At 46.4% G+C, this 144,179-nt stretch overlaps 1 protein-coding gene across 1 annotated transcript; it reads right to left on the bottom strand.

Moving 5' to 3' along the window:
- Positions 1-28,397: 28,397 nt before the first annotated feature.
- Positions 28,398-134,396, bottom strand: HUNK (hormonally up-regulated Neu-associated kinase). Its single transcript, XM_057697939.1, has 11 exons — positions 134,136-134,396; positions 92,994-93,286; positions 80,159-80,214; positions 74,688-74,823; positions 62,188-62,315; positions 53,275-53,410; positions 47,419-47,581; positions 43,770-43,853; positions 39,116-39,163; positions 34,697-34,877; positions 28,398-31,699 (listed from the first exon to the last, which is right to left on the bottom strand). The coding sequence occupies exons 1-11, from the start codon at positions 134,394-134,396 to the stop codon at positions 31,041-31,043; spliced, it is 2,145 nt and encodes a 714-aa protein (XP_057553922.1). The 3' UTR covers positions 28,398-31,040.
- Between the last annotated feature and the right edge of the window lie 9,783 nt (positions 134,397-144,179).

Here is a 144,179-nt window from a genome sequence, read left to right as displayed (position 1 = left end):
CTGTCTATCCATCAGCCTGGCAAATAAACGCCTTGATTTATGTGGTGCTTTGGGTTTCGATGGCAAATTTCCCCCAAACTAAAGATATGCCTGTGCGTATGCTTCTCAAAGGAGAAGCATGCAGAGGAGTGATGATCCCGCAGAGAAAGGCCCGGTTGTGACCCCTGTGTGCAGCACGAAGTGTTAGGGTGAAGGATGAGGGCCATGATCCTGAGTGTCTGAACCCGGGGACAGGCTGGGGCACTGCAGCCTCCAGCTGGACTAGTGGGGCTGGGTTAGGAAGCAAGTTCATGTTTGTACCCATCATTCAGTGGATGGTGTGTGAAGTTCAACCCAAGTGACTGCAGCACAGGGATGGGTGAGGACAAAACCACCCCGGTCCCAGCCGTGTTCTGATTGAACCACGTGTGCGGATGTCCACGTGGTGACAGAGGTCACACCGGCGTCCTAGGCACCGTGAAAGATACTGGCGATCATCTGGCCTCATACTGGCTGCTGTCCACTGACTGCTTTCCGCCCAGGGTACCTTATCAATCAATGCCTCCCTCCCAGGGTGGAGGTCCCTGTGTCTCACCCCCCTGCCACCCGCTGCATGAAATGGGTCTGGGTCCTTCTCGGGACCGAGTTGGCATCTACCAGTCAACCTGTGAGGGGCTCAAGGGGCTCCTGGATGAGGCCAGGAAGGCGTTCATTTTAAGGTCTGGAAGGGTTGCCTTTAACAGCATCCTTTGAACAGAAGGTCCCTTCAGGCTGCCCCATGGAACAGTGTCTCCATCCTCAGGGGAATCCTTTGAAGAACAAAGCCCGCGACTAGCCATTCATGAACAAAGAGCTGTGTGCGTGTGTGTGTGTGTGTGTGTGTGTGTGTGTGTACATTCACACGTATACATACTCTCACACACCCACATACGTATGGCTCAGATACATTTACACACACATGCACACCCCACACTCACACACACACACATTCTTACTTACAGGTAAGTGCACAATCTCACGCTCCCTCACAGGTACACACTCACGCTCACAGACACTCAGCCACTTTTACACAGGTCCACACGTGTGCACTCTCAAGCTTACACATGCACACACTCACACTCTCACACACACCCCTTCCTCCGAGGCACCTAAAGAGGTACTGGCTAGCCTTGGACAAAGCTCGGACGCTAAACTTTGCCCCCTCTACCGAGCAGGATGCAGCAGACAGTTGGCAAATTCACGAAGTGCAGGTCAGATGCGGACGCCCCCTGCCCCTGCAGGAGGCCCCTGTGCGTGCATGTGTGTGTGTGAGCGCGGGGCTGCTGAGCGCCAGCGCTGGTCTGGGGCGGTGGGAGGGCTCTCTGTGTGGTTTGCTATGCACCTGAGGAAGCGGGTGTGATGCAGTGGTTTCTCGGGCAGCCCTCCTGCTGCAGCCCTGGTCCTCTGCTTGCCTCTTGGGTACTGTCACTCAGATGATTTGATCATTTCTCCCAAAACCCTGATCCTGGGGACCCCAGACCCCTGCCTGCCTTTTCTGCGCTGGTGCTCGGTCCTGCCTCTCAGCGGTGGCTTTCCAATATTTGGGAAATCCTGGAGGACAAATTATTATCATTCCCTACTCATTCATTCTTTCTTCCATTCAATAAATAAACGCTCATTGATTGAGTGCCTCCTACGCGCAAGACTCTGCTCCCAGCGCTGAGAATCCAGCGGTGAACAAAATAGAGAGGGGTTCTGTTCTCATGGGGCACGTATTCCAGCTGTGGGGCTGGGGTGGAGGAGGGCCAGATATAAATAAAAGAAATGGCAATGTAAACGCTATGAAGAAACATGAAGTGCAGAGGGAACACATGTGAGCTGCGATGGGATGTTTGTAGGGATTTAACCCTGCTGGGATGGGAACGCCAGGGAGAGCTGGAGCCTCCTGCTTTTAAAAGGATCCCTCTCTTTGCAAATGAAGTGACCAAAAAGGGATTAATCTCTAAAATATATAAACAGCTCATTAAGCTCAGTACCAAAAAAAACAAACAATGCAATCAGAAGATGGGCAGAAGATCTAAATACCATTAAGTCCCCTACAGACGAGCCTTCAAGTTTCCAGCTTTCAAAGATGCGAACGTGCATCTGGTTGCAGCAAGGAACCAGAACCTGTGCCACCGACGTCAGGCCTGAGTGAACCTGCAGCTGGCCCTCCATCTCCTATTGCTGATGATCCTTCAGCTCTACCATCTCCCACCTCCTCTCCCTCCTCCAGGCAGTAACTCTTCTTGCCTGTTCACTGGATGCCAGCCCCTGGGTGCCAGCCGTTGTACTGCACTACTGTACTTTTCAAGGTCCTGTACTGTAAGATTAAAAATGTTTTCTTTGGGCTTCCTAGGTGGCGCAGTGGTTGAGAATCCGCCTGCCAACACAGGGGACACGGGTTCAATCCCTGCTCCAGGAAGATCCCACATGCCGCAGAGCAACTAAGCCTGTGTGCCACAACTACTGAGCCTGTGCTTTAGAGCCCATGAGCCACAACTATTGAGCCCATGTGCTGCAGCTACTGAAGCCCACACGCCTAGAGCCCGTGCTCCGCAACAAGAGAAGCCACGGCAATGAGGAGCCTGCGCACCACAACGAAGAGTAGCCCCCACTCACCACAACTAAAAAGAAAGCCCGTGCACAGCAAAAAAGACCCAACACAGCCAATAAAACAAATAAATTAATTAATTTTAAAAAAATGTTTTCTTTATTTTTTCTGTTTGGTTTTTTTAATGTATTATTTGTGTGAAAAGTGTTATAAACCTATTACGGTACAGTACTATACAGCTGATTGTATTAGTTGGGGACCTCAGCTAACGTTGTTGGACTTAGGAACAAACTGGACTTACGAATGTGCTCTTGGAATGAAACTCACTCATATGTAAGGGACTTACTGCAGAAGTTCTCCAGAGAAGACATACAGATGGCCAAAAAGCACTTAAAAAGATGCTCAGTGTCGCTAAGCACTAGAGAAATGTAAATCAAAACTACAAAGAGGTATCACCTCGCATTTGTCAGAATGGCCATCATCAAGAAGTCTACAAACAATAAATGTTGGAGAGGGTGCGGAGAAAAGGGACCCCTCCCGCACTGCTGTGGGGGGGGGGGGAGTGGAAAAGGTGAAAACCATCTGGAAATGCAGAGGGATGTTTGAAGAAGGGCAGGCTCGGTGCCCCAAAGGGCACAGCAATTCTTACGTGTCACACCCTCCAAGGTGGGTCTAATGGCCCCCGGCATCTTCCTTCCATGGCTACTTTTTTTACTCTACCCCTAACAAAACAGAGGGCCCATCGTTTCTCTTCACGATCCTTCTCAGCCTCTGGAGAGATGGGTTGACACGCAGACAAGCATTGGGCACCCTGGGTGGGCATACTGGCTCTTCCGGTCCTGGCTGGGTGACCTCAGGAAGCTACTATTTCTCTCATGAGTACATCAGTGATCATGATAGCTGCCTCCCAGGAGGGCTGTGAGGGTTAAATGAAATGATGCACATAAAGGGACAGATAGCAAGTGTGCAGTAAGTGGCAGCTGTCATTGCACACGCCCGGACACACACCAAGTGTGGGCAGGACAGCCTGACACACAGCCGACCAGAAACCGGGCCATATCTGACAGTTCTTCGATGCAAGCCTCCACGCACTGCAAGCGTAGACAGTGTTTTCTTTATGTGGCCCAGTTGTGAGATATTAACAAAGTAGATGGTAGCCACTGGGTTTTAACAAACCCTTTTGGCTAGAGGATGAATCAACTCTTAGCAACCACAATGAACTGCTCACATTCTGAAGCAGAACCGACTCAACTCTTTTTCAATGTCTGTTCTTGACACGAGGCACTTAACTCTACCGTGACATATCTAAAGGCTGCCCAAACTTGGCTTTCTCATAAAAAGCAAAGCCAAAAAAATAAAAAGCAGTTTCTGTGACCGCAAAGAGCAGAGTATATTCTCTGGGTGGTAATAAAAGGATAAAAGGAGGTCAGGAGGACCCAGTCCCGAGATTATGGTGTGGTAGACACTGCTGGCTGACTCATCCTCCATTAAAAAAAAACAAACAAACAGAAAGCCTGTGAGTCACAACTGTTGAGCCCACGTGCCACAACTGCTGGGGCCCGTGAGCCTGGAGCCCGTGCTCTGCAACAGGAGGGGCCACCACAATGAGAAGCCCACGCACCCCAGCAAAGAGTGGCCCCCACTCGACACAACTAGAGAAAGCCTGTTCACAGCAACAAAGACCCAACACAGCCAATGAATACACAGATAAATTTATTAAAAAAAGAAAGTTTTCGGGGGTGAGTGGTGTTGGGGTGGGCATGTAAGACTCACCCTAGAGGGTGAGTCAGCACTGGCTCATCCTGTCTTGCAATCATCTTCCCCTTGGCCAGTGATTGGTCGAGGAGTGAACATGTGACCCAGTGCTGGCCAATGAGACATAAGGAGGGATCTGCTGGGGACTTTTGGGGAAGGTTATTTCCTCTTTGATCAAAAGTGAGGCAGGTGAGGGCCCTTCTTCTATCTTGAGGTGCTCACCTTCCCTGTTCTGTCCAGTCATTTGTGGGACATCAGTTCCCCGTGCCAAGCTTCCGGAGAACAGGGATGATGTCTTAGTCATAGCTTTACCCCTGCAGTTGCTGATTCAGGTAAGATGTTTCATGAGTTAATCACAGATGTGTGCAACACATGTCTATTGTTTGAATAAAATCATTCTACAGGCACGGTCGTCAGTTGGGGATGATTTTGCGCCCCACCCCACCCTCTGGCGCCAGGAGACGTTGGGCAATGTCTGGAGACATTTTTGGGTGTCATGACTGGCCAAGGGGAGGGGTGATGCTGGCCTCTAGTAAGGAGAGGCCAGGGATGCTGCTGAACACCTTACAATGCACAGGCTAGTCCCCATAACAAAGGATGACATGGTCAGAACTCAACAGTGCTGATGCTGAGAAACTCTGCTCTGCGGACAGCCAATTAGAGAGGCTTCCTCTTGATTCCTTTCAATAAAGGTGAAATAAATGAAGAAAAACAAATACCACATGCTAACGAATATATATGGAATCTAAAAAAATGGTACTGATGAACCCAGTGGCAGGGCAAGAATAAAGATGCAGATGCAGAGAACGGAATTGAGGACATGTGGGGGTGGGGGTGAAGGGGAAGCTGGGATGAAGTGAGAGAATAGCACTGACATATATACACTACCAAATGTAAAATAGATAGCTAGTGGGAAGCTGCTGCATAACACAGAGAGATCAACTCCAGGACTGGTGATGATTTAGAGGGGTGAGATAGGGAGGGTGGGAAGGATTCGCAGGAGGGAGGGGATATGGGAATATATGCATAAATACAGCTGATTCACTTTGTTGTACAGCAGAAACTGGCACGACAGTATAAAGCAATTATACTCCAATAAAGAGCTTAAAAAATTTTTTTAAAGAGTGGAAGCTTTTTTTTTGAAGTATAGTTGATTTACTATATTGTTAGTTTCAAGTGTGCAGCAAAGTGATTCTGATACACAGATATAGATACAAATATTCTTTTCTCCCAATTCTTTTTCACTATAGTTTACTACAAGATATTGAGGAGAGTTCCCTGTGCTAAACAGTCAATTCTTGCTGTTTATCTATTGTATAGACAGTAGTGTGTATCTGTTCATCCCACACCCTTAATTTATCCCTCCTCCCCCAGCCCTCCCCTTTGGCAACCATACGTTTGTGTCTATGTCTGTGAGTCTGTTTCTGTTTTGTAAATCAGTTCGTTTGTACTATTTTTTTAGATTCCACATACAATTGCTATCATATGATATTCATCTCTGTCTGTCTGACTTACTTCACTTAGTATAAGAATCTCTAGGTCCATCCGTGATGCTGCAAATGGCAATATTTCATCCTTTTTATGGCTGAGTCATATTCCTAAAGGGTGGAATCTTAAGGCACTAGACCCCAGATCATCTTCACTGGTTAATGAACAAACCCACATAAAAAGTTCTCTGTCAGTAGGGAGACCCTGTTCATACTTCACAAGTAGTCTACAGCTCCTCAACTGACCAGCAGCATCGCACAGCGAGGGGGCAAGATTATTCTTTTTTTTTTTTTTAATTTTTATTGGAGTATACTTGATTTACAATGTTGTGTTAGTTTCGGGTATACAGCAAAGTGAATCAGTTATACGTGTATGTGTGTGTATATACATATGTATATATATATATCCACTCTTTTTGTAGATTCTTCTCCTATATAGGCCATTACAGAGTATTGAGTAGAGTTCCCTGTGCTATACAGTAGGTCCTTATTAGTCACCTATTTTAGATATAGTAGTGTGTATATGTCAATCCCAATCTCCCAATTTATCTCTCCCCCCACTTATCCCCCTGGTAACCATAAGTTTGTTTTCTACATCTGTGACTCTATTTCTGTTTTATAAATAAGTTCATTTGTACCATTTTTTTTTTAGATTCCACATACAAGCAATATTATGTGATATTTGTCTTTGTCTGACTTACTTCACTTAGTATGACAATCTCTCTATATATGGAATATTACTTAGCCATAAGAAAGAACAAAATAATGCCATTTCCAAGGCTATTCTTTGATAAAGAGGCCAGTGTGACTGGGTTCTCCTCACCTCGAGGTCAAGCTCTGTGGCATCAAGGTGAGGTGAATACTGATAGCCAGGCTTCTGGTCCGTGGGGTAGGGTAGCCACAGGGGTGGATGGTGGTAACTCAGATCCTTTCCTTTGTTTCCCAGAAAAAAGATCTCCCAACTGACAAAGCACAGCCTGTAAGAAACTCCCCTCACATGGCCTTTGAGACAAAGAGGGTCCAGAAGAACAAATTGGGGCAACTGTCCCAAGCTCGTGGGGCCTCCTGTTGGGTAAGACAGCTACTTGGGGGCTGGTTGCAGTAGATCAGAAGGTGGTGTGGGGACTTTATTGGTGGTACAGTAGTTAAGAATCTGCGTGCCAATGCAGGGGACACGGGTTCGATTCCTGGTCCGGGAAGATCCCACATGCCATGGAGCAACGAAGCCCGTGTGCCACAACGACTGAGCCTGGGCTCTAGAGCCCCCAAACCGTAACTATTGAGCCTGAATGCCACAACTACTGAAGTCTGCATGCCTAGAGCCTGTGCTCTGCCACAGGAGAAGCCACTGCAATGAGAAGCCCTCACACCACAATGAAGCGTAGCCCCCGCTCACTGCAACTAGAGAAAGCCTGTGCACAGCAACGAAGAGCACACACAGCCAATTAAAATAAACAAACAAACAAACAAACCTCCAGGCACACGAAGACACTACCATCAACCATGACACCCCAAGGGCTTAAGAGGTCCCCTCTCAGAAGCTGAGGACAAAGGCCAGAGTTGCTTTGGGCTAGGTTGAATTCTTTACACACAGAAGATGAGACTTCTTTGTCCCCTCAAAGGAATCCTGTCATGCAGCCCATCTGCTTCTCTTCACTGGGCCTCATCAATCTGGACAGACTCCATGCCTCAGCCTGTTTGTTTTTTCGAGATCAGATGCCACCTCCAACCCCTAATCGAGATAAGTTCTGAGTCATTGGAGTCCGCCAGTGATGTGGGTGGGGGTTGGTGAGAATAGGGTTGATGTGTATCTCTGAAACCTTCCTGGTAGGTGATGTCCAGATGCCTTAAGTATGAGACATATCTGATTCATTTGTTTTTAAAAGGAACTCTTGGGATTTTGTCATCTAAAGTGCAGGTCACGAGCAGCTATAACATGAATCTGTCATATTACCTGAGAATATTCAGTTCTGTGATGGAGGATAAGAAAAGAGATGAGTTGGATGAAATTGGTAAGGTGAAGTACAAAGAATGAATAAGCAAGTAGCTTGTGAGACCAAAGCAGAATTAGTAAGAAGTGTCAAGTAGAGGTAATAAATTAGTAACCTGTAAGTGATGTTGTGTGATTTAAAAAAAAAAAAAAAAAATGGATGGATTAGCAAGAGTGTTGCTTACAGAGAGTAAGGGATGAAAAGACCAAGTCATGACGTCATGCCACCTCTAAGCTGATGGTTTTGTCATTCCTAGATCAGCCACATGTCTGTGGCACTCAGTATGTCCCATTCTGAATCCCATGTGCTCTACCCAAGGAATGCAGAAAAAACCCACAGCTGTTCAGTTAGCTAGTCAGCAAACTCCAGCTATGACTGGGCATAGCTGCCCCTGTGTCTCTCCAGCAGAACAAGTAAGTGTATGTTAACTCTAGGCACCTTCTGCCTGCGGAGTCCCTGCTCAATCATGGTACCAAATCATCACTGCAGAAGGTTGATGCAGCCACAGAGAGACAGGGTATACGTGTGCCACGTAACCCAGGATTCAGGTGAGGGGCCTTCCCATCGCACTTGCCCGCTGTGCTGACTGTGGTAACTACCCCATCCCAGCCCCTTTGCTTCTTGCTGTGTGTTTTAAGTCGACCTAACAAACCATGAGATTTAAGCATCGTAGTTTGGTCTGTGTGCTCTCTGGAATTGTTTTCAGGGTGGTGTCTTTGGCGGCTACAGCTAGATCAAGGTGATTTCCTATGCGACAGCAAGGATTGAGTGTTATAAACTATGGTAAAAGGACATACGACTCAGGGGTGGACCCAGCATATCAGCGACCTTTAAGGAAGGAAAGAGGAAGGCATGGGCAGAGCTCTCAGAGGCTCCAGAGACAGCATCTGCTCCCCTGCAGCCCTGGGGAGGAACCTGCTTTTTCATGCACATGTTAAATCAGACAGCCCTCTGCCTTAGTGATTCCTGCGTGGGAAGGAAAAGTCATGAAGCCAGGATGTGGGTATTTCTTTTGCTTGATACCAATTAAAATACAAGTATTTTACTTCTGAAATAAGGGAGGCTCGCCATGAGCATCTATGACTTGTCCTCAGAGGAGTTCTACCCGGGGGAGTCAGCATCCAGGACTATAGGTTCTCTCTCTCCAAGTAGAATGACTGAGAAAGAAAGGCCTTGGAAAAATAAATTATCTTAGAAGAGAGATCTTCCCTAAGAGACTGGACTTGGCCTTGGAGGAAAAAACGGGGATAAAGTGGAGGGAATGTAGCCCTGAGGAGTGGGAGGTGACTGGTTTCCGGGGTGGGGGATTGGGTTTGAGGAACCTTCTCCTTCTCATCCCTCCTTTCTCTCCCCCCCCCCACATCGTCCCTACTACACTTTCTCATCTTTTCCTTGATAATCCCCAATAATTCTAAACTGGTTCTAGGAGACAGTTAAGGAAAGAGACATGGGCCAAACGCTCTGGGAAAAATATAAATGACCAATAAATATAAGATGTTCAACCTGACTAGGAACTCCAGAAACAGGAATTAAAAACAACAATACAATTCCTTAGGAGGGTTTTGAACAACTGAGAGAGGTGGTCTCCACTCTTTCTAAGTGAGGACACCTCTACATGGATAACTTCCTGGGTCTGCCTCTAGATAGACATGATTCTGATTTTGGAGGGTTTTTTTTTTTATGATAGTAAAATAATACCAATATACCGACAAAAGTGGCAGGTATTTGGGGACTTAATAAAAGTGTAGTATCCAGGGTTTATTGAAATCATAACTCATGGCAGTTTTGAAAGTTGACAGTCATTTTTTCTTTGCCATTGGTCACGTGGAGATTTCATCTGGAGAAATCAGAGCCAACAACCAGCACTGAGTTTTGCAAGAGGAAATTATCCCACCTCCGTATTACCAGGGCTTTCTCTTTCTTCCTCCTTTGGACTCTCCCATCTCTGCCCTGACCCAGTCCCACTCCTGCCTGGAGTCTGAGCAGTAGAACTAATAAGCTGTCGAAACCTGGGTACTTTCTTCCTTAGCAGATCATCTTCCTTCCCGGCCCAGAGAAAACCAAGATTTGGAAGTTCAGAGAAGATCTTTCTGTCTGCCTTCCCCTCTGAAATGAAACTGAAACCACCTAGAATCACCTGTGAACAGACATATGCAAGATGGGATGCCTGCGTGTCCCTTCACCTGTTGAAGGACAGATTTTTATTTCATACACCAAAAGCCATGGCCTATCTCCTTCCTGTCTCAGTTTCCTCGTGTTCCACCAGGAAAGAGGAAAGTTCAGAACTGAACTTGAAACTTCCAGCATCGCAGAAACGCCATAAGGTGTTTCTTTCTCTTGTGAGTTGGTCTTTCCATAGCCTACCTCCAAAAGTCACAGCTCTGCAAAATATCAGGGACACAGGATGAGTGAGGGCCACCTTCTGCAGGAAATCCCTGCAGACCCATTCTGCAGTCGTTCCGAATGAGATGAAGAGATGGAAATGCTTGCATTGGGATCATAAAGCATTCTAGACCCATTTTCCAGAATTAATGCAAGAAAATTTGATAACATTTTCCTGGCCACCACCATTGTGACCATCAGGGAAGTTCACCAAAACATTTAAATCAAACAGCAGGACCATGGGAAACAGAAATGCTGACAAACCCTCCTATTTGGGGCTTCTTTTATAAACTGGTCTAACTCACTACAGTGGTGTGTTTTGCCCCCAGCCTTTGAAACTAACAAGCTGGGGTTTATGGCTGGCAGGGAGGACCACTGACACAGCCCTTGCCTTGAAATTCCTATCTGTCTCTGCCCAGGAGCTGTTTGGCACCACACGGATGGGGACAGGCTGGGAGCCAGAGCCACATGCCTACTCCAGGCAGCAGATTAGGATATCTGAGAGGCTGACTTTCATCCACAGTTTCCCTGCCCTTTGCCAACACGCACTCTTCTGGGAAGCTCCCCACCCACCGCGCTGAAAGGGGCAATGCCTAGGATGTGCCTGCCACTCACACTCCTGGCTCAGACTCGCTGAGACTGCAGTCAGCTGCCAAAAAGAGAGGTCAAGCTGGGGGAAATACACGGGGGGCCTGGAAAACCCCATCCCCTTGGCAGCAGTGCCAGGTGCGTCTGTGGCAGCCAAGGCAAGGGTCCCATATCATCCACGCAGGCACAGAGGCAACCAGTGGAGGCCAGAGGCAGGATTAGGCTGCCTTTTAGGCTTGTGTGCCTTGCTAATGTTTTGCTGACCAGCCTTTGTGGAGGATGCTGTAGACTGACTTGTGTCCCCCTCAAACCTTATGTTGAAGCCATAACTCCCTGTGACTGTATTTAGAGATAGCACCTGTAGGAGGTAATTAAGGTTCAATGAGGTCATAAGGGTGGGGCCCCAATCCTATAGGCCTGGTGCCATCATAAGAGGAAGAGACTCCAGTGATTCTCTCTCTGCACTTGCACAGAAAAAAAGGGTCATCTGAGGGGACTTCCTAGGTGGTGCAGTGGTTAAGAATCCACCTGCCAATGCAGGGGACATGGGTTCGATCCCTGGTCTGGGAAGATCCCACATGCTGCAGAGCAACTGGGCCTGCACGCCACAACTGCTGAGCCTGTGCTCTAGAGCCCGTGAGCCACAACTATTAAGCCCATGCACCGCAACTATTGAATCCCATGCACCTAGAGCCTGTGCTCTGCAACAAGAGAAGCCACTGCATTGAGGAGCCCACGCACCACAATGAAAAGAAGCCCCCACTCACAGCAACTAGAGAAAGCCCGTGTGCAGCAACAAAGACCCAATGCAGGCAATAAATAAGTAAATAAATAAATAAAATTAATTAATAAAAAAAAAAGGTCATCTGAGGACACAGCTAGAAATCAGCTGTCTACAAACCAGCAAGAGAAGTCTCACCAGAAACTAACCCTGACAGCACCTTGATCTTGGATTTTCCAGCCTCCAGAACTGCGAGAAAATAAATGTCAGTTGTTCAAGTCACACAATAGACTTTGTGTGAAAACTGGCAAAGTCCAGGGAAAACCAGGACAAGGCCCTTACCTACCCAGAGGTCCCCACGCCCTCCATTACCCTTCCTGGAAAGTCGCAGGTGTATATACTGCAAGGCCCCCTCCCACCACGGGAAGGCCATTGCTCTTTGCCTCATCTCCAAGGAGCACCAGTCAGCACTGGGCTCCCGGCCACCCCCCAGGCCATGAAATCCCTGGCACTTCCACTCCATGCCCTTGCAGGTGAAGCAGATAGAGCAGCAGGCGTCTGAAGGGCACAGGTGCAAGCAGGTGAGAGCAAAGCACATGGAAGCTGGGGGATGCACGCACAGAATGGGTAAAAGGGATCCCTGGAGACCTGGACACCAAGAGTGTCCTCTGGTGCTAATATCCTCCCATTTTACAGATAAGCAAAGTGAGGCACAGGGAGATGAAGTAATTTGCCCAAGACCAATGAGCTTTGGTTTTGGACACCATGATTTCAGACTTCTGGCCTCCAGAACTGTAGGAGAATAAATTTTTCCTGTTCTAAATCACTCTATTTGTGGTACTTTGTTATGACGGCTATAGGAAACTAAGCCAGGAGGGATCTGTAATTATGGACTCAGGGGAACAGTTGTAAGGGCCCTGGACAGTTGAGGGGTGTTTTATAGAGCGGGGACAGCCAGGGCAGCTGCTGAGGTCCTGAGGTCCAAGTGCCCTGAATTCGATGTCCAGGCCAAAGAGTCACTACTGGAGCAGCTTTGCCTCTGCAATCAGCCATTGCTAACTTGACCCTCATTCAGACCGAAGCAAACACCAAACTTCTGTTTTCCCTTCTGGTCCTCAAGAACACGTGTTAGAAATCAGGGTTCCCATTGGACCTGCTGTCATGATATTTCCAAATCTAGTGACTTATTGCACCAATTAGCTGGAAAGGAGCCACCACAAACCAGGAAGTCTCGTTCTCCCACTCGGCATCCCCACTCCAGGTCATCAGGTTCAGGGAGTCACCAGGGACACAGGAGACCCAGTGACCTGCTGGCCTCACAGCCTGGGCAGAGTGAGCACTGCTCTCCCTCCTCTTCCTGAGTCCACTCACGGCAGGGAAACCACAGCCCTGCAGTGGAGTAGGCGGTTGCCAAATAAAATGGTATTTATGGAGAGGTTTTAGTGACAGGGCCAAATGCTTTTCCTATGTATCTGTATTTTGTTAAGTAAATAAAGCTGGTGGTCACAAAGATTGCATATGCAATTAAAAAGAAAAACAAAGTTTAACAACTCATATACCTTGATAATTGTACCATGGTAACAGAAGATGTTATCGTTGGGCACAACCGTTAGGATGGCTATTATCAAAAGAGACAGAATATAGCAAGGGTTGGCAAGGATTTTGAGAAATCGGAACCCTTGTGCTTCACTGGTGGGAATGTAAAATGGTGCAGCCACTGTGGAAAATAGTGCAGCAGTTCCTCAAAGAACTAAACATAGAACGACCACGTGACCCAGCAATTCCACTTCTGGGTATATACCCTAAAGAAGTGACAGCCAGATCTTGAAGAGATACTTTGTGAACCTGTGTTTATAGCAGCATCATTCACAACAGCCAAGATGTGAAAGCAACTCAAGTATCCATCAACCAATAGATAAAGAAAATGTAGTATATTCATACAATGGACTATTATTAAGCCTCAGAAAGGAGGGAAACTCTGACACGTGCTGCAACAGGGATGAACCTTGAAGCCATTATACTAAGTGAAATAAGCCAGTCTCAAAAGGACAAATATTGTATGCTTCCACTTATATGAGGTACCTCACATAGTCAAATTCAGAGTCAGAAAGTACAATGGAGGTGGTCAAGGGTTTGGAGGAAGGATGAAGGGGCATTCTTCTTTAATGGGTACAGTGTTTTAGTTTTGCAAGATGAAAAGTGATCTAGAGATGGATGGTAGTGATGGTTGCACAACAGTGTGAATAACCTTGATGACATTGATTGGGACACTTAAAATGGCTTGAAATTTATGTTGTGTATATTTTACCACAATTTTAAAAACTAAGGGAATTCCCCGGTGGTCCAGTGCTTAGGACTCAGCACTTTGACTGCCGTGGCCAGGGTTCAATCCCTGATTGGGGCACTAAGATCCCGCAAGGTGCATGGTGCAGCCAAAAAAATATAAATAAATAAATACATACATAAATACATACATAAATAAAATATCATCACTGGGGAAAATTAGTGGGGGAGGGTACATGGGAAGCTAAAGGCAGGACATGTGGCCCTGTGGTAACCTCGCTAAACAGCTATTACACAGCCTTGCATTTCCCAAGTCAGTGGGTGCATGGGCATGGCCCCAGATCAGGGCACCAGATTCCCGCCCTGGGTGGATAGGATGGTGGCTCCAAACCCACAGCTTGTGACTTGGCTCAGAATCAAGGGAATTCACAGCCCACACACTAGAATAGGGAGGGTGGCTGGTGGGTCCACACGGGATCATGAGCTTCAACTCTGTGGTCTGGCAACATGAAAAACTGGCAACACTAATATTTCCAAACCTCCTCTGTGTGTGGAGGAAGGACCTCAGGGAGACTTCCCCATCCAGATTCTGCAGGGCTGCTCTGCCTGTGCACTCCCGACCTCCAGCTCCTTGAAAGTGGTGCGTGTTGCTTCTCCTGGCTGGGGGCGGGGGTGGGGTGGGGGCAGTGGCTAGGTACAAGGAGGGCAAACAACTTACTGTGCCCTTTACTCTCTGAACTACTAAATTCTTGGGCAATCTCAGCATACATCAAGTCCAACCAAAGGTTAGATCTTAAAACCAGGATGAGATCTCCATTCACTTCATTACTCTACAAATGTTTGCTAAGCACCCATTATGCTCCAGGCACAGCTGTCACTGGGAATACAAGATGAGAAAGATATGATTCTGAAGCTTGAAGAGCAGTTGGAGGTAGAAGGGGCAAGATGGATGCAGAAATAGACAACTATAAATTAACATAATAAGTGAAGTGATCAGGATATGCATCAATAGTTATGGGAGAATCAGAGAGGAGCATTGTGGTTGACTGAATAAGGCTCCCCCAAAAACATCCACATCCTAATCTCCAGAACCTATAAATGTTACTTTTTATGGCAAAAGGAACTTGCAGATGTGATTAACTTAAGGATATAAGGATGTTACCATGTGGGGGGAGAGGGGAGTGTCCTGGATTATCTAGGTGGCCCCTATCTTAATCATAAAGATCCTTACAAAATGGAAGGGAGGGTCAGAGTCAGAAAAAAGAGGTGTGATGAAGGAAACAGAGATGGGAGTGATGTAACTTTGAAGTAGCCACAAGCCAAGGAATCCAAGCAGCCACTAGAAGCTGAAAAGGCAGAAAAATAGCACCTCCAGAAGAAACCAGTCTTGGCAACACCTAAGACTCACTTTAGACTTCTGACCTCCAGCGGTGTAAGAGAATACATTTGTGTTGTTTAAGCCATTTATTACCACAGCAGTAGGAATCTAATACAGGCATATGGTGACCCAGTCCAGGAAGGTAGGAGTGGGGAAAATGATGTCTCCTTGATGAAAGAACATTGGACGTAGTCTTATAAAATGAGCAGGAAGTGGGAGAGAGGGCACAGCAGAGAAGATAGCAGATATGTGTGTTGAAATACAAGCAGCTGAGCATGGCTAAAGCACAAAGTTACAGACCAGGTAAGGTGAGAGTTGAGCTTGGAACATAGGCAGGGGTCAGAGTGCACAGAGCCCTGTGTTCTTGCTAAGCAGTGAGGGTTTTAGCTTGTGGCTATTAGGGAGCCAGTGAAGGGGCGCAAACAGGGGAGTGATGTGGTCAGAGTTTAATATTAAGAAGAGCAGTGGCCAAGTGGATGAAGGGTGCAATTCAGGAGACCAGTTAGATAGTTGTTACAATAGGCTTGACCCAAGATGATCAAGACTGGTGTAAAGGCTATTGAAGGGAAGTGGCTTCAATGAAGGGGTGGAAGAAGCAGGATCCTGAGGTTGGCTGAATGTGGGAGCTTAAGGAGAAGAATTAAGCATGAGAGCCAGAATTCTGGCCTGGGGGCCTCAGGGAAGAAGAAAACAGAATAGAGGAAAGAGAGCAGATTCAGAAGGGACCCCTGTAAGCCTGGCTTTGCATGTGTTGACTTTGAGATGCCTATGAGATAGCTGAGATTTCCAACCAGAAATTGGACACTCACATCCTAAGTTCAGATGTTAACAACTTTGGCTTGTAGGTAGGAGTTGAAACAATGAGAGTGAGTGAGATGGCTGTGGATGGGAGGTGGGGACACCAGCATTTAGAGAGCAGGTGTGTGGATAGGAAATCCAGAGGGAGAGTAAGAAGGAAGAGTCAAAGAGATGAGAGGAGAATCACAGAGCTGGGATAGTAGAGAGTTTCTGGGGGCGGAAATGTATGAGTCAGCTAGGGCTGCCATAACAAAATACCACAGACCACTGGAAGGGCAAAATCAAGGCATCAGCAGGGTTGGTTTCTCCTGAGGCTTGTATAGATGGCAGTCTTCTCACCGTGTCCTTACATGTTTTCCTCTGTGTTTGTGTATCCCTGGTGTGTCTTCCTCTTCTTATAAAGTTACCCCAGTTTTATCCTATTAGGGTCCACCCTCATGATCCCATTGACCCTTAATTACCACCTTAAAAGTCCTATCTCCAAATATAGTCACACTGAGGTTAGAGCATCAGTGCACAAATTTGTTGGGGGAGACACAATTCAGTCCATAACAGAGACAGTCCAGTGAAATAAGTGAAAAATACTCATTACATTTGGCAATGAGGAAGTCCCTAATGATGCCAGAGAATAATTTCAATGATGCGGTGGGAAAAGATGCCAGAAGGCAGTGGTGCCTGGTGGGTGGAACAGCATGAAGAAATGAAGGCAGCAAATGTGAGAACATCTTCAAAAAGTTTGGATATGTTGGGATGAGAAGGGGAAGAGAGAGAGCAGTTCCAAGTTGGAATTGTGTTGGGTTGAGGTAGAGCAGTACTGGAGCAGCTTGCTGTAGTATACAAGGCTCTATGGAAGACAGCTTGGTAGGGAATTTCTGGGGGTGGTTCCTAGGCAGATGACATGTGGTCCTTCTAGGGAGAGTGTATTAGTCAGGGTTCTCCAGAGAAAGAGAACTGATAGAACATGTATACCTATAGAGGTGTATACAGATACATACATACACACACACACAAACACACACACACACACACACACACACACACGGAGAGAGAAAGAGAGAGAGAGATTGAGGGAGACAGAGAGATTTATCGTGAGGAACTGGGGACTGAGAAGTCCCACGGTCCACCCTCTGCAAGCTGGAGACCCAGGAAAGCTACTGATATAATTTAGTCCAAGTCCAAAGACACGAGAACCAGGGGACCATCTGGTATAAACCCCAGTTCAAAAGCCAAAGAAGATGAGATGGGATGACCCAGCTCCAGCAATGAGGAAGGAATAAAAGGGGAGAATCTCTCCTTCCTCCACTTTTGTTCTATTCAGGCCGTCAGCAAATTGGATGACGCCCACCCACATCAGGGAGGGCTACCTGCTTTACTGAGTCCACCCATTCAAATGCAAATCTCACCTGGAAACACCCTCACAGGCACACCCAAAATAATGTTGAATCTGGGAACTCCACGACCAGACAGGTTGACAGGTAAAATTAATCATCATAGACAAGACAAACATTTTTCACTCTTTGCACCGTGAGTATCTGTCCATCCACTGAAGTGGGTTTCTGTGTATCCAAAGGGGTGGCCCGTGAGACTTGTGGAAGTCAAAGACTGATCTTGAAAGGGACTTGCTGTAACCTGCCTTTGCCTGGCAGCTGCAGGATTTCCCACACCAAGCAGGCAGGTCTGTGCCAGGGGGTTGAAGAGCATGTGCATGTTGCTTCATGCCTGAGTAAAAATGATGGCAGTTTTAAGAGCAAAGAGTCTGCAATTTTGTGTAAAATAAAACCATGGGCAAGCTAGACATTTGACTTTTTTTTTTAAGCATTTGGAGAAAAAGCCAAGCACAGATGGTAAAGAAGAGAGTTCTTGATTGTCACGGAAGGCTTAAGAAAGGAGGGAGCTGGTTCAGCGGTGGAGAACGGGGAGTTGCCTTGTCATTCAAAAGAGCAAAGGAAATGCTGAAAGATGGGCATGGTGGACAACTGATCGTGAGTGTGATGGCTGCAGTGTTACAGTCAGATGGAAGAGGACTTGAACACCAGGGAAATTTCTGTGAAAACTTGCCAAGAATTTTGATTGATGAACTTAAAGCTAAAAAGCCTTGGCATTTGCTCTGATTTTTCAAGGGGGGTTTGAAGAAATGAAAAAGCACACATGTTTTTGAAAAAATAGTAACTGATCATGGAACATGGTGTTTCTATTACGATCCAGAAGTTAAGTGTCAACGTTTGTGGTAGAAAACTTCAGCATCCCTAAGGCTTAGGAAAAACACCCATTTCAAAAGCAAAAGGGAAGAAAGTGTACACTTGTTTTTTCACATCGGTGACATTGTTCATGCTCAATTCATCCCGTGAAAGGCGAGAGTTGATCAGATATTTTTAATGCAGAAACACAAGTCATTGGGAACTGTTAAATACTCTTTCAAAAAAAGGTTGGCTGTGATTTGCTTCTCAACCATGCCATTGCTTTGGTTCAGCACTTACTTTCTGTCACACAGTTTTTGATGAAAGAGGTTATTTAACTCACCTGATTACCAATCTATGTCACCAGATGAGGTTCCAAATGACATCTGGTTATTAAAATATTTTTTAAATCCACTCACGGGACTTCCCTGATGGTCCAGTTGTTAAGAATCTGCCTTCCAGTGCAGGGGATGGTTGGATCCCTGGTCGGGGAACTAGATCCCATGTGCCACGGAGCAACTAAGCCTGCTCGCTGCAACTACTGAGCCTGTGTGCTGCAACGAAAGATGCTTCATGCTGCAATGAAGGTCCCATGTGCCACAACTAAGACCTGACACAGCCAAATAAACAAATAAATAAATATTTAAATCCCCTCGCAAAGGAATCGGACTTGGCACTGTTGGTAGCATTCAAAAGAACGTAACGAATTAGGGCTCCTTGGGAAAATGGCTGATTCTAGGACTGAGGCAGGGAAAATACAAGATAAGCCTGGAACATCTTAGAATGCCAGAAAGTAAGGGAGTGCTCAAAACACAAAAGGGAGGAAGCGTGTCAAAGGGACACAGGAACCAACCTGAAAGGTTTCCCCATGGCCCAAACTGGAACAATTTGGGCAACAAAATAAATCATGTATATTAGATTATAACCTAAAGTGTAAACTTATAAACCACTAGTCCATACTGGTATCAATCAGAGAGTGAATAAACAAACAAATGGAAGGAAAAAGACATCTTCCTTAAAGAAGAACTTTGAATAATGTATGTAATGCTCCCTCTTCCAGGAGGTGGAGCTTGGTTCTCCCTCTTCTCACTTGGTCACTGGCTTCCAAAAACTAGAGGAGAGAAAGGGAAAAACAACTTGACAACGGAGAACCCTGACAACTCTCCCTTAACCACATGATCGAGGTTCACATCATCATGTTGCCATGTGGCTCCCAGGTACGCCCCGATACAATGGAATGGGAAGGGCACTTCTCCTCTGTGGAATTCCTCCCAAAGACCCACACGCCAGTCTAATCATGAGGAAACCAACAGACAAACCCAGATGAGGAGACATACTACAGGATACCTGGCCAGTACTTCTCCAGGCCCTAAAGGTCATGAAAAGCAACAAAAGATTAAGAAACTGCCACAGACCAGAGAAGACTGGGGGGAGGGTCACGACAGTTAAATGCAATGTGGCGTCCTGGACTGCATCCAGGGACAGAAAATGTCCTGTTAATGGGAAAACTGTTGAGACCCAAATAAAGCCTGGAGATTAGTTAATAGTAATGCACCAGTGTCAGTTTCCTTAGCTGTGACGAATATATGCTGATAATGTAAGATATTAACAATGGGGAAAACTGGGTGAGGAATATCCAGGTAAGGGGAACTCTCTGTACTATCTTTGTAATTTTTCTTTAAATCTAAAATTTTTCCAGAATAAAAAGTCAATCAGGGACTTCCCTGGTGGCGCAGCAGTTGAGAATCCACCTGCCAATGCAGGGGACCCAGATTCCATCTCTGTTCTGGGAAGGTCCCACATGCCGTGGAGCAACTAAGCCCGTGTGCCACAACTACTGAGCCCATGTGCCACAACTACTGAAGCCCACGTGCCTAGAGCCTGTGCTCCAAAACAAGAGAAGCCACTGCAATGAGAAGCCTGTGCACTGCAACCAAAGAGTAGTCCCTGCTCACCACAACTAGAGAAAGCCCATGTGCAGCAATGAAGAACCAATGCGGCCAATAAATTAATTAACTGATTTTTTAAATAGTCAATTAAAAAAAAGAATATTATGAATTCCAAGAGAAATACTAAAACAGAATTCCACAAAAGCATCTTGAAAAATGGCAGCAACGTTAGAACACATGTTCAGTCTCTCAAGGAGCTGAATTCAACTGTTTTTGCTTTATTTTGATGAGGAATCTCTCCCTAGAGAGTGGGACAACTTGTCCATAGCTTTCAAGCAGATTGAGGCTGAGGACGCAGGGCCCTTCAGTCTGGTGCTCTGTACAACAGCACAGCACAACTGCCACAAGGTAGCTTACATGCCTACAGCACTTGCTTTGTACCAGACTAGTGTCTTGTATATATAAACTATTTCATCCTCATTTACCTATTACCCTGAATTCCTATTTTGCATATGGTTCTAGATTTGGTGTGTCTTCCACTGCCCCCTGCTAAATGGTGTGAGAGGAGAGTGGGTTTCATGCCTCCATGTGGAGCTCATACTAGTCCTCGGTAGCCCTTCATCTTCGGAGGGTGGAACTACCAGGATTTGGGAATAGACTAGATGTGGGAGGTGAGGGCAAAGTGTGGTCCAGGATGATGCTCAGGATGGGGTTTGGGCAAGGAGGCCTCTGTGATGCCCTTCACTACTAGAGGGAGCCCAGGAGAAACTGGTCTGAAGAATGGGATCATTTGTATTGGAGACATTGAGTGGAATGCGATGCTTCTCTGGGGCTGGAGAGAATATTCTGATTTGAAGATAGAGTTTTAAGGTGAACAGTATGTAGATCCATGGATTTTGTGGAGAATCAAGACTTCATAAATCCCTGGACACAGATTAAGCATCCCCCCGGGTTGTCTCTCTGGTGAAAGTCTATGTCAGAAGGTGAATGGAGCATCAACCTGGCCCCTTTGTGTCTGCCTTCTTTGGGGTGGACCTGTCAATCACTCCAAGTCTGGGCCTGACAGATGTGGTTTCCTTTCCTCCCCACCTCTGAGCATTCCAAAGTTTCCACCCAAAGCATCATTTCCTAACATCCTCAATTTTGGATGTCTTGAGACTTCACAGAGTTCACTCTCCCATGGTACCCAAAGTCTCGTGTCCGGCCCAGACTTGCCAGGCCTCCGACCCTGATGACAGCAGAAGAGAGTCCTTAACCAGTGTAGTATGTCATATAGTGTCTTCCCTAAAATTCAAGTCCACCTGGGGCCTCCGGAGGTGACCCGATTTGGAAATAGGAGTATTACAGATATAATTAAAGGATGTGGTCATACTGAGTTAGAGAGGGTCCTAATCCAATGACTGGTGTCTTTGTAAGAAGGCCATGTAAAGACACACTAGGAAGAACTCCAAGTGAAGATGGAGGCAGGCATTGAAGTCATGAGTCTACAGCCCAAGAGTGCCAAGAACCACTGGAAGCTGGAAGAGGCAAGGAAGGATCCTCCCCTAGAGCCTTCAGAGAGAACACAGCCCTATTGACACCTTGATTTCAAACTTCTCTTCTCCAGCACTGTGAGAGAACACATTTCTGTTGTTTAAAGCCACCAAATTTATGGTCATTTCTCACAGCAGTCCTAGGAGACTAACACATCCAGATAAATGGGATGAGAAGACCTGTGAGATACAGAATATACAAATGCAAAATGGAACTCTAATTTTCAACCTCTGCGGCAACCAGCCTACAAAGCCAAACCTCACCCTCTGCAACAATCAGCCCAGCAGGTCAGGACTTGGTCAGCAACTGCCTATTGCCCTAGTTTTGCCCCTGCTTCCGGCTCCAAACCAACCAGAAAAAAACAACCGTGCTCCCCTAACCAAACACGTAGGATGTCCTGCTTCTAGTTAGTCTGCCTCCAGCTTCTCCATGACAACAGCCTCCAACTGGGGACACCAGAAGCCTTCCCTTGATTCCACTATGAAGTTTTTCCACTCCCCTGCCTGCTGGTGAGGTGGTTCTGACTCCCTTGCTACAGTGAGCTCTGAGAAATAGCCTCTGTTCTCACTGGGTGGTCTTCATTTTCTGCACACCTGGAATATGTGGGTGTATTAGTTTGCAAGTGTTACCATAACCAAATACCACAGACTGGGCAGCTTAAGCAACAGAAATTAATTTTCTCATAGCTCCGGAGGCTGGAAGTCCAAGATCAAGGTGCTGGCAGGTTGGTTTCTCCTGAGGCCTCTCTCTCTGTAGCTTGCAGATGGCTGCCTTCTCCCTGTATCCTTACCTGGTCTTTCATGTGTGCTTGTGTATCCCTGGTGTTTCTCTGTGTGATCAAATTCCATCTTCTTATAAAGATACCAGTCACATTGGATTTGGGCTCAGCCTAACAGCAGCCTCATTTTAACTTAATTACCTCCTTAAAAGCCCTAGTTCCAAATACATTCCTATCTTGAGATCCTGGAACTTAGGGCTTCCATATATGAATTGTGGAAGGACAGAATTCAGCCCACAGCAGAGGGGAAGAGCCCAGGTCAGCCAGGGTGAGACAGAGTTGTGTGAATGCCATCTTGATGAGACATTCTATCTCCCTTGTAAAAATGCATTATCTGTTTGTAGCTTTTAGATGATCTGTGTGCAACAGAGCTGAAAGATTGGGGTGACAAGACATGAAAGTAAATAAGAAAGAGCATTTCAGAGTCAGTATTAGGATACAGAGAAGAGTCTGGGCCTCAGTAAACTGGTCTAGTAGGCAACCATATTGGGGGTGGAGGGAGGCCAGGTAACTGTCCCAGCTTCTCTCATAATTGCCTCACCTTCTTGCCAAATCTCTACATAGTCACCAAAAGAAAACAGTCAAGCAGTTGTACATGCATTTGAGAAACAGGGACAATGGCTTCACCACGCGACCAAGGCCCATGATTACTTGTTACTAGGGTGGCGAATGGACCAATATTAGGAGGAGGCAGTACTCTGGCTGTCTTTCGTGAAGGATGTTGGTACCCAAACTCAGAACCCTATTTGTTCCCCAGACCCTCCATGTGAATGTTTATGTTTGAGGGCTTATACTCTGGGTTAGAGCAGTATTTTCCTTTCTCTTAAGTGCCCTTCAGCCATCCACTAGTCAAAGTCACCTAATGCCTCTCAACATTTACTCTTAATACTATTCACCCCCCCACCACCCATCCATCCACCCATCATCCACTCACTCATCTACCCACCCATCCATCTACCACCCACCCACCCATCCACCCGTGTGTTGGATGTAGTCATGGAGGACCAGGAGTCCTCAGAGGAGGGCGAGACAAACTATGCTTGGGAAGGTGGAGAGAGCAGTTACACGTACCCTCTTCCATTAAACACTCTTCACAAATGAGTTTCCTTCTTTCCATTATCCACCCTCTCTGTGGCCCAAAATCTGCAAGAGGGAACAAGTAGACCCCAGACATGATGACACTCCTAAGCATGTCCAGGCCCTGCTTTAAGCCTGGGCTCCTCACCCAGGGTGGTGGGGAGAGAGCTGACCGTGGGGGCAGATGTTGCCAATGACACGTTTCAGGTCTTCAGGTCTCATTTCTCCATTCTGGCCTCAAATGCATCATCTGTCAATGAGGGAGGTTGAGCCTGCCTCTGCCTCTTAAAATTAAACCCCGAAACATCCAAAGCAGAGAGGACAATCAGGGGTGGATTCACCATCTTCACCCTGATTTTGCATCTGAATACGTGACACTTGTTAGTTTCAAGTGAGTTATAAAAACTCTGCTCCAAGAAGAGGCTTTGTGCTTATCCTGAGGACCCAAGCTTCTCGGTGCTCTTTGTGGACTGCCCCCAACGCCAAGGGGATGGAGCCCGGGAACGAGGTGACCCCCAGGTCCTTGTGATTCTGTGACTTGGACCCAAAGACTCTGAAAGTGAGAATGGCTCACGTCACTGAAGCGGGAAGGACTCCGAGTGGGCTCTTCAGGGCTCTCTGACTCAGACGGCACGATTCATCTTTCTGTGGCAGGGACACTGCACCAGTGGCGATACCACGTCATTCGGGTGTGAGTAATGGCTGTGATTCGTCTCAGAGGCATCACGCAGCTCCGCAGCTGCTCGAGATTTAGACGTGTTCCCTCAGACGTTGACTGAGCTCTCTCTTTTTATGAACAAGCCAGAGCCCATTCTGGAGAGGCCATTCACAAAGAGAGGGAGAAACGGCTTGAATGGAATGTGACTTGAGTACCGGGGCCACGCTCTGCTCTGCATGGAGGAAGCAGGATGAATGTAAGAGTGGAAACAAAGTGACAGGGACAGAGGGGTGACCAGGACGCTCTCCTGAAGCATCACGGTGCCTGTGAATGGCCAGCAGTACTGGAAATCTACCAAAAGCAATACCGGAAGGAGTTCTCTTTTTTTTTTTTTGCAGGTAGTGGGACATTTGAACATCTGTGGTGTGTGACTGCATTAGTGCAGGTTGTGTGAACTGGCCAAGCTACCTCTACTTACCCGTAAAACAGAGACAACTCAGCCACTTCACAGGGTTCGTGTGAGGATGTAAGCTGGAGGCCTGAGGGCCAAAGCCTCTGTGGCTGTTTCTTCTGCCCACCAGATGAAAGCGGTTTTCATGTTTTTAAAGAGTTGTGAAAAAATGAATACAAAACACTAAGAAGAATATACCACAGACTGCATGGTAATCTGCGAAGCATAAAGTATTTGCTATCTGGCTCTTTACAGAAGAAGTTTGTGGGTCTCTGGATTAAAGGAAGAAATACACTTGAAAATAACTGGCACGGGGCCCAGCACACAGGGGATGCTTGGAAAAGGTGGAATTTCACTCCCAAAAAAGGACAACTATCTGGGAGTAATTTAGTTGCAAGGAAAGGGTAAATGAGATTCAACATATGGGACAAAATCTGTAGGATTTGTAGCATATATAAATATTTCTATTTGGCCTTCCCCGTGTTAGTCTGCTGGGGCTGCCATAACAAAATACCACAGAGCATGCAGCTTATACAACAGACACTTATTTTCTCACAGTTCTGGAGCCCAGAAGTCCAAGATCCAGGGGTCAGCATGTTGTGTTTCTCCTGAGGCCTCTGTCCTTGGCTGGCAAATGGCGGCCTTCTCATTGTGTTTGCACATGGTCTTTCCTCTGTCTGTCCAAATTTCCTCTTTTTATAAAGACACCGGTCAGATTGAATTAGGACCTCCCTTATGGTGGCCTTATTTTAACTCACCTCTTTAAAGGCCCTATATCCAAACACAGCCACATTCTGAGGTACGGGGGGTTAGGCCTTCAAAATATGAATTTTGGAGGGTACACAATCAGCCTATAACACTCCTCTTAAATTAAAGGAAGTATTCATAAGTAACAATTCTTATCCATTTATTTATTTATTTATTGGCTGTGTTGGGTCTTTAGTGCTGCGTGCGGGCTTTCTCTAGTTGTGGCAAGCAGGGGCTACTCTTCGTTGCAGCGTGTGGGTTTGTTGCCGAGCACGGGCTCTAGGCACTCGGGCTTCACTAGCTGTGGCACATGGACTCAGTGGTTGTGGCTCACGGGCTTAGTTGCTCCACAGCATGTGGGATCTTCCCGGGCCAGGAATTGAACCTGTGTCCCCTGCATTGGCAGGTGGGATTTTTAACCACTGTGCCACCAGGGCAGTCCCTTATCCCTTTATTTAGAAGAAATAATCCTTACACAGGAAGAGGTACCATGACTGTGTAACAACGGGAAAGGCCAGTCCAATTTTAGGCGACCTTTAAGTGAGAGGCATCTCTACTGGACCTGCGGCAGAAACTTTGCACCCAAAATATCCATGTGCCCTCCCCCACGTCTCAGCCTCTTGCTCACAGGCAGGCCCATAGGACTAGTTCCAGCCCTCCTGGAGCTCTCAGGAGCCAGTGGGAGCTCTCCAGCTTGCCCTTCCTTGACTGTAGCAGCCAAAGAAGCTTCATTTTGAGTGGACAGAACTGCAAACTGGAAGCAGCCTGGACCCCTGAGTCACCGCATGGAGGACAGCTCCTCTGGAGTCAGCCAAAGTGCATAACCATTTGTGTAAGAAATAAAGCTTTCTTGCAAAAATCACAGAGATTTGGGGTTGATTTTATCATAGCAAAGCCTGATCTATCTAACACACTGGCTGTCAGAAAAGAGCTGAGCACTGGGGAAGTCAAGCTCACCTCAGACTTGCCGTGAATTCACTAGCTAACCTTGGACGAGAAGCCTTATTCCTGACACAGGCTGGCACTCTGCCCTTTGTTAGCTGGCTGTGGCAACAAGGCCTAGAAAGAATAAATTTTGTTATTTCTGAGGGTTTATGTATGTATAATATCAACCAAAGACTTTCCTTTCAAAATAGCTATGAGCCATCTTCTAAGCGAGGAATATGTTGTGTAACTAACTCAGGCCCTTAAATCAGAGCCATTTATTTATTTTTTTCACCTGTAAATAATGCAGCATCCTGGCACCGTCCACTCTGCAACGTGTCACTCGTTTGTCCCTGAGTTTGCTGCACATCAGTCTACTCTACACTCCCAGAGCTGGTGCCCCCAAAGACCTCCTTATCCACACACCAGCTCGACCATGGATATATGTGTAGAAGGAAATTGTGAAGGTTGAGATGCTCCCCCACTCATTCCCATCCCCAGGCCCTTGGTGCCACAGACATCAGCTATCAGAGATAACTGTGTGTCCTGAAAACAGGTCCTCAGAAAAGAAGTACAAATATAGACCCCATTTGTCTTTGGAACCAGATGTCTGAAAAGCTCCCTTGACGACAAAAAAAAAAAAAAAAAAAAAACCTGCCACAAATAATACACTCATTTACTACTCAGGAAATATGCTCCTTTCATTGAAAAGTGATGACATTAAATTGAACCAGCTCCCAGTACCGCTCTGAATTATTGTAACTGTGCCTATAGCACATAGAGGGGCTTACTAAGAAAACAAGTACAATAATCAAGAGGCTTCCAGACCCCCCTAAAAATCTCAGTCTCGTGTTCTGTCTGAATTGGCCTCACTTTATGACATGGCTATATAGAAAGTATTTTATTGACTTAATCTACTCAAACCCAGCAGCCTTTTAACAGCTAACATAGATGACAAGGCGATCCACGGTGGCTGCTTACTTGGGAGATCTGTGGAGAAAGAGTCTTTGTCCAGCTTCAAGAGTTGAGGGTAGATGGTGGAAAAAGCGTGATGCTTAGAATCTCAAGAAACTGCACAATTTTGAGACTTAAAACTGCAAAGACCTGGTCCATCTGAAACCTCAAAGATACGTGCTGTAACAACAGCTTGATCTGCTATTGACTTTCCCCTCTCTGCCCACAGTGGCCACTGTCTCTGATTTGCCTGTGTTCTTTGAGGAAGGTGCCCTGCCTCCCAGACCTGGTCAGGGACCAGCTCACTCAGGGACCCTGGAGCGTCCCTAAACCATGTGGGGCCCCAGTTTTCTCTTCTTCAAAAAAGCTGGGGTTGAGCCAGATAATCTCAGGTCCCTTTCCGTTCTAAACTGTTCTGATTCCTAAAAGAAAACATCATCATCAAAACTATAGATACACTTTCATGGACCTCCCTGGTGGTCCAGTGGTAAAGCCTCTGTGCTTCCACTGCAGGGGGCACGGGTTCCATCCCTGGTCAGGGAAATTCCACACATCGCACGGTGTGGCCAACGGGGCGGCGGAAGAAAAAGTTTCAGTGTAAAAAAAAAATACAAATAAAGACAATGGCAAGAAAAAAAAAAAAAGAAAAAAAACTGGATACACCTTCTTGTCCCCACACCCCCGCCCCATCAAACTTCAGAGAGAGCTTCGGGTAGTGGAGACTGGGAGCCTCTCCCTCTCTACCATGCTACCCCACACAGGGGAGCCGCACTGCACGGGGGACACAGGGCTTCAACAAGTCCGTATACGCACAAAACATTTTGTGAACCATTAAGAATGAAGTCAGCACTGGGCCCATCCAAACACCCCATCCAGACACACCACCCCCTCCATTCCACTCATCACCCCTTCTCCCCAACCCCTTACCAAGGCCTGAAACAACGACCACCAATCTAGAGGGAACGTTCACAGATATCATTCTTGGGCCTTTTTCAGAGTCTCCAAGGAAGACCCTGACCTCCCCCCAAAGAAAAGAAAAATGTCGATTCATTCTGAACTGCCATTTGCCGTACGTCAGGCAGACAGACAGATATCTGCAGACGCCCCTGTGGCAAGTGAAACAAAGCCGAGGATGCCCTCACATCTTGATCCCCTCTTGCATCCCACCAGTTACTGGGCCAAGAGCTTTACGTAGAAGACGATACCACTATTTTGCAACGTACGCTTAGTTTTAAGGTATATCAGCCAATAGACGAAGCAGTCATAGTGAGGGAAAAGTGTATTTCACAGTCATTATAAAAGTACATATATTTAGGAATGGTGACATACATACAGTCCTTACTTATGACCAAATCGTACAGTGAAAGCCGACTTTTCCTCCCGGATGTCGCTTCCAGCAGAAACTACAGGCTGACTGAGCTCACAGGTGCAGACTAATGGGAGACAGTCACAGGTCAAAGAGACAACACGCTTCGTACTTACCAAAGGGCTAATGACGGTGTCCATATAAATATAATAAAATAATAAAGAATTAACACTTCTTCTCTCACTCGATTCCATAGATTCGTCAGGTGCTCACACACACAAAATACAGTTCCCCCCTTCCTCACTCCTCCCTCACCTCTCACTGGGTTCGGAATAAACCTGAGTTCACAGTTCAAGTTGCCAGTGGTGATGCGGTTGGTCAGTTGTAGAACAGTCTGCAGCTGTTCTGGAAGCACGCGAGGATCGGGGAACACGTCCCAGCAAGCTAACAGCGACACAAAAACGTTCACGTTCTCAAGGCAAGTCGAACACAAGAGAGGGACATAAAGAGCTAGACCAAGTTCACAGGCACACAGCCTGCAAGCCTGCAGAGCCGACACTTGCAGCTGGAAACCATCTTCAAAAAGGCTTCTTCACCGATCAAACACCAAACGCTTCATGTCAAATGGAGAGAGGGACTTTTTCAGATGCTTCTTTTCTTCTCTCTGCTTAAAAAGCTCTATTTTCAGTGGAAAGTTCCAGAACCCAGTCTGGAGCCATCTAAGGGAGTGCCACCAACAGCGGGGAGCCTGACTTCCTCTCAGCAAGCCCTAGGGCTGGGGTGATCCCATCAAGGGGGAAGCAGCAGCCCCAGGTCTTGTCAAGGTCAGCCAAGACTGGGCACGGCAGTGGCTTCTGGGGACAGCCAGGTAGCGGCTCTCTCCTCGCTCAGTCAGAGACATGTGGGGCAGAAGGAGGTCACCAGTGCTGAATGAGAAGAAGTGAAGAACCACCCCCACCGCTCTCTGGCACAGGCTGGCTGCCGGTGGAAGCGAAGGCAGGCTTTGCAAATGCTCAAAGGTCGTGGCCTTTTTTGGGAATCGGTGGGCTGGGAGGACTAGCCCTGGGGTGGCCACAGCAATGGTTTCTGGTCACGCCTGCACCAGCCAACAGTTGAAGACTCCAGGCTGTAGTGTAATCTGTCTCCAAGCTGACCTCTATCCAACCTGTGCTGATTCTTCTTTTGCCAATTCTGCTCACGACTGAGTGGTCCCCACCAAATGCCAGGGCCCAGGCCCCAGCGGAGACAGCCCCCGGCGTACTAAAAGCTAGACACAGTCACACAACACTGGGGTCCACAAAACACATACATAGGGACGGCGTGGACACAGACCCAGAGATGCATCTTTGGTTCCATCCTTGGCAAAAGGTGTGAAAACAGAACATGGACTCAAAGCCTGTCTGAGGAATGCTGCTGTCCTCAAAGAAGATACAGTACTATATTTTGAACATGTTTCCCACCAGACGAGCCTCTCACAGCCCACAGCAAACTGGCTGAGCTTTAAACCATGCTCGTTTCCTTGGCAGCTTGAAAACTGCATTGCACAGAGCTAACAGTGCCTTCTGAGTAAATCCATATCCAACTTTAACTCTCTTCTTTCTTCCTAAAATAACCAACTATAACTCTACACCTTCCAGATGGATCAGGGCTCTGTTGATCCAATGGGAAGAACACACGGCTGGCTACGATCACGCCCTTCCTGCAGGCCACCAGCCACTCAAAACATCAAGTGGGCAAGCTTTGATGCCCTCCACACTTATCCTCTCGTGAGAACAGGAGTTTGGTGAAATCACTTCCCAGCTCTCCATCCAGGTTTTTAAAAATTATGTTGCTTTGATGATGACATCCCATAAAGAAAAATCATCTTTGGAGAAGATAATTCAACTGTTAGCAAGTTTCAACTGAAAGAGATAAAAAATCTGTCAAGACCCTGCTTGGCAAATGAGCGTTGCCATCAGTCCTTTCCTTTCACTGGGGTCCCCACTGTTCGGATCAGTCTTTGACCACATGCCCCTTTTTGCTCAGAGGGGGCGGTGCTGGTTTCCAAGGTTCCTGCCCATCCTTCTCGGGGGCTCATGGGGCCTGGTGCTCCAGGCCACCAGCTCTTGCCATCCTGCAGGGATTCACCTCTATGAAAAGAGGGGAAAGTGTGCCTGGGTGAACCACTTTGTGACGCCACTGCCATCGGACTGCTGAAGACAGAACAACCTGCTGAGAGGCACACACAGAGCACAAGTGGAGAAAGAGCTTGGAAGGGTCTGTAACTGAAGAGCCCAGAGGCCCATGCTGGGTTCTCACCCCCAGCCCAGCCGAGGGAAATGGGCGGAGGGCCAGTGAGTGGTGGGAGGAAGAAGACTGTGAACGACTAGAGCTGGCTGCATAGACAGCCAACCTTCCTAGGGGATCCCAGCATCTCCAGGGGGCCCTACTTGAGACAGGGCCGTGCAGGCTCTGAGTCTGTGGGTTTCAGCTGTGGGGCGTTGCATGTCAGGAGAAGGTGGGCCGTGGAGGATGCTCCGCGAGAGGTCTATGAGTCTTCGCACCCTGACGGACCTGTGGAGCTGCTCCACTGCGTTCCTTAGAAACGCCCAGAACTCTGCCGCTGGCCCAGGTTAACACTGGCCTTTGACCCCGTCAGCTATGTCGAAGGAGAGGCTCACGGGGGCCAGCGGCTGCAGCGGGGGCATGCTGGCCTCCAGGGGCCTGTCTGCGGAGGGCTGCAGGTTCTGGTGCCGCTTCCTCAGCATCTGTCCGATGCCCATCATGGGGAACCTGCCTCGGCTCTTCACACAGTTCGGGCTCCCCAGGGGCTGCATGGTGCCACTACCGGGCCCTGGGGCTGGGGAACACACGCCCTCCTCTTTGAGGGGGCTGTTCTTATCTTCGTGGGCAAAGGAGACCAGAGTGGGATGCAAAGGAGTTTGAAGAGATGATGGGCTTCCGGGCAGCAGGATGGGTGAGAGCGTCCGCTCACCTGAATTCCCACGAGCCAGGCCCCCGGGGGAGTTCAGAATCCTATAGTGATGGGACGGGGACAGAAGTTCCGTCTGGTCGTCACGATCCACAGACTCAAAGGAGCGCACCATATCCAGCATCAGGGGGTCTTCCTTGGCGGGGATGCCGGTGCTCCCAGGCCCCTGCGGAGGGGGCTCCGGTTTCTTGACAATCCTGGGGGTCCTGGGGGGTGGCACAGGGATGAACTCCATGGAGGAGGAAGCCACACAATTGGAGTCCGAGGTTCTGCGAAAAATATTGCGGCAGCCGAAGGAATCTGCACACCAAGAAAGCAAAGGAAACATGAAGACGGCCACACAAACAGTGTCAATGGCCCTGGACCCGCCTGCTCTGACCTCCAGCTTCACTGAGATGGTGCGTTACTCAGGGAGGTCAGAAGGAACCAAGAAGCAAATGTCCTCAGCATCCCACTCTCCCCACGGGGAACCAGACGGTCTTCCTAGAATGGAGGGGACGGAAGACGTGATGCGAGGCCTCCTGGATTCTGAATGGTCTCACGGCACCAGCTTAACATCTGCTCTCCTTTTGTTGCTTAAAATTCTGGACCCTGCCAAAGAGCCTTTGAATAAAAAGGTCCATGGCTCAACAGAACGACCACAAAACTGCTGGAAGCACACAGATCCCAGCTCACTGAGGATTTGCAAATTTGGTCCCCAGATCATCAAAATTGGAAGGCGGGTTTCCCTCATGACTTTTTTAAAAATTACGATAAAAAATACATAACATAAATTTTAAAGTGTTTATTTATTACTTAACCACTTTTAAGGGTACAGTTCAGTAGTGTTAAGTACATTCACACTGTTGTGAAATAGAACTCTTCACCTTGCAAATCTAACAGTGGTTGCCAGGGGCAACTCATCTATGAATCTAACTACTCCAGGTCCCTCATATAAGTGGAATCCACAGTGTTTGTCCTTTTATGACTGGCTTGTTTCACTGAGCACAATGTCCTCAGGTTCCTCCGTGTCAGCGTAGCATGGGTCCGAATTCCCTTCCTTTTTAAGGCTCCCTCATGACTTTCGGTCTCACCAGAGCCTCACCCCATTCTGAACAGGGGTGAAACACTCTGCATCTGTATATTGAAGGCAACCAGCCAACCCCCACGGTTTCCATCTCAAATTGGCACAGGCTAGAATCCAGGTTTGCAGACTCTGCCTGAAAAGAAAGGGAAAACCCCCACGCGTCTGGAGCTGAGGGAAGGAAAGCCAAGTTCCTGCGGAGCAGGCCCTGTCGTAGCTGTCTTTTCCTACCATCACATTTTATAGGCCCTGGCGGGCCCAGCGGCAGGAACAAGCTACTGCCCCCGGGGGGTGATTTCGGGGGCAGACAAGGGCACTGGAAATCCTTTTCGCCTTACATAAATAAATACACAGATCCGGAAAAAAACCTCCTCCTTGGGCCAGCACAGAAGACGCCTGAGGTTCACGGGCAGGGAGAAGGAAAATTTCATTGACGGTCAACGTCTCCAGTGTTCCAGCGGGCACGTGAGCCCCCCACCCCTCCCTGAGGTGGCTGCACGCTCCCAACTTGTGGCTCGTCTTCTCTCTCCACTCCGTACTGCTTCCTTCACTTCCCAAGAGGTGCAGATGCAGGGAGGACGCCCCCTAGTAATCCCCCCCCACCTCAGAGTCAGCCCCGGGCACACACCCGGACACTGCATCGTCCCCAGTAAGAAGGGCACAGTCACCAGCCCGAGCCTTGGGCACGACTGTCAGCGCCTCTCCATCCTGTCCTTCCCGGGAGGCAGTAGGCTACACGAGAGCCAGGCTGCCTGGTTGGAAACCTGGATGCCATCACTTACCAGCTCTCTGACTTTGGACAACTCTCTGGGCTATTTCCTCGTCTCTAGAAAGGGGGGTGGGAATGATCTCACTGGGTTGAGGTACGAGTTGAAACAGTGCCTGCCACACGGTGAGTGGTCCATGCTAGCAAGGAGACAGGCTCCGGGGTGCTTCTCAACAGGCTTTCAAATCCCAGGAGGAAGAAAAAAGTGCAAAGAAACTGAGGACAGTTGGCCCAGGAAAGTACCAAGAAATGCACTCCACCTCTGGGGCTGCAGAGTTAACCCCAAAGATGCAGCCCTGACCTAGGCTTTCCCTGGGGAATCCACAGGACGTCACTGTCAAGGGTCCGGATTTGCTGCTGGTTCCAAAGCCAGAAAGGAGTACCACCCGCCCGCTCCCCACCAAGGAGTAACAACACAGTCCCTGCAATGGGGGCCCTGCCTTCCTGAAACCTGCAGAATGAAACGGAACCAGATGGAACTGTCCTTCTCCGGGTGAAAACCAGTCACTCTTAGGGTCAGATAGACCCATGCTGCTTGGTGCTGTTTGCATCTCCCTGATACTTCCCTGTTTCCCCAGGGAACCACAGGTGATGTCACACAGCCAGGGCCCACTCTGAATGCCAGTCTCTTCTTATTTAAAACAAAGGGATCGAAGACCGAACTCCACAATCTCTCTCAGCCCTGGCTTCAGGACACTCCCCGGGTCCCTGTGCACTACCACCCCCGCCTCGCCCGGCTCTCAGTGTGTGTTAAGCATCTCTTCTGCATCCCTGGATGCCTGCCCCAGAGGAGGGAGACCCATCTCGACCAGTTATCTCACATGCTGGATGATGAACGAGGCGGAGTAGCCCACACGTGTATCTCATTTGACCCACCCAATAGCTCTGAGGTAGGTCTCCTTTCAAAGTAAGAGAACCAATTAAGATCCTCAGAGAGTAAGGAACTTGGGCCACAACCAACTATAGAGCTGGGTGGGCGACCACCACCCCAGAGCCCACATCGGTGCCTCTCAGGATGTACTTTTCTGGTGAAGGCTCCCACCGGAGCACACCCCCATCACTTCTCCTGCACCCTGATCTCTGCCCCTCCAATAGCGAACACCCGTTCCTGGTTCCATCATACCATGCACCCGAATCTCTGCTCCTGCAATGCCACACACCCTGATATCTGCTCTCCCACACCACCACGCACCCTAATCTCTGCTCTCACAGTACCATACGCCCTGACATCTGCTCCTGCAAAACCATCCCTCCCAATCTCTGCTCCGGCTACCCTGATCTCTGGTGGACAACACCAGGGAGTCTGGACCTTGCTTGTTCACAGGCTGCCTTGCAAGCATTAATGCTGCTTTCCCATGGGCCCGAGCATCATGTCTGTCCCAGGGGCCCACACAGCCACCAGCGTGGGCCACGCAGCGGCCAGGCAGCTGAACGCGAATGGCCTGGAGGCCCCCCTGAGTTGACCCACCTTTGTCGGGGAAGCCGGGCTTGGCGGCCTTCCGGTCCTTCAGCAGGGCCCTGGTGCTCTGAATCTGCGTGATGAGCGAGCCCGAGGGCTGCTTGTGCGATGGCAGGTTCTTGTCCAGCTTCTTGGAAAATGGCCGATGAAGAAAATCCCCTCTTTTTTCTTGTTCTTTGGGCTTCTTATCCTTGCAATCAGAAGCAAACATGGGTACTCAGGGGCACACAAGAAGACAATGGGATCCCTCTTTGAAGAGTTATCAAAGTAGAGTTAAGAAACCTTGGTTTTCCATAACACTAGGCTCTCGGCTGCATGTTGAACAAAGGAAGCGTCGAGGCCTAGCAGATGCTCCAGGGAACCCACCTCCCTCTCCCTCGGCCACAGCAGGCTTTGGTGGTACCTGGCTCCCTGCAACGTGCTGTTCTGAGGTATTCCAACAATGGCAAGGTCACCCTGGGGCAGTCCATTATTTTAGAACAAGCTGAACAAACTGAGGCAAAGCAGATGAGGACTCCTGGACACCTGCTGTCTTATTTGAAGCAGAGCCCTAAGATTCTGTCCACAGTAGCAGTTTTGCAAAAGCAATTTTGCAAAGGAAACATAACTGCTCCCATCATAACCTCAGGGCTTGTGTGTTCAGTCAAGCCGAGGAGATGGACAGCAAACCCATGGAGCCCTGAGCCAGCCAGGGTGAGCTTCCGACCCCTTTCCCGCTCTGGCCATGTGGGCTTTTACTTGTGTATGTAAACAGGCACGATTCAGCCACTTGTGCTGTCAGTCTTGTCTTTACTGAACCCAATTAGAATCCCTCTGATGGGAGCGAATTTGACTCTTTTACACATCTTCAACCCCACAGCCTCTGGCGTGAAGCCAGGCACGGAAAGAACGCTTAATAAATAGTTACTGAAATAGTAAAAAACAAAAACAAAAAAGCCAGTGGAAATGGAACTGAATTAAAATTAATTGGGTTCAAGCTTCTGGGAAGGGTGATGCCACTAAGAGGAAGCTTTTTTCTGGCCCTAAAGACTGTGTTTGATGTTTACTGTTAAACAGAGGCAACTGAATCCCTGACCTCACCACGAGAGAGGGGAGAAAAAGAGACTGATTTTCACATTTTTTGCCTTAAACCTTAAGAGCATTTGCAATTCAAGAGGGCTCATCTATTTTTCATTGATGTTGTTGAAACGCTTCTCAAGGAAACATCCCTTTGCACTTGGGTAGCCCTTTCTAATGAGGACTTTCAAAGCCTTTACGGATTTGGATTCATTATGTCCAGGTTTTGAGTGGGAAAGAATGGCAGGGAAGAGATGGGAAGTGGGGACACCCAGCCCTGCCTTGAGCATCACCATGAGGACAATAACTCCCGGGGGCCTAGGCCTTGGCCAAGGTGGCTCGTCACCCGAGGAGGTGTGAAGTGGGACAAAAGCAGAGGTGAAGCTTCTGCAAACGCCTTCCCCAGCTTCTGGACAGCCACTGCCACCGTATTTACTGAGGATGCTTAGAACACCAGACGCTGCCCTGAGAGGCACGTGACCCACAATGAGGCAAGTCCCGTTGTCACCTCTCACAGAGGAGCCTGCAGTGGTTAAAGAATGCACCCAGAATATACCTGGATGAAAGTATAATTGAAAAAGATACACGCACCCCTACGTTCACAGCAACACTATTCACAATAGCCGAGACATGGAAACAACCTAGATGTCTAACAGAGGAATGGATAAAGAAGATGCGGTACACATATACAACAGAATACTACTCAGCCATAAAAAAGAACGAAATCATGCCATTTGCAGCAACATGGATGCAACTAGAGATGATCACACTAAGTGAAGTAAGTCAGAGAGAGAAAGGCAAATACCATACGATATCACTTATATGTGAAATCTAAAATATGGCACAAATGAACCTATCTACAAAACAGAAACAGACTCATAGGCATAGAGAACAGACCGGTGGTTGCCAAGGGGGGGTGGGGGAAGGGAGAGGAATCGACTAGGATTTGGGGTTGGTAGATGCAAGCTATTACATTTAGAATGGATAAACAACAAGGTCCTACTATATAGCACAGGAAACTATATTCAGTATCCTGGGATAAACCATAATGGAAAAGAATATAAAAAAAGTATGTATATATGTGTATAGCTGAGTCACTTTGTGTATATATATACTTGTATATACTTTGTATGTATATACTTTGTGTATAGTAGAGATTGGCACAACATTGTAAATAAACTATACATCAATAAAAAATTTTTTAAAAAAGAGAGAATTCACCCAGGAGCCAAGGGCAACTCAGACTTTCACAGCCCTCCCTGAAAGTCAGTGTTCTGAACCCTTGACTCCACACTGCCCTCTGGAAGCCCGGGGCAGGGCCAGGCAGTTCTGGTGGCAGAGAGAAAAGCTGGGCCCAGCAACTGGCCAGGGGCAGGGACCACGCTGTAGTTCCAGGGCACCAGGTCAGCACCCGGGATGCTACAGAGATGGCCACGGGCAGGATGCTACAAAGGGGGAAGGGGGCATCCGTTCCAGGACAAGGCAAGCACGATTCTCCACCGCCTCCCTCTCCCCATTTCTACAAATAGCAACAGGCCTCATCCTCTATAGCAAAGGAGAGTGAGCTTTCACACTCCCCAGCCTCCCCCAGGCATCAAAGGACCTGTTCCGAAAAGTCCGGCAGCGTTCCATCGTTTTGCTGCATTCTATCTCTGTTCAGCACTTTAAACAGGAAAAAAGAAATCAGATGCCCTTTTGTGATACATTGTGAAACAGTATTTGGAAGAAAAAACAAAACTGGAATCCCCCCCACCTCCCCCCTTTAAGGATTTTTTTTTTGAACTATGAACATACTTTCCTTTGGACTCCTCTGCTTTCCCTACACTCAGAGGCTTCCTGCCTGCAGCTTCCTGGGTTCATCTCAGCTCCTTTCTAACTCTCCATGGGTTCCCAAAGATAAAGGATCAAGATGCAAACTTTCGGGGGGCCAGAATCACCACCCAGATAGAGTTCATGAACCCAGAGGTGTACAAGGTGCAAGAGTTTTCTGTAGGAAGAGACCAAGGTTGGCTCTAGACGTCTCTCCTGCAACTGACAGGGATATTTGGCAATGAGCAGAAAGCCTGCGATGCGGGCAGGAGAAAAGGGACATGGACTTAGGACGAAAGATTGCATGAAACCTTGCTCAGGCCCCCCTGTTGAACTTAATCCCAGGATCTTGAACCCTGGGGCTTCCTCCAAAACCCCCAGAGCATTATTCTCCTGCCTAAAAGAATGGGTGACTTCATAATGACTGGTTTCTTGGGGGATGTTCATTACCCAACTGCTCCCTGCGGGGGACGATCCCCTGGGTGGGGGGTTAGTCCCCGTGGCAGGGTCACCAGCCCCCAGGAAACGGGTTTGTTTACCAAGCAGCCATCCTCATGCCTTCAAGCACAGGTTACAAATGCAACCGATCATCCAATTCTACCTTTTCATTTGCATGACCTATTTTCTCCAAAAGAGATTTCCCAGGGAGTAGGATGCTAAATTGCATTATGTAACAGAAACAGATCTTCAGAAGGACTAATTATGTTCCCCCTTCGACATGCCTGCACCCACTCCCGCGCGCCCCACCCAGCAATGCTGGCTGCCTTCAGGCCTCTTTGGTTTCCCTCTGATTCTCATGAGCCGGTGGTGCGCCCCTTACCCACGTGCACCTAAGGGTGGGCAATGGAACTGAAGCTTCAGGGGTCTTCTCTGCCCCCTTACGCTCCCTCCACACCCCCAAGGCAGATCCAAGAGGAGACCACATGAAGCCCCAGATGCAAGCAAGCCCCACACAAAACAGCTTCTTGTTTTCTTTAAACCATCTTCCAACCACCACACACGTGCACAGACATTTACAGAAACTGGACACTTTGAAGATGTGGGCTCATAAAGGATTATCTACCCAAGACTCTTTGGATGATGTGGGTTGTTTAATGGAGGAGAGGATTCTGCAGTTTTGAATCCAGGACACGATAGGGGTGTGCAGGGTCCAGAGCCCTGGGCAGAGATCCACCAACCTTCGGGGTCATATGCAATGGTTACATTCATGTGTCAAGTTGGCTAGGCCAGGGTGCCTGGTGTCTGGTCAAACACCAGTCTAGATGTTGTGGTGAAGGTAGGTGTTAGGTGTGACTAATATTTAAATAGGTAGGCTTTGAGTAAAGCAGATTATCCGCCACAATCTGGGTGGGCCTCGTGCCACCAATTGAAGGCCTTAAGAGAAAAAGACTGAGGTGTCCTGAGGAAGAAGGAATTCTGCCTCCAGAAGGCCTTGGGACTCAAGCTGAAACATCAGCCCTTCCCTGGGTGTGCAAGCATCACCTACGCACACACGCATGCACTATTGGTTCTGTTTCTCTGGAGAACTCTGACTAATCCATCGTTAACTCCCCAAGTTCTTACCTGCACAGCATGAAATTCGAGGTCTCTTGTCCAGGTGTCCAAGGAGGCCTGTAAAAAGCAGCATTTTTCAACAATTCAAGAAGCTGCACTTGCTGTTTATCCCCTAGATGCTACCCCCTCCCACTTGCAACTCTCTTGGAGGATTACCCACTTCAGTGTTTAGAGACAAGAACCCAAACTGCTGTGGAAGCAAGGCATCAGATGTCCTAATTCCTGCCCTGGATAGATTTTCTAGGTAAGGTTTTTATTAAAGTCTAGGACACACGATGGAGGGGTGCTCTGATAAGTAAGGAGTTCAATATGTTTTCTCAAACAGCAAAAACACACATCAAAACAGCACCCTGATCAAGAAACAGAACCCAGCCGACACCTGGAAGTCCCTAGTTCCCTGCGTCCTCTCCCTGTCCCCAAAGGTAACCACCGTTCTGATTTCTAAAAGCACAGACCCAATTCCAAACTTGATTTTTAAAATTTGTACAGATTTTTAAATGACACAAAGAAAACATTGTAATATGTTACTTTTAAACGTATAGTTCCCATTATGGGTTTAATTTTATTCTTCCAAAATTCATATGTTGGAGTGCTAAGCCCCAGACCTCAGAATGTGGCCTTACTTGAAGACAGGATGATCAGGACAGGGCTGTCACATCCCCTCTGAAGCTTGGGGGGGGGGGGGGGGGTGTGAAAGCTCATTCTCCTTTGCCTTTGAGAAGGAGTGTTGGTGTTACCTTGACAGAGGTAATCAAGTGAAGATGAGATCATCAGGGTGGGTTCTAGTGCAATGTGACTGGTATTCTTATAGAAAGGGGCAAACTGGTCACAGACACACACACACACACACGCACAGAGAAAACGCCATGTGAAGATGAAGGCAGAGATTGGGGTGATGCTGCTACAAACTAAAGATGCCACAGATTGCCAGCAACCACCAGAAGCCAGGAGGGAGGAAAGATTCTCCCTCACAGCCCTCAGAGGGAACCAACCTTGCAGACACCTTGACCTTGGGCTTCTGGCTGTCAGAACTGAGAGACAACACATTCCTGTTGTTTAAGCCACTCAGTTTACAGGACTTTGTTATGGCAGCGCTAGCAAACTAATACAAGTCCCTCCGCCAAGCTCTGCACAACTTTTCTTCCCAAACTGCAATGCTACGTTGACACTACAGTAAGCCCTCCTAGTTCTAACTTACATTTTGCTACAAATTAGCATTATTTTTCAAGACGTTAACAGAATTGGCTTCGGGCTCTCTAGGGCTTTAATAAGCCAGTTTAAAAATGATGATTGCCCGGCTACGACCTCCACGGTCCCCCAGGGCCTCCCTTTTAGGAAAAGGAGTCTCTGGGGCACATGCCTAAGGTGACACAAGTGTCCCACTTTTCCAGACATAATCTCTGCCTGTCACAGGAAGAAGAGGGGGAGAAAGTGGTAAAGTCACAAAGTGACGGCCCTGTAATCCCGAGAGGGACGTTTTTTCCACTTAATTCTGCTCCTCTGTCTCCTAAGAGAAAAAGAACCAGGATGGAGAAGAAGAAAGAGGCCATCACTTGCCCTCAATGCCCGGACACGGCCCCAGAGCCGCTCCCCAGCCCCCTTGTGTACGACCTTGAACTTCACTCCACGGCTCCTGCTCACAACACCACCTCCCCTGCCAATCGGCCGCTGCTCCTCCTGGACCAGCCGATGGCAACTGGGATGAACCCTTCGGAGGCTCTGAGCGGGCTTCACCTGGAAAATGCGGCCTCTTTCAGACTTTCTCACCACTTTTTTCTAACTGGCCTCATTCCGCTTTCTAGGTTCCAACGGAGATGAGCTGGACCATCTAGTCAGAGCCCGTAATTTAATTAGCACGAGTATCGCTGCACTTGGGAGAAAACAAATGGATCACAGAAAATTGAAATGCTGTTTTCCCATTAGTAGGCCTATTGAAACCCTAACCATTAAATATTTTGACAAATGTTTTAAAATGCTTACCATGTGTTTTCCAGGCCAAATGAAAAAATCAGCTGAGAAAAATAATCTGGATGAAAAAAAAGAGGCCCCTTTTCCATTGAGGTTCTGACACTTTCAGACACACAAATGGGGTCGGGTATGAGGGCAACCAAGGACGTGGGTGTCAGCCAGGTGGCCTAGAGGCCGCCCAGGGCACACACATAGGGGCACGTGATGCATCTAAGTTTGCATTATTCCCAGTGGCCCTAAAGAGTCAAACCAAGACGCAGGGGAGCCTAACAGTGAGTTTTGTATCCCCTGGACCCCAGTCAAGGTGCCCACACCCTGTGCAAGTGACAGTAAGAGGTCCCTCCGTCCCAAAGGGCATGGCCATCAGGTGACGGTAATTCCACTTGTATGCTATGGTGCAGGTGGTCCCCTACCTTAATGAAGCAAGGTGTCCCCCGTGGGATATTCGACCTTCCCCAGATGCTGGCCCAATGCTACTTTCTGAGACACGGGCCAAGTTTCATGGGATTATTTCATTTGTTCCTTTAGCAAATATTTTTTGAGCCTCTACTGTATGCCAGGCATTGTGCAGGCTCTAGGGACACTGTGAGGGGCCAAAGGAACACTGTCCCTGCTCTTAAGGAACTCACAGTCCAGAGCGTGGGAGAGATGATAATAAAAAAAAAAAAATCCCTGAATAAACAGAACCTGCCAATGAGACAAGCCCTGGGAAGCAGAATGTGTGTGACAGTGTGTACTGGAGGGATGCAACCCAGTGGCAGAGGTCAGAGAATGGCAGGGGTCCACAAGGACATGACCCTGCCATGGGTTCTGAAGAGAGATAGACATTAACTCAGCAGAGAGGGGTGAGGAGAACATTCTGGAAGAGAGAACAGGATGTGCCCAGCCCTGGCAGCTAAGAGAGCACAGAAGTCTGAAGGCCCATGGGACTGAGCACAAAGAAAGAAGCAGGGCTTGGGGGGGCAAGGCGGGGCGGGGGGAGTGGCTGGGAGACAAGGCTGGAAGAGCTGGCGGAAGCCAGTCCAACCCAGGACATGGTGGCCACGTTACAGAGTTTGCCTTCCAGGCTAACAAAGCCTTTGAGGGTTTCCAGCAGGGAAGTGACATGGTCTGATTTGAATGTGAATAGCTCGCTCTGGCTGGTGTGTGGACAGAGTGCCAGGCAGTCATGGGGAAGGAGGGAAACCAGTTAGGATGCTGTGGCTGAGGTCCACACAAGAAGTGATGGTGGCTGGGACTGGGGTGGGAGGATGGTGATGGAGAGCGGAGGGGCTGTAGAGCTTCAAGAGTCAAACTGGCAGAACTTGGTGACAGACCAGCTCTCAGGGGTGAGAGAAAGGAATAAAAAGTACTTCTGGGTTCCCATCCTGTACTGAGGGGGGGGGCTGCCATTTGGAGACAGAGGCGGGGCGGGGGGGTGGTGTAGGGTTGGTTCCTGGCATGCTAGATTTGAGACGCCTTCACTCATGCCAGAGGAGGTTTGGGAGGCAATTGGCCGAAGCGGTCCAGAGCTCAGGGGAGTCTGCCCCTACACCATCTCTGCTCTTCCGCTCTCAACCCTAAAAGCCTGCATGTGCTTCCCCCCCAAAAAAGCTTATCTCCATCCTCATGATGCTGGTGCGTCACAGCCAGTCTCAGAGGACGAAGGCCTCCAGCCTGGGGTCAAGGGTAGGCCCCACCCTGGCTGCTCTGAAAGCATGCCTTTCCCCACGCACCACTGGAATTCCCTCCTCTGCCCCCACTCCCACTGCTCCCCAGCCCCATGTGTCCTTCCAGCAGAGGCCATGTCCTTCCCACTTCTTTGCCAGCCTCACTGATGGAAAGATCTACCCTCACTGTCTTCACTCCCTCAAATCCATGCAATCCCCTTTCTGCCTTTTCCACTTCCTCCAGGACAAGTAACAGCTCAGCTGTCACCACTGACAGTTTTACACTTGACCTTTCCCATGTCCTCCCTGGCATCCGTCCCTCCGGGGTCTCTGGCTGCCCCGTTATCTTTGCCAGCTTCTGTCATCAGCGTCTACTCTTCTCCGCCTCCTTGAATTGTGCCACCCCCCGGGGCTCCGTCTAGGTGATCGGCCTCCCCTCCCCTCACAGTCACCCCACCCCACCCCAGCCTTGGTGCTCAGGGGTGGCTGCATTCACACGTGGCACCTGGAAGCCCAGCACCCCCATCACCTGTGTCCCTGGGTATTTTCTCTCAGGTGCATTCTGGGTAGCATCCAGCCATCAGGGGCAGCTGACTGGAAAGGCTTGCTCCAGATACTGTTTCCAGTTCCTCACCATACGTTGTTCTCCTGATGCCAAGTGTTACACACACTTATATTTTTCAGCACCTCGCTTTTACCTTTTGGAGATCTGACAGTGGATTCCAACCTTGATTCCACTGGGAATCATCCAGGGAGCTTTAAAAAATATTGACCCCCGATCTTGCCCCCTGAGGCTTGATGGAATTGGTCGGAGGTACAGCCTGGGCATCCAGACACTTCAATACTCCCTGGAGCTTCCACTGTGTGGCCACAGCTGAGAACCACAGTCTGGAAACGGAACGATGGTGACCCCGTGGTAAACCATTTCCCAAGGGCCAAGTTAAGCGAGTACTTGTCTTTGGCTACTTCCATGTCCCACAATAATTGGTTTCCTCTCCATTCTTCCTAAGAGATCCTGGGCTTTGTTTGCTCTGCGGGCCGCTTACCTCATAGGGCTCCTTGGTGGGCCTGCATTTTTCTATCTGGTAGAGCTGGGTCTTGTAGCAGACGCTGTCCTGGATGTCGGATTTCTACCAGAGGAGAAGAGAAAAAAAGGCTGGCTTAACTCATGGGAAATAGAAATGTCCATTAAGAAGTCATTAATTTTTAAACCCACGCTTGGCTGAGAAAGGGCAGAAAGTGGTTGGCAAGGCACTTAACTGCAGTGCAAAGCCTCATCTGAGGACGGCCTGCAGAAGTGTGCGGAGAGCCCTGGACCCAGAGTCATGTGACCTATTTCTGTTACTGGCTTTGCCAGGAAAGGGTCAGGTGACCCTGGGCACGTCACTGCTCCTTGCTGGGCCTCAGTCCTTTCATTTGTGCACTCTAAGATGTGAAAGCAGAGACCAGTTATGTGAGCTGGGGAGAATAACTTATTGTATTGAACTACTAAGTGGGATACAGATCTTGCTTATTTAAAAATAGCCCTAAAATGGATTAAATAACAAGGACCTACTGTATAGCACAGGGAACTATATTTAATATCTTGTAATAAGCTATAATGGAAAATCATCTGAAAAAGAATATCTATATATGTATAACTAAATCACTTTGCTGTACACCTGAAACTAACACAACACTGTACATCAACAATACTTCAATTAAAAAAAAAAAAACCAGCCCTAGTTCCTGCCCCCACCCCAATAAAAGTCATAGCAATTCATAATATAGCTTAAAGAAGGAGATAGATAACCACACCTAAGATGCTCTAAGGGCATGATTTAGGTGCAATCCTCTCTAGCAACAGGTGAAATTAAACAACTGATTAATTTATCAGCCAACAAATAGTCACGAAATGCCTTTACAGGGCCTCCAAATTAAAATCCACACTTCTAGGTTTTAGAAAGAGGAAAGAAGAATCAAGGGAGAAGGGGAGAAATGACAGATAATTAAGGTAAAATATTTTACTTGTTAGTTCACTAGTTTACCTTTCAAAATTATATTCCGTTGTCAGCAATCGGTTAACAATATTACTAACTAGGACAGTGCATATGGTGCGATTAATTAGCCTTGCATGGAAATTACCGAGTGGACCAGCTATAGCTGTCTGTGAGGAATAATTCACTCTTAAAAGCAGCCATCCACCTAGACACTAGTTCTCAGACCAGCTGTGTCCTGCGATTTCCTGCTATTTAAGGGTTAAGGGCGTAATGGACACAATAAAATAAGAACCTTCTGTTAGAACTATGTTAGTTGAGTTTCCAGGGAACTTTTCAGTAGACAAAACCAGGAAGCTTTGTAGCACTGTAACATTTGCAACCCTGATGCTGGGCAAACACAGCAGATGGCAAGACACCCAGGGAAAGCAAGACACAGCCTAAGAGCTTCACACCAATGTCTCTAACTTGGGATGACCTCATGATTATTTAAGAGTGTGACTACCCGAAGTCTGCATCTGTAGATGTGGAGGTAGACACAAGAAAGAAACTATTTTTAAAATGAAAGCCCCTCTATCTTATTGATCAGTATCCAGAGAAGTGGTTCTGCCCAAAGAAGAATGTTTGAATCCGCTAGCTTACTTAGGAAAGCAGCAATGTCATCCTTCAAATATGTGAGACCATGAACTTTATAGTCAGTTTCGTGGAGACATTTTTTAAAACTAATTTTTGAACAACATTCATCATTTCGAAAAGAAAATCAGCGTGTGACCCTCCTCTGTTCCTTTTACTTGAGAACTACTTGTCCCTAGCATGGTGGTTCCCAAAGGGTGTGACCTTGAGCCCATGTGAGTGAATAAGTTGTCAGCAGGCATCTACAATATGTGCATATTTATTTATAAATGATAAGCATGTACTGTACTACTATATCATGTACATTATAAAATATGTAATAAAATAGGAATTTTAAAAGATAAGAAAGAAATATAGGCCATGTGATCTTCTTAGAAATAAGAAACAGCTTCAAGTCTAACACGTTTTCTAAGCTCTTCATCAGAGGCAAACAGAGAACCTCTGTTCTCTGGTACAAGAGAATTTCTTAATCCCTCCTATCACATAATAAAATGATATAAATAATACGCTATGTGTCAAAAGTCCAGTCTTTCTGGCCTCCACTTCTCTCCTGCAGTAGCTTTCCTGTGACTGTGGCACCGTCTCTGAAATCCAGCCTCAAAGCTGCATATCTGTTCCCATCCGAAGTTTCGTCCCATCGCTGCTGCCAGAGCATGGTTTTTTCGCCGTAAAACATCGCTCTTATTTTTAAAAGCCTTTTACTATAATGTTTCTTCTCGTGTACATCTTTCCTTTGGTGGCTCACCAAAGAAAAAGTCGTTCTGTGGATAATTTCCTGTTGAAGCCAAATCTAGGAAATACCCTGAGCTGAATCACCTTAGAAACATCTATACTTTCGTTCCATTGTTTAACAAACCTCCCATCAAGCTTCTTCATGTATTCGGCAATGTTTTCTAGACGTCTCCCAAATCTACTTGCTAACAAAGACACATGCTGACCATCTCGTCTTCTGGGCATTATCTTGGTCATTGCTACCTCATCAGGGAGAATATTATTTTCCCAACCGTCGGTGAATTTTCATCTTTAGCTCTAACATAGAAACCTCACAAGAGGTTTGTAAGCCTATTGGTCAGTGGAATTTTGTGGGATATTGGGCTATCACATGACTTTCAATAGCACTGAAAAACTCTGGAAGGTCCTCTTCACGTTCTGGATGCTAAATGTCTTCCTAACAGTGACGGCCCCACACAATCAGACCTCGAGGTGCCAGGGTAAAGATTACCCTTCAGGATAGTGGGTGTGAAATCAGACGGGCTTCCTCACAATTCCAAATTTCTCTGGCTGACTTCCTGTTAGATCTGGTCAGCCCTCACCACTCTGAGCGGGAGAAACAGAAGGAATAACGTGCAGAATTCATACTGTCTTTGATCCAGTTTTCTTTGCAGGATTCTTTTTTAGCCATTGTCCATGTGGAAAGTTAACTGAGTCAAAACTAGATACTGAAGTGTGTAGATTCCCTCACCCAGGCACGTTGTGAACTGCGGGCAGCAGAAGGATGAAGGTGACGAAAGCAGGAGGGTACCACGGTCTACCCCAGGCTCCCAGCTGTACCTCCCTCCTCATCTGCGACACACGACACACGACACCTGGACTATCTGATGCCCAGACTGAGTGAAGCGGCCCAGGTCAAGCTAGCGAAGCTCAATTTCACTCTCATTTTCTACAGAAGTAAATGTAAACAGTGGCTTTCTCATCTACCACGCTTTAGAGGTGAATGCTTGAGGGGCTCTGCTCCCCGACTTTTATGATTACACAAGCCCCAGTGCCTCTCAGTGGGGACCCCAAGGAGCCAAGAGAAACAGAACAAAAAAGGCGACAAGAAGCTGAAGGGAAAAGAGACTTGAGTCTCTCAAGAGTCTGCCCAGAGCTTAACTCTGTGGGAGAATATTTAAAAAACACCTCAGATAAAAAGCACTCCCTGAGAAGCAGGTTTTGCTACTATTTTATCCCACCTTCAGGAAACTCAGCCTCACATTAGTTTCAATTAACAGCTCAGATCGAGTGTCAGCAACTGGAAAACACTTCAGGTGTCAGAGCTCTTTTCTTCCACAGAGAGCAGAGAAAACCACCACGGGGCCCCACTCACCCCTGCCAGATAGCGCTCGAGTTTCTTGTTTAAGAGGAAGTAGATGGCGAGGATGTGGCAGGCGCGGTTGGAGAGCACGGTGTTGATCACGTCGCTGTTCTTGTAGCCCAGCTTCTCGGTCATGTGCAGCACCACGCTGGGGCTCAGGTCTTCCAGGGAGATCCTGCGGGGCAGAGGGACAGAGGGAACCAGTCACCTCTCCACCACCGCTGGGAGGCTCCCGGGCCTCCTCTGGATGCTCACAAAAGACCGACCGCACAGAGACCCCGCCCCGCCCCACCCCACCCCCCTCATACACGCATGGGCCCCCTGTGGACAATCAGTTCTTTCATTCACTCATTCATTCACTTGGCTTTTTATTACGAAAAGTTACATATACAGAAAAGTAAAGGGAATAGTCTGATGACCCTAAGTGTGTACCCAGTAGCTGGCTGAACCAATTGTTAACACTTTGCCTTTCTCTCTCCCTTTCTTCCCTTCTCCCTCTCTTCCTTTCTTTCTTTCTTTCTTTCTTTCTTTCTTTCTTTCTTTCTTTCTTTCTTTCTTTCTTTCTTTCTTTCTTCCTTCCTTCCTTCCTTCCTTTCTTTTCTTCCTTTCTTTCTTCTTTCTTTCTTTCCTTCCCTGTCTCTCGCTCTCCCTCTCTCTTCATTTCTTTCTTTCCTAAAGAATTCTAAGATATCATGATATTTTGTTCCTAAATACCTAAGCATGCATCTTTAAAAACCAAGAACATCAGGATTTCCCTGGTGGTCCAGTGGTTAAGAATCTGCTTTCCAATGCAGGGGACGCAGGTTTGCTCCTTGGTCAGAGAACTAAGATTCAACATGCCACGGGGAAACTAAGCCTGAGAGTCACAACTAGAGAGAAGCCCTCGCAACGCAATGAAAGATCCCATGTGCTGCAACAAAGACCCAATGCAGTCAAATAAATAAATATTTAAAAAAATAAAACAAGGACATATCCTGAAGAATCACAATATCATCAACACACCCAACAAAATTTTAGTAATCTCTTAATATTCTGTTATCTAGACTATATTCAAATTTCTCCATTGTCTCAAATTTCTTTACAATTTGACATTTTTTTCCCTTAAAATGTTTTTTGGACATGGGTGGAACCCACACTTAGGTTGGGTAGAAGTTGGGTTGGGAAAGGAGGGTATTCAGGAGCCAGCACAGACCACGTTTAAAGGAACAACATGAGCTCAGATGTTCACAGATAGGGGGTTTGGGGCTCAGCTGTAAAGTAAGGTGCTCTCAGAGGACAGGTTAAAGCTTCTACACAGGAGTATTATGAAGATAAACGCCTTGGGATAAAATGCCAAAGACATGAATGCCAGGCATGCATTTATCCACCCATCCATTCATTCATTCAAATCCCTGCCTCACGGAGTTTATATTCCAGTGGGGAAGAGAGAAAAGAACTTCACTTACTCTTCATGACAGTCTTATGAATAGGTACCATTATTATGCCCATTTTACAGATGAAGAAACTGAGGCCCACAGCAGGGGAGTAACTTGCCCAGAGACACATAGGCAAGAAGTGGCACTACGGAGAACATGAAAACAGGCTGAAGGGCATAGAGAGCATGTGTGCTGGTAGTGGAGGTATGTCATCAGATAGAGCATTCTAAATTCCTTAAGAGAGATGTAAATACAGTACTCTGTGAGCAGAAGGCAAGCACCTCTGGCTAGAAAGCTCTGTAGGCCCTGCCAAAGAGTCTGAAGACATTTTTGGTGGAACCTCAAAACCGTAACACCAAGAAAAGCCACACAGTAAACCTCATAATGGTGCAGAAGAGGAAACTAGTAGAGACAGTAAGGGCAGACCTAGGTCTGTTGACCCTTGTAACCTAGGTCTCCCCCTCCTCGATTTGGCTAAGTGCCATCCAAAGAAAAGATGCCTGAGAAACCACAAAATCTGCCTCCCTCACTCCTGTTAGCTACAAAATCACAAATTCTAGAAAACAGGTCCAAGTAGGGCTGGTATGATTAATGGTTAAAAATGATAACGTTTGTTTTAAAAGGATACAATTATGTAAAGATTGCCAAAGCACTTAACACAGAAAGCACAACTGTTTGAAACTATTTGGTAACATCCATGTGCCAGTGGCCCTGGTCCTGGCCAATGAGACCACTGCCACTTGACCCCACTACTGGCCAATGAGATCACTGCCCTAGCATTGGCCAATCAGACCACAGTCTCATGGCCTCATTTCCCAGCCAATCAGATCATGATTTTTGTGACCTTCCCCCTCCCCCTTAGCCAATCAACCCACAGCTACACATGGATGGCCCCACCCTCTATCAGAAGCAGGTCTTGGAAGGGAGGGTGCTCTGGGTGTGGGATGCCACCAGGGTGGGGCTGGGGGGGGCGGTGGTGGAGGAGAGAGGAGGAAAGTGAACAGGCACAGACACCCCATCTCTGCCCTTTATACCTGCTGTCTTCAAAAACAGATGAGCTCTGCAAAATGTAAGCTGTGGACTGGCTCTTAACTGAGGGTAATATTTTAAACATTTTCAATAAGAAATATATATATTTGTTGCTTTCCTGTGTCAGTTATTGAATTTGTATTATCTCTCCAAGTTTCGATGATATAGGCAATGGTAAAAAATGTTCCAGAACACTAGGTATAATTTTGAGTACATTTGCATTAAATCCAATTTTATTCCACTTTGGTCTAATTCTGTCCTATGAGCCAATGACCTGCTTTCCCTCTCACTCATCTCCAGAGCTAACTGGAGGTGTGGGAGACTGTCCAGGCCCAGGCAGGACGATGGAAGGAGGTAGCCAAAGTCTGCTTTAAAAAAAAATTTCTGGGGACTTCCCTGGTGGCACAGTGGTTAAGAATCTAGCTGCCAATGCAGGGGACATGGGTTCAATCCCTGGTCCAGGAAGATCCCACATGCCTCGGAGCAAGTAAGCCTGTGTACACAACTACTGAGCCCGTACACCTAGAGCCCGGGCTCCACAACAAGAGGAGCCACCACAATGAGAAGCCCATGCACGGCAACGAAGAGTAGCCCCACTCACCGCAACTAGAGAAAGCCTGTGTGCAGCAACGAAGACCCAATGCAGCCAATTAATTAATTAATCTTTAAAAATGTCTGCTCCCTGAACAGAGAGGGGAGCCCATAGCACAGCACACATCTGTGACTGACTGGCATGAACATTTATTACAAAGAGTTTACACTTAAAGACAATTTCCTCTTGCCTCTTGGAGATATCTACTCGAAGGCCCAAATGAATTAACAGAAGGCTTTACAAAAGAGTGATATGAAACACGGGACCTTTATTTTTCTCTCTTTCCCAAAAGTAAAACATTGACAACATCTAAAATAATTAAATCTGGGGCTACATATGTTGAGAAGCTATAAAATAGACTTTATAAAGAAAACATTCCTTTTCCTGGTCACATGTATCTGTCTTCTGGTAAAACCAGAAAAATAATTATCAAAAGCACATTTTTTGCATTATATATTTTTTCATAATAAAGACTGTAAATAACATGTGTCTTTCCCAATAACTCAGATTTCTGGTTTCATTACTTAAAAACTGGACATTGATTTGCCTCTAGTATAAAACGAGTAATGAACCTTACCTAAACAGAAGACATTGAGCTGCCGTTTTCCCTAATACACAAGCTCCTAACCATTTTTACCATCTACCCAACTAGATCATGTGCAGCCTTTATGCTTTCGACCAAGTCCAAATGCAAAAATGACCAACTGGCAAAGCCAGTATAAGTTACTAGAATTTAAGTGTTACTCTACCAAAGCCTGTTTATAAGCTACAAAATGAGATGCCTGGGTATGAAACTTTGTGAATGAAGAAGCGGCCAGTAACAGGGTGGTGGGGGGACTGTATTTCTAACAGCTGGTTCACTTCCTTCAACAGCGGCCGCATTGAGTGGGTTGATTCTGCTCGTTTAGTGATTACATTAGGTTAATGACTCATATCGGCTGCCACGGGTGCCACCTCCTTTACAGAGAGCACACCTGGGTACTGCCATGCAGCGTGAGCCCTGGTAATGATGCATGGCCCCTCCCCAGCTTTGCTTTCCGTCTCACGTTGGGCTAATATTCCCAGCGTCTATTTCAGGTACGAGCCCAAATCTAGCCAGCACTGGAAACCAGCAGTCTATTTCCAGGTTCCCTTGGTAACCTAAGTAACCTAGACTTCGTTTAAATTACCTCCCATGAGACAAATGCTAGAATTCTAGATGGTAGCTATCTACGGCCACGGCAAGGGTAAATGCGGCCATCCCAGCACTGTCCATCCACACCCCCTGAAGTTCTTCTAGAACTTCCTCCCCAAGACGGAGGTCTTCCTGCCCATCTCATTTGGAGAAGTCAGTGCTGCAGCTCTCATAAGGCTTGGTGGATGTTTCCAGACCTTCCCGGGCATTCTGAAAATAGGATCGCACAGGACACCTCTTTCCTGCCCTGTCAGGGCTCCACCTGTTCCCCTTCATCAGTGGTTCTCTTTTCTTCAACTGAGCTTGAGGTCTAGAATGTGCAGGCCCCTCTAGGTCTGCAGAAAGAACTCAAGCTGGATCCCAGTCCTCGAGGGTATTGGACTCACGGGGTCTTCACATTGGCTCCAAAGTCACCAACGGGAGGGTCCCTGTTCCCTGACTCGGGCAAGTTAACAATATGTCAAATGAGTAGGGGGACAGGACAAGGAAATGTTTCCCTGCACTTGTTTTCAAATCTGTAGTCAATACCCCTGCATGGAGACAAGTGGGCCATCACGAGGTGTCCCTCAGTGTTTCCACACTGTGGACGCCTGCCTGTAAGCCCTCCCTGAAGATTCCTCCTTGCAGAAAACAGCACAGGGAAACACGGCCTGAAGCAACGGACTCCTGCTCTTGCCTTTTCTGCCTGCACCCAACGTTTCAGGGCAGGGGACTTAGGGCTGAAACAAACATCAGAGCAAAGAAGTGACAGAAGAGGAGCCTGGGGGATGGTTTGAAAAGGGAGAGAGGCAATGCCACTGGGTTCCACCCGATGCTGGCAGGAGGGCTCTTGAGTGGAACACACTCACACACACTCAAACACAAACAGATACACTCACACACACTCAAACACACTCACACAGGCATACTCAGACACACACACTCAAACACAAACAGATACACTCACAGACACACTCAAATACACTCACACAGGCATACTCAGACACACACACTCAAACGCAAACAGATACACTCACACACACTCAAACACACTCACACAGGCATACTCAGACACACACACTCAAACACAAACAGATACACTCACAGACACACTCAAATACACTCACACAGGCATACTCAGACACACACACTCAAACGCAAACAGATACACTCACAGACACACTCAAACATACTCACACAGGCATACTCAGACACACACACTCAAACACAGATACACACACAGACACATTCACACTCAGACACATATACACTCACACACTCAAACACTGATACACTCACAAACACACACACACACACACTCACTCATTCATGCCGTAACTGGTCTAAACGGTCCCTTTGTGCAAATTAGAAAGAGGTGCTGCTCTGGAAAGACACAGGCCCTCAGGAGCAGGTTTGATGAGGGGAGTGTGGCCTGGTTTTCAGTCCCCACCCACCCTCAGCAGGGCACACTCTGCACGACCACACGGGACGGCCCCGCCTCTTGTGGGCCCGGGGGGACTAGTCTCTGGACGGGTGGGTGCAGAGAAGGGAGAGACAGCCAGGAGAAGATGCGGCCTTTCCTGGAATCACGTGTAGCTTCCCGTCCAGAACTATCCAGGGGCCCACATGGCGGGCCCCATCTTGCCCGAGGAGGGGCCCCTCTGGGTGCACTTGATTACCTGTTGGGATAGGTGACATTACACGGCACTTTGCCCATGTAATTCTCATTAAGCCAGCGATTCGCCAGTGCTTGCTGGATGTTGGGCCTCTTCACGGGATCTGGTTCCAGGAGAGAACGCAGGAAGCTCACGGCTCCTGTGGAGACATTCGGCAGAGAACATGCAGGTGTGACAGGCTGAAGGAAGACCCAAGGCAGGGGACCCACCACACCTCCCGAGCCACTGCTGATCTATTTTCTGGACCCCTGGGCGCCACAAGTCCAGAGTTTAAGATATCTGTCCAAGGGATGCACCTGGTACACGGTAAAGCAAGAACCACTGCAGGTCTCCCCACATCCTACACTTCCCCAAACCACCTGTGGTTTTTTTCTTGTGGTCCACCACTAAAGGTGAGCCAAAGAGGAATAAAAGAAAGAAAAAAGACAATGCTTGATCCCAAGGTAGGTTTTAAGGAATATATATATTCTTTTCCAGATTCTTTTCCCCTATAGGTTATTACAAAATACTGAGTATAGTTCCCTGTGCTATACATGCATCCTTTAAAATTATAACAATGGAGACAACTACACAACATGGGAAAATATGTTTACAGTGACATGGAGGTCACAGGCTCCAAAACTGTTCAGCATGAGAATATGCAGGTCCTCATACGGACAAAGAATGCCAGGGATTCCTTCAAAATGAAGATGGTCTGTCTTGCTTGAGTCTGGGGGCCAGGATATTTTCTTATTTATACTCAGTTTATTAAGCATTGTGATATTATCCTTGCAAGAGAAAACATATTCTTTTATGTAGCTTTGTACATGATATCCAACTTCCAATATATCAAGTAATAGATTCAGGAAAATAATCTGTATTTGTTTGGTCACCAAACTTTTCTATCTTCCTCTCCAAAGCTATTTTTCAGTCTTCTAAGATAATCTAACCTTTTGAGGAAAAGTTATAAAAATTCTCACTTTCTCACAGGCTTTAGTTGTCACTTTAAAAACTGTCCTTTACAGGGGTTTCCCTGGTAGCACAGTGGTTAAGAATCCACCTGCCAACGCAGGGGACATGGGTTCCATCCCTGATCCAGGAAGATCACACATGCCATGAAGCAACTAAGCCCGTGCACCACTACTACTGAGGCTGCACTCTAGAGCCCACGAGCCACAACTAATGATGAGCCCACGCTCGGTAACTACTGAAGCCCATGCTCCTAGAGCCCGTGCTCTGCAACAAGAGAAGCCACCACAATGAGAAGCCCACAAACTGCAACGAAGAGGAGCCTCCACTCGCCGCAACTAGAGAAAGCCCGTGTGCAGCCAAGAAGACCCAACACAGCCAACAAGTAAAAATTAATTAATTAATTAATTAATTTAACAAAACAAACTGTCCTTTACAGAATGATGGGTGTTATGGTCCACCATTTTTTGCGGGGTAAAAACGAAGCCACCAAAAGAGGGCCTAACTCTGACACCAGAATCAACCCAAAAGAAATAACTTTTGCTGGTTCAGGACCCTAGAGAACACTTCCAGGTGGGTTCCCATACAGTTGATGAGGTCACCAGAAGGTCATTTCCCTTTGAGACTGTAACGCTAAAAATACACGTGTCGATGCAAGAGGAGTCATGAGATGCATTTAATATTCTAAGCTTTATAGCTGGTGTCCAAATAAAGCTTTTCTAAAATGTTCATCAGTGCTCTGAAAAGCAAATGAGGCTCCAAAAGAGGGGTTCCTCTTGTTGGAACCTCTATATCCCTTTTCCCACCTTCCCTATATTGTAAGATCATTTGGATGCTTAATCAGGGACACCTATTGGTCAAAGAAAAAAAAAGATGTGAACTTAATGAATTGAAATGGGAAGGCTATTCAGTTAATGATGTTTCTGAGACATCTCTGTTGCTTACCCTCAAAGGACCTGAACAGCAACCCAGACTTTTTCAGAGTATGATTAACCAGAGAGCTAAGAACAGACTGGATGTGCGTTTTTGTTCTATTTTCAGAACCAAGTGCTCTGCGTCTTCACAAATTGCTGATGAGCACAAGTAATTTTAGTTCAGATCTCTACTGGCAGATTTTCTTTCTTTGGACATCACAAATATTGCATTACTATCCGAAAAGGACTTTGAAAACATCCTTAGAGCTCTTTGAAGTTTGTGTTAGGGTCTTGAATATCTCTATGACTCATGAGCAAAAGGGATTAAAATATTCTCCACTGTTCTGGAAAGCCGTGGCGGTCACGGCCATGCGTTCCACCCCGCTCTTCTAAGCTAGCGCTTGGGGTCTCCATTCAAGCCCAAGTGTAGGGATGACCCACAAGGGGCATGTTCCCTCTCTGTGCTCCATGTCACAGAAAGCACACACTTCGGTGCAAAACCTATTTCCTCCAAGAGCATCAGCTTTCCAAAGCCTGGACTGGCTTGTGTGAGCTCCCTGACCCTGTGCCTAGGGAAAGAGCTGCAGGAGGCAAACGAAGCCATCAAACTTTTTGCTCTAGTGCAGCCCATGGGATGCCAAGTGGGACCCTGTCCCCACCCAAGGCTCCTTCCTCATCACTTCCCAGGAGAAAGCAGCAACAACAATTATTTAACAATTGTTTGACAATCAAGGCTTCTCAGAAATCTTTTTTTTTCATACATATATATTCTATTTCATAATATATATATTCTATTTCATATTCTTTTCCACTATAGGTTATATACAAGATACGGAATATAATTCCTTGTGCTATACAGTAGGGCCTTGTTTATCTATTTTATATATAGTACTATGTATCTGTTAATCCCAAATTCCAAGTTTATCCCCCACCCCATCCCCCGCCCATCCCCTTTGGTAACCATAAATTTGTTTTCTCTGTGAGTCTATTTCTGTTTTGTAAATAAGTTCACTTAAATCATTTTTTTAAGATTCCACATATAAGTGATATGATATTTGTCTTTGTCTGACTAACTTTACTTAGTATGATAATCTCTAGGTCCATCCAAGTTGCTGCAAATGGCATTATTTCATTCTTTTTTATGGCTGAGTCATATTCCATTGTACATATATACTACATCTTCCTTATCCGTTCATCTGTCGATGGACATTTATGTTGCTTCCATGTTTTGGCTATTGTAAATAGTGCTGCTATAAATATGGGGGTGCATGTATCCTTCCAAATTAAAGTCTCCAGATATATGCCCAGGAGTGGGATTACTGGATCATATGGTAATTTTATTTTAGTTTTTTCAGGAACCTTCATATTGTCCTCCACAATGGCTGCACCAATTTATATTCCCACCAACAATGTAGGAGGGTTCCTTTTTCTCCACACTCTCTCCAGCATTTATTACTTGTAGACTTTTGGGTGGTGACCGGTGTGAGGTGACATGTCATTGTACTTTTGATTTGCATTTCTCTAATCATTAGCGATGTTGAGCATTTTTTCATATGCCTGTTGGCCACCTCAGAAATCTTAATTGGCATTGGCTCAACCCTCGCAAATGCTAACACCCCAGCTTCGCATCGTTTCAGTGACTTCACGGTGCAAAACCCTCCAGATCTGAAGTGAGGGTCTGGAATGTATTCTAAGTGCCATCATTGAGGTACAGTGATGAGAAGGTAAACCTGGAAGCTATGAAAGGCATTCACACCTCTGCGATGTACAAGCTGCAACAAGCAGAAAGAGAAACTGTCTACAAGCCAGAATTGGAAAGATCCCAACAGCTTAAGCTTTCAAACTACATAGTGGAGGAGAGAGGCAATTCTTCAAGAGCGTGCAGAACAGACTCACAAGGGCAATAACGCTGTGCTCTTTTTCAGTTCAAATCTGGCAAAAATTCTTCCAAGTTAATCTAAAAAAAGAGTGCTGTCATACAACAGACGTGGAGAGATCACTGAGTGATAGAATCACCAAATCAATAAAGATGTGTTAGTGAGACACTTAATAAAGTGACATTTCCTCAATTTGGACATTTCAATTTTGATATTACTCAAAACATGAGGACAATCAATAATACCACCAAATCTGGGGCAGGGAGGGGAGCAGAGCCATCTTAACGCTAAATAAAATAAGGAAAGCTAGAGAAGCAGCCCATTGTAGTAGAGAAACGCCAGGTTTGGGGGTCAAGCAGATGTAAATTAAAAACCAGAGAAGCTATATAATCTCGCGGAGACTCAGTTTCCTCCTTGATAAATTGGGAATAACAGAACTTACCTTACAGAGTTGTTATGAGAACAGGAGATACACGAGAAACACTTATTCATGGCCATTCAATAAGTGGCAGCCACTCTTGTTGCTGTAAGCTAGTATTCTGGGATGCCAACAAGGCAGTATCATACGGTATCACTGATGAAGGTGGGCCAGGCAGGGTGGAAGACAGAAGTGGTAAACTTGGGGTGCAAAGAACGAAGGGTTGGAGAAGCAGGGGGCTGATGGAAGGGCAGTGGCTGATCCCTAAAACCGAAGTCGTTCACTCCATAAACAAGATAAGATGACCTGAGCTTCCTCAGCGGCCCTGGGCATGGCTCTGGGCCCTACCGCACTGGGGCCAGATCCTGTATCTAAGCAGTCAGATGAATCTGTGCGCTGCCTACCAGGGCCACACACTTTAGCACAAGTGCCAAAGAATCCCTGAGCAACTACGGTGTGCCAACACTGTGTTTGATTCCTGGCACAAAGGGTTAAAGCCCGAGAGGAATAGATATTTACATATCCCAACTGTAAAATAATAAAAGGGGGAGGGCAGGGTCCAAATTCCTTAACTGTAAAATCAGATATAGAAATGCACTTCATGCTTGTTCATGCCTGACCAGTCAAGACCACAACGTCCTGTAGAAATGTGAAGATCTTTAACAAGCACACGCAGAGCTTAAGGCCAAAGTCAAAACTGCCTGCTCAGAGCAGGAGCTACGAGAGGCTGGGCACCACCTCCAATGATGCTGAAATTGCTCGGAACATTTCTAATATATCTTCTGTGGAATTTCCTTTGGACTTTTTTCTAAAACATTTTCAGGGGTGCAACTTTTACTTTTTTAAGGGTAAACTTAATTGTTACAATAAGAAGACATGTAGAGCCTAGCCTGCTAAGGCTGGATAACAGTATTGGGGTAAAAACCAGGTTGGCTCAGAAGCAATGAGACCGATTTCCTTGCACTCTTAATCTACCTATCCTTTCCCTGCTGCCTGACCCACCCCAGTGTTGATGGCAGAGAACCCCCCGCTCCTCCTCCCACAGCCTGTGGCTCACCCTAATAAAGCTGTTTGATCAACAGATATTTCTGGCTTTCTGCCTTCCAGACCCATGGTAAGGTTGCACTTCCCCAGTTTCTTTAGCTGGGTGAAGCCATGTGACATGTTTTAAAAAGTCAGGAGTTATGAGTATAATGTTGGTGGGAGATTTCACTGCGTTTTTTTGTTTGTTTTTTAATTTATTTCATTGAAGTATAGTTGATTTACAATGTTGTGTTACTTTCAAAGCAAAGTGATTCAGTTTTATACATATATATATTCTTTTTCATATTCTTTCCCATTATGGTTTATCACAGGATATTGAATAGAGTTCCCTGTGCTATACAATAGGACCTTGTTGTTTATCCAGTCTATATATAATAGTTTACATCTGCTAACCCCAATCTCCCACTCCATCCCTCCCCCACCCTCCTTGGCAACCACAAGTCTGTTCTCTATGTCTGTGAGTCTGTTTCTGTTTCATAGATAAATTCATTTGTGTCACATTTTAGATTCCACATGTAAGTGATATCATATGGTATTTGTCTTTCTCTTTCTGACTTACTTTACTTAGTATGATAATCTCTAGGTCCATCCAAGTTGCTGCAAGTGGCATTATTTCATCCTTTTTTATGGCTGAGTAGTATTCCATTGTGTGTGTGTGTGTGTGTGTGTGTGTGTGTGTGCGCGCGCGCGCACGCGTGCACACGTGTGTTTGTGTGTATAACACCTTTATCCATTCATCTGTTGATAGATATTTAGGTTGTTTCCATGTCTTGGCAGATAGTGCTGCTATGAACGCAGGGGTGCAGGTATCTTTTTGAATTATAGTTTTGTCTAGGTATATGCCCAGGAGTGGGATTGTGGGATCATATGGCAATTCTATTTTTAATTTTTTGAGGAACATCCATACTGCTTTCCATAGTGGCTGCACCAATTTACATTCCCACCAACAGTGTAGGAGGGTTCTCTTTGGGAGATTTCATTGTTGATGAGTGACCTTCTAGATTTCTCTTTCCTTCTGCATGGACTAGACACATTTGAAATGGTGGTTGCCCCATCAGTCTGGAACCCTGACTGATTAGGATGAGCAGAACCCCTCCACCTTTGATCCGACTCTCCATAGATATGTAGCATGAATGAGAAATCAATCTTTGTTGTCTTATGCCACTGAGATCCAGTTGTTTGTTACTGCAGCATAACCTGGGCTATCCTGACTAACACAGTGAGAAACAGTTCTAGCTCTTCAAGGTCTCACTGGGATTCAAAGTGAGCACTGTTTGCTTTTTCCAGGCATGAGGGTACAAGCAACTTCTTATTGTTCTTTGTATTGGGCCACTTAGGACAAAACAGGCTCTGAACGATAAGAGGAACTTCAGAATCGCTCTGAAAGATGGCGGTACTTATGACTATATACCTCTTAAGGAGATTGTCTTGAAAGACTGCATTTATTTGTAAACATTAAATCTTATTTGTTACCACAATGAGGCAACATTAGACCCCTATAGGGATGCCCAACATTAAAAATAGTGAGAGTATCAAATGCTGACAAGGATGTAGAGAAATTGGATCACTCACGAATTGCTAGAGAGAACACAAAGTGGTACAGCCACTCAGAACAAGACTGTAGCAGTTCCTTACGAAACCAAATATGTGCTTACTATACAACCCAGTGACTTCAGTCTTAGGCATTCACCTCAGAGAAATGAAAAATGTTCACATACAACCTGTATATGAATATTGATAGCAGCTTCACTCATAGTAGCCAAAAAATGGAAACAAGCCAATTCCTTCAATGGGTGAATATTTAAACTATAGTACATCTATACCATGGACTATTATTCAGCAAGAAAAAGGAACAAAGGATTGACACATGCAACAACTTGGATGAATCTCAAAGGAAATATACTGAGTGAAAAAAAGGTAATATATATATATTTATATGCAGCATTTTTAAGTTGGAGAACAAGTTAGTGGTTGCCAGGGTTTAGGCAAGGTGGGAGGCAGGGAGCTGTGGCTATAGAAGGGTAGGGCAAGGAATCCTGCGCATGGAACTGTTCTGTATCTTGACTGTGTAATTGTCACATGAATCTACACGTGTGATGAAACTGCATAGAACTAAATACACACCAACACACACAGGTGCATGTACGTCTGAATAAGGTCAATGGATTTTTAACCAGGTCCTGATGGTGATATCAAACTACAGTTATTTAAGATCCTATCAATGGGGGAAACTGGGTGAAGCGTAAACATATCTCTCTGTATGATTTCTCACAACTGCACATGAAACCACGATTACACCACAACAAAAAAGTTTTTAAAAACCTTAATTGGTTAAAAAAAGACAAACCTATCTTTACTTTCTACCCCCTTATCCTGGTGTATCTTATTTTCTTCAGAGCACTTAAACTACTAAACATCACACATGTTTATTTATCTGTTATTTTTTGCCTCCCCTGCTGTTTTATAAGCTCTATATGGGGAGAGACTGTTTTGTCTTCTTGGTGCCTAGAGCATTCCCAGCACAGAGTTGACACCCAGGACACATTCAGGGAATAAGTGAATGAATAACAAACACGGAATGAATGAATAAATGAATGTGCTTTTATTGCAGCACTTTCAGCATTTTGGAAAGCTCTAAAACCTAAATATAACAATTTGATCAACATTCTGCACATGTTCTAACTCTAGGAGTTACGGCTCTTGGTGCAGAACTATGTCTTGTACGACAGACCTATAACTCACTCTCCCAAGTACATAATGCCTGCTTTGCTCTCAGCCTCCAGAGAGTCAACCCTCCCCAGCAGAGGTGAAAGTATGAACCAAATTAGATAATTACCTATATGAATGCAGCTTGGGTGCCACTTGGCAAGCATAAATTCCATGTCAGCTTCCTGGATGCTTTATAAACTCAAGAAAAAAAATACCTAATAGTAGTCAAACAAAAATGCTATATTTTAACCATGTATCACGTTGAAATTAAATAATTACTCCTTTTTTTCTTTTCTGGCCACATGCCTTATCTCAGTGACGCTGAATTTATTCTAAGGAGCCAATTAAATGACCATCAAGGCCAAGCCAAGTCCAGGAACTTGAAGTGAATTATGAACCAAACAAAAGAACAAACTGTGTTTACTAGGATCTGAAACCAAACTTTGATACGAACTGTTTACTGAAATGTGAACCAGCTACAGTTTGAATGTACTTTCCAAACACACCTGATGATTCAGTCTAATCAAGTAACCGAACCGATATATAAAAAGCTTTTCAACAGGCTCAAAAACTCACATTGCTAAACAAATCCCAGACCAAACTTGAATGAAACTAGTATCTCTTTACAGTGACTCGACTAAGGAAGACACAATAGAAATGCGATGATCAACATTCTTTTCAAAGTCAACATTATAATATGGTGAGTTTTAAAACAATCCAGCCTACAATTATTTTTCCAAGGGAGACTATACCACCCTTCTGATATGTGTAATTCTGTGCAGAAGGAGGAAGAGGGGTTCAGAATTACAACGGGCAGGGAAAGGATTGAGGGGAGTGCCTCCTTAGAGATGGGAAACTCAACCGTTTCTGGCGACTTCATTTTAATAATAGGAAGAGACCGAGTACAATCAAAGGGTCGTCCTAACACCAGTGCTGCAAAACAAATACTGCTGCTGGTGGTTGGAGCGCAGCCCTGGACCCTGAATCAGAGTGGCAGGGTTGTTACCTGTGGAGAGCTGGGTGGGAAGGGGGTTCATTTCCTTGTCCACCATCTTCTGGTACAAAGCCCTCAGGCTAAAAGGCTCCACTGTGAAAGGTAGGGTCCCGGTCAGCATGGCATACATGTTCACACCTCTGAAAAGAGAGACACCAGAGCGTGAGACCAGAAGAAGCCCCTGGGGAGAGGATGACAAACAGGGTGTGGGCTTGAGGAAGCTATAGTCCTGCCACTTTCATGTCCACCTCGGTACTCCTTCTCGGTCATTTTCCAGAACGCTCAGCTCTGCACTGAAACAGCAAATGTGAAAGGCATGGGTGAAAGCACAACTGTGATGATTTGGACAGGAAATAAGAGGGGTTTAAAGAGCTTCAAGATGATACAAATGAGCTTATTTACAAAACAGAAACAGATTCACAGACAGAGAAAAGAAACTTATGGTTACCAAAGGGAGAAGGGGGGATAGATTAGGGGTTTGGGGTTAACAGATACACACTACTATATATAAAATTGATAAACAACAAGGACCTACTGTATATAGCACAAGGAACTCTGCTCAATATTCTGTAATAACCTATATGGGAAAAGAATCTGAAAAAGAATGGATATATGTATATGTATAACTGAATCACTTTTCTGTCCACCTGAAACTAACAACTTTGTAAATCAACTATACTCTAATATAAAATAAAAATTAAATTTAAAATTAATTAATTAATTGAAAATAAATAAACAAAAAGCTTCAAGAGCTACCCCAGTAAGGAGAGGAAACTGTGTCCCTTCCTTCTGGAAGGAAGTCCAGACCAAATGATGTAAAACATACCCAAGCAACCTCGTATAAATAGGAACCTCGAATAAAAGTAGTTCTGCCACGATGTGGTTTTCCAAGTATAGTTTACAAAGTGGAGCCTGGAGGAGGCCAGACCAAAAAATACACGGCAAAACACTGCACAGGAGGGCAAGTCACAGCCTGGCCAGCATGCCTGGTTACCACTAAGCCCTTTGAAACAAATGTCTCATTCCCCAAGCTGGTGTTTTGCTTTTTTTTCCCTTGAATTTTCTTTAGGCCTGTCACTAGAGAAATTCTTTGGGGGCTTGGTGGGGGGAGGGGGAGGGACATCTCTTTCTCATTCTTTTTTTTTTTTTTTAATTTTATTTATTTATTTATTATTTTTGGGGGGGTACACCAAGTTCTCATTCTTATTTTTATATCATTGTTTATTGTGAGATTCTGCCACCCAGCTCTGGCCCAACCTCTCAGATGTGGTCAGAACACCTTCCGAATGGGCTTAACGATACTTATATCCAAAGCCAAACTGGAGAACAGCAACATCTCTTGGAGGATTTTTATTTTCCTGATGTGCAAACCTAATATCATTTTGATGAGATTTCCTGACGGAGATGAAATGCCTTGCCTGCCAAGAGGTCTCAAGTGCTCAAAAGCGCCCAAGGGAATGTTTTAAAAAGAGGCAACAGGATCTTTGGTCAAAACACATCCAATGAGACTGATTGAAATGAAGACCCTCGGGGCCCAATTCCACTGAGTTGCCTCTGAACCACAGAGCTCCGGAGAAGGACAGACACGGAGCCCACCGGCTCCGGCTAGAAATCACTCTGGAATTGCAGACATATGCCGAGACCCAGTTCCTGCTCTGCAACTCACAAGTCGCGTTAGGGAGGCAGACGCATCAACGACTCACTCCACAAAGGCTTGTAGGCCAGCTCTCTGCTCCAGGCAGTGGTATAGATGCTGGCCCCAAGGAGGGGGGCAGGGGGCGGAACCAGACAAGGAGCTGTCATCTTGGACTTTGAATTGGCAGACAACCAGCAAGTCAACAAATAAATAAGCACAATCCTTTCAAGTCGTGAGTGCAGAAGGGATAAGAAAATGCTGAACTCTGCTGCTCTTGATCCCAGAGGAGTTCAATTAAGGGAGACAGAGGACTATAATAAGTACTTGAAGATGGGAGGCCTCTTAGTGGTAAGTATATGTGTGTGAGCTTACCTGTCTTGGCCGGCTGGATATGAGGATAAACTGTATAGACCAATAAATGGAGGCAAGAATGAACAAAGTACATGCAGAGCCGTTTGGAGCAGTGTTTTCCTGTGTGTGCTTAGTGGGACATGTTCCCCAGGACAAGAATAGATGTTGGGTGAACAAACGTTCTACGGCCGGATAATCTGGCATTAAGTGGATGAAAGGGGCTCCGAATGGGGAGCAGGAGACTGTGGCACGTGGTTACTAACGTCTGAACGGGAAGGACGGCGTGCAATGGAAAGAGAAAGGCCAATTAGCAATAGAGACATTTGCAGGGGATACACCAAGATGCAAACGTGGAAAGCTGGACGATGGCGGTGATCATGATAGACGCCAGGAAGCGGGGAGGAGAGCCAGGCTGGGGGCAGAGGGAAGGGAGGTTACGGGAGGTAACCTATTTAAGAACCTGGGATTCAGTGCTGCATGGTGGGTGTGTTTGAGGCGGAGCCAACCATCCTTGCTTGGAGGATGTTTGGATACTGATAAGAGGGAAAATTAAGGGGGTCTCCAAATTTTATCATTTTTGCACACTCAGAGAGGTCTTGGACACACGGCTCTTACGGATGGAAACCCCGTGAGAGACTCCGCAAGATTGTTGTTGGAGACCCCTAAAGAGCCAGGAGTCAAGCTGTTTCCATCCCCTAAAGGCAGCTCAGGCCATTCAGGGCGATGCATTGGGCGGGGCTTCAAATACTAAGCCACCATCCACAACGTCTACCAGTCGGGACACCACCAGTCGGTCCTGTCCCTGCCCACCTCTGTGTGCCTTAACCCTGGCGTGGACACTCACACCTGAAGCTGAACAGTCTGGGACTTAAACAGTATGATTTTTCCCACAGGTGTTTTATGTGGGAAAACCCATGCAATGATTCTCAAACGGAGGCCCAGGGATACAACCTCAGGGGTGCAGGAGTCCCGCTTTTGGTTTTCTCATGGTGATAATACTAAAACATTTGACAAAGCCCGAGCAGGGACGTGGGGTGGCTGCCATATAACCTAGTCACCCTCCTTTGTACACACAGGATTTCAGCGCCTGCTTTTGCGTTTGTATTTATAAACACACACCTTTTGCTAAAATATATCCCCTTCATTATCACAGGCCAATGAGAAACGAGCAGGGGTGGACTTAATTTGTCAGCGATGTTTCTGTGCTTATACCTGTGCCTCCTGATGATCCGAAGAGTGCGGTGGTTCCCAAAGTGTGGTCCTCAGACCAGCAGCAGCAGCATCACCTGGGAACTTGTTAGACATACAAATTCTTGGGCCCTGCACCAGTCCTACTGAATCAGAAACTCTGCGGGCGGGACTGGGACCCACCCCCTGCGACCCGCCCCCGCCCCCGCCACGTGTTTCCCATGCACACTCAAGGTGAAAAGTCACTGAAAGAGTGAAAAGTGGTAAGCGAGTTGAGTGATCACAAGTCCGGCCCGAGCAGCTCCAAGAGCCTGTGCCCAGCGGTGAGAACCACACTCAGACTGTGTACAGCAATTCAGCCCCCACCAACAGTAGCCTTGGCATTGAGTGAATGTTGCTAATTCGAATAATTGGGGGTTCTTTCAGTCTTGGTTAGATTTAACTTGCAAATGAGTTTCGGTTTTTCATTTGTACAGGGCCCTAAATAAAAGGAGTTTCATTTTACGTGCATGCACAATAAGTAAAATCTAAATAAAAATCACAAGTCAACAAGGGGTTACCAAGAATGTTCTTCCTTTACAAGAAAAGTGAATGATACTGAAGTTTGATGAATATCGCCCTATGACCTTTTCTATTTCCCTTCATCTTGAGGGACACAGAGCATCCTGTGACAGGTGGGGTGCCTGGAACACTGCAGAATGCTACAGGAGGTAGCATTTTATGGTAATGGGATGGAGATCCAACTGAATGTAATATGGGGTCAGAGGACTGACTCTAAAATCTCTATGAAGTTTCCTTCTTCAAGGAGTTCTTGAGACATCAAATTGCTTGTCTCCTTGTCACCCCTGGCTGCAAAAGATGACAAAGATCTCCTCCAGTCACTGGCCCTCTCTATTATCTGGCAGTGACTACAGTTCAATCGCCAGTCAGGGAGCTAAGATCCCAGATGCCTCAAGGCCAAAAAGCCAAAACATAAAACAGAAGCAATATTGTAACAAATTCAATAAAGACTTTAAAAATGGTCCACAGCGAAAACAATCTCAAAAAAAAAAAAAAAGGTACCTGTGAACTCTGTGGTCAGACCAGGATCAAGCAAGTGGTTTTTATAGTAACTTTACCTGATTATCTTACCAAACTCACTCCAGATTTCCATTTCTCTTGGAGGAGCTTGTCATCAATGAAAAACAGTCACAAATCTGTAAAGAAGACCCAGTTCTCTCATCCAGCGTCTCTCACCTATAAAATGTGGATAATAATAGTACCTCCCTCTCAGATTGTATGCAGGTCAAATGAACTAAGCCACAGAACGTGCTGAATGCTGTGTCTGGCATAAATTTAGTGCTTGATAAATGTGACCTATTGTCATTACAAAACTTTTAAAAATGAGAGATAAAAAGCTACAATTATACTTGTACCCTATTGCCAAATAATAATGGAAACCTACATTAATAGTCCTACAGCCACAGGAGATTTGAAAAGGGAAACCAGATTGAGCATCTTAATTCCCCTCCCCTAGAGTTTTCATACACATTTAATATCTGGATAAAGAGAAATCCAGTTCCTTTGACATTTCAGAAGGACGTGAGAATACCAAGGGAAAAATGTGGAATGCAGTTTATAAACCTCCATAATTCCACAGAATTAGTAGGAGTTTCAAAACATGTTCAGAATTTCCTGATATGTCTTTTGAAACATGGCCCAGGGGCTTTCTCACTTCTCCATGGCAGACATGCGGCCCCCGAGAACCACAGACAGTTTTAAAGAAAGAAAGTAATGAGATGCTGGGATGAAGGAGGACAACAAGCAAATACAATTCAGGGTTTTCCAAGTAGAAAGAAATAAGGGTGAGTCATTGATGGATGGAAGGAAATCCAGAGAGACTGGCCAGGTGGAGAACTCTGATGTCAAGAAAGAAAGAAAAAGTGCCACTGAGGGGCAGTTGGAAGAAGAGAGGAAGGGGCCCCAGGAAATGTAAACACAAAATCTTTGGGATTAAACCAGAAGCCAAGTGGTGGTCCTGATATTAATCCAATACACAAAAATATTCCCTGGAGGAAAAGCTGGGTTATCACCTGGCATCTCTAAAAGGAAAGACATAGAGTCACAGCTCCCTGGAGAAGTTGGCCAGCAACTTTAACAAGACACAAGGGGCAACACAATTGTCAGAGCTGCGGTGCCAGGGGAGGGTGTGAATACCCTATTGGTCTCACAGGGCTGGGGGCAGCCCAGTTTATACCAGAGTGAAGCTGAGAGAACCTTCAGCTGACACACCTTGCTTCTGTGTGATTCTTCAAGAAAGAAACTGCCTTGGAAAAATTAAAATAACTCTTCGCCTAAAAGAAATAGCCTTCCATCTTTCAGTATCAACTTTCCGTACAACTTCCGATTTAAGGTCTTGAAAATAGAGTGGGAACAGATCCATTCATTTGGAAAATCTCAAACTTCATGACTGCTCCATTAAATGGTCTGTGTTCAGCTAGAAATTATTTTCCTGTGGATTTTATGATTTTTCCCCCTTTTCCTTTCTTCCCTCTCCTCTTCTATTTTACATGCACATGCTAGCTACAAAAACAAAAACAAAAAAAGTCTTGGATTTTATAATTGAAAAATCTCAGAAGCTAAAAAAGCTTCTCTTTTAAACGTCAAAAGCTCTAAACTACCCAAAAGAAGCCACTGGACTCCTCTTTCTGCCTGCTTCTCCTGCCGTCCTTCGTTTTAAGGGAGTCTGAATGGAGAGAAAATGCTGTCCTTCCAGATTTAAGTCCTGGAAGTAGTTGATGGTATCTGGTAGTACTTTTACAAAACAGAGTCTGAGGACTGGAACAAAACCTCCAGCTTTCCCTTCTGAATGCTTAGGTCTATATGAGGATAGCAGGGCTGGAAACAAGATGGCATCTCTTGGCCAACTCGTCTACCCAAAGGGACAGCACTGGAACAGAGATTTTCCCCACAAAGTGAAAACAGACTCAGTGAACTGGGAAGGTGATCTGGGTATACTGTGCAGGACACTCCGCTAAGCACCAGGTCGTCACAAAAATGCTTCCCCCACCTCAGACACCCCCGCGAGACCAAAGAGCAGCTTTGGTGAAAAACTGTTGCATTCTCAATCCTTTGGGGATAGAACTCTCAATTTCCGTTTTCCCTACCCTTAGAGATTCACCGAAGTTCTCCTACGAGCATTGTAATATTTTGAAAATGAAGTTAATTTTTATTGTTTTCATTTAAAAAGTTCATCTGCATTAAAGGTTTTTGTTTTTGTTTTAACTAGCATATATGCCACTCTGAGGAAAAGTCAGTTAGCAAAAACAAAGGTTCACTGCAACAGAATGAACATTTACCTTTTGTGTCTGAAATTTCAAAATTCATTGGAGATAGAGATATATACAGGTATTTCACTCATATGGGTGAAAGGAAAGAAGTGAATGATTTTAAAGGTATTCATATACAGTTCCAATACAAAAACAATGATGACTGAAAATAACGGGGAACCCCCAAGATGGTGCACACCATTTTCCATTTCCATTGTTAATTCCTGACTCACTGGAGGAGGAAGATCCTGGGGGCTCCATTTGTGGGAAAGAGCCTTCTTTCCCAAGGTTTCCTTGAATGACAAGCTGGTTTTCTTCCTGGGTCAGTGACAGAAATCTTGAAGAAAGGCCCCATCCATCTGTCAAGGTCCAAAAAAAAAACCCTCTTGAGACAGGACTTTGCTTTGATTTTGGAAGCGAACTCTTCATTTTGTTGTTGTTTCAGAACAAAAGGGATGTTTTATAATACCAGTGTCTGACCCAGGGAGAAAATCGGTCCCACTTTCACTCTTTTTAAAACAGCCTTTAAAATTAAGTTCTCTTTGGGTTTCCCATTTCCCATGCTGCCAGCAAAGTCGTGGGCACCAAATAGAAACCTAACCAGTATCTCAGACACAACACCCCAAAGTGGTGGAAAATTAATCTCTTAAAGAAGGTTCTGAAGTTTTGTTTTCTCCAAGATGAAGCACAAGAAGAATCAGACTTTTCACACCTTCCCACCCTTGCATAGGCTGTTCCCGCTGCCTGGGAAGTTTCCCCTCCTCTTCACCTGGCAAACTCCACCTCATCCCTCAGGAGCAGATTAAATGCTCCTCTGATGCCTTCTTGAATTTACCCAGCTGGGCAGCCTCATTGCTTCTCTGCACTGTCCCTCCTGACATGCTCTATTTGTTTTCAGGCGAGACTTCCAGGTCACCTATAAGCAGGTATCTTGGTCAGCTTGGGCTGCCATAACAAAATACTACCAAGAGGGGAGTTTAATAACCATCAGAAATTTATTTTCTCACAGTTCTGGAGGCTGGAAGTCTGGACCAAGGTGCCAGAGTCGTGAAGTTCTGGTGAGGTCTCTTTTCCTGGCTTGTTGACAGCCTGTGTCCTCACAGGTCAGGAAGCAAGCAAGCTCTTTTTACAAAAACACCACTGCCATTGTGAAGGCTCCCCCTGCCTGACCTCCAAAGGCCCCACCTCCAAATACCATCACACTGGGGTTAGGGCTTCGACATATGAATCTGGGGTGGGGGGGACACAGTTCATTCCACAGCGCTAGATAAGTATGTTCAATTACAAAAACAAACAAACAAAAAAGCCCACAGATTCCTTGCTACTCCCCTCATCGGGGTGGAATCTATCTCTCTTGACTCTGGGCTTGTCCACGAGATGTGCTTTGCCCAAAGAGCCATGAGCAAACGTGACACAGAGGCCTCTTGAAAAGTGCTTCTGCACCAAGGCTTGTTGTCCTCCAGGGACATCATGTGAACGAAATTCTACATATTTATGGTTTTCTCTTTGTTTCTGGTTTCCATGCAGCCAATAATGTACTGCCTATAGGGAACAGCAAGGACTGAGACTTCGGTTTATGATCTGACCATATGGTGGGGGGCTGTGCTGGGGGGGCTGATGGAGGTTTACACTCCACTGGTGGGTGAGGGGTGACCAAGACGTCAGTCAATCCGTTTCACTTGTCAATTGGTGCATTTGATTCACGGGAAGGAGGATGGCTCTTGGGATCCGCAGTGGTGAGATTTTACTCACCTTTGACTTTGCCTGAGATTGCAGAGCTTAAACAACAGAAATGTATTATCTCACAGCCCTGGAGGCTCAGAGCCTGAGATGCAGCTGTCAGCAGGGTTGGTGCTTCCTGAGAGCAGTGAGAGAGGATCTCTTCCGTGCTGCGCCCCCCAAGCCTCTGTCATTTGCTGGCCCATCTGGGGTTTCTTGGCTTGTAGATGCATCACCCTGACCCCTGACTTCATCGTCACATGCCTTTCCCCTGTGTCGCTCTGTGTCCAAATATCCCCTTTATATGAGGACACAATCGTATTGGACTAGAGCCCACCCTAATGACCTCAGTGAACTCGTTAAAGACCCGATCTCTAGGTAAGGTCATATTCCGAGGTCCTGGGGGTTAGGATTTCAACATACCTTTTTCTGGAGGGACACAGTTCAATCCATAACTTTTTGTCACCCACCTGCTTAGAATCGTCCAACAGCCTCTCACTACCTTTAGGGCAAAATTCAGACCCCTACCCACCCCTTCCCACTCTACACCTTCACACACGCCGTTCCGTCTGCCTAGAGCCTTCCCCCTCACCTTCTTCTTCCCATGACTGATTCTTCTCATCCTTAGGATTTGGCTTTGAGTCCTTCTCGAGAGGCCACCCCCACCCTCATCCCCTGCCTCCCGCCCGCTTCTTCCACAGCAGTTACTGCACCAAGTTTACAGTTTTTAAGAAATTGTCTGTCTGCCCCACGAGACTAAAAACCCTCCAAGAGGAAGCACAACATGGTAGAAGCAGTAGAGGGTGACAGTTAAAGGCGGACCCCAGAGTCAAACCACCTCGGTCCATCCTGGCTCGATCACATACTGGCTGTGCTACCTGGGCAAGTGCCTTCAGCTCTTCATGCCTCAGTGTCCTCATCTGTAAAGTGGGACACCAGAGCATTCCCTCGAAGCGTTGTGAGGCAGACGAGATGAGCTAACACCCGCAGAGCCCCTGGAACACTGCTCACCACTCAGCAGGAGGTATGAGAGGGTTAGTGATGATCCTTACAGGAGCAGGACGGACCACTGTGCACTGGGAACTCGGCACAGGGCCTGGCTCCTCAAACATCTGCTGAATGAACGAATCTCTAGGAAGCTACCATGGGGCTCGCACAGCTTCCTGTTGTTTTTTAAGCTTTATCAACAGCTTAGTTTACACCATCCCTGTGAATTAGCTGTGGGTCCTGTGGTCTCATCCCCTAGGGAATGTTCCAGGGAGTCAGCTAACACAGAGTTAGCTGAGGAAAACCTCGTTTCTAAGAAAGAGCAAAGTGTGACCCTTTGTGGCTAAGCAAGGGTAAGAACGTATCCCACCCCCCAGGGCACCAGAACGAGGACTCGGGGGCTGCGGTTTCTGTCTACAGGGACACCCCACTTGGGCCTCCAGAGCTCTGCCACGATCAACAGAAGCCCAGGGTCTGTAAGGTGCATAACCGTTTATCAAAGGCTTTCACATACATTACTTGATGGTAACATGACTAAGAATAAGGCCCGATGAGAGCTTTCAGGAGACCTTCAGCTGCACATCATCTACTTGAAAAAAATGCAATTAAGTGGAGGTTAGCAAAGCAGTGTCCAGCTGTGCTCACACAGCCCCACCAGGCCAGCAGGCAGGGTGGAGGCAGGAGGCCAGTGTCCGGGCATCCTGGTCTCGGGTCATCTGCATTCCTCCCGCTGCTTCCCCTCCACCTGCCCTCCTCCGACATCGCCTTTACTTCTAGGTAGGGTCACCGGATGGATGGCGACACAGCAGGAGGTAATGGACCAAGTCCCTTTATTTTAATCATGGGGCCCCGAAACTAAGAAACGGAGCATCTGTGGTCACTAAATGTGGATTCCTTTCCTGGGTCAAGGGACTTAGAAGGGGCAGGAATAAAGTCTGAGCTTAATACTGACCTTCAAATGGTGCTGCCTTTTGCAGCCTGTGCTTTTCATTTTCCTTTGTATTTCCCCACACAGGATAAATGATTCGTCCCCTTCTTAGTGTTAGCACGAGGGGACGAGAGGCCCCAGGCTGGTTATAAGGCCAGGCGCTCTCCTACAGCTCTGACAATCTACAGGCTCTTTCCTTCCTTCCTTCCATCCTTCCTTCTTTCCTTCCTTTCTTCCTTCCTCCCTCCCTCCCTCCCTTCTACCAGCAATTCTAGACTTTGCGGAGATGCCTGCTTTGTCAGTCATGGTCCAGAAAGGGTCCCCGTTACACAGGCTGAGCTTCATCACCATGACAACCAGTGATGATACTGTATTGTCCAGTCCCTCAAGAGCAGGACCTCAAGAGCAAACTGTTACCTCTTCTCCAACCTCACCTTCCCTTTGATCACTATGTCGCCCACCCTGCCGCCTGTCACCACAGTTACGTGACACCCCTGAACGTCCTGGGTCTCTCAGACTCCCCATTCTCCATATCTTTTTTTTTTTTTTTGCTACACAAATCATCCCTCTCAAAGCTTTCCATTTAGCATAAATACATTCCCCACCTCTTAAGGAAAGAGAATGATTATAGACTCAAACTTTCATATTCACCCATTAACACGTAAATACTTATTAAGGGCAGATTATGTGCCAGACACTTCTGAGACCAAGAATGGGTTTCGCCTGTGTATTGAGGCTGATCCATCGGTGCTTGCTGCCTGCAGGGCTGTGTTGAGAAGGATTCTGAGGCCCATCTGGGCACAGTATGTAAAGAGTCTGTGATTAGCAATGCCGGTCACACCACCCAGGGCACTTCAAGGAGAAGGTGGCCTCTGCCTCTGCTTGCTGCTGCCACTCCCCCCAGCCCCGGTAGCCCCCAGCAAGTCAGCAGCTCACGGCATCCTCTCCACCTGCAGCCTTCACACATCCTCTGGAGAGATGGAAGGAACCGGGAGCTCAGGCTGAGGCAAAGTGCGGCTCCCCCACCTACAGGCTGGGTGGCTCCGGGCCACACTAGCCACGGAGCTGCCCTCCTGTACGTGTACAAGAGAGTAAGAGCCAGCCTCACGGGTTGTTCTGAGCATCAAAAGGGACAGTTAATGCCTAGCCCTCAGTAACAGAGGCTGATAACCCGTCTGATGTAATGAACAAGCCGAGCTGTGGTTCCAGAGAGAGCTGGCCCTTTCTGAGAACGTTCAGGGAATGCTGGTGCCCTCAGAATCCCATTCTTGTCTCTGGTTCCTCTGAATAATCTCCTACCAGAACTTCCTGAAATCCCCTCACTGGCTCACATTCCTCTGTCTGCTTCCTCCGCCAGCTTCAGCCCCTGACCCTCCGGCTTCTGTTCACCTGGGTGAGATGCCGGTCCCTCCCTCTTCCCCTCCCTCCCTTCCTTCTCTCCTTTCCCCCCTTCCTTCCTTCCATCCTTCCTTCCTCCCTCCCTCCCTCTCTCCCACCCTCTCCAGCCCAGGCTCCGTGCCAGGTGCTGTGGCATCCCCGGCACACGAGAGGGACTCTGCAGTGGTGACATTGGATTAACACTGGAATGTGGGAGTGGACGGGCTATTCGAAGAGCTGGGGAATGTCATTCCAGGCAAAAGCAGCAGCAAGTGCCGGCCAGAGGGGAGGGCGATGTGGCGTTAAGCAGAACAGACGAAGGGGATTAAGAGGTACAAACCTCGGTGATAAAATAAGTAAGTCACTGAGCTATAATCTACAGCATAAGAAATACAGTCAATAATATGGCAATAACTTTGTACGGTGACAGGTGGTTACTGGACTTATTGTGATCAACTCCTAATACAGATAAATGTCGAATCACTATGTTGTACACCTGAAACTTAATACGATATTGTACGCCAACCGTACTTCAATAAAAGAAAAGAAATAGCGAGTGCAGAGGTCAGAAGTGGGGAAGACAGAGCAGAAGCCAACAAGTGTGAAGAACCGTAAGCAGAGGGTGGGGTGGTAGGTGAAGAGGCGGGAAAGGTGGGCAGACCCACCACGAGTGGGGCCTGGGCACCAGGGCTGGGACTGACGCTGATGTCGGTGGAAAGCTTTGGGAGTCTCCAAGCAGGGGAAGGACATGAGTGAGTCACGAAACCAGAACATGATCTCGGCGAACGCACGGCTCTATTTTCTTCTCCCCCAGCACCTTAATGAATTTTAATAAAGGCCTCTCGAGCCGCGGGTAGAGAAAAGACAGAAAGAACAGAGGTGGAAAGCAGGACCACTGCAAATATATATCCCAGAGCCTATAATTCATGCTCATCAAATGCTTAAAGGTTATTGCATAAGACGGGGACAGAGGAGACAGCAGGAGGGAACATTCAGTCTTAGAAGCTCAGTAACTCACATGGACCAGACATCGATTTTGGGGCCGTATTTCTTCCTGGCAAGGAGTTCAGGCGCAGCGTACGCGGGGCTGCCACACTGTGTGCTGAACGGATCCGAGTGGCCCAGAATCCCGGCACAGTTGCTCAAACCAAAGTCTGCAAAGAGGGGAGGACAGAACCGGCTCTGAATTAGAAAAACGTGGAAATGAACAAGGGGCGGGGCGTGCGGGGGGGCGGGCAGGCAGCAGGGAAGGAAACATTCTCTCGGGCTAACACACCACATCACATCCAAAAGGAAACCCAGCAGCTGTGAACCATAACCTCTGGATACGGGTCTCAAGACAAAAGAATGTCAGGCGGTGGTTCCCTTGCTGAACTGGAAGCATTTTCTATCAGGCCTCACAGTCAAATCCAATGAGAGCTAAAAAGTATGTTGAACCAAAACATATTTTCATCAAATCTTGGAAATGAGTCATCCAGGAAAAAGACAGGCTTGCTTTCTAGGACTAAGGCAGGAGGAGAAAACAAGCAGAAGTCCTTGGAGTCAGCCTGCTGGCTTCCAAGGGGCCAAGTGGGGAAAAGCCGAAGGAAGATTGATTTTCCCTGGCTGCTGCTGGTGTCACCCCAGGTGACATGCGCTCCCACCAGTCAGAGTTGACTTCTTTGGCTGAACATTTTCATTTCATGCAAGTCTCTTAAAATTGCTTCCAATGCGTGAGGCAACAGATGGTGATTTGAAGAGGGGAAAAAAAATGCACCCAACGATTTAGACAACGCTGAGTGTTGGCTAGAAAAATAACGCCAGAAAGATAGCAAAGAGAACTATACTAAATGACCTCCTAGCATTGCTTTGTTCCTGGATGATTAAGGCAGGGGGAAAGAAGAAAGAAGCGCCCAGTGCATCTAAAGCTATGCTGTATCCATTGTGCCTTTTGCGCTGTGTTTACTTTTGATCTTACAGATACTGCAACGGACAGGTCATTAGAGAGCTGTTAGTGTTAGGTCCTCATCTGATATCTTTCCTCAATCTTTGTTGATGGCAGAATTAAGATCATGGCTCCTCCTTTGAACTTCAATGTAAATATTATGACTCAGCCCACAGGGCTCAGTCAGAAGGGGGCTGTGGTCAGAGACGGGCTCCACATTGGGACCAAAACCCTTGCACTCTCTCAACTGGCAGGACGTACATCTAATTCAGTTTACTGTGTTTTCTCCTTGAGGCTAACACATTTCCACCTGCAGAGCCGTGGCGCTTGTGAAAGCTGTAGGAAAGCTCAGAAAAGGAGAAACACAGCGTGGGGCAGAGTTGTGAGTCCACAGAATTACTCACACGCCATGGGTCAAGATGCACCACTAAAAATTCTCCCCACAGTCATTGGGTGAAGCTGTATCACGAAAGAGCGTTTCTAAGATTTTTTTTTTTTTTTTTTTGATGTGGACCATTTTTAAAGTCTTTATTGCATTTGTTACAATATTGCTTCTTTTTTTTTTCTTTTTTATGTTTTGTTTTTTTGGCGCAGGCATGTGGGATCTTAATTCCCCCACCAGGGATCAAACCCACACCCCCTGCACTGGAAGGGGGAGTCTTAACCACTTGACTGCCAGGAAAGTCCCAAAAGAGCGTTTCTAAATAGAACCCTATCCAAGCAGAGCTCTGAAAAGACATCCAGGCTCTGAAGATCATCCAAACTCAGCTTAGGCTTGGAATGAAGAATCAGAACCAAAATCGGGGTTAGCAAACCAACCAGGAATGCTGCTTGTTCACAGAACTGACTTCTTTTGTTTGGGAGAGTTTTTTAAAATATTACTTTATTTTTTTCTCTTAACCTCCCTTCTCCTCTCTTCCTCCGCTCTCTACTCTTCCATTCCCACCCTGACAAATAAGGGAACAAAAGGCCCTTATTTCCTTATCCATCCGCCCAGTGAACACCAATAGACCCCACCTAACCTGCCCCAAAAGGCCCTTTAGGGGCCCCATGGCTCTCTTGGATTCAGATTTTAGGAGGAGATCTCTGTTCAAAAGTATCTGAGGGCCCCTGCTCTCAGGCCCCACCCTGTAGTATCACTGAGGTGGGAGAAGGGCGGGGGGGGGGGGGCAGGGGGGAGGGGGTCATTAAGTAGAAAAATCATATTGAGCTTTACATTGAATGCCATTTAAAATTCCCAAAGGAAATTTAAGGAAACAACCAATGTGTAAAGAGCACCCACGATGGTAAGATGGAGACGTAGCATCATGGAATAAACATGAATTGGGGCAACATCTTAAGGAAGATTTTATAAAGAGTCATGTTAGAGGCTTAACCTCCTAAAAGGCCCTAAACTAGAAGTCTTCCTTCCTAATCTCCATGGGGTCCCATTAACTCCTTCGGTTTACTCCCTCAACTCCTGACTTGGGTCTACAACAAGTGCTTGATCATAAAAGAGTGCAGGGGATGGGAGATAAGAGACCAGATCACCCGCTTTGCTTTCAGGCCGTCTTGTGCACATGGCGCCTTGCCTTGTCTTAAGCACAGTTTCAAGAAGATAAATGAGCAGAGGATCTGGGGAATGGAGAAGATAAAAATCTACGTTTTAAGTGACTTATGTTGACCTAGCCGAAAGGGTTTAATTTAAAATATGGTGTTGAGAAATAACTAGTATGTTCCACATTCATAACTGTAATTATTAAAATTTTACACATATGCCTATAATTAGATTTGTGAAACTAGGGAGAAGTTTGCCTCCCAGGAATGTCACACGAACCTGCCTGAATTAGATTTGGTAAACACGTGAGCCAATGATCACTCAACTTTCTGAGAGCTACAAAATGATCTCAAAAAATGCTGAAACAGAATGCTGTTCTGGAAAACTGAAGTGCAAAATCATTTTAAGTTGTGGCCATTACATTTTAAGATTATACTAAACCAAAAACATCAGACTGCTCTTTTTTTTTTAAAGGGGGCGGGGGGGGGGGTGGTGAACGGGGGTGGAGGGTGGGGGGGGGGAGAGCGGCCGGGTGTGTGTGTGGTGGGGGCATCCTGATTAGATCAAATCTTATTCCAGTTAATTCTAGTTAACTTGAAACATGGCTTACATGGCTTTAGTAAATGTATTTAAATTGGATTATTTCAAAGAAAGAGAAACTATTAAGAGAAAATGGTAACAGCTATAATCAACCTTTGAATAAACAACTAGGTAATTCCTTTGAAGAAAAGGTTCAAAGGGCTTTCGAGTTGCAAAAGGACAGCTGTATAGAGACATTTGATCCAAATTGCCCAACCCCGGGGCAAGAAAAGCCACAAGACACTGGGCCTTCCTTGCCTCTAGCATCTTCCCCCTTTGGCCTACTCTGTATGAAAAAATGAGGAAATGCAGATTCTGCTAAACAAAATGCAGTTCCCCGTTGCCCTCGGGGAGGGCATAATGTCTCTTTCCATTAAGATGTGCCTTTAGCGCTCTTTGGTTTTAGCTGATCAGGAGAGAATTGGGCACCAAGTGAAAAGTTCTAACAAAGGGACATCCAACTATCAGAGCCTGTTTTCCAGCAGTCTGGGGAATTCCGGTGTCTGACACCTGGTTTCTGACATGGCCCATTTCGTCCAGACAAGCTGCAATGCCCGCTTGGGTACCAATCCAGCAGTTGCCAAACTGAGAAGTGATGACTCAACAAAATGGTTCCTGGTATCCGAAGGGTACTCCATTCATCTCAAGGGAACCGTGGGCTCTAATTTAGGTCTATCATGTCTTCATCTTATTTGTACGGGTCTCCTCTAAGAGGGTTTATTATGCAGCCAGTCTGTGAGCTACTTATAAATGCATCTGCTGTTTGCAGAGATTGGTTCTTCCAGAATCTTCTCAACAATGAAGAGGTCTGTGCTTTTCAACACTGTATACTCTTATAAATAGTCGTCTGAGGCTATCACTTGAAGTGAGAGAAGGGAAAGCAAGCACAGGGGCAGAGAGTGAGGCAAAGTGAAGGGAAGAAACAGTGTCAGGGATGCTGGGTGAGTATGCAGACCATCCACGGGTGATCTGCACTTTGCTGGAATTACCAACCTCAATATAGACGACGCGCAGGGGAAGCGAATTATTCTAACGGTACTGTAATGGACATCCAGCCTTCACACAGCCTGTTCTCTTACAATCTCTGCAGCTTTAGGGCAACTCTGTGACTGTCACCTACACACTTCCCAAAGACAAGTTCCAGGTCACCCTGCCAGGGAACCTAAAAAATAATCTCCTTTCCACCATTCCTCATCCCACCCCACTCCCACCAGGACGTGCCTTTGTTTAATGCCGCAGATCCCGGAAACCAGGACCAGAAAGACATCCTGTAGGCATTTCAACATCTGCCTTGTCGCGTTGCCCTCGGGACAATTCAAATGCAACAGGAAAACAATTTGATTTAAAAAAAAAATTCTTTGAATCATCCAAGAATCTTTTAAGAATACATTCTATAAAATCTTTGGGGGTGAAAAAACTCCTTTCCTCTTAATTGTTAATCTCCTAATAATGGGTGTCTTTATCAACACCTGTCAGTGGTGCTCAGTCACCCAGCCAAGGGGTCTGGAGTCCCTTGCAGCCTCTTGCCTGTTACTGGGTTGAAAGCCAGCTGGGATTCCAAAGAAAATAATTGGTCATTTGAATGATACGTTTTAGAAAGTCTTGAGATGGTTTTCAGTCTTTGCCAAACAAAATTTCCTTCTTGGGTACAAAAGTTAAAATCCACAAAGTTCTATTGATCCTTCTCTTTTCTTCTCATATAAAGTTTTTTCAAGCCATTGAGGTGAAAGAAATTACTTGCACTGGAGGTGGGAAAAGAAAGAAAGGAGTAAAAGATGATGCTAACATCTGGGTGGAAAAATGATGCCCTGAGACTTTGCCAAGAGCAACCACACAGACAAACAAAAGTGGAATTCTTCCAGAGAATAAGCAATGGAGGGAATTCGCTTATGGACCCTGAATTGTGAACCAGTGATGATTCACTCCATCCTGGAACCTCCTCCTGATTGGGACAGACCTCTGAAGTATCCCTCTGTGGGGATTTCTCTTTACACGACCACCAGTGTACTACAGGGTTGGGATGAGGATATTAAAAAGAGAAGGTAAGTCGCATTCCCCCTTATTTCAGTGCCCCTGCATTCACTGAAAAGTGGAATAAAGCATGACCAAGCTAAGGGCAGCATTTCTGAACCAAACTATTTTCCCCTATTCTTAAGAAGTTTTCTGGTGAATTCAAATAAAAAGAACCCCTATAAAAGTTCAGCTCCACTTGAATTAACAGAGAAGCAGAAGTTTGAAGAATCCTAAGAACATGCTTTATGTCTAAATTATTAAAAATTAATTTTCTTTTTCAAAACCATTATTAAATGTTGCAGGTAAAAGGAAGTGAACTAGAAGTATTGTCTGGGGATTAGAAATGGACCACAATAATTTTCAAAGTCAGAAATAAATAACAGAATTGATAACACAGCACTTAAAGGATAATCTTGCTTAAAAAAAAAAGTCATACCAATCAGCTTGATATTATTGTCTTCATCTAGCAGCAAGTTTTCTATCTTCAAGTCTCTGAAATAAACAAAACCGTACAACATTTCAGATAAGCACTTGAAATAGTGGAATAACATTTTGCTTCCAAAGGGAAATGAACTGTTTTAGAGCTACTCTGAACCAACCCATAAGGCTTTCTGCCAAAACTCACACAATCAGTAAGTAAATATTTATAAAACATGATATAAGTAATTGCTGTAGACTGAAAAAGCTAAAGGATTTCAGAGAAGATAGAGAGCAAGAAGGGCAGAACAAATCAGTTTCCAGAAGCAATGGGACCAAAGCTGGAACTTGAAGTTAATAAGACCAGGAGACAGTGGAAGCATCGTTCAAGGCAGGCACTGCTACTACAGTCAGGGAAATACAAATGTGGCCACGTGTTTGTGAGACAGTGAGCAAAACCAGCCAGAGTAAGCAAGATTCAGAGAGAGAGTCTTTTTTTTTAAAAAATGGAAAGTTAATAAAATTGTCAGTCCTACAACCTCCATGCTTGGAGCCCAAGAGTCATCCACAAATTGGCAGGTGATAATACATTGATCTATTTAGCAAGCAGCTATTATGGTGGGCAGAAAAATAGATCCCAAAAATGTCAGGGTCCTAATCCTTGGTGTTATGCCTAAGGATAATGTTACATGACCAAAGGGAGTTGAGTTTGCAGATGGAATGAAGATTGCTAATCAGATGATGGGCGATTTTGATCATGGACACTGAGATGAGTCAGAAGGTGGGAGAGAGAAATGCACCCAGCATCACGCTGAGTGTGACGGGCCTGTGGTATCTGTACAAGCCGACTGTAAGCCCCTTGAAGGCAGGAAACATGTCTGCCTTGCTTACCATTATGCCCCAGTATCTTTGCACATTCCATACTCAGCCAATACCAATGACTCTACATTACCAAAGAGATTGTTTGGGATTTCAGAAGGAAAAAACATGGACAAAAGTATAAACCATCTACGTCAACAATAATGACCATCTTAAGTGGCACCCTATCAACTCAGACACACCATGGATATTAAATATGTAAGAATATTCGTCCCCTCTCTACACACACAAATGCTTTCTTCTGTTGTTTTGAAACACAGCATTCTTGGTCCAGCTTTTATTTTCCCACTTTTGAATAGGAAAAAGAATTATTTTTGTCCTCTATCTCTATCGTTAGAACTAGAATACTGTAGTCGTGATAAACAAAAATGGCAACTGATAGCACTTCTTCAAAGTGCAGAGGCAGGGGGAGTAGCAGTTGCTAGGACCGTGGTAACCAGGAGAGCAAAAGTGTCCCATTTAACAGTGACAGTGGCTCACTGCGCGTCCCAGCACTGCCACCTCATCCCATCTTCCAAGATGAAGTCAGAAGTCTGGATTCAATCCCAGTTTTTAAATGTTGGCAACAAATTCACATTTAAAACAACAATAACAACCACCGTGCGTGGGCCAATCTTGCAGGCAATATCCAGCCTACAGACTACCAATTTTCAGCCTCAGTATGGGGGGAAGCTGAGCCTGGAAAGGACATGAGATGCCCAGGGAGAGGGTAGAGAATGAGGGGGAAAAGACCAAGAACAACATGCTGGTGAGAACACCAACATTCTGAGCCAGCTGGGAAGGAATAGTCGGGGAAGTATTGGCACAGGAAGGACAAAAGGGCAGCATTTCGGGACTTCCCTGGTGGCACAGTGGTTAAGAATCTGCCTGCCAATGCAGAGGACACGGGTTTGAGCCCTGCTCTGGGAAGATCCCACATGCCTCGGAGCAACTAAACCCACGTGCCACAACTACTGAAGCCCACATGCCTAGAGCCCGTGCTCTGCAACAAGAGAAGCCACCGCAATGAGAAGCCTGCCCACCACAACAAAGAGCAGCCCCCGCTCACCACAACTAGAGAAAGCCCACGTGCAGCAACAAAGACCCAATGCAGTCAATTAATTAATTAATTAATTAATTAAGGGGGGGAAAGGCAGCATTTCAAGACAAGAAGAATTAAGGAGTCAAGCGCAGAAAAAGTTGGGTTCTAAACAGTGACTGGTGGATTTCAAAATTGGAAGGTAGCTGGTAGCCTTAAGGCTGGACACTTGAATAAGGGAGGTTGCATTGAACCTGGAAGCTGGAGAAGATAAATATAGTCCCCAATCCACATGCACCCACCAACGGGAAAAGGAATTGTACACCCGCACTTCAATTCAAATGAAACGATACACTTGAAAAACGGTGTCAGCCTTTAAAAGATGTCATATATGTCCAAATGCAGGGTGATCCCCAATATAAGATGGTCTTCCTCACTTTCCCAATGGGAAGACCCTGCTCCTCAGAAGGGTTTTTGGAAAACACAAATATATAATTTTTAGAAATGCAATGAAATGTTCAAATGAATATTTATACTATTTATCTATGAAGCTGCACCATCCTATTTAAGAGCATATACTATCATCTTAACATAATTAATTGTAGAAATATTGTTCTTGCACCCTCACATTTTATGAAACAATTTCATTCAAACTTGTGGCAGGCAGGAGCAGGATGACAGAATCATCGCCTGCTGTTTCCAGTGAACATGATCTTTAAGTTGACTGGATATTTGAGATAAAGCACTTTTCAAATCTGTCTATGATGCACTTGCTGGAAATATTATCCCAAGCCATTTAAATAACAAGAGCCCATTCAAAATCTCTATAAATTATCCTCTGAGTGAATTGATTTTAGAGTGGTCTCACAAACGCTCACAATTGTGCGTCATATCTCCTTAGAAATTACTATTAAAGTCACGCAAAATGTCTTTGCCTCCCTTTCTATTGGTTTCCTCAGCCCACTTGTAGAGTTCCCAAAGTCATCAGTGAGTCAGGTCAAGGTTAACTCATCCTTTGTTGTTGAAAATAAGGTAACTGAGGGACTTCCTAGGTGGCGCAGTGGCTAAGACTCCACCTGCCAATGCAGGGGACACGGTTTGATCCGTGCCCCAGGAAGATACCACATGCCATGGAGCAACTAAACCCTTATGCCACAACTTTTGAGACTGCGTGCCGCAACTACTGAAGCCTGTGTGCCGAGAGCCTATGCTTCGCAGCAAGAGAAGCCACCGACCGCACTGAGGAGCCTGTGCACCACAACGAAGAGTAGCTCCCACTCACCACAACTAGAGAAAGCCCGCACGAAGCAATGAAGACCAAATGCACCCAAAAACTGGAAGAAAAAAAAAAAGAAAAAAAGAAAAGAAAGTAATTGAGATTGTGCCCCCGTACTATGAGAGACTGCAATCACTCTGTAAGGCAATTCCTCTTTCCTGAAGATGATGGGGACAGAATACAACTTACCCTTACATTCAAGCATATACGGTAATTCCCAGCCACTTGCACAGACTCACAAAACAAGTGTGCCAGCAATAGCCCAAACTGTGATTCTGTGAAAACTGATTATAAAGCAGCAGCACTATTTTAATCTAAAGGAGAGCCACAGTTTGTCTCCAGCAAAATTAAACCGCTTTCCCTGGGAAGCATGGAAGCCACACTAAGGCATTAAAGGAGAAATTTGGTTCAGAAGAAATACTATGGAGAAAAACAGCCTAAAGATGTGAGGTAAAAGAATGCAATTGCCAAGAATAATAAAACTAAGATGGATAATTCTGGGGCCACAAAAGCCCAAGAGAACAACCATAGTGATTAGCAGAATGATATAAATGGAAGGCTAAGAATAAGAGAACAAAAAAAACCCACTTTTAAAATTGGGAAAATGTCATAAAGCCAGGGGAGAAAGTATTAAAATGTAATTATTAGGCAAAATGAGAAAAATGAAATCAGTTTTTCTTTTCACCCATTGCATCCCGTTGCCACCCACCCCAACCCAGAGGAGACATGCTCAAAACAAACCTGGTTAATGGGTTGTTTATGATTTTGTCAAGGTTTCTAAAAGATTTCAGCGATAACCAATTTACTGCCTAAAAGTTCCATGACTAGTTAATGGAAAGGTAGCTACATCAATCTCTGCCCAGATCACTGCACTTTATCTCCCCAGATGAAGAGGACATTCACCCACTTTTGACTGTTTTCATCTCCTGCTTTGTCTTCGGACACTTATGTAGGAAGGGAAGAAGAGTCTCCTTCCCACTCTTTAGGAAAAATGGCTCTAAAATCATAATTTAAAAAGTAATTTTAGCCCAGGTATTTACCCAAACGAGTTGAAAATTTACAGACATGAATGTTTATAGCAGCTTTATTATAGTCATCAAAACCTGGAAGCAACCAAGATGTCCTTCAGTAGGGGAATGGATAAACAAATTGGGGGACACCCCTGACAACAGAATGTTATTCAGCCACAAGAAGAAATAAGTTATCAAGTCATGAAAGGAACATTAAATGCATGTTTTTAAGTGAAAGAAAGTCGTCTGAAAAGACTGCATACTGTATAATTCCAACTATATGACCTCTGGAAAAGACAAAACTATAGGCAGTGAAAAGATCACTGGTTGTCAGAGGTTGCAGGAGAATTAGAATGAGTAGGTAGAGCACATTTTTTTAGGGTGGTAAAATCATTCTGTATACTGTCATGGTGCTACATCACACCATGCACTTGTCAAAACCCATCAAATGTGTAACACAAAAAATATCTCGATGTACTATGTACCCTAATAAACCTTAAATGTAAACTGTGGATGTTAATTAATAATAATGTATCAATATTGGTTCATCTATTATAACCAATGCCCTACACTTTCAGAAGATACTAATAATAGGAAAAGCAATGTGGAAGGGAGGTGGGAACTCTGCACGATTTTTCTGTAAATCTAAAACTGCTTTTAAACAAAGTCTATTAATTTTTTAAGTAGCTCTTGGATATTTCCCCCTTCCTAAGAGATCAGTACTAGCAATGCTGTGGCCACCACCGAGTACCTCACTCACCAAGTACACCCATAGGATGTTCCCTGTGGGGCATCCTTACCACCTGAAGTTAATTATGAGTCCATTCAGCACAGTGGGCCACTCAGACCCTCTGCCCAGCTACTTAACCTATGACCCAAAAGGCCATAAATGATCCCTAAAAGAAGGATAAATTTATTCACAAGGTTTTAGTGTTAGTGTATTGCAATGTACCTTAAATACATGTATACACATATATATTATAGAGGATTATGTTTTATATATATAATATATATAATATACTATATATTATATATAAAAGAAGGATATATATTTATTAATATATACAATATACTACATATTATATATAAAAGGATATATATTTATTTATATATATAATATATATAAAGTTTATATATAAATTTATTCACAAGGTTTTAGTGTTAGTGTACTACAATGAACCTTAAATATATATATTATATGTAGAGAGGATTATATCATATATATACACACACACACTGGCAGGCTCTATAATCCAGAAAAGCTCCCGGTGGTCATGTGAAAAGCATGGTTTTTTAGCTCCATCCCCAGGACAAAATATTTGTCTGTGTTAAGTGTCAGGTCTGTCGGATGGGAAGGAAGTTTCTGACAGCTGACCGGTCTGCTCCTGGTGATGGGGTGGTGCTCAATTTCACATTAACAGTCCTGGATCAGATTAACCACTTTATGGAGAGGAGAGGGAAGTGGAGGGCTCTTCCTCCTGTCCTGCAGTGTCAGAAATTCTTCTCTGTGGCCGGTATGAACTTGTAACTGAACGCCAAAGGGAAGGAAAGAAAATGGCCCTGGATGGAGAGGAAATAGCTTTCCCTTGGCCAAAGGGGCTTCCGAGAGGAGTCAGGACCAGCAGGAAAGGGGATGCGGCACACCTGGGGGATCCAGTGACTAGGACAGGGCTGTGGGACCTGGGTGGCAGCAGTGTGTATGGGGAACAAAGTAACGTAGCCAGTGGGGTGGCCCTTTGGCAAAGCCTGAGGGAGCCCAGCCCAGAGTGCAGGCTCAGAGACTTCTGGACCCTTCTCCGGTAGTGGGCGGTTCCAGGAGAAATGCCCAGTGGGGCTCATGGAGGCCCTGGGCAGACCCAACATCAGGTCCTGTTCTCCACCCCCGGGAGTGGGGAGTGGGGGTGGGCAGGCATTTTTCCAGAGAGTGAGAGAGGGCCCAAGGGGAGAGCTCTAATCACCAGCCCTTTGTTCTGGGTTATTTCAAGAGAACAAGCTTGAACAGGCCACAACTAATAATTAAAGGCTCACCCACAGGCCAGCAAGCACCCGTCCCCCTCCACCCACCCACCTACCCAAAGGTTCCTTGCATTTCTTTAAAGATGGTAATCTCTGAGCTTTGGAGACTGGCCACAAGGAACTCTGCCCTCCCAGATGGAGGCGTGTGGAGGGGAGGACGCTGTTGCCATAACAAACACAGGGTCCTGGGGCGCCGTGGGGGAGGGGAAGAGCAGCAGCTGCCAGGACCCTGCAGAGCAGGGGCGACAGGAGCAGTGGTGGGGAGGCGGAGTGGTAGTGTGTGTGTGTGTGTGTGTGTGTGTGTGTGTGTGTGTGTGTGTACGTGCACACGCTTCCAGGGAGAGCACACATCCATGTATGAGTAATGTATGAGTACATGTGTGTGAATATATGTGCTGCCCCCATGCACACGTGTGTGTGAGCACTCATGTCCATGTGTACGTGTGTCTGTGTACACGTGCACACACACACTTCCAGAATACTGGGATGGGAACGAAGGAAGAGTTTCTCCCCTGGGCCTCACCTGGCCATGCAATGAAGGTCGAAGGTTGGGCCTCTACCGAACCCCAGGCTTAAACTCAGGGACAGAACACTCAACAGAGAGCCTGCGGGGGCCACTCAGGGCTGAGACCCAAGATGCAAGTGAGGAACCGAGGGGCATAAAACAGAGGCTGCCAGGCTTCCAGGGAGGGGAGGACAGAGGGAGGCGTGGGGAGGCTGGGGAAGAGCCGGTGAAGGCCCAGGGTGGAGAGGCTCAGCAAAGCCTGGACCAACATGGCAGCCTGGGGAGCTGAAGGAGACAGGCTCTGCAGGCCGGGTCTCTCTAGTCGACCCGCTGAGCCACCCTAGACAAGTTACTTGAGCTCTCTGAGCTTCTGGATTCTTCTCTGGAAAATGGCGTCACGGAGGGGTCACCTGGCAGAGCCGTTCCCAGGCAGAGATGAGAAAATGGGCCACTCCCAACTCAACAACCACGAACAGGGAAGAGGTGAGAGGCTGGGTGGCCAGGGGAGAATATGAAGTTAAAGATTCTAAGACAAAGAGAAGGGGGAGACTCCACAAAAGACTCTTAAAATAAGGGATTCACTCGGTGATAAGCAGAGGTATTGGGGGGCAGTAACCCTTAAATGACAGGTCAGAGAGAAGGGGCCCGGGAAGGAGGGGGGGCCTGGACCAAACCCACAGAGGATTAAGTCTAGGGGAGAAAGTTGTGCCTGTGGAGATGGCCACAAGATGGATTTTAGCAATAAGCTAAGAATAAAAGCATTCAAGAGGAGCACGTCACTCCCCAAGGCAATGGGCATTTTGCAGGAACAAGGTTTTTTTTTCTTTTCTTTTCTTTTCTTTTTTGTTAGCTTTCATCTTCAAGAGCACTGTATTAAAACCAAATGATTTTTTAATCTTTGATTTATTTACAAGACGGGCAATTTGATAAAACGTAAGAATAATTGGTTAAGCATGTACCTAATTTATTTACTCAAAATGAAACTTCATTGGGTTCCTACAATGCTCCGGAAACAAATTCTGTTTATAAAATGAAAGAGCTATTCATTCACTAAAAGGATGCCACTCTACAAATTGTGACCTGAAAAATAAACAAACTGGTATGAAGTCAATGAAGAAACTCCCTTAAAATTCCAGGGAGAGTATGGAATATTCCAGAAAGAACAAGAACAGGCGACCAGACAAGCTTCCATCCCAGTGCTGACTCTGACACTAGCTGTATTCATTCAGTTTCCCTTCATTCATCCAACAAAGTCTTCCTGTGTGCGTACTGGGCTGGGCGCTGGGCTATCTGGTGGCCTGTGCAGAAGACAGATAGCAAACAAGCCAGTGATCTTGTGAAAAGAGTTTGGAAATCAAAGCAGAAGGTGCCGGGCAGTCTATGACCAGGGGCCTAGCCTGGAGGGCCTCTTGGAGGAGGTGAGCTTCAGAGCGGGTACCGATTCAGCCGGACAAAGCCTGCAAAGGGCAGCACAAGCAGAGATGAGCTGTGGGGCCTCGAGCACACAGAACTCAGCCTCCCTGGATAAAATGAATGAGCTGGACTAAATACAGCAAACACACACCCAGTACTTCCTAAGGGTCTCAGTGTTAAGCACTTTACATGAATTGCCTCATTTAATCCTCACAACAACCACATGGAGTGGATAATCCCTTATCCCTATTGTCTAGTTCTGGAAAGCGAGGCACAAAAGCCTGAGTGATGTGCCCAGTGTAGCTTTTAAGTGGTAGACTCCGCATGTGGATGCAGGCAGTCTGGCTTTAGAATCCACATGGCCAACTACCACGCATCCCAATCTACAAAGGTGTCACTTTTTTTCACACGCAGCTAAACAAAACAACCTCTGATTTACCTAACCAGGGCCTCCAGATAAGTGCTCAGGCCCTGGGATCGCCAACAGCCCCGGATGTGAGCAGAAGTCACTTCCTTCTCATCTGCCTTTCCTTCCCTCCCCTCTCCAAGGAAACCTAGAAGTTTAAAACCACCCCAGTACAGGTGAGGTTTGCTTCTTGTCAGGCCCTTGAGAACAAAGAAGGGTCCCCTCTCTTGCCCTGCCTTCCTCGCACGTACAGAAGGCCCTTCCCCAACACTGATGAGTGACAGGTCAGGGCTCTGGGAGCAGCCGTGCTGACACACAGGCTCCCGTTCCCTTTGATCAAGTGTGTCTCTCTCCCAGTCCTGCAGGCCCCTATGGCTTGTCTCTTCCTGCTTAGGGATGGCAGTATTGTGTTACCTGGGCATGTTTTGTCTGTGTAGTTTGATTGGACTTTGTTATTTCGAATGAACAGATGAATCTCAAATTAGCCTCTTGGCACAATCAGTATTTTTGATGATGCATGTTAAGAGTCAAAGTCTAGGGGCTTCCCTAGTGGCTCAGTGGTTAAGAATCCGCCTGCCAGTGCAGGGGACACCGGTTCGATCCCTGGTCTGGGAAGATCCCACATGCCACGGAGCAACTAAGCCTGTGCACCACAACTATTGAGCCTTCGCTCTACAGCCCGTGAGCCACAACTATTGAGCCCTCGTGCTGCAACTACTAAAGCCCACATGCCTAAGCCTGCATGCCTAGAGCCCGTGCTCTAAAACAAAAGAAGCCACCACAATGAGAAGCCAGCACACTGAAAAGAAGAGTAGCCCCTGCTCACCGCAACTAGAGAAAGCCTGCGCACAGCAACTAAGACCCAGAGCAGCCAATAATTAAATAAATTTATTTTTTTTAAAAAGTCAATGCTCTTTGTACAATAGAAAAATCATCAGATTTTGGCACCCTGCTGGGTGAGACCGGTTGAGAAAAAGAAGAAAAACAGAAAAAAACAAAACAAAACCCTTGTCAGATTTTAAACCCAAACCAAAGTATCTCAGACAATCCTCAAATGGTGTAATGAAGAAGTTAAGACCACATTCTAACTTTGCAAAAGTGAACAACGACCCTGTTGTAGCAAGACAGAAAAGCTAGGGCAGGTCAGTTTTAAATAAAGTTCTCTGCCAGCTAAGGAAATCTGCTTTTTAGACTTTTAGTTTCCCTTTTTCCCTTCTACTTGTAATAGCTACAAGATTTTTAAAGATTTCTTTTAAATGATATTTAAATAGTTCCGGGTAGATAATTAAATATTTAGATTTAATTTCACAGGAAATGAGGGATCTGCTAGGCATTAAGTTGATGATGATATGACGATATAGTATCAGCCTCATCAGGACCTGTGCTTTTTAAAGCATTCTCTAACACATATAACCAAAAGCCCTTAAAATCGTATAATGTAGCCACTAAAATTCACCCTAAATCCTTTTGGATGATCCAGTCTGTTTGCTCAGAAATCTTCCCGCTAGGAACTCCGGGACATCTCTGAAATGCTATCGGAACTCTCTTACTCATTTGAAAAATCTAACCTCAGAATAATTTATGAAATTCACTCCACCTATGCAGCAAAAAGGAGAAAATCCTCCACCATTGAAAAAGGCTACAGCATATAGGATACAAGCCAGATTATGGCTGCAAAAAATGAGATGCATAGAACCTTTGAAAATCAAGACATTCCAGGTAAAGCGACCCATGAATATACTCTAAACAAGCATTTTCCTGTGCTGTCTCACCACCTAATCACCTACGCCCATGTGTGCTGGCACTCATTAGCATGATTTCTAGAGAAGAAAAAGAACTCCTCCGAAATGACATCTGTATTTCCAATCTTCCCTAACTTTAAAAGATCTGAGACTTTGCTACTGTTGGCTGATGAATATATTTCCAAGCAGAGGGGAAGAAGTAGAACTCCGGAGATCAGAGAGAGAAAAAGTGCACTGTCTTTGCTATCAAAACATTATTAAATTCATTCCTTTGACATTCTGACAGTAATTGTGCTGAGAGCGATTGGATTCTGTTAAAATCACTTTAAAAGGGTTGTTGAGAATTTCCTGCGGGAGGAACCAGCCAGCTACGCACAGCCTTCGTGGCCTTTCCCTTTGTTGTCCTCGAAGCTCCAAGCTCAGTGCGCATCTGATTTTTGACAGCACAAAACCCTTGTAATAACACCCTGAGTCCCCTGGAAAGCTCTTCCCTTGGTTCTATTTTCCGCCGTGACCAGCAGAGTGGTAACCCAAGCTGATTCATTCGTGAGGTTTCTGCCTTTGTCATCTTAATCATCAAAGACAGAACGAGGCACACTTACGACCATCATTTTCCTAATACTGGCAGAGCTCTGACACGGCAGGTTACACAAGGGTATTGTTGGAAAGAGCCAAAAATAGTGTTATTCACTTACAATTTCTGAATGTTCCCTTCCTTGCTGATCGAAACTCAGAGGGTTTTAATGAATCGTGATTTTGTGACAATGTGTGTGACTAAAAATATGTACATGGAGGTTTTCTTACCTTAGGGAGGAAATGATGTGCCTGAATGGGGCCTGACCAAGGCTGGCTCCTCCCCCACTGTGTCCCCCCCACCCCCTGAGCCAGGGACCTCTTCCCCTAGTGTCCCCCCCCCCGAGCCTGGGTCCTCCCCTCAGTGTCCCTCCCAAAGCCTGGGCCCTGCCCTCAGTGTCCCTCCCTCCCTGAGCTGGGGACCTCTCCCCTCAGTGTTCCCCTGCCCCTGGAGCCCAGGACCTCCCCCCACTCAGTGCCCGCCCCCCCAAGCCTGGGACCTCCCCACAAGATCTCCCCACTGTGTCCCAGATTCAGGCACACAGGGCATCCCCCGGTGCCGATCCCACTGATAAAGTTAAGTGAAAGAAGCCACTCATAAAAGACCGTATATTGTTTCCATTTATGTGAAAGATCAGAATAGGCAAGTTCATAGAGACAGAAAGCAGATGAGTGGTTCTTACCAGGAGCTGCTGAGAGGGCCGGGGATGGGGGATGATTGTCAATGGGTACAGGGTTTCTTGTTCAGGGAGATGGAAGTCTTCTAAAATTAGACAGTGGTGATAGTTGCACAACTCTGTGAATACACTGAAAATGACTGAATTGTAGACTAAAATGGAGCCTTTTATGGTATGCGAGCTGTATCTCTACACAAAAAAATTTAAACGTGTGTGTGTGCGTATATATAGTTCCCTGATCTTGATTTTTTGAAATGAGAATTGACTAAACATGAGCCCTAATTTCTCTCAACAACCCAGAGTAATTATGAATTATAACTCCATGAGGCAAGAACTATGCATTTATTGGTGAAGTCAACACTTTCTTGGGAGGAAAAGAGGGCACCTTCATTTTTTTATTTTATTGTATTTTTATTGACCTTATTTTAGTTTAACACTAAAAGCCGGGCACCCACGTTCTGCTAAGAAGCCTGGTTACATTCAGTTTGCTTGCAAAGCTCCTCCCCAGGAGGGAGCAGGCTGTTTAAAAAAGTTTGATTTTCATAATTATTTGCAAGGCTGGTTTGGCTTATGGGGAACATGCCTCACTTTTAAAGGTGAGTTCACAATTCACGTGGCGATTCAATTCCATTAAATAAAACATCAATTGAGCAACTACCATATGCAAAGCAAATACACCGAAAGCACCATCACTTGCTGAAAAACAATCTCACGCTGTCTGAACACTGATGCTTCTTTCAGGCACCTGAGCAACTGTTCTCATTACTTTGCAAATAATAATAATAAGAGCAGCCAAGACCTAACATGCCCCTTACTATGTACCAATCACTGTTCCAAGCTCTTTCCGTTTATATATAGTTATTGATTGATTGATTGATTTGGCTGTGCCACGTGGCATGCAGGATCTTAGTTCCCTAACTAGGGATTTAACCCATGCCCTCTGCCTTGGGAGTGTGAAGTCTTAACCACTGGACTGCCAGGGACGTCCCTCTTTCTGTATATTAACTCACTTCCCCCTATACCAACCACAAGATAAGTATCGTGATTATTCCCATTTTACAGAAGAAGAAACTGAGGTTCAGAGTGGTTAACTAGCCCAGGGTCACACAACTATTAAAGAAGAGAGCTAGGATGCAAACCCAGGCAACTCTGGCTTCAGACACCACTCTTCTAAGCCCACATTAGCTTTAACCTAACTCACAAAACAAGTATGTAAAACAAAAATGCAGAAGAATTGTAAAACACACTGCAAGGATCCGACCGTGCTTGGTGTGCGCTGAATCACAGCGCCGCCCATTCAGCACAGAGTTGGTGACTGGCATCATGGCACGGCCCTTACCTGTGGACGACCCCGGCCCGGTGCAGGTGCTCCACCGCAGAGATGAGCTGCCTGATGTATCTGCGGGCTTCGGATTCCTCCAGCCGCTTCTTCTCGTATATCTTGTGCATCAGGTTGCCCCCAGGACACAGCTCCATGACCAGGTAGTAGCTGTTTTCCGTCTCTAAGATATCAAGGAGTTGCGTGATGTTGGGGTGGCGAATCATTTGCTGGATCTGCCCCTCTCGCCGAAGGTTTTTGGTGACATAGGTGTCTTTTTTGGCTCTCTTCTTGTCGATGACTTTTATGGCTACCTAAGGAGTCACCAAGAATATGGCCGTTGTCAGACACTGCAGGCAAAGTTTATTCCCTGACTATACATAAAACCCTAGGAAAACACACAGCTACTTGTCTGCACCAGGAGAAAAACCTTATCTAAGATAGCATCAAGGGAGAAAGAAAAATGTAACATCAGCAAAGATCAAAAGATTCAATTATGAAAGAAGAGAATGAAATTTACTCAGGCAAACTTGAATGGTGGTCTGGAAGGCTAAACTCGAATGGTGGTCTGGAAGGCTAAACTCGAATGGTGGTCTGGAAGGCTCCGTGAAGAGTCAGTGCCAAACTTGGTTCCCTGGAGGGTGAAACACCAGTTCTCCTCCAGCAAAGGGTCCCTCCGTGCTCCCTCTCAGGCCTCACCATCATCCCTCCAGGCTGGGTGCCCCCCACGAGTCCGTTTCTGAAACAGCCAAATCTGCCCCATCTTCAGTTCTAGGGTGTGTTTAGGGAGCTGGGGGATGCAATACCCACTGTGGTGGCACCCCTGCCCTTCCACCCTGCCCTTTCTCTGCCCTGCACCAGGACCTCAGGCCAGGCCACCTCTGTCCAGTGGGTACCTCTTTCCCTGTGAATCACTGTACAGGTTAACTCTTAGCCCTAAGTCGGGCCCAACCTGTTGCTGCTCCAGAGGAGCATCTCAACTGCCCGATGGATGCTCCTCGAGGGTCACTTCCCCCACAATCAACATGTCACATGTGGGGAGCCTCCAGCTTTGTATAAAGGGAGGGGAGAGGGGAGGGAGGGAGAGGAGAATGGAAGTAAGGACAGAGGGATGGAGAGGAAGGGGAGATTGTCTCTTCTGCCCAAGTCTGCACCCTTCCCCACTCTCCCTTCCTTCCATGGCTGTCACCAATCCACTCACCTGGCCTTAAAACACACCACTGTTTTGCCATCTTTTCTTACTTATGTCTTTGCTCCTCTCTAATGTGACTAGCCAGTGACATCACCTCGATTCCTTCTGCGAACTGCCTCCCTCACTTTTTCCTTCCTCTCTGTTCCTATGCCAGGTTGGGTTTATTTAGGACCTTGCCTCTCAGAGCCCAGATGTACCGTCTCCACTTGAGACTCCACCAACGCAAGGGACATTCTCATATAAGGCTATTGAGCCACTGGGCTGCAGGACAAAAACAGTGGAACTTCCATTTCAATTTAGTTCCTTTTTTGTAATTATAATTTTGTAACTGCTTCATAAGGCACTCATACCACATGTACAGAGGTATGATATAGATCAATCAATAAATGATAGATTAGATAGATAGATAGATAGATAGATAGATAGATAGATAGATGATAGATACATGTTTGCAGCAAGGTGTGCAAATGTTATTTTCTTGACATAAGTTTGTGATTAAAATAAAATGAAAGTCTGACCACCACTAGCCTGGACCATGGCATCAGTGTCCTACCTATTTTCCTTGACGCTCATCCCGGCCCCTCGAGTTCACACTCTGCCCTGCCTGGAACTCTGATTTCTTGCTTAAAGCTCTTTGGGGGCTGCCTACTGCCCAGAGGGCAAGGTCCACGGCCTCAGCCCAGCACTGAAGCTCCCTCCCTATCAGCCCCACCACTGTCCATTCCGGACTCCCAGCTCCCCAAGGTGGGTCTCTTTCCCCAGACCACACGCTCAGTTACTCTCCAAGCTTGTACTCACAGTCCCTCTTCACCCCTTCAAATCCATCTGGTGCTTCAGATGCTAACTCCAGGCCCACCTCCCTTCCAGTAAGTCTCTTTAGCTTTCCTTCCTTATGTTCCCGTCACACCTACCACCTGCGATACCAGTTAAAGCATCCATCCCTCCCTTAACACAGGGACCACTCCCCACTTCACCATACACAGTACTTTATAAACAATGAGTGACCACCAGGGTACTAACTGAGCAAATCAGTGAACCTTGTTTTTCTAACCATTGAAGCAAAAATAAATGTAACGGCTTAATCTATTCTCTCTTCTAGAGAACAGACTTTTTTTTAATTTTTATTTTTTTTGAATTGAGATATAATTGACCTATAACATTGTATTAGCTTTACGTATACAACATAAGGATTTGGTATATGTGTATATTGGGAAATGTTTACCACAATAACCTTAGTTAACATCCATCACCATCGTTACAAACCTGTGTGTGTGTGTGTGTGTGTGTGTGTGATGAGAACTTTTAAGATCTTCAGTACTAGCAACTTTCAAATATACAATAGAGTATTGTTAACTACAGTCACCAGGCTATACATTACATCCTCAGGACTTATTTATTTTATAACCGGAAGTTTGTATCTTTTCACCACCTTCACCCATATTAACGGGGAATTTCAGGCCCTTAAACCACAGATATGACTAAGAGCGGACAGTCAGCCGTTGGACCAGACAGGCTGGGGGTCTGTACCATCCCCGGGCCACGTGAGGCTGATGCTGTCCATCCACGTATGCAGGCTGTTGTCTGGCCTACTGGTTCCATACATATGAAACTGAAAGCTTTAAAAACTGTACTCATTTGTGACAAAACATATGTATGTATGTATAACACATACGTATATATACACATACAAATATATATCCATCATCTTGTGAGGGTGGAGAGAAAGAGGAATGCTGGAAAGGACAATTAGATTCTGTCTTTGCTCGAGTCTATGTTGCAATATTTTAAAAATTACACCCTTTGGCAGTGAAATTCTTAAGAGTACTGTGAATAAACAACAGTCTGAAAGCCCAGCAGTAATACGATCTGCCTTTCTTAACAGAGCACACAATTATTATTAGGGTAATTTATTTAGCTCTTTAATTGCCTCGAGTAGGTTATATAACGGCCACCCAAAGACATTAAGTCCCCATCCCTGGACCATGTGAATGTGACCTTATTTGGAAAAAGTAAAGGATGTTGAGATGGGATTAACCTAGATTATCTGGGTGGGCCCTAAATGTCATCACAAATGTCCTTATACAATAGAGGCAGCGGGAGACTTTCCTGGTTGCCCAGTGGTTAAGAATCCGCCTGCCAATGGAGGGGGCACAGGTTCGAGCCCTGGTCTGGGAAGATCCCACATGCCGCAGAGCACAACTAAGCCCTTGTGCCACAACGACTGAGCCTGTGCTCTAGAGCCCGTGAGCCACCACTGCTGAGCCTGCACTGCAACTACTACTGAAGTCTGTGCACCTAGAGCCCGTGCAACAGGAGAAGCCACCACAATAAGAAACCCTCGCACCACAACGAAGAGTAGCCCCCGCTCGCCGCAACTAGAGAAAGTCTGCACACAGCAACAAAGACCCAACGAAGCCAAAAAAGTAAAATAAAATAAAATATAAAGGCAGTGGGAGATCTCACATAAACATACAGAAAAGTGGCAAAAGGGTGCAGAGATGGCAGGGATGAGCCACAAGCCAAGAAATGACGCAGCCACCAGAAGCTGGGAGAGGCAAAGGACGATCCCCCTAGAGCCATCAGAGGGTGCACAGCCCTGTCAACACCTTGGTTTTGGCCCAGTGAAACTGATTTTGAACTTCTGGCCTCCAGAACTGTGAGACAATAAACTTCTGTTGTTTGAAGCCACCATGTTTGTGATAATGCATTACAGCAGCAACAGGAAACCAACACACCAGGTGTCTGTTCCACCATCATCTGACATCTTGGTTCCCAAGTTCTACTGATTCTGAGAGTCCCTCCGTGAAAACCCTGAAAGCTTAGGCAGTCTCATCTGGAAAAGGTTTCCTAGGAAGCCCCCTCTCTGTTTTTAAACACCCTTACTTGCCAGCGACCCTAAACTTGTAAGCTCTGCGTTGATAATACTGAAAATGGAATGCCGTTCTTGACTACACAAAACCATTTGATCAACTTCATCTGTAACAACTGAAATGGGAAAAACTGAATGGGAAGTTAAGGAAAAGGCAATGATCAATAATCAGCAAAGGGAGGCGTCTAATTTATTTCGACAGTAATCAGAGATTTACAGGCACTAATTCTACCCGGGGAAAGCCCAGTGTGATGACGGATCTCTAGCTAAAAAGATAAACTGCTTTAGTCAGAATAGTTTTAAAGAGTAAAATTAAATCTGCACAGGGACTTCCTAGGTGGTGCAGTGGTTAAGAATTCACCTGCCAATGCAGGGGACACAGGTTCCATCCCTTCCCCAGAAAGATACCACGTGCCACGGAGCAACTAAGCCCGTGCGCCACAACTATTGAACCTGAGCTCTAGAGCCCGTATGCTACAACTATTGAGCCCATGTGCCACAACTACTGAAGCCCACGCACCTAGAGCCCATGCTCCACTACAAAAGCCACCACAATGAGGAGCCCACGCACCACAACAAAGAGTAGCCCCTGCTCTCAACAACTAGAGAAAGCCTGTGTGCAATAACGAAGACCCAACACAGCCAATAAAATAATAAATAAATTTTTTTAAAAATTAAATCTAGAGTAGCACAGACATATATATACCACAAACTGTAAAATAGTCAGTGGGAAGTTGTTGTATAACAAAGGGAGTCCAACTCGAGGATGGAAGATGCCTTAGAGGACTGGGGCAGGGAGGGTGGGGGGGACTCGAGGGGGGGGAGTCAAGGAAGGGAGGGAATACGGGGATATGTGTATAAAAACAGATGATTGAACCTGGTGTACCCCCAAAAAAATAAAAAAATAAAAAAATAAAAAATAAATTAAATCTGCACAGACTGACTGAGCACCCAAGTCCAAGGACCAGACTGGAACTCCCAACCTGGCCCTCCAGTGTGTTGGGGGGTGGGGGATGTCAGGGGAGTTTCTGAATTTCATCCTGAGCACATCAGGAAAGAAACTTCTGCTGTGAAAGGTCAATAAAACGAAGACTCCAACTCTCCAAAGGATCCAAGTTGTAAAGCCCCCTGAAATTTTACAGAGGAATCCATTTTCAAAGATTGACCCCAGGGATTTTCCTGATGCTGCAGTGGTTAAGAATCTGCCTGCCAATGCAGGGGACACAGGTTCCATCCCTGGTCCAGGAAGATCCCACATGCCGAGAAGCAACTAAGTCCGTGTGCTACAACTACTGAGCCTGTGCTCTAGAACCCAAGAGCCACAACTACTGAGCCCACATGCCACAACTATTGAGCCCATGTGTTGCAACTACTGATACTCGCGTGTCTTAGAGCCTGTGCTCTGCAACAAGAAAAGCCACTGCAATGAGAAGCCTGAGCACCGCAATGGAGTAGCCCCTGCTTGCCACAACTAGAGAAAGCCTGCACACAGCAACGAAAACCCAACACAGCCAAAAATAAATAAATAAATAAATAAATAAATAAATATTTTAAAATAAAAAGATTGCTGCCTTATTTCCGAGTAAGTAGCAAAGTCTCGAGGTAAGTAGCAAAGTCTCGAGGTGCTGGGAAATTAGTAGAGAGAGATTAATGCAGCACCAGTGTACACAGCGGAAACTGATCATTCATCTACTTCTCGTTAATTAAGAAGTTGCACTTCTTACAATACGGCAACTCCCACCACATCCCACCCCACCCCAGGTTCCTGCAAAAAAAAAAAAATTCTCATCAGTGATGGATAAAATCATCAAACTTTTAAATACCCAAGCTCATACAAAAGAAAAGTAAATCCCCTGGGGCCAAAAATAATTGAGTAGATCTAAGATGAGGAGGCGGCAGCTATGGGGTGGAGAAACAGAAGATGCAGTAAAAAAAGGGGTTACTGCAAAGAAGGAGATCCTGAGGAAGGAAAGGAAGAGGTGGCGGAGTCTACTCTACAAGGAAGGGAAGCAATGCTCCCTCCCACACGGGAAAGGAGGAGGAACAGAAGCCAGGATCCCAATTCCTCAGGAAAGGGGCCAGCTGCAGAAAGGCATTCATGCTTAATGGCCCCTGTGATGTATTACGAAAAAATTCCAACATAGAATTGTACTTAGAATGAGGGATGCACAAAAGCACGTGGCCCTGTACACACTTCCACAAACCAATTGGTACCTAAGATGATGTACATAAAGCGCTTGGTACAATGCCTCGCACATAGCAAGAGCTCCTTAAATTGATGTTCTTATTATCATTACAATTTTACTTACACTGAGGCAAACTGTAGCGATTGAAAAGCATTCCAGCTTAGTTCAGCCAAGAAAAAAATGTGCATTTCCTTGACCTGTCACTTTAGCATATTTTAAAAAAAGAAGAAGCCTGAACCACATTTCAGTGTTTTGAACTCTCTGGAATAGCATTGCTTTTAAATCCCAAGACGGTGGTTTAATATCAGTCTAGTCTCTCATCTTCTTTAAATATTGACTTAGTTGAGACTGTCTACGTAGGATCAGAGTTAACAGGATTTAAAATTCATCCCTTCATCCTAGATTACCCTTCACTGCCTTTAAAACTCATTCCTCTGAAACACATCAAGGATTGTTCCTGTATTCAATCTCCAAAGTGAAAAGGCAGATGTAAAACGGATCTTCCATGTGACGCAGAGGGAGGAAAACACTGATCAAAGAAATGACTCTTTAATATCACAAAAACATACATATATGTCAAGGATGGAAGATGCCTTAGAGGACTGGGGCAGGGAGGGTGGGGGGGACTCGAGGGGGGGCGTCAAGGAAGGGAGGGAATATGGGGATATGTGTATAAAAACAGTTGATTGAACCTGGTGTACCCCCCCAAAAAAAAATAATAAATAAATAAATAAATAAATAAAAGTCAGAGGCAAAAAAAAACAAAAACAAAAAACATACATATATGTTTTACCCATTATACCACATATGATGTGTAAGTTCAACTTTTCTTTAATCAAAACGCTTTTATACCATAGTGTTTTCAATAATCAGAATGTATGGAGAATAGGAGACTCTGGTCAGCTGAATTTTCTTTTTATGTAGAAATTAGCCAAAAAGAGCTTTCTTTCCAGAACATGTTGGTTTCCTAATAAACACTGTATGTTAAACTCAAACAAATCCTTTCTTCTTCAGCAAACATTTATTAAGCACCTAAAATATACTTGACACTGTTCTACATGCTATGTGTACACAATGAAGGAGACACAGATCTTCAGGCCCATTTGTGGCCATAATTCAGATTTTTTTATAGTGGTTTAAGATGACCATCTGTCACCCGCGGTGCAATTGTGTCTCCCGGCCCCACCCTCCACCCCCAAATTCACATGTTGAAGCCCTAAACCCCTAACGTGACTATATTTGGAGATAGGGCTTCCAGTAGGTAAAAAGGATTGGGAGGGGGCAGGGGGTGAAGGGGAAGCTGAGACGAAGTGAGAGAGTAGCACAGACATATATATACTACCAACTGTAAAATAGATAGCCAGTGGGAGGTTGTTGTATAACAAAGAGAGTTCAACTCGAGGATGGAAGATGCCTTAGAGGACTGGGACGGGGAGGGTGGGGGGGACTCAAGGGAGGGTGGGGGGGGGAGTCGAGGGAGGGAGGGATTACGGAGATATGTGTATAAAAACAGATGATTGAACTTGGTGTACCCGCAAAAAATAATAAATAAAAAATAAATAAAAAATAAAACTTAAAAAAAAAAAAAATGTTAAATGAGGTCGTAAGGGTGGGGACCTAATCTGATAGGATTGGTGTCCATATAAGAAAAGAAAGAGACACCAGACATCTTCTCTCTCCACACATGCACAGAGGAAAGGCCATGTGAGGACACAGCAAGAGGATGGCTATCTACAAACCAAGGAGAGAAGTCGCACTAGAAAGCAACCCTACTGGCACCTTGATCTTGGACTTCCAGCCTCCACAAGTGTGAGAAAATAGACGTCTGTCACTTAAGCCATCCAGTCTGTGGTCTTTTGTTATGGCCACCCAAGCAGACTAATGGACCACCCAAGCATCATACAAATTCTACAAGATTCCCTACCCTGCAGAAGAGTGTAACTGTAGATAAGAACCAAGGACTAGCCTCCATTCTCCAAAGGCTGGGGTCAGAGCTGATGGTTCCTTTCCTGCCCTTCTCCTGTTTTCCACACCCTGGCAGTTCAGAGCGGGGCAGAGCACAGCAGCCAGATGTGCAGGTTCCAAGGCTGGGCGCCACGACTTCAAAGCCTGCCTCTGCCACCTGGTAGCTTGGACCTTAGTTTCCTTGCTGTTATAAAAACTGGAAGGGGGTGGGGCTTCCTTGGTGGCGCAGTGGTTGAGAATCCACCTGCCAATGCGGGGGACAGGGGTTCGAGCCCTGGTCTGGAAAGATCCCACATCCTCGGAGCAACTAAGCCTGTACGCCACAACTACTGAGCCTGCGTTCTAGAGCCCGTGAGCCACGACTACTGGGCCCATGTGCCTAGAGCCCGTGCTCCACAACAAGAGAAGCCACCGCAATGAGAAACCCATGCACCACAACGAAGAGTAGACCCCCTGGCCAAAACCAGAGAAAGCCCGTGCAAAGCAATGAAGACCCAGTGCAGCCAAAAATAAATAAATATAAATAAATAAACAAACAAACAAACAGAGGGCGGATAATAGTGCCTACCTCATGGGGAGGTTGGAGATGTGAAGGGAGGATGGTGAGCACCAGGAATATTCCTGGAAGCCCTCGATAAGTGTCCACCATTAGGATGTGCATGTTTTGTGCAGGAAGAATGAGCAGAAAGAGAAGCCAGGAAGCCGCCGCCACTCAGCTCCCATCCCCATCACTCCCTACCCAGGATCCCCGGTGCCTTCTGACCACCCAGTCCACGAGGTCACTCTCCCTCCTTGCCTTCTGCTTTTCCTCCCAGCCCAGCCCTCCTGAGGTTCTGCCCCAGGCCCCCTCCGTCCTCACATTAGGGATGTACCGCCCGTCTCCTCCACTTCCGGGACTCCTACAACCAACCGCCCACGTGCTGGCCAATCCTAACACCTACATCCCGCTTATACCTCTTCCCGGAGCTCTGACGGGCCTGTGGACGACTCCCTGGTCATCCCTGGGGCGCTGCAGCTCAGCCTGACGCACCTCCCTCCACAGGTGTCCTTGCACGCCAACCATGCATCCTCCTCCACCCACAGCACCCCTGGTCCCACACCTAACTCATCACCAGGGCCTGTCACCTCCACCCCCTAAGACCTCCCAGCCCCTCTCTTCCCCCATTCTGTCAGCTGTTTGCTGCACCGCCATCCTGCCCGCCCTGATGTCTGCCTCCCCTGTCCTCCTCTGCCTGGAATTCCCTCCCACACAGGCCAATTCTTAGCTCCCACTCCTCTCTCTGACCTCAGATGACACTTTGCTTCTCCACCCCAGACTGGCTTGGGCCACCCTGCAGTTCCCCCACTGTACACTCTTAACGGTGGGGGACACCGTCCCCTGTCATTTCCAGGAAGGCAGGAGTTGTCCAGTCTCCTCCCTTTTGTGTTACCGGCTTCCAGCACTGTGCTCAGCTCACCCAGGGCAAGTACAGGAGGGAGAGAAACAAAAGAACAAAAGGTCCCAGCAGTCTGCTACAGCAGGTCAGGATGGTGAGCTTGGAGCCATCTCTATGCCTGCCTTGGGTAAGCTGGCCACTCGAGCCCCGCCCCCCCAACTTTCTCAGCTACGACAGAGGCAGACCAAAAGCATTCCCTTCAACCACTAAAATTATAGTATGTGATGCCACCTGTGGACGTGGTTTCAGCTCGCGCGCGCCTGTGATGTGGAAACACACTCTTTCCCCTTTCGAGAAATGTCACCTCGTCAGAGGTTTCCCCAACCAGCCCAATTAGAGCTGCACTCACACCCTCCACCCCCGGCCCTGTGGCAACACTCATAATCCCCTTACTCTATTCTGGCTTTCCACTGGGCTCCAATAGGACATTCCTCCTTCAAGGCATAAAATTCTTCCAGATTTTGGGATCAGCCCTCCTGGATGCTTCTCAGCCTTTTCCAAGCCTCATCCTTTTCGTGGAATACTCTTCTAGAACCCAATCCCCCGGTGTCACTTCAAACAGCGTTCCCCCTTCCACACCCCATGCCTAGCAGTGTCAGGAACAGAGAAGAAGCTCCAGAAGCATGTAGTGGACCAATGACACGGCCAATGATTGTGCAAGTTAAGGAGAGAAGAAGGGAGAGAGGGAGGGTGAGGGGATGGATAGATGGCTCCAGCCCTCCCCACTTACATGTGAGCCTTGTGCAGTCCTGGATAAAAGCCAGACAATGTACACTAAACGCTCACGCTAGAATATAGATCAGATGACACAGAACAAAGAGTATCCCTGGTGACCCTCTCTGGGTAAGCCAGCGCAGACAGAAATTCAGGATCACTGCCAAGCTAAAGGAGGTGGACTGTGGTCCCCTGCTCACCACGTGTGGACTGGAGCTGCCCAGCCATCCTGCTGCAGAAAGCAGTTTCTTACTTCCTGAGGGTCTGGCTGAGAGCTGGGAGAAGTCACCAAGGAGAAGGGGTGCTGCAGAGAACATCCGTGACCAGTGGTAAAGCGTGCCGTCTGGGGACCTTGCGTCCACTGCAGAAGCAGCCTCATTCTTCCCCCTCGTGCCCCCTTAGTCCCTCCTGCCCCAATGCCTTATTCTGGGCTGTGCCCCTGCCAGGTATCCTTTCTCCCCCCTAAACTTGTCTGAACCATCTGTCGCCTTCTCTAGAACAGCTACTTTAGAGGGACAGCAACGTTCCCCCAAACCAAGGACCACGCAAACCCACCCAGCATCCCCATTTCTCCCAGAGGAAGAGCCAAAGTCCTGACGGTGCCAGGAGACAGCTGCCTCCTTCTCTGACCCCATCTCCCTCCCATCTCCCCTCATTCTCTCTGTCTACCCATGGGCCTCCCTGTGGTTCCACGAATGTGACAGGTGTATACCCATCCGGCCACAGACTCTCTCCCTCACCTCTAAGACTTGTGGAGATGTCACCGCTCAGAGAGGCTCCCGGACCCACCTATTTACAGCCACGCCCACCTGGCGCTCACCATCCCCTCGCTCCTGTCTATTTGTCCTCATAGTGCTCATCACCTTTTTTTTTTTTTAATTTATTTATTTGGCTGCGTCGGGTCTTACTTGCAGCACGTGGGCTTCTCTCTCTAGCTGTGGCACATGGGCTCCAGAGTGCAGGCTCAGTATTTGCAGTGCTTGGGCTCAGTTGCCCTGTGGCATGTGGGATCTTAGTTCCCCCACCAGGGATCGAGCCTGAATTCCTTGCATTGGAAAGCGGATTCTTAACCACTGGACCACCAGGGAAGCCCCCACTCATCACCTCTTAAATGCTACAGAACTCATCGACTGAGTGTGGAATCTGCCTGACCCATGGCAGCTCCAGAAGGGAAGAAATGGTTCTTTGTCTCCTTTGCTGTCATGTTTTCAGCATCCAGAATAGTTTCCAGCTCATAGACAACACTCAATAAGTGTTTATTGAATGAATGAATGCAAGCATGAATGAATGAATGCAAGCATGAATGAATGCATGCAAATGCAGTTGGAAGAAAAAGATTCTATTAACTGTATCAGAACCTGTTATGAACCAAATTGTGTCTCCCCTCAAATTCATATGTTAAAGACTGACCCCCAATGTGACTACTTGGAGATGAGTCTTTACAGAGGTAATTAAGGTTAAATGAGGACATAAGGGTGGGGCCCTAATCCAACAGGACTGGTGTCCTTGTAAGAAGAGGAAGAGACACCAGGGATGTACACACATAGAGAAAAAGCCATGTGAGGACACAGCAAGAGGACGGCCATCTGGAAGCAGAGGAGAGAGGCTTCAGCAGAAATCCAACCTGCTGACGCCTTGATCTTGGACTTCCAGCCTCTAGAACTGTGAGACAACAAATTTGTTGTTCTAGCTACCTAGCTGTCGTACTTTGTTAGGGCAGCCTGAGCGGACTAATACAGACCTTCATGAAAATTATTAGTGATGACAGGATGGCTTGCTCTGTAGATCTCATTACAATCATAGGTGACAGTGCTGGATGAAGTGAACTGAGCACGGGTGACCTGGAGGGGACACTCCAAAAGCCATGAAGAAAAAGGCAAGGGGCCCAGGGCTCTGAGGCTCTAGCCCACGCCCGAACTTGGTGTAAAAGGGCTGAAAACTGCGGTGATTAGCATGATCCAGTGGGCAGCTTTGAAAATAAATTGGTTTCACGCCTTCTTCCCAGAGAAACGGTATGTGTAAACGCATCGGAGTAGAGCGTGCGCCTGTGTGGAGGATACTCACTTAACAGAAAGCAGAAAATATCCTCTGCCGGCTTTATAATTAATTTCAGGGCAGCTGCAACTCCCAGAGAAACGGTGCTGGACAGCAAATCGCTGTCGTTTATGGGGACCCATTAATTGCTGCTATTTAGGTCACAGAGCACGACAGCTCTGACCCCTGGTTCCCCGCGAGCTGTCTTTGTGGAAATGAGGGGGAAAAGTTTCCTTCCCCAGTTTCAACAACAGAGCTCATGAGGGCTGATCTTGGTGATGAGAGCAGAACCCAGTGCTGGGCAGATGTGAGTAGAATCCAGCTCACAATGAAGAGCTGGGAGAGCCTCCCACGCCCACCCTGGGAAGTTCTGATGCCACCATCCCCAGGATTCTCTGCGCCCTGACTCCATATCAGATTCAGAAAGCAAATCACGTCCTGACACCCTGGAAACATCCTGTGGGTGGGAAATCAGAAACTTGTTCCTGCAAGGAGGAAAAATGCAAAACAGACCGTTTTGAGAGAGCTAGGTAGACCAGCCAGGCTGCCCACGAAGGACCGTAGTTGTGCAATTGTTGGAATTCTTATCAAAAGCCTGGCTACTTAGTTAGAATATGATGCGTCCTTTGTCATCAGAATGTATTTATTATCCACAAGGATAAAAGTAACCTCAAATTCCCTGCCCAGTTGGAATTCATCAAAACCCTGGAATCCTAAGGGGAGATGAGGTATGAATTAAAACAGACAATGCTAGAATCATTTCTCTTTGGTTTTGGAAAAGGGTCAAAAGGCCCCAGCTCAGTAACAGATTACAAGTTTTTTGAGACCACGGTTAATTCATTTTGGTATTCCCCACAGTGTCTGGCTCCAAAAGCACCAAATATATTAAATCGATAAGTACTTTGGTGAAAAAACTGAACGTCCATTTGTCTCAAATACCCTTCAATTCTCATCTCCCAGCAGCCCCTTCCTGCTCCAATTCTCCTCCAACTCTGCCCCACTTTTAATGACCCAGAATGTAACTCAGGGCCAATACGGAGGAAGCCTCAAATTACATCATCTAGAAGCAAATCGATCCGTGGAATCCAAAAGATAATGGGATGGTTAGGCTTGACTACCTCCCGCCAGCCATCACTGTCAAGTGGCTGAGAACAGCAACTCCCCGATGCCCACGGGACACCCCACACAGACAGCCTGCATCCAACCCTCCTGCTGCAGCCTCTCCAAGATCATACCCATCACTCTCCTCTTCTGAGATAATCCCCTCACTGAGGCCATCATCATCCCCATCTATTGGCTGAGCACTTGACTCCCTCTGTCCTCACCCCACCCACCAATTCCAGGGGCAACCAGTCACCAAGTCTTTGCTGGAAGTTTTCTTCCTCACCACCCCACTGCCGCTGGCCCAGCCGCCTAAGGGGCCCCCAGGGCTCCCTCAGGTCTCCACCTTCTTCCTTCTCCACACACTGAGTCATCAGAGGTTTCTTTCTAAGGGTCATCCTCTGTGCTCAGAAACTTTTAAAAGTCTCCACACACTGAGGCATCAGAGGTTTCCTTCTAAGGGTCATCCTCTGTGCTCAGAAACTTTTAAAAGAAACTTGGTTCCTTGAGGAGAAATTAAAAATCCTTCATGATCTGTCACCAGCCCCCCTCCCTACCTCCCCCATGGCCTTTTTTTTTTTTTTTTTGAACAAAATTTTGACTAGCTTACATTCTTTTTTTACATATATAAATTTATTTATTTGTTTATTGGCTGCACTGGGTCTTCGTTGCTGTGCGTGGGGTTCTCATTGCAGTGGCTTTTCTTGTTGCAGTGCATGGGCTCTAGGCGCATGGGCTTCAGTAGTTGTGGCACGTGGGCTCAATAGTTGTGGCTCATGGGCTCTAGAGCGCAGGCTCAGTCGTTGTCGCGCACGAGCTTAGTTCCTCTGAGGCATGTGGGCTCTTCCCAGACCAGGGCTCGAACCCATGTCTCCTACATTGGCAGGCGGGTTCTTAACCACTGTGCCATCAGGGAAGCCTGACTAGCTTACCTTCTATCAACTTTCATTTAGCCCAACTGCTGTCAGTCAAATGAAGTTTTCACTCTTCAAATGTTTTCACATAATAGTCATAGTGCGACATATAGTCCTGAAGTTTTTGTTCTTTATTATTTATTTTGATAAAAGACACCTAATACAAAATCAAGTGTTATTAAGGACACCATTCAGTGGGATCAAGGACATTCACACTGCTGCACAACCAGCACCACCACCCATCTCCGGAACTCTTCTCACCTTGCAAAACCGAAGCTCCTTACTCTCTAAGCAATAGCTCCCATGCCCTCCTCCTCTGGTAATTACCTTTCTACTCTTTGTTTCCACAAATTTGATATTGTTTGTTGGTTTTTTTTTTTAAGATTCCATATACGTGAGATCATGCAATATCTGTCTTACTGTGTTTGGCTTATTTTACTTGATATGATGTCCTCCAAGTTCATTCATACTGTCACAAAAGGCAGGGTTTCCTTCTTTCTCATGGCTAAATAATAGTCTATTATATATATACATAAACACACACACACTGCATTTTCCTTATCCATCCATCAATAGACATTTGTTTCCATATTGTGAATAATTCTTAATAAGCTGTTTTACATTTTTTTAATTTTTTTTTTTGATGTGGACCATTTTTAAAGTCTTTATTGAATCTGTTCCCATATTGCTCTCTGTTTTGGCTTTTTTGGCCATGAGGCATGTGAGATCTTAGCTCCCCAACCAGGGATCAAACTGGCACCCCCTCCCTGCATTGGAAGGTGAAGTCTTAACCACTGGACTGCCAGGAGAGTCCCTGTTTTACATTCTTTTTTTCATACCAAACCTCTGAAGTCTGACATAGATTTTACACTCACAGCACATCTCAATTCAGACCAGGCACATTTCCAGTATTCAACAGGCAGATGTGGTGAGTGGCCAGGGTTAGACAGGCAGTCCTGGTTCCATGGCTTTCACCAAGTCACTTACACTCTGAGCTCAGGACCCAGCACACTGTCTGCTTGAGACACAGCACTCAGCAAAAAAAGTCTGGTGAATGAAGAAAGGAATGAAGAGATGCTCCTGTTGTCTTCATCTGCACATTGTGCAGGAGAACGCCAACCGCACGGATTTGTAATGAGAATAAAATCACGCCTTTCAGAGCCAAACCAAGATCGAGCTCCAGAACTGAGAAACCCCAGGCAAGAAACGACCTCAATAAACTTCAGATTGTTGATTGGTAAACTGAGGGTGATGGCAGTGGCCGAGATACACTGTGTAAAGTGCTTGGCACATAGTGACTGTTCATTACTTACAGTTAAAGCTGAGCAAACGAGTGACAACACAGTGAGATAAGGATATTACTGCTCTAATCACAACATGCTAATGGGGAAGGGAAAGGAAGGAAAAGAGGGAGGGAGAGAGGAAGGAAGGGAGGGAGGAAGGAAGGAAGGAAAGAAGGAAGGAAGGGAGGAAAAGAGGGAGGGAGGGAAGGAAGGGAAGGTGGACTGCAGGAGGAGACGGGGGTGTCTCATAGAAACCTTCAAAAGGAGGGACATACTGCTCAAGATGGAAAAGAGTTCACCAGCCCCCAGAAAATGGGGGAGGGCAAAGGCCCGGGGGAGGGAGAGATGTGATGGTTCCAGGAAAGGAAAGTCAGATTAACAGTTGTGCACCCACCCAGCGCGGGAAACCTCATCAGCCCTCCCGTCTCCAGCCCCGGGACCGGCTGCTGCCCTTTCACGCGAGGTCCTCAATCAACGTCTGCGATGGCTTCCCTGGGCCACGTGCACGCAAAGCTTCCTTCCTCTCTGTGTAAATCACACGTTAAATATCAGGGCGAGCCCCAGTGCCTGTGCTCCTCAGGGATGGAAAATTAGGTCTTTTTTCTGCTCTTGCTCTGATTTATACGCATCCATTTATGGTGTCAGTCCGTGTGAAAGCGGAATTTGTGTTCCTGCAACGACACCATAAATCCTCCCAGCCTCTCTTCCGCTTGCTGGGAATCCTGAAAGCCCCGCTTCCACTGACAGCAGATAATGGCTCTTAGGAAAGGCCAGGAATTCACAAGCAGATAACAGAGGGGCTCGGTGGGCGGTGCGTGCGCGTACTCGCAGGCACTTGTGCACGGGGTGCAGGCTGCGTGGAGAGGGCCTGGGCGAAAGCAGAACGCTCCAGCACTTGATTCTTTTTTCTTTTTAATACAGGTTGTTCTTTCAATCATTTTAATTAATGTCTCCCAGTGTGTTCATTTGCAAGGGCTGCCATAACAAACGACATCAGATCCAGTGACTTTAACAACAGGAATTTTCCTTCTCACAGTCCTAGATGCTAGAAATCTGAGATCAAGGTGTTGACAGGGGTGGTTTCTTCAGAGGCCTCACTGCTTGGCTGGTGGATGGCCATCTTCTACCTGTGTCTTCACGTGGTCCTCCCTTTGCACATGCTTGTGTCCTAACCTCCTCTTCTTATAAGGACACCTGTCATATTACATTAGGGCCAACCCTAGTGACCTCATTTAAACTTAATCACCTTTTAAAGACCCTATCTCCATGCACGCACCCCTATGTTCATTGCAGAACTATTTACAATGGCCAAGACAAGGAAACAACCTAAATGCCCATCGACAGATGAATGGATAAAGCAGATGGGGTACGTAACTACAACAGGATACTACTCAGCCATAAAAAAGAACAAAATAATGTCATTTACAGCAACATGGATGCAACTAGAGATTATCATACTAAATGAACTGTCAGACAGAAAGACAAATACCATATGATATCACTTATATGCGGAATCTAAAACATGACACAGAGAACAGACTTGCGATTTCCAAGGGGAAGGTGGGGTGGGGGAGGGATGATTGGGAGGTTGAGATTAGTAGATGCCAACTATTACATGTAGAATAGATACACAACAAGGTTCTACTCTACAGCACAGGAAACTACATCCAATCTCCTAGGATAAACCACAATGGAAAAGAATATTTAAAAAAATGCATATATGTGTATAACTGAGTCCCTTTACTAACAGTGTAAATTAACTATACGTCAATTTAAAGAAATCAAAACGTTTCAAAAAATAAAAAAAAATTAAGAATTAAAAATAAAAATAAAGAGCCTATCTCCAAATATAGCCATATTCTCTTATTTTTCAACTCAACAGGACTTCAACATAGGAATTTGGTGCGGGGTGCGGGGGCCACACAGCTCAATCCACACACCCAGGAAAAGTTCCCACAAATTTTAGAAGAAAGGAATCTAAAGGAAAAGGGGACTCACCAGCAATGTGACCTAAGGAAACTCAATTCTGACAATCACATTGCTTTGAGTCACCTGTTTTCCCTGCTTATGAATTTCAATATACTTATTCAGTTCTTAATTTTTCTGCAAATAAACATATCTTTTGCATCTTAATGTGGGACACCTACTTCCCGGCTATCTTCGAAAAAGGAGGTCACCCTCTTCTTATGTGCCTTTGTTGCCATGGTTTACTTTTCTTTTTTTCAGGCTGCTTTTTAGTGATGCACAAAGTTTAGGAAACACCAGATAAATACGCTTTCTACTCTGTACCTTTTGTCCATTAAAAGTTTAGCAAAAAATAAACAGAGACAGAAAGGGACGGCAAGGGTGGACTCCAAAGGAATTCCTGAAGCAAATCCAGGTCGAAAATCTGCCAGGATTTCCAAACGTGCATGTAAAATCCAGTCCTTTGTGGTGAATTTGAATGCTGGACAGAGAGCCGTGACTAGTTGCTTAGCTTATAGGAAGGGGGGTCTCGAGATGGTTCTAGGAAGGAACAGAATTGATTTGTGGCTCCATTCTTCTTAAAGAGGTCTTGAAAACTCTTGTAGTAACTACAGTGTCAGATGAGAAATTCACACCCATCCCCAAAGAGACTACTTTTCCTTTAATATCATTTCGTTTTCTTAAATGGTATCAAGACTTGAGTAACATTATCTAAATCAGCTATCAAAAAAAATGGAAACCATTTTTAATCAATATTGCTCATTCCATTAGATACAATCTGATGTTTTAGAAAACTTGACTTCAAACATTTCTCTTATTTTCTCTAAAATCTTTCTCATTTTGTGAAAGTGCATTTTTCATAGTACAATCCCTTTGAAAATATGACCATTTAAGAAAGGATTGGGAGTTTAGTTTTATTTCCACTGATGGGGAGGATAAATTGTATTTAATGGGAGTTTTGGGATTTGCCCAAGATGACACAGACAACGTGGCAACTCTCTGACTGGAATGTAATTACTGCAACTCTGGACACCAATGTTCAGAATTCTTTTCAAATATAGACTTTTTATTCATCAATTAGTCAATGGCCTGATGCAAAGGTAAATTTTTTTGGCAAGAATAAACTAATCTGTTTGGCCAAAAATTATTTTTCAACTCAACAGTACCTTCAGTACCCCGCAAACATTTTTTGTTATCCCCATGGCAAAAAAGTAACTAATGAAACAACATGAAATATACACACACAGCAACATAAATATTTATATAGTCAAGTCCAATAAAAGAATCATTTCAAGAGAACAGACTATCACAGACTTCAAAAGGATGTTTCCCACTTAAAAGAAAATGATCACTGACTATGAAAATACATTTTAAATTCTGAGGTTTTTATTTTTTTGGTGGAAGTGTACCTGTGATGGGCGTTATTACTCAGTTTATGATTTACTACACTACTGGGTCCCATAGTGTGAATTTGGGTCAAGTACCAGTTATCTATTTCTCCATCAAAATTAGCAGAGTTTTGTTATGTCAAAATCAGGATGGAAAGATTTTAACAGTGTCTTTCATAGGAGACAAGACTTACTGGTTGCAAATCCCACCTCTCCTCTTCCAAAAAAACAAAAATTAGATCCTTTGATCATTGTCATAGTTTTTAAAGTGGATCAGTAGTGATAATTTTATTATATTGAACACATTTTTACCATAACGTAGAGAAATGATTCAGGGCTTCCCTGGTGGTGCAGTGGTTAAGAATTCGCCTGCCAATGCAGGGGACATGGGTTTGAGCCCTGGTATGGGAAGATCCCATATGCTGCAGAGCAACTAAGCCCATGCGCCACAACCACTGAGCCCTCCAGCCACAACTACTGAGCCCACAAACCTAGAGCCCATGCACCGCAACGAAGAGTAGCCCCTGCTCACCGCTAGAGAAAGCCTGCATGCAGCAACGGACCCAATGCAGCCAATAAATATAAATAAATAAATAAATAAATAAATAAATAAATAAATAAATAAATAAATAAAGTTTTGTAAAAAGAAAGAAAAGATTCATAGTGTGAATAGTATTAAAAATTCATGTGGTAACTAGGATTGGGTCTCCGGGGTCCAGATCAATTGATCAACCAATCAATGTAGGCAGCTGTCTAGATAACTGCAGCTATGTAGATATTCAAACTGTCCAGAAATCCACTTAGTGATCTAAACTGTCTGGTTTAGCTGTCTATAAGCATCAAATTAATGAGCTATTTGGGCAACTGCCATTTCTTTGTCAACTGCATAGTGTGAAAACCAGTTAAAAGGTACAAGTGAAGACTGTAGCCACCAAGCCATATAAAACCCAAATGGGGACTAGTCCTATTTATTAAGCACTTGCCCAGCAAGACTCTGCAAGATGTTTTACATGCATTGTCTCATGTAACTCACATAGATCCTACTATTTTCCCTTTTATTTTTTTGGCCATGCCACGTGGCATGCGGGATCTTAGCTCCCTGAACTAGGAATCAAACCCATGCCCCCTGCAGCGGAAGTGCAGAGTCTTAACTACTGGACCACCAGGGAAGTCCTATTTTCCCTTTTCACCAGAGGGGAACCTCTTGGTTTACACAGATTACGAAACCTGCCCACAGGCAGCCCAGCTGGGACAAGGCACAGCCTGAATTTGACTCTCAACCCACAGCTAAGCTGTGCTTCTTGCCCTGTGGAGGGGCCGTTGGATCCGGGTTGCAGCCTGAGCTGGGCTACCCAGCAGGTTACTTGATGATCACAAAACAAACTAAATCAAGTAATTCGATGTAACCAAGAAAGACAAAAACAACTTATCTTACTATCCACATTAGTCACTTTAAAAGCCTAATTTCTAAATCTCTACACCATTCTACGCAAACAGGAAGTAGTTCAATCGGACCGATGAGAAGAACTTGGTGAGCAGAGGAAGAAATAGTACAGGTGGGACAGTGTAAACAGAAAAGGGCGAGTTATAAGTTTAAACATTAGCTAAACACAGAGGTGACTGATGCCAGGGCCTTAACTCTGAGACCTCGAAAGCTCTCTCCAAGAGGGCCTACCAATTCCTGCTGACCTCTGCCTGTCTCCCCAGGCCTGGTGGGTCACACTTGCCACCAGCCTGAGGCCTCCCCGTGGGAGAAGTGCTTGCAGGGCAGCCACAGCCAGGGGTACGGACCAGAGTTATTTCCCAGGGACTAGAGGGAAGCAGGGTGGATGGGAACGGTCAGCCCCTTCTCCTCCCCTCCTTCGCCTCTGAGGGTGCATCCTTCCGCCCAAACTTCAGCGCCTCACCCAAGTCAACCTAGCAGATGCACCCCAGGCTCTACAGGGTGCTATGGGTTGAAGTGTGCCCCCAAAACATGCATACTGACGTCCTAGAATGTGACCTTCGTTGAAATAAGGTCACTGCGGATGTAATTAGTTAAGATAAGGTCACTAGGGTGGGCCCTCATCCAACGACTGGCATCCTTATAAAATGGGGAAATCTGGACACAGTCGCACACCGGGAGAAGGCCGTGTGAAGGTCAGAGTCATGCTGCCACAAGCCAAGGAACTGCCAGAGCTGGGGGAGAGGCCTGGAGCGCATCCTTCTCGGAGGGAGCCTGGCCCTGAGGACACCTTCATTTTGGACTTCCGGCCTCCAGCACGGTGAGAACATCATTTCTGTTCTTCTAAGTCACCCAGTTCATGGTACTTTATTACACAGTCCCAGGAAAGGAATCCAAGACACTAGGGTTACCGGCACCTAGTCCGTCCTGAAACCTCTGGAAAATCCTTTCCAACCACTCCACATCTGGTCCATCAAGACGTTAAAAACAAACCACAAGAAACCAGCACTGACTTGGGATAAAGGCTTACTTCCAGAGTACGGATTAACTGAGGTCTCACACGGGGCTTGGCAGTCATGTCCGAAGGAAACCGTTGGACGGTGAGGAAGCCTCAGAAGTGTAGCCAGAGCCTCCACAGGAAGATCGTGATTCTCCCGAGCTGTCGCGTCCCACCGTGTGCGAAACATCAGGAGAGGCACAGAGGAGTCTTTCTTGGGAATCACTAAAACCTGGTTCTACCTAAATAATCCTACAAATTGATGAGGAAGTTCACAAATCCTCTCTCGTGTCCAAGATGTCACGTCGCGTGCGAGAGGTGCCAAGGGGAGGCGAGACACAGCAGCAGCAGGAGAAACTGCTTTGGGCCGGGCAGGTCAGGGCAGACTCCATGGCAGAAAGGGCATCTCAGTGGGGCTAGAAAGATGGGTCTGCGGGTGGCACCAGCAGGGAGCAAGGGCACACCACGGGCCCCCGCGAAGGACACTCCGAGGACAGAGAACCCACCTGATCTGAGTGAACACAAACGCTGGGGGGAGAGAAACCAAAACACAGCTCAGGGACTGAACACTGAGAACCCTGGATGCTGAGGATGGAATTTGGAATCCACTCTGCAGATGATAAGAAAACCAACCAACTGGGTTTTTTTTTTTTTTTTTAAGCTTTTTTTTCTTAAGTAGGGCCAGGGCATACAGTTGGTTTCTAGACAGTGAGGGTGGATTCTGGCCCTGAGGAACTGAGGATGCAGAGAAGGAACAAGGACTAAACCTGAATGCAGCCAAGAGACTGGTCAGTGAGTAATAAAATCAAACCACAACACGGAGCTACTCACAGGAGCTGCAAGTAACCCGGGAGGGGCTGAGGAAGCTGAGGGGAGAGGAGACACCAAGCCCCTGGGCAGCAGAAGCAGAGAAGGCAAAGAGGCGATCGGGGGTCATAGTGGTTAGTGCAGGAGACAGATGCGTTTGGGGTTGAACTGTGTCCGCTCAAAGAGATATGCTGAAATCCTAACTCTGAGGACCTTGGAGTGGGACCTTCTTCGGAAACAGGGTCATTGCAGATGTAATTACTTAAGGCGAACAAAGGTCCTACAGGAGTAGAAAGGGTCCCTCATCCAATGTGGCTTGTGGCCTCACGGGAAGAGAAGGGACACAGGGAGAACGCCCAGTGAAAACAGAGAGAGAGAGATGAAGTGATGAAACTACAAGCCAAGAAACACCGAAGCTTGCAGGCAAACCGGAAGCTGGGGTGGGGGGAGCAAGGAAAAACTCCCCTATGGTTTCACAGGGAGCCTGGCCCCGCAGACGCCTTGATTTCAGAATCCTCTGGTCTCCAGAGCCGTCAGACAACGAATTTCTGTTGTTTTAGGCCCCCTTGTTTGCGGTGCTTTGTTCCGGCGGGCCCGGGAAACCAATACAGAATGTGGAAACAGAAGATCTGAGGAGGGTTAGTTCATTGGCAAATCACAGCCAAGTCTAAAGTCATCTGCTCTGTAGCACCAAGTATGGAAGCAGCTCCCCCCACCCCGCCCCTCTCGCCGTCATACTCATATACCTATCAGAACCGTGGAAGAGGGAAATAACTTATAATCACTGAAACTGTTTCCACTATGACATCCATCATCAATGTTTGCAACATTAAGCCATAAAGGGGAGTAAGTTCACAAACGGTATCACTCAAGAGGCTCGCGATGAACTCTTTAAGCATACTGATTGGATGCTCTGTGGATATCAAAGGCTTTGCTTTCAAATTGGTCTCTTTGAGTATCAGCAGAAACTGCCTTTCCCCTAAACTTCCTGAACGAACTCATTACTCCGCACAGGGCTGATCTGACTTTAATCAGCCTCCGCCCCACCCCCACCCTGTCCCACCCCAGCCCACCGCAAAGTTCAACACTGGTCCTCCCCGAGGGTAGACCCAGAGACAGAGGAGAGGCCGCCAGAGTCTGGAAGAAAAGAGAGCTTGCAAAACACATGTTCTCTACACTCACCTTTTGCCCTAATAAAGCCACAAAATATAAAATATAAAGCTGGTCCCGATAGTAACCACGAAACACAAAACGGTTCCGCCAGGTGGGGATTCGCCGAGGGGCGCACGGGTGAACATCAAGGCTGAGAAATACTGAGCCCAGACTTGAGCTGGGAGCCCCGCAGGTGGGCAGGCTTCCACGGAAGGCGCAGAGGTGAGCAGCGCTGGGCAGTGTTTCTCAGATCCCCTCTTCTTACGAAGACACCAGTCCTACTGGACCAGGGCCCACCCACAGGACCTCATTTTACCGTAATTACCATAAGTCCCTATCTCCAAAAACAGCCACATTCTGAGGTCCTGGGAGTTAGGACTCCAACATGGGCTTTGGGATTGGGGTGGGGCGGGGGGGGAGGGGAAGATGGACAGACACAATTCAGCCCATACCAAAAACCCCAAGAGATGCAAGACTTGGGCCTCTGTGTAAGGATGCTCAGGACCACAGCGGCTCACAACCACTGCAAACACCAAGCACCAGCTTACAAGCCCTTTCAGGGGCAGAAGCCACACTGAGCAACTATATTAAAAAGGTCACTGATGCCCGGGCACCAATGAGGCATGGCCCACCCAGCTGCTCGTGATAAATCAAAAGTTACTTTCCTAATGTTGAAATTTTCCTCTGTCACACTGAGATGAATGAGCCTCTCAGATTACACACAGAGGAACCCAAAACCATCACGTTCCTTTCCCAGGAAAAACAACAACAAAAACCAACTCTGTTCAAAGACGTTTGCTTTTCATTGTCTCCACTTGCATGTAATTGTCACTGACCCTTTATTAAAGGGTCACACTATTTACCCATCCAAGGAAGGTATTGTGCAGAGGGGGCTGAGGTGCAATCAGCTCTCTGGGGGAATTTCTCTGTTCGGGTTCGTAGAGCAGGGTCTACGGGACCCCAGCTGAACAGCTGTTGCAGCTCTTAACACGCAGGAAGTCTGAGCCCTGGGCCTCTGCATCGGCTTAAATGATGACTCAGGAGACAGGGGGTCACAGGTCTTGAGGCTCCAGTGAAGGGCATTTCCCCAAGATATTAATGTTACACATGCCGGAGTAGTCTGTGTCTCCCAGACAGTGAGTAACACAAACACAACTGAATTCATTTCTCACCCACATGCTTCATCTTGCTTGTCTTTCTCTTATAGAGCAAAGCAACTCAGTGGATGTTTCCAGAGAGGAAACAGGACTGAAGAATTTTACTGGGGATTCCCTAAAACCCTAGGACTCTTCATCTGTCACTCTTTGAAGAAAGTTTTTTTTTTTTAATTTTATTGAACTGCAGTTGATTTATAAGGTTGTGTTAATTTCTGCTGTACAGCAAAGGGACTTGGTTATATACATATATATTCTTTTTCATATTCTTTTCCACTATGGTTTATCACAGGATATTGAATATTTAGTTCCCTGTGCTATACAGTAGGGTTTGAGGAAACATTTTCACTGTAATACCATGAGGTCTGTGTTTGTGGTTCATGGCTCAGTTCTGACTCTGGAACCCAGGTTTCCTGAGGGCAGATCTGATTCTTGTGCCTGTTCACAGTGCATTTTGTGCCTTACACACACAAAAAAACATCCATGGGAGGGGGGCTGTTTGGGACAGAAACTCAGATTCCACTTGCCTTGCCAACCCATGTGCCCTGGGGGCGCCAAGCACCATGGAGCTGCAGCCACCCATAGGGGGTGTCTTTTTCCAACTGGTCTACCAAAGGAGATGCCTTTTTCTAACCAGCCTCCCAGGGAAACACCCTTTTCTAACCAGTCTGTCTCGACTTACATGCCTTTTCTAATTTGTACAAAAGCCCGTACAAGATGCCAGCAGTTCTGCATAATGAAAGAAATCAATAAATGTTTGAATGAAAAAACACATGATCATCTCCAACGGCCAAGTAAAGATAAAGCTTTCTTTAAAAACCATTCACAACCGGGAAATTTATCCAGCCATGAGCGTTCTGACCTCACAGTACACCTAGCAAATGGCTTCAGATTAAGAAATAAATCTTTAAAAAGGACATTATGAAAATGGAAAGAATTTTCCATGAATGTAGAGGGAATGATTCAGAAGAGAGAGAAGTCATCAGCTATTTTCTCTTTTCCCTTCTATTTCTTCCTTTCCCTTCCCCTCGGCCTTGGATGACCTTCCCTTGTATAACAAAGTGATCTTAGACAGGCTATCTTCAAAAGTTGACATTTAGTACTTTAAACTCCAAAATTAGCTCTAATTCAAGAAGCATTCCTGTCCCACAGGCAACAGGAAACAATCGATATTCTATTCTCACATCATAGGACAACTGGCAACCAACTGTAGCTGAAAAAGTACAAGAATAAAGTTGCCTTTGAAGAGCGGGGGTAAGTTTGGGGGGCACTAAATGAACTGGAAACACGGGTATTTGGGCAGTAATAATCCAATAAACAATTCTCAGTCCAATCCTGGACTCTAAAGAGATTTTGGATCACGTTAGAAATAATGGGAACTTCTAGCAAAGAGCCAGTTAACAAATGTAGCTCCAAATCCCCAAAACCACAAGCACAGAAGAAATCAGAGCCCCTAAAGACAGAAAAATGTTTTACTGAGTGTTAAGGAAAAAGTTGGCTACCAAATTAAAACCATGGAGAACTAAGTTGTCTAATACATTTTTCTAAACCATAACCATCTGATAAATCCTGGGGAATCACCTATAAGTTGACTTTCTTCTAGTGTTAAAATGATTTTCTACTGTTAAAGGATGCTCAGTGCCAAAAAGGTGATGAGAAGGTCGGGGCAGTATGGATTCAATGATCAGACCGTCCAAGCACTATGGCACCAATTCGAGAAATGTCAGGGAAACACATAATATGTAGAAAGAGCAGAAAGGGAAAACCAGGAGGCAGAGAAGCCAGAAAGGCAGAGAGGATGGCGCCAGAGAGAAGAATATTCCCTAGGAGCCTGGGAAGATACAGGCAGAAGCAGGGAAGGAATGTCTGGAATGCAGACATCCAGGCCCCTGGGGAGTCCTGCAGACCTTCCTGGCCTCAGGGAGGTGTTGACTGCAGAGGTGAGACATGCGGCTCTAGTCTTACCTTCCCTTTACCCTTAAAATAAACTCCATCTTCCATGATGAACTGAGTAGGTGTCTGTTACTTGCTATCTGAAAGAGCCTAATTAATACAAATCTTTAAGGGTTAAATAGAAACGTGAAAATCTAACAGAAGAAAATAAACAGCTGCCATTTGTTCATGAACACAATATTGAATACATTTTCAGGCTAACTATATGCTTCACACATATATACACATACATATACATAAAATACACATGTATATATGTCTATTATACATACATGTGTATTTCATACACACATATATAATCAAATTTCCATTGCATTCCCATGAGATATTATTATCATCATTTTCAAATACCAAAACTGAAGCTTAGAGGATCTGAATACCTTGCACAAGATCACACACATACTAGGTAGCAGCAGAAAGGCCACAGGAACCCAAGGCTTTCAGCCCTTAAGCCTGGGCTTTAGTACATGACCCCATTAAGTTAAATCATGCAACAGGCTAGAAAATTCAATCAAAAATCCCTATCCAACACAAAGATTTTTCTGTAGATGACAATGAAGCAATGGCAAGACTCAACTGATAATTTATAAAGCAAAACCAACAACAAACCCTCTAGTTTACTTAAGCGTAAAAAATAAGAGAAAATTAAAAAGACTAAGTGGTTTAACTAGACAAAATATAAAATTTTATGTACCCCTACCCCTAAAAAAGAAGACATAAAATAAATCAAAAGCCAAATACCAATTGGGAGAAAATATCTGCAATATAGATAAAAAAGCTAATATCCTTAATACATAAAGAGTTGGTACAAATCAATAAGACAAACAGGAGAAAAATGGGGAAAATCATCAATAGTTAATAAAAGAGGAAACATTTTCAATGAAGTACACAAATTATGATAAGCCCTACTAATTACCAAAATAGGTTTTTTTTTTTTTATGTGTATGCATACGTATGTATATGTCTGTATCACACGTAACCAGCCCAAACACCTAAACCCAGTGATTATTGCTGGGTTGTATGATTACAGTGATTTTTACTTTCTTCTTTGTCTTTCTGTTTATTTTCCACAAGGAATCGGGGTGGGGGAAAGCAATTATGTTTAATTAATCACATTAAAAGGGATTTTTTAAATGCATCTAAAATAGAAGGGGAATATATAATGACACATGTTTAGTCAAGTGTGGTACCAAGTGGGAGAGTTGATGAAAACAGTATATGTAAGTAGTTGTACAAGAACAAAATACATGGCAATTAACAAATATTAGCCTAGGATTTATTCTGTTTAATTAAAACCTCAAATATTCTAGAATGTGCCTGTGACTAGATTAGCTTAAAAAATTCTAGGGACTTCTCTGGCAGTCCAGTAGTTAGGACTCCATTTTATATTAGATGATTTACATACATGTTTTAAATAAATATGCCCTGATGAAATCTGTAGGACATTATTCCACGTCTGATTATTGGAAAGAAACTCTTTGTTACTCTATGTGCTCTCAGGTGCTTTAATTTAACGGCTTCTATGATTAAAAAGCTCATTCTTGCTCTAGGAAAAAGCATCTCAGGGTACTGAATTGGGTAGGAGTACTACAGCCATAAAGAACCTTCCCTCCGGAGGGAAATTCAACTTTCATTATGTCAAATTGGGCTTGAAATTACAACTACTGCTCACAAATGTTAGTTTTTAATAGAATAAAATGTCATCCTGTGGGACTGACACTTTACAAACCTGAAGAAGTATTTTCAAAACAAGTTTTTTATTAGTATTATAAATGTAAATGTTCAACTGAGAACTGAGTCATCGACTAGTTTCTTTAATTAAATTTTTAACCTGGAATAAAGAATGTACTTAAAAAGCTTGACTTCTACATCAAAGCCTCAGTAACTCCACCGAAAGCCCAGATTACGTAAGTGATAACACTTATCTTTATCCATTTGGTTTCACTAAGGTAGGGCTCAGGTAACATGCTAGAATATTCTGATCCCAGACTTTACAGCCACTTTGCCTGAAGCTTCATATTCACCTGAGCATTTCCTCCTTCCGTTTGGCTCTAGTGTCACTTCTCAGCCCAAATGGGGACAGAGCAAAGGCTTAGAAAATTAGTCTAGCTCCAACCGTCTGCAAAATAAGCCAGGCAAAGGCACTGGGTGTTTTGCTCTGTTTTTAAAGAGGGTGGTCTAACAAGAAGACTCTTGGACACTGTTCCGTGAGCTACATAAGACGAGCATGTGCAGCTTCACCATCTGATTCAAAATCTTCTCTCCCTTTATCCAGATGTTCCTCCCTGCAGTACAAAAGAAAAGTACTAAAACTAAGACTGAACGCTAACCAGAGCCATTCAGAGTAACTACCAGGCCCCACCACTTCCTTTATTATGAAACTCTGCTACCAAAGTTATGTGTGTGTTTATATTTAGGTTGGTATTATGATTTTTACTTAATAGTATACACACACACACACACACACACACACACACACACACACACACCCCAGGCTCAAGCTCATCTCATTGTGAACTTGTAAAAGATAGCAGACCAGGACCTCTGCCCACACTTGGAGACTTGCAGCGCACTGTGAACTTAGCATGTTGGAGCCCAGGGGTGGGAAAAGGCCCCCTCACCACCCAGGACCACAAGTGGAGGTCACCATCCACAACAAGCATCCCAGTTATGCCCAGAGCTTTGGGTTTTGGTTCATTCATCGCTGATTCACGACCTGATTAACTGCTCTTTAATACTTTTATCTGAAAACCCTCAGTAGGATTCCAAACACTGATGTCTTTTGGGGTTCATCTGGTTTTGCCATTATCTGAGTTGCCCAAAATGCAGGACTTTAGACACTCTTGGGCACTCCGGATGGCTGGTCAATTGAGGCTGCAAAATCAGGACAACCGTCCTACTACAAAAGGCCATTGTAAGGAATAAATTCTATTCTGCAGCAAAGCATCTAGGATGTGACCTAGCGGATGGTATGCAATCCATAAATGTTAATTATTACTATCGTATCAGTATTAAGTCCTCGTGGTCAAAGCAAAGAACAAGCACTTAATCCTTTTCTGTTGGTTTTTGGTGATTCACAAGGTCACGAAAACCCCGCTCTGCTCCAGGCAGACAAAAGCATCACTGGGATTCGGACCTTCATCCCATCATCTGAAACAGAGATAGCAAGGCTCCCTGTGGGCAGCTGCTGCATCTCTCATTTGCTTTGTCCCTCAGAACCATGCTCTGTGCCCATGGAACCATCCATCACTGCTGTCCACCCTCCCGTGGGCTGTGCACGGAGCTCTGGCAAAGAGTAAGTCGTGACCAAGGGAGTATCCGTGAAACAACAGTATCCGAACAGAGTCAGAAAGATGGCCAGATACCTTACCAAAAAGCCAGAGGCAGGACGTAAGACAACAGAAACTCAACAGGAGATAAAAATGACAGAGCTACAACATCGCTAGTTACTAGAGAAATGCAAATCAGCACGATGAGGTACCACCTCACACTGGTCAGAAAGCCCATCGTTAAAAAGTCTACAAATAACAAATGCTGGAGAGGGTGTGGAGAAAAGGGAACCCTCCTACACTGTTGGTGGGAATGTAAGTTGGTGCAGCCACTGTGGAAAATAGTATGGAAGTTTCTCAGAAAACTAAAAATAGAGTTACCATATGATCCAGCAATCCCACTCCTGGGCATATATCCAGTCAAAACCATAATTCAAAAAGATACATGAACCCCTATGTTCATAGCAGCACTATTCACTATAGCCAAGACATGGAAACAACCTAAGTGTCCATTGACAGATGAATGGATAAAGGAGATGTGGTACATATATACAATCGAATACTGCTCAGCCATTAAAGAGAACGAAATGCCATTTGCAGCAACATGGATGCAACTAGAGATTATCAGACTAAGTGAAATAAGTCAGAAAGACAAAGACAAATACCATATGATATCATTTATAGGTGGAATATTTATATATGATATATGAGATATCAAATTTAAATATGACACAGATGAACCTATCTAAGAAACAGAAATAGAATCACAGACATAGAGAACAGACTGCTGGTTGCCAAGGGGGAGGGGGCTGGGGGAGAGATGGAGGGGGAGGTTGGAGTTAGCAGATGTCAGTTTTTATACCTAGAATGGATAAACAACAAGGTCCTACTGTATAACACAGAGAACTATATTCAAAATCCTATGACAAACGATAATGGAAAAGAATATAAAAAAAAGAATGTGTATATACGTATAACTGAATCACTCTGCCGTGCAGCAGAAACTAACACAACATTGTAAATCAACTATACTTCAAAAAAAAATGACAGCAATAACGCAAGGAAAGGGATGAGAGCAAATCCAATGGCTCAGAGAACGGGAGAGAGAAGCAAGCAGGTTTGCTAAATGTTTTGGCAGCAATTTGGCTAAGAGACTGATAAACTAAAAAAAAATTCGTAGTTAAAGAGACAGAATCCAAAGTTCCATACATCTCCATGGGAAACATCCAAAGAAATGTATGTTTGCAAATAGCAACGTCGCCCATCTGCTGCTGTGTCGGTACATTTTCTCAGGAAAGAGCTGAGGGTCTATTAAGAGTCCCGTGACATCGCAGAATATTTTTCTGTCTCTGGCTGTTCCCTCTGATACCTAGGTGACTTCCTTAACAAGTCCCTGCAGAAGGCACAGCTGTTCCAGGTCTGGGATTTTTCTCAAAGAGTGCCAGCTGGACTAGCTGTCCAATCTGCTCATGGCTCACACAGGCACACCCAGGAACTGCAAGGAAGTGAGAGAGACAGGGTTTCAAACCATCCCTGGCCAGGGAATTCCCTGGTGGTCCAGGGGTTAGGACTGCGTGCTACCACTGATGGAGCCCAGATTCGATCCCTGGTTGGGGAACTAAGATCCCGAAAGCCACGTGACGTGGCCAAAAAAAAACCAAAAACCAAACCAAAACAAAATCCATTCCAGCCAACTGGGATGCCGTCGTCCAGAACGCTGTCCTCATGGCCTGGGAAAATTAAAGCATTCTAGATCCATTCAAAGACTATGTACTGAGGCCCCTCTCTGTACCAGATACTATTCTAGCCGCCGAACATAGAGCAGTGATCCCTTCCTCATGGGGCTTACAGTCTAATGGGGAGAAAAATAATAAACATATGAACACAGAAATATATCTCATGGGGTCAGGAGATGTTATGGGTTGAACTGAGTCCCCCCAGAATTCATCTAAGTCCTCTCTTAGTCTGTTCAGGCTGCTATAACAAATACCATAGGCCAAAGAGCTTATAAATAACAGACACTTATTTCTCACAGTTCTGGAGGCTGGGAAGTCCAAGATCAAGGCAGATGTGGGGTCTGGTGAGGTCACTCTTCCTGATTCACAAACAGCCAACTTCTTGCTGTATCCTCACATGGCAGAATGAGCAAAAGAGCTTCCTAGGCTCTCTTTTTTAAGACCACAAATCCCATTCATGAAGGCTCTGCCTTTATGTCTAATCACCTCCCAAAGGCCCCACCTCCCAGTACCATCACACTGGGGATTAGTTTTTAATCTGTGAACTTGGAGGGGACACAAACATTCAGACTAACCCCCAGTACCTCAGAATGTGACCTTATTTGAGAATAATGATCTTGACAGAGATCATCAAGTGAGGTCATTAGGATGGACCCTAATCCAATATGACTGGTGTCCTCATAAAACGGGGAAATGTGGACACAGAGACAGACACGCACAGAGGGAAACAGTGTGAAAAGACAAAGGAAGAAGAAAGCCATCCACAAACCGAGGAGAGGGGCCTGGAGCAGATCCTGCCCTCACAGCCCTCAGGAGGAATCAACGCTGCCAACACCTTGACTTTGGGGTCTGGCCGCCAGAACTGTGTGGCAATAAGTCTCTGCTGTTTAAGCTGCCCAGTGTGTGGTACTTTGTTACAGCAGCTCTAGCAAACTAATACAGGTGGTGAGAAGTGCTTTGAGGAACGACAAAGCAGGGTGAGGGGGTAGAGAGGGACAGGGGACAAGGGCAATAGAGAGGGTCATCAGAGTGAGGCCATGCTGAGCTCCAGGATGCCAAACAGGCCCAGTTGTTCACTCTACCAGTACCAACCCCCAGAGGGCTTCCTGGGTGGACAAAATAGCCCCAAAGGATCCCAGCCATATTTTTACACATGTATTTACACTTGACTCAGTGCATTTTATGTCCAAGTTAAGCGGCAGCTTCTTAAAAGGTTTTCATTTCCCTTGATATTCCCTCTTCCTCTTTCTTCTCAACCACCCACCATAAACTGTATCTATCACCTTTCCCATGAAGAAACAACAGGACATGATTCAAAGTTGTCCTAGCAAGAGTCAAGGTCTTCCAAACATCTGTCTATACTCTATCATGCCCTTTCCCTGTGATCCAGGCATAGCGGGAATCAGGAAGGCAGAAATTAGGCGTGCCAAACCAAGGTTATGGTCATAGAACCACCTGCTTAGCCTGAGTATAATCTGCAATTTAAGTCTAATTAGCACAGATCCTAACACACCAAGGTGATCCAAATCCTCATCCCAAAACACGAACCTCCATTCAGACAGGATTGCTGACAGGGATGGGAAATGAAGCAGTGGCTCTTAATATTCGGGGGGTAAATATTCCTTTTAGAATCTGATGAAGTCATGGATCCTCACCCCAGAAATTTAATTATACACATACAAATTTATAGGGGTCCATGGAACCACAAAGCTCCTCTACAGCCCCTCGCTAATTAGTAGAATCCAGGGAAATAACCTCTGAAATGGCGAGGACCACCAAGAAACAAAGACAAAGAATAAACAGGGAGCAAGCAAGGTGGAGGAGGCTTCAAAATATATCACTGAAAAAGGACTGATTGCCTTAATATATAAAAAGTGGCTACAGGTCAATAAGAAACAGACAAAAAACACAAGGGAAGATGGTGAATGGACATGAATAATTAACAGAAATGAAATGCAAATTGTTGTTGGACATCTGAAATATGTTCAACTCACAAGTATGATCAACTACACATAACAAAAGATACCATGCTTAAAAAAAAAAGATACCATGTTTAATCTGCTAGATTGGCAAAGATTAAAAAGTTGGAGAATACCTTATATTGATAAAGATGTGGAAAGATACATACCAGGTTGATGGAAGTATAAACTAGGACCACCCCTATGGCAGGCAATTTGGCAATATTCATCCACAGTTAAAACAGTCATACCCTTGGGAATTCCCTGGCGGTCCAGTGGTTAGGACTCAGCGCTTTCACTGCTGGGGCCTGGGTTCAATCCCTGGTCAGGGAATTAGGATGTCGAAAGCCACACGGTGTGGCCAAAAAGAAAAAAGCAAAAACACAGTCATATCCTTTCGCCTAAGACTAAGAATTTATCCCTCAGATATACTTGAAACATTTACAAGATGACACATAGGTACAGATATTTACTGCCACACAATTTGGGAATAAGAAAAAATTATATACACTCTAAATGTCCATTCTTTAATTGTGCTTAATTCCTTAAGTAATGTCCATTGACTTGCTCATCAAGGAATGGCTGAGTAAATATGGTACCTCCGTACAATGAATACTATGCAGTAATTAAAAAGAATAAAGCAATTCTGTAGTAATTCAGGGGAATGATGTTCAAGACATATTGTTAAGTGAAAAAAGCAAGATACTGAATGTTTATAGTATAAAATTATATCTATACATTTATAAACATATGCATACAGAGTATCAAAAGTATGTACACTTGTATGCAGATAGCGTATGCCTGGAAGGATACACACGAACCTAGAAGCAGGGTTGCCTTTTAGGGGAGGAAGCCATCTCTGAGGTACACAGGTGAAGGCAGAATTACCTCTCACTGCATCCCCTCTCAAAACCTTTCCATTTAAGACTGTGTGCCTGTATTTCCTATTCCAAACTTCAACCAAATGAATCTTAACACACGCACACACACACACAAGTGATTAAAAACCAGAAAGAATCCAGTAATTAGAAACTGCATAGCTGGGTAGGGCAGAGCCGGTTTGGTGGAGGTGAAGGTGGTAAGAGGACGTTAGGAGATGGCTCCCACCCGAGCAATCCTTTCGTCACCTGAATGTCCCAAATCGTGACTCTATTTGACAACAATCCAATTTCCCACAATTCAGGAGTGATGGGGCAGGGAGGATCTCTCCCACTCTCTCTGATTAGACACACTGGTCGACAAGGTAGCTCAACTCTGTTGGGCACACAGTCCTCAAGAGAAAACACATGAAAGTACCCCAAAGGTATCCACAAACCCAACAGAGAGCCCTGATCATCCTGAGTGAAAAGAAACATGAGGCCAGAATATTCCCAGGATGCTCCGTGTTGGGAACTAGCCTCTGCAGGCTGTTCCCTCATTTCAGGGGCAGGAGGCAGGTGGGGCGGGAAACTGACGGCTTGTTTATGGAACCGGCATGGACTCAGATCAAGACCTTGGGTTCTGGCCTGTCTCCCCCCGTAAGCAGTGGACACCTAGTCGTGCTGCCCGCTTCCCTTCCTGGGCTAAGAACTTCCTCCCAGCTGCTGACCTCTACTGCAAACTCGCCCCGGGAACTGCCCACAGCAAGTGTCCAAGGACACGTCTCCTACCCAGGGCAGCCCCCACTCAATGACGGGCCCGGGGTCCAAAGGTATAAAGGCCCAGTCCCCTTGCCCCAACCTGGACACCTCAGTAGATATAAAGATATAGAGCCCCAGCTTGGACGTCTCGGCTCCAGAGTGCAGCATGGCACGGGCTGGTGGCTTCAGCGGGGACTGCACCAGCGCCCAGCTTCTGCCTCTGCCCCATGCTGCCTCGCCCCTCCCCCGGCTCACCTCCCCTCACAGGTGTTGGTCCTGAGTATATACCCTAAGACCACATTCCCCTCCTTCCCAAGGTCTGCTTCCCAGGTAATCACCTGCAACACAATTCCCACAGTGTAAGAAGGTGTTGTTGGTTGCACTGTGTCCCTTGAAAAGATGGGTTCACATCCCAGCCCCCTGGGACCTGTGAATGGGGCCTTATGGGAAATGGGGTCTTTGCGGATGTCATCAAGGTAAATTCCTACTAGATTAGGGCCGACCCTAAATCCAACGGCTAGTGTCCTTATAAAGAGAGAGAGATTTGGAGACAGAGAGGACACACAGGGGAAAGAAGGCCATGTGAAGGCAGAGGCAAGCCAAGGGATGCCAGGGATGGCCAGCAAACACCAGAAGCTGCAAGAGGCGTGGAAGGATCCTCCCCTAGAGCTTTGGAGGTTCTGCCAACACCTTGATTTTGGACTTCTGGCTTCCAGAAGTCTAAGAGAATAAATTTCTGTTGTTTTAAGCCACCTAGTTTGTGGTCATTTGTTAGGGCAGCCCTAGCGATAGAGAAGAGAAGATCAGAGGGAAAATCTACCCAGGGTGTACCTCCACATAGTCAATACAGGTAAGGATACCAGTGAGTTGGTTTTCACCTGTCCAGGGTCGATTCTAGCACCTAAGGAGAAAAGGAATGGAAGATCCTGAATACGCCATAAAGCGCTATACCACTGAGCTGGTATTCAGGAGAAAGGGGAGGCAACAGCTCTGTCTACCTTTGTAGAAGTATCTGCCTCCTCGGGTACCATTCAGGCCCCGTGGTTCACCCCTTTCCTGCTGGTCATCCTACCAGCCAGCAGCATCTCATCAGAGAGTGTGAAATTCAGTTCAGGTCAGCACTTGAAAGTGGCCAGGGCCCAGGCCAAGCGGAGGAATAGGTTTCACCAGTTTGCTAAAAATAAGGCTCAGGGATTATCTACAGCTTCCAATTAGCAAGAGAGCAGGTCGCTCCGTTACCATGAATAATCAAGATGGGGTGTATATCCCCAGGTAAGTGATACTTCACACCCAAACCACCTTCCCATAGAGGACACCCAGCCTGCTCGTCTCTCTCTGGGCAGACACAGCTGCCACTCCCCACACATCCTGGGAAGACAACCCCTGGGATGGATAATTGCCACCTGGCACTGGAACAGCCACCAGCGAGCGGACCACTGTCGTTGAGCCCAGCCTGTGCCCGTGACTCCACACCCGCAGAGAAAATTTCAGGTTGTGTGCCTCTTCGTGGGCACCGTTCAGCACTGTTGTGTGGACTCAAAGTGCCCTTTGAAGTCCATGGGACCTGGGTATCAATGGACACTGAGAAGCAAGGCCTAGGTGCCAATTTCCATCATTCACAAGGACTTCAAAAAGATGAGGCAGGGCAGGAAGTTCAAAAAGACTGTGCCCACGAATGGCAGCATGCAGTCTCAGAAATTATAGGCACTGCCTTGTCACACGCGACACACTGAGCAGGTGCTTTGACCCAGTGCCTCTCGCTTGCCAAGAAATCCCTGCTGAGGATTAATAGGAATTTTCAGTTCCCTAAGCATTTCTTCTGCCTCAGAGCTATTACCCCTACATTTCTAGCACTTAAAAAAAAAATGCAGGATTTAGCACCTGTTTGTTTCCGAAATACTTGCTAAAAACAGACCTGCCAAAAGGCCACCTCTAAAATTAGTCATATTTCCTGCTCCGAAAAACATAGTAAATTGTATTTTTAGTAACTCCTTCACTCCAGGTATCTGGTACTGTCATGCTTGAGGCATAATTATTGGCAACTTACTGAGCAGGCAACCCTTATTTTTAGCCCCAAAATAGCTCCAATGAAAGTGATAAACGGGCTTTTTTTTTTTTAAACCAAGGGTTAGAACAAGATATTTCAACATCTTAACCAATCATTTTATGTACCTAACTTTGTCTCTCAGAGAGACTTAATCACAAAAAAAGTAATCGTGGCATCAACTATTTCCCGCTTTTTGCAGCTTTGCCTGCCTGTGGAATCTGCTCTACACCTGGGATATACCTATGCTCTTCTAAGACTCTCCAACCATATTTTTTCATTTTTTAAATGTAATAACCTATCAAGTGCCAGAGACGATGTATTTCATAGGTATGGGGGACCAATACAGAGGCCGCAAGCACACCTCTTCCTGGGTCTTTCAAAGTTATCACTTAATACTCCTGCAAAGCTACTCTGCTCTTTGTCTCAAAGCCACTGAGAATCCTTTGCAAAGCCTGATTTTGTGATCATTTTTCCTCGTCTAATCATCAACTTAGTGAAAGAGAGACTGAGAACGTGCTGGTTAAGAGTGTCACATGATCAGGTGAATGATTTATTTTTAAAGCCACATTAACGGAGGTTGCAGCAACTCAAAGCTACAGGAGGACAAAATTAGATCTCACCCTTTCTTTTCAAGCGGTAAAAGGGCCGACTGGATTCAAAAAAAAAAAAAAAAATTACTGTCCTACAGGCAGTGGTGGGAAAAGGAGCCTCTTGATAAGGCTGAATGAAAGTCAGGAAAAAGCAGTTCCTTTTGTCAGACAGACTCAGACAGTAATTCCCAGTGAGCTATGAGGATGGCACCCAAAGCTTTTTGGAAACGTGCACCAAGTTAAAACATAACGTGTGTGTGCGCGCGCGCGCGCGCGCACACACACACACCCCCTAAGCCAGCAGTACTCTGGATTTTGGCATAAATCACCCAACACAACGTGCAGTTTGAGAGTGCAACTGCCTCCTCTTCTTCCCTTTCTCCATCACCCTTTGCAGATTCTTCATGAACCGATGCCTCAGGACAGGCTGCCCTGTATCCTTCTACCCAGGGGGGGCATGGGGAGACACATCTATTTCTTAGTACAGCCTTCATGACTTCATTCCCCTCCCGCTGTGGCCTGTGCCCTTTCACAAAGAAAGGAAAGAAGAAAAGTGAAGTGCTTTCCCCACAAAGTATGCACCTCCCCAAAGGGGTAGTTATTGAGGGGAGAGCCCCTCGTGGGACACTTCTGGAGCACTCACATCACCCACTCTGGGGATACTTCTTTTCCCTTCCTCCGGATCCTGTCACCTCAAGGTCTCCCCTTGCTTGGCTCATGGGAGTAACCCCTCTCTGGGTGAAAACCCTCTTTAATAGGTCACCTTTTAAAGAGACCTGGACGCTGCAAATAGTGTGAGGTTGACTTTACCTTTGTTTCGGTCTTAGTAAGACATTATCCAGAACATGAGTGGGGCTAGGGACTCATCAACTCAGCAATCCTCCCCAGGCGGAGTCGTGCACACACACACACACACAAACACACACACACACACATTTTAATGTCTATAATCTGCCAAACCCAAATCTATTAGTTAAGCATTAAGGTGTTGGATCTGGGAGATAAAATCTATGAATGACACCCACTGTTTCTTTGAAGCTGGCCATTAAGTGAACTAAAATCCAGATTTCTCACAATACTTGCACTCCCGGAGCGTGGGGCACATGAGAGAAATCTCCCAACCTCTTCCTCCACCCTAAGAACCACCCTCCTGAACTAGATCCAATCAATTAGTCCAGTGAGATAATTTTACATCCAATTAATTGTTCCTCCCTTTGCGGAGAGGAAGTGAGATGCATCACTTATGACAGACAGGAGGAGATAAGCAGGCATGAGCACCTAAGGGTGCAGAGGGATCCTCACTGGACCCCACCGGGGCAAGAATTCCCCACATCCCAGGGTGCCTGCAGGCCCAGCACAGAGCTCCAGAACCCAAGCATCTGGCTAGGGACTGAGCTCTGAGTGCTTCCTCGGGCAGTTCAGCCAAAGCTAACAGCCTGATGTTATGGAGCAAAAATGCACCGGTGAGGAGCCAGAACTCCAGCACAGCCCAGGAAAGTGGAAGGCGGCCCAAAGCAGCTGAGCAGCAGGGCAGAGGAAGTAAGCACGTTCCTAAGGGTGCGTATTATGCTGTCAGCATAACGCTTCGTCTCTTTTTGCTAACTTTCAAAAGGAAAGATATACAACCAGACTGAATCCCATACATTTGGAATGAAAATAAAGTTCCACCCCCCTCCCCCCCCACACACACACACCCCCACCGTGCCAGGCAAGGAGAAGTGAGCGCACAGTACTTTGCGAGCTGGGGCCTCAGGCATCCCTGCACCCTGACGGGATGTCTAAGTTCCCAGTCCACTGCGAACCCATGAGTAAAGGGTGCTGCGCTCCCTTTGGACTAGAATGTTTGGAGTTTTTTATTTTTTTCTTCCTTTTCTTCTTTGAAGAGTTACTCAATTCAGTGAGTTCATCCTGAACACTCCCCTTTTGCATGGAAATTCGAGCAAGAGGCACTTTTAAAACTAGTCACTCTAACCCTACTTACCCAAAACAAAGCGGCTGCAGAAAAAGGACAGGTGACAAGGGTGATGGAGACCTGCACTCAAATGTAAGGGGCTCCAGGACACACTGGGGAACCGAGGAGGGAGATTAAAGCCAGGCAAGTCTGGGGACGGGAGAGCAGGGCAGCTCGCCCTGTGATCAGAGGTCCCACAGCAGAGCACTGCCAGGAACTCCCAGGCTGGGCAGAGGATCCCAGGACAGAGGGTAGAAAGGCAGGTAGGAAGCCTGGCGCTTCCGCATCCCACCCACACATGTGAATGGGCCACAAAAAGGGGCTACCACCCGACCTGTGCTGAGCAAGCCCCAGTCTGGGGGGAGGCTTGATTCTGAGATGATCTTGAGATTGGGGCAGCCCCAGCCTGAAATAGCTCCAAGCTTAGGGTAACTCCCAGGCTGGGGCAGCCTCCCGGCTTGAGCCTCAACTCCAAAGTAAGTCATCACATCATGGGTTTCTTCTCACAGATCTAAGTTACAACTTAGGTCTAGCGGAGCCTTGCCTGGCACGGGTTCACACACCGCTAACTTCTCACGAGGCTGGAGGGGGTGCCCCGGCAGGTGTCTGGGGGTCTTCCGTTGCTTTCCCCTCTTCTAGAAAGATTAGAAGGTGTCTCCTAACCCCTGAAGGCTGGGGGTATCAGTGTGTAGCCGAGCATCTGCCCGGAGCAAGATCCTTCCTGCAGCTCCCACCCCAGCGGCTGGAGCGAGGAGGGAAGGAGGGGGTGGAATGCTTGGGGGTGGGGTGGGGGGGTGATGTCGAGATGCGGGGGGGTGGGGGGGGAGCGGCGTGTGAAAACCCATCTGTGAACACGCAAAACTTCCCCTGGCTGCCCCAGCCCACAAGTGGGAATGTCCCTGGTGTCTCGGCCTTCCCCCATCTCCTCCCCAGAGCCCAGGAGGGGGATCAGACTCTAAGTCCCCCAAGGGCTGGCTAATCGGCTCTCCCACCCTCAACATAAGGGCGCACGCACTCCAGTCCAGCTTCCAGCCTGTCCACGATCTGCCGGCCCTACCGTACCCGAGAGCAGGGTCCCCCTCCACCCGCCTCACCCAACCCCCCCCCCCCCGTTGCTGGTGTCCGCCAGGCGGCGCCCTTCGAGGAGCAAAAAGGCAGCGGACGGCTTCACGGAGAAACCAGCCGCCACCCCCCCGCCCCGAGGAAAGTGACCCCAGATCGCCCCTCGGGAAAGGCCGGTAACCGGCCGCAAGGGCCTGGGCGCGCGCTTGGCTCGACCCCGCTTTCAGCCCGAGAGGAAAGGCAGGCGGAGGGGGAGGCGCCCGGCCGGGGGTCCGCAGCCGGACTCGCAGCGCAGGGCTCTGCGCAGGGTCCCCGCTGCCCCTCCCGCCCCGATCCTCCAACCCGAGGGCCAGGGGCCAGCGCCCCGGGGGGCTCACCTTCTCTCCGGTCAGCACGTGCAGCCCCTCGCGCACCTTGGCGAAGGAGCCCTCGCCCAGCTTCCTGCTGCCGATGAGGTAGTTGCCCACGCGCTTGTGGTGCTGGAAGTCGCGGAGCCGCTCGCGGGGCACGCCGCTCACCCAGGCCGGCAGGAAACTTCCCTCGCAGGCCGCCGCCGGTCTGGCCGCGTCCTCGGCGCCGCCGCCGCCCCCGGGCGCCGCCGGCTCGCCCAGGAGCCCGTCCCCCGCCGCCGCCGGCATCGCGCTCGCCCGCGGCCCGCGCCGCTCCGGCTCGGCTCCCGCGCTCGCCGCTCCTCCTCCTCCTCGTCCGGCTCCCCCGGCTCCTCCCGCCGCCGCCCCGGGCCCGGCCCCGCCCGGCCCGCTGCTCCCGCGCCCCGGGCCGCCGCCGAGCGCCGCGCGCAGACAATAGCGACCGCCCGGGCCACCGGGACCGGGGGCCCGCCCCCAAGAAGTTCTTCTTAGGAGGATCGCCCGGGCCCCTTTCGGGACCCCGAGACCCCGCCCCGGGTCCCGTCCGGGCGGCTAGTGACAGTCGCCCCGCTCGGGTGCCCGGGAAGCGCGCGGGCTGTGCAGGGGCGGCGGGGGGTGCGGTCCGGTGCCGGTCCCGGAGCCCGGGCGCCTCGGCAGCCTCCGCTCTCGCCGCCGCCGGCTGGCCCGCAAGGGCTCGAGTCCGGTTCGCTGGCTCCTAGCGGCGCGCCGGGCGGCCGCTCCCGCCCGAGAGCAGCGCGCGGCGGGCTGCAGGCGCCCTCTGGAAGGCAGCAGAAGAAAGCCCCATTCAGTTTGAATTTGCAGAAATTTAATCCGCTCGCGGGCGGCGGGAACAGATGCGAGCTCCACTCCGCAGCCTGTGCACTTTCAAATCCCTTGTAGCCCCTCCTTCCCCGCGCGCAACAGCCAAACTCGACCCTCGCTGGAGAGGGGAGGGCCCTGCGAGGGGAGCGGCGGAGTGGGCGGCGGAGCCACCTGAGCGCCAGACAGGGGGACCCCGCGTGGCCTCCGAGACGCGCGCTCCCGGACCGCCCAGGGCGGGCCGCCTCCGGCTGCGCCTCTCGCCCGGATTCTGGGCTCAGGTTTTCTGGACCTTTCGGAGAAGAAATCCCCCACTACCAGCCGCACCCACCCGGGGCAAGAGGAAGGGAGGGAGGCGCTCTCAAACCCGGTGGACTGTGGGTTAGGTGCCCGGTGTCTGGCACACAGTAGTAACCTCTGGACCCTGGATGGATGGATAGATGAATGGGTGGAAGGAAGGATGGAGAGGTGGCGGGGCGTCTGCCCGGGCTCACAGCAAACGGGAACGCTGTATTGGAGGAGGAGCAGCCGCAACAATAATAGTAGCAGCAGCAACGTAGGAAGCAGGGCATTTGCTGCCTCTGCTTGTAGGTTTGCACCTTCTCTGCTCTCCATTGAAATGATGCCGGCGATTGCAGGATGCGGTGGACCAGCGCTCCCTGCTCCTGGAGGCTTTTGTTCTGTGCGCGCCCTGACTCTGCTCATCTCTCGTAAACAAGTGCAGCTGCCCTGACGACTGTGATCTTCTCCAGGATCCCCCACGTCTTCTCAAACCAAAAATGAGGAATCTCGTGGCAGGGATGTGGGGGGTGGGGGATGGGGGGAGGGGAGGCGTTTACAAAATGCTACCTGTTGAGCAGCCAGATAAAAGGCGCCAGCGTTTAATGCATACTTTACCCCTGATATTACAGCATCAGAGTTCAAAGGCAGGATTCGGTCCTAACCAAGTTCGTTTCATTACTGACTCCTCGGTAAACAATTATGGCAAGATCCACGTCAATGCTCCGAGATTGGGGTGGGGCAGGATGAGGAGGGTTGCACAGCAGTCGTTAATCTAGTGTCTTGGAGTCTTTCTGACCCATCTGAAAAGTGACCCAGAGAAACGCGTATTTTAGGTAGATCTAATTTTAAACATGCTATGATCAACTACTCACGTGTTATGACCGAGGTCGTGTTTTCCATTGGTCTTCTCATTGTTCCCTTTTCTCAATATTAAAAATACACTTTCAAATGTTTTTCTTGCTGTGCTTAAGGAGCTTTTTTTTTTTTTACCACCACCCCCATAATTTCTGCGAGGCCAATCTAATCGCTGTAATGTCTCCCATTCAACAATCAAATGTTAGGACAATGGAGGTGGCGGGGAGCAGAGAAGGGGGCTGTATGACCAGCACAGTGCCTGCAAAGTGAATGTTTAACAAACATTTCATGGATGAGGAATATGGAGTTCATTTTGGGATCAAAACCATTCTGCACCTTCTTTCAGAAAAGGTTTTAGCGTTTCCCCAATTAATAGCGTATGTATTAATAGCGTATGAATTTCTTTAAATTTTTGGATAATTAGCTCTGTATGAAAGTTTAGAAATTACTTTATTATAGTGTAAGGTAAATGTCAGAGACAGTTCATCAAACTATCTTTATGGCCTTAAAAAAAAAAAGGCTAGCTGATTCAGGCACAGAAAATGTGGAAGAGGTTTATAATGAAGTAGAGATTTTCTTTCCTTTTAATTATCCTCTCGGGGTGGAGGTCAGGAAAGGGGTGAAGAAGGGAGAAAATCCAGGCCCATTAATTCCTTTTCAAGCCTGATGCCTGGGTTTGATTCAAGTTCACTGCTAATTCCATCAGCTGGGATAGATGCCAAAGAGAAGTCCAAATCCTACCCTTCCTGGGCTTAGTAACTGCTTTTTGAACCACATGTCCTGTTCTCTGATATGGCCTTGTTTAATAAGGAATAACCCCAGAAATTCCTTTATGTAGGAAAAATTTGTACACAAAACAATGGATGGCCCTCATATTAGATATGCAGAAAACATCTGGTTGAAAAGCATAGTCCAGCACTGAAGATTCTCTACAAATTATCCCAAACTATATGTCTTATCCTCCTGTGGGATCTCCCTGAGCACTATACTTCAGCTGTCTTTATCCAGCATGGGGCTTCCTCACCTCTGCACCTTTGCCTCCGCCACACCCATGCCCCGTCTACTGCCTCTGACCCATTTCTATCCAGCACAGACATTCCCTTCCCCATAAAGCCTTCTGCAATCAATGAGCTGCAGGAGGCTGATCACTCCTCCTTCTCTCTTACTCGATGTCACTCATTCTTCTTAACTCCTATATCACTTCCTGTGAATCTTTCTTCTCTTTCAGACTCACCAAGAATGGGAGCTGCCTTGTTTTATATTCTATTTGCCCTAGGCACCTAGCACAGTGCCTGAGACATGGTCATCGTTCCATATATATTTGCTACATAAATGAAAGAAATCTTTCGCAGATTCTCAAATGAGTGGAACTTCATCACTCCAGACAGCAAGATCCCCTCTGTCCTGGGGGAAGACATTTCTAATAACTTTCTAAAAGCGTTTGCAGTTATATTGTCTGTTGCCTATGGGCGGTCAACAAATATAATTGTTCGTCTTGTCAAAGATGGGCCATTCTCTTAACTTGGATGCGTTAACCCTTTATAAAACATTACCAATTACAGTGGGCTGGAAAGCCGTGAAAAGCTTTCTCAGTTGACTTGTACCAGCTGCTTCCTTCCTCCCCGTCTCCTTCTCCATCTCCTCCCTCCATATGGCTGAGAAACGGTCTATGTGCTCCCACAGAACGCCAGCTAGGAGACCCAGCTGGAAGCAGTCAAAGACAATTAGAAGTAATCAGGCTGGCACAGCCAGGAAATGAAAGTTGGCTGGAGGGGTTTAGGCTGGCAGAAGCTGGCTGGTGACTGGAGAAGGAAAGGAGAGCAAAGCAAAGAGAGCAGGCACGAAGAAACTTTGCCTGGAAGACATTCTGTAAACTCTACATGTTAATTTTCCCCACACAAAGCTTCCAGGCAATTGCAGAGGCAGGACTTGAACTCATGTCCCCAAAGTTCACGTCCACTGTTCTCTTTTCACAGCGCCCAGCTGTCAAATGTGCACGATGCACAGGCTGAGGAAGGCGGGGTCCCTCTGTCACAAACTGGGGTATGGAGGCGGCCTGGGCTGGCACTGGAGAGCAGGCAGCGTGCAACACCCCACAGGGAAGTCCTTCTCTGAAAATGAATCGTGACTCACCACCTCCCTGTGCCTCAGTCTCCTCCATCTGTAAAACTGGGATATTAAGGAAGCGTGATGATTAAATGAGGTGATGCACACAAAGATTCAGCCCAGTACCTGGCCCTTAGCACCACGTGATGAATTTTAGCTCTCACTCCTTCAATCAATACTGTGATCATCACAACACTGGGAGAAGTCATTCAAGAATGCCCCGAAATTCCACAAACAAAACTGCCCTTATTCCTGAGGAATCCAAAGCATTTTCTCCAGGCTGGATCACTTCCCTGAATCCAGAGTCCTGTGACCAACCCTCTTCTCCACTAGGCTGTCTGAAAGGACCTCAGACTTAAACTGGGCTCAACACACACACACACACACACACACACACCCCACCCCACTCCTATTCTAGGGCTTCACCCAATTCACCACCAAATCTAAGAGTCATCCTTTGCTTCCTCTCCTTCCTGAGCCTCGTATCCAATCCCTCAGCAAATGCTGTGGGTTCTACTTTCACAACACACCCACATGTGACCATGGCTTGTCACACTCACTTCTGTCACCCTCTTCAAGCTACCATCATCTCTCTCCTCCTGACTGGTATCCCTTGATCCCACACCAAAGCTCAAACTATATCCTAAAAAGTGGGAATCTGATCACAACACCACTTGCCTTCCCCAAACTGTCCACCAGACCCCCCACCACAGAAAAGATGCCCCACGTACCTTGTCCTGGTGCAGCCCCTGCTTTCCTCTTTGGTACCTGGCCTCCTGAGACTCACTACTGTACCTCCCTCTCGCCCCTCCTGCAAGCCACCCAGCTCCTTCCCACCTCAAAGCGTTTCCCCTTCTTCCCTCTGCCAACAACACACCTCTTCTAGATCTTCTTGTGGTCTGTCCCTCCCTTCCTTCAGGGCTCTGTGCCCTGGATCAGAGAGCAGGGAGACCTCCCCAGGTCCCCTAATTGCCATCCTTTACCCCCAGGCTCTGCTCCGTATTTCCTCATGCCATTTGTCAGCAGCGGACAGAAGGGTGCACATTGGATTTTTTTATGCATGCTTCCCTCTCCCTCTAGACTTTAAGGTCCATGCAGCCAGGACGTTGTCTGTACCCCAACCACTGTGCAGCCGGGCTTATTGTAGGAACTCAGCAACACCTGTGCAACCTCATCTCAACCCCTGATCTGCCTGTGCATGGAGCCCGGGTGGTGGTATCAGGTGTGCCCTCCTGCGACTACTTCCCAGTAGCACCGAGCTGATGTCAGGAAGAGAAAGGTATATTCTTCCCACAAGACCCTGACGGCTGCCCCCGGGAGAGCCCGAATCTTATCACGGTTGCACCTCCGTCAGGCCCCAAGAGCCGGATGTCATGACTCTTTCAGCGAGAAAATTGTATCCCCCACCTCACAGCCACATGGGAGGCTGGGGCTTTAGGAATCCACGTCTAAGCTTTGGTCCCGTCCTCCAAATTCCAGAGAGAGGCTGTTGAGAAGGAATGGCAGTTAAAATATTTTATAGGAAGAGGCCATCACACATACTCCTCGGGACCATTTCCCCTTGCCTCATTTCTCATGGGCAGTCGAAGCTAACAACATCCCTGTGGAGTACGGGTCCTTCCCCTTCCCTGACTCACACCCCATCCCCATCCCTTTCCTTCTCTGACTTCCTCTCTCCCTATTCACTCCAGCAAAGACACACTTCTCTGCAGTGGGCCCTTTAAATTATCCCTGGCAGAGCTTTCTCCCAAGTATCTGCAGAGGCAACCCCCTCACGCTCTTTAGGTCTTGGCTCAAGCATCACCCCCTCTGTGAGCCTGTCCCTGACCCCTTCATTTACAATGCAGACCTCCCCAGTCTACTGCCTCCCCAACCCCCTCTTCCCCTTCTCTCTTTGATTTTTCTTCCTGGTACTTAACACCATGTGCCAATTCATATATTTTCCTTATTCATTTTGTTTACTCTCTGTCTCCCTCCCTAGAATGGAGGCTCCGTGAGGGCTGGGATGTTTCGTTCAGTGCTCTATGCCTGGCGCCAGGCACACAGGAAGGACTCAGTACAAATCTGTCTTGACGGAATGAATTTGTAATTCACAGGATCTTCCCCGTTGCCGAAGAGGGGACCATGATAAGTGAGAAAGCAGAAAAAAGAAACACAGCGAAACTGAGTTCTGCTGGAGAAAGCATACATCATAAAGACAGATTTGAAGAAAAATCAATATTCACGCCACAAAGATAAACCTCCCTAACAAGCTCCACATCTGTAGTATGGCAGGGAGGGAAAGGTTATTATTAGCACTAAGGATTGAAATTTATGTCCTCCATGTGTGGGTGCTAAGGACTGTCCATTTCTTGCTGGGTCTAGGCAGAACCGGGCGGCATCATCCGGTCTGCAGTGGCACCGGGAGAGTAAGCACACACGGTGGGGCGACCCTAAAACGTGCCCCGTGGGTGGCGGGTCGGCGAGAGGAAGGGCGTTCTGGAACTGAGCCCACTCACTAGGACCAGTCAGGTGCTCAGGCAGGCTGACTGCAGAAGCCTGCTGGAGGGTCAGTGGCCACTCAGACAAGAGTCAGGCGCCCCCTGCTGGTGGGCTCGGCTCTGCTGTCCCTCCACAACCCAGGGAGTCTGTCTGGAAACCAGAATCTCCCTCACCTGCAGGCATGGTGACCCTGAGCAGGGCACTTGTCATCTCTGAACACGTTTTCTCCATCTGTAAAGGAAAAACTCCTTTCCGTCATTCCTAGTTCCCAGGACTGTCCCCTGGATAAAGTGAGGCAAATATGCATGAATATGCCACAAAAAGAGAAGCTATTGTCTTAAGTCAAAATGGAAAATGTCCCGGGCAGACATTAGAATATGATGAATGTAAAATAAAATGGAAAGTGAATGGTTGAAAAGATGTGGTTGATCAGAGCCTCTTCCTTTCAAGGTGGAGGCTTTCTGTGGAGTATTGAGATGGGTAGAGATACCTTCATGCTTTTGTGCCTACTGTCATAAGTCCATCCACGCGCCCCTACCTCAGACCTCCTTGACAATGATATTCCAGTGTTTCTCCTCCAGTCTCTGATCAATTGACCAAGCCATTTGTTACTGCTGATGAGTCTCTGTGTAGGGCTAGTAGACAGATGGATGGTATACATTCTCCGTCTGGCCCTGAATGACCAGGTACACCACTGAAGCTCCAGCCATTAGAAGGATTTCCCCTCACTCTTTATTTTTAATTTATTGGCTGCGTTGGGTCTTCGTTGTTGCGCACGGGCTTTCTTTAGTTGTGGCGAGCAGGGGTTACTCTTCGTTGCAGTGCTCAGGCTTCTCAGTGCGGTGGCTTCTCTTGTGAGGCAGGGCTTCTAGGCACACAGGCTTCAGTAGTTGTGGCGCACCGGCTTAGTTGCTCCACTGCATGTGGGATCTTCCCAGACCAGGGCTCGAACCCGTGTCCCCTACATTGGCAGGCAGATTCTTAACCACTGTGACACCAGGGAAGTCCTGGATTTCCCTTCACTCCTGTCTTTAATCCTGGGGGCAGCCATAATGTGTAGTCACTGTGTATTTTTGGCTTGTACCCACACACACCAACCAAGAACCAAGCTCATGCTTTTTTCTCCTCCATCAGTGTATCAGCAGCAATCCCCCTTCCAAATGTGGCCGTAGGTGTGAGCTGATGGAGAGTTACTGGTGCAATAAGGGTGCAGGTTACAGAGGGCTGAGCTACCTGCTTATTATAGCTTGCTCGAGCCCTCAGGCCCTCCACATGCTCCATCCCGGGAGGCTTGACTGGGGCTGGATGATCCAGTTGGAGGCATAGGTGGGAGTTCATTCTGGCTGTTGGCAGGAGGCCTCAGTTCCTTGCCACATGGACTTCTCCAAATGGTGGCTTGAGTATCCTCATGATAAGGCAGTTGGCTTCCCCTCAATGCAGTGATCTATAAGAGAAGGCAAGGCAGAAGCCTCAATAACTTTGTTTTTGAGAATTTCATTATTTTTCTATATATAAATTTATTTGTTTGTTTGTTTGTTTACTCATTGGCTGTGTTGGATCTTCGTTGCTGCACACGGGCTTTCTCTAGTTTCAGAGAGTGGGGGCTACTCTTCATTGCAGTGTGTGGGCTTCTCAGTGCGGTGGCTCCTCTTGTTGCAGAGCATGGGCTCTAGAGCACAGGCTCAGTAGTTCGGATGCCCAGGCTTAGTTGCTCCATGGCATGTGGCATCTTCCCAGGCCAGGGCTTGAACCCGTATCCCCTGCATTGGCAAATGGATTCTTAACCACTGTGCCAACCAGGGAAGCCCTTCAGAATTTCATTGAGTTTTAATGGACAATTTAAAATTTTGCATATTTAAAGGATTCAACTGGATGGTTTGATATATGTACACATTGTGAAATATTCAATCAAGTCAATTAACATGTCCATCACCTCACATAGTTACCTTTTTTGGTATGTGTGGTTTGAGAACTCTTAAGATCTACCTTTTAGCAAATTTCAAGCACATAATACAATATTGTTAACTATAGTCACATTGTTGTATATTAGATCTCCAGGACTTATCTTGTATAACTGAAACTTTGTACCCCTTGACAAACATCTCATATCTTTCCTCCCAGCCCCATTCTACTCTCCATTTATATGAGTTTGACAATTTTAGATTCCACATACAAATGAGAGCATACAGTATTTGTCTTTCTGTGTCCGGCTTATTGCACTTAGCATAATGTCTTTCAGGTTCATCCATGTTGCCACAAATGGCCGTATTTCCTTCTTGTTCATGGCTGAATAATATTCCACTGTATCTATACAACACATTTGTTTTTATTATTCATCCATGGACAGACATTTAAGTCATTTTCATATCTTGGCTATTGTGAACACTGCTCCAATGAACAGATATCTCTTCAAGATTCTGATTTCATTTGCATTAGATATGCATTCATAAGTGAAATTGCTGAGTCATAAGGTAGTTCTATTTTAAATTATTTGAGGAACCTCCATACTGTTTTCCACAGTGACTGCACTAATTTACATTCCTACCAACAGTTCACAAGGATTTCCTTTCCCCACATCCTCACCAACATTTGTTATCTTTTGCTTTTACGATAATAGCCATGCCAACAAGTGTGAGGTGATATCTCATTGTGGTTTTGATGTGAATTTCCCTGATGATTAGTGAAGTTGAGCACCTTTTTATGTACCTACTGGTCATCTGCATATCTTCTTTGGAGAAATGTCAATTCAGGCCCTTTGCCCAATTTTCAATAAGGTTATCTGTTTTTTCTTTGTTTGTTTTTGCTACTGAGTTGCATGAGTTCCTTATATATTTTGGATATTAACCCCTTATCAAATATGTGATTTGCAAACATTTTCTCCCATCTTGTAGTTGCCTTTTCATTTTGTTGATTGTTTCTTTTGCTGTGCAGATTTTCAGTTTGATGCAATCGCACTTGCCTATTTTTGCTTTTGGTATCAAATCAAAAAAAAAATTATTGCCCAGCTTTTTAGATCATATATGCCAGGAGAGTACTCCCAAACTGATAGGCTTTCCTTTATCCAACTTTACATTCCACACTCCTTCACCCAGCGTCTGAGAATTCAGTTCCTTCTGTTCTTTCTCCACTTCTGCCAGCACATGTTGGCTAGGTCCCACAGCATATGGTTGCATTGCTCCCTTATTCAGACCAGCACTTCACCGGCTGTGTTATGTTGTGACTTAATCCTAACTACTGACTTCTTGGTCAGGAGGGGAGGTTGGACCAAGGCCTCTACACCATGCCCAAGCAAGAGGGAGGTTCTAGCCTTTAACAGGGAGATGAGACTACAGTAGTAAAGAAAAGCGAGTCCTCCGGTGTCAAGGTGGACATGAAAAGTAAAAGAAATGCAATATATCTGGTGAAAACTATAATTTGAAAGATATGTCTGACCTACAGTTGTGCCTTCACTTCAAGAGCATGCTGGAGAATGCCAAGGAAGAAAAACCCAGGCACCAAGGTAAAAACAAC

Source organism: Hippopotamus amphibius, chromosome 10, assembly GCF_030028045.1.
Source record: "Hippopotamus amphibius kiboko isolate mHipAmp2 chromosome 10, mHipAmp2.hap2, whole genome shotgun sequence".
NCBI classification, from domain to species: Eukaryota; Metazoa; Chordata; class Mammalia; order Artiodactyla; family Hippopotamidae; genus Hippopotamus; species Hippopotamus amphibius.
The sequence above is the reverse complement of the archived record's forward strand: the minus strand, read 5'-3'. Positions and strand labels throughout refer to the sequence as shown.

What these genes read in the sequence shown, in the direction of transcription:
- HUNK (XM_057697939.1), bottom strand. Translation starts at nt 134,396, where the DNA reads ATGCCGGCGGCGGCGGGGGACGGGCTCCTGGGCGAGCCGGCGGCGCCC. An exon ending in ACGTGCTGACCGGAGAGAAG is followed by an intron (nt 93,287 to 134,135) that starts GTGAGCCCCCCG and finishes GTGACTCCTTAG; the next exon opens with GTAGCCATAAAAGTCATCGA. An exon ending in GCCCGGCTTCCCCGACAAAG is followed by an intron (nt 31,700 to 34,696) that starts GTGGGTCAACTC and finishes CTTGGTGTGCAG; the next exon opens with ATTCCTTCGGCTGCCGCAAT.